The 123,542-nt window shown below is 42.6% G+C and overlaps 6 protein-coding genes across 10 annotated transcripts; 2 read left to right on the top strand and 4 right to left on the bottom strand.

Annotated features, from left to right (window-relative positions):
* Positions 1-2,202: 2,202 nt before the first annotated feature.
* Positions 2,203-6,584, bottom strand: NDUFB5 (NADH:ubiquinone oxidoreductase subunit B5). Its single transcript, XM_083868863.1, has 6 exons — positions 6,441-6,584; positions 5,895-5,983; positions 4,924-4,990; positions 4,153-4,214; positions 3,069-3,175; positions 2,203-2,511 (listed from the first exon to the last, which is right to left on the bottom strand). The coding sequence occupies exons 1-6, from the start codon at positions 6,565-6,567 to the stop codon at positions 2,391-2,393; spliced, it is 573 nt and encodes a 190-aa protein (XP_083724989.1). The 5' UTR covers positions 6,568-6,584; the 3' UTR covers positions 2,203-2,390.
* A 202-nt stretch (positions 6,585-6,786) lies between these two features.
* MRPL47 (mitochondrial ribosomal protein L47) lies at positions 6,787-10,932 on the top strand. Its single transcript, XM_083868854.1, has 7 exons — positions 6,787-6,905; positions 7,619-7,764; positions 8,344-8,404; positions 9,053-9,149; positions 9,728-9,858; positions 10,137-10,232; positions 10,648-10,932. The coding sequence occupies exons 1-7, from the start codon at positions 6,820-6,822 to the stop codon at positions 10,763-10,765; spliced, it is 735 nt and encodes a 244-aa protein (XP_083724980.1). The 5' UTR covers positions 6,787-6,819; the 3' UTR covers positions 10,766-10,932.
* Positions 10,933-13,541: 2,609 nt separating this feature from the next.
* Positions 13,542-22,959, bottom strand: ACTL6A (actin like 6A). Its single transcript, XM_083868168.1, has 14 exons — positions 22,901-22,959; positions 22,057-22,133; positions 21,701-21,875; positions 21,237-21,337; positions 19,886-19,983; positions 19,112-19,206; positions 18,781-18,887; positions 18,606-18,695; positions 18,358-18,419; positions 17,941-18,055; positions 17,524-17,604; positions 16,503-16,598; positions 15,403-15,489; positions 13,542-14,814 (listed from the first exon to the last, which is right to left on the bottom strand). Exons 1-14 carry the CDS (start codon positions 22,923-22,925, stop codon positions 14,734-14,736), a joined length of 1,290 nt encoding a protein of 429 aa, XP_083724294.1. The 5' UTR covers positions 22,926-22,959; the 3' UTR covers positions 13,542-14,733.
* A 10,761-nt stretch (positions 22,960-33,720) lies between these two features.
* Positions 33,721-89,862, top strand: GNB4 (G protein subunit beta 4). 2 transcript variants are annotated; one of them, XM_083868458.1, is made up of 10 exons: positions 33,721-33,819; positions 77,779-77,877; positions 82,106-82,144; positions 82,851-82,957; positions 83,794-83,857; positions 84,562-84,724; positions 84,904-84,970; positions 85,107-85,308; positions 86,547-86,763; positions 87,926-89,862. In XM_083868458.1, the coding sequence occupies exons 2-10, from the start codon at positions 77,821-77,823 to the stop codon at positions 88,030-88,032; spliced, it is 1,023 nt and encodes a 340-aa protein (XP_083724584.1). In that variant the 5' UTR covers positions 33,721-33,819; positions 77,779-77,820; the 3' UTR covers positions 88,033-89,862. The 2 variants fall into 2 exon arrangements, with proteins under 2 accessions (XP_083724584.1, XP_083724583.1); XM_083868457.1 differs by lacking the exon at positions 33,721-33,819 and adding an exon at positions 61,971-62,043.
* A 4,324-nt stretch (positions 89,863-94,186) lies between these two features.
* On the bottom strand, positions 94,187-115,398 carry MFN1 (mitofusin 1). Of its 2 annotated transcripts, none has more exons than XM_083868452.1 (18): positions 115,289-115,398; positions 114,308-114,429; positions 113,359-113,494; positions 111,950-112,112; positions 111,187-111,311; positions 109,625-109,733; positions 107,266-107,373; positions 106,517-106,670; positions 106,326-106,393; positions 101,939-102,060; positions 100,353-100,479; positions 99,975-100,079; positions 98,808-98,910; positions 97,595-97,824; positions 96,974-97,129; positions 96,309-96,505; positions 94,952-95,086; positions 94,187-94,274 (listed from the first exon to the last, which is right to left on the bottom strand). In XM_083868452.1, the coding sequence occupies exons 2-18, from the start codon at positions 114,420-114,422 to the stop codon at positions 94,205-94,207; spliced, it is 2,223 nt and encodes a 740-aa protein (XP_083724578.1). In that variant the 5' UTR covers positions 114,423-114,429; positions 115,289-115,398; the 3' UTR covers positions 94,187-94,204. The 2 variants fall into 2 exon arrangements, with proteins under 2 accessions (XP_083724578.1, XP_083724579.1); XM_083868453.1 differs by lacking the exon at positions 115,289-115,398 and adding an exon at positions 114,621-114,729.
* Positions 115,399-116,724: 1,326 nt separating this feature from the next.
* On the bottom strand, positions 116,725-122,248 carry ZNF639 (zinc finger protein 639). Of its 3 annotated transcripts, none has more exons than XM_083868455.1 (5): positions 122,022-122,248; positions 121,580-121,656; positions 120,952-121,047; positions 119,991-120,131; positions 116,725-119,735 (listed from the first exon to the last, which is right to left on the bottom strand). In XM_083868455.1, exons 2-5 carry the CDS (start codon positions 121,635-121,637, stop codon positions 118,588-118,590), a joined length of 1,443 nt encoding a protein of 480 aa, XP_083724581.1. In that variant the 5' UTR covers positions 121,638-121,656; positions 122,022-122,248; the 3' UTR covers positions 116,725-118,587. The 3 variants fall into 3 exon arrangements, with proteins under 3 accessions (XP_083724581.1, XP_083724582.1, XP_083724580.1); XM_083868456.1 differs by having other exon boundaries at positions 119,997-120,131; positions 122,022-122,245; XM_083868454.1 differs by lacking the exon at positions 122,022-122,248 and having other exon boundaries at positions 121,580-121,674.
* Positions 122,249-123,542: the final 1,294 nt, after the last annotated feature.

Raw genomic sequence — 123,542 nt, 5'->3', positions numbered from 1 at the left:
GCGGGATTCCCGCCGAGCCCCCGGCCCGCCCGAGAACCGCCGTGCCCGGAGGGGGAGCGCCGGGACCTCGCCCATGGTGTCCCCGGGTAGCCCGGGGTAGGTTTCCCTTTGACTGGTAATACTCTTTATATGCTCTGTTATTTATATGCTCTGTTATTTATTTTTAAGCTTTTAAAGATTACGTCTATATACATGTGCATGTGTGTATGTATATGTATATATATATATATGTATATGTATATGTGTGTATATATGTATATATGTATATATGTGTGTATATGTATATGTGTGTGTATATGTATATATGTGTGTATATGTATATGTGTGTATATGTATATGCATATATGTGTATATGTATAGGCATATATGTGTATATGTGTGTGTATATATTTGTATAAAATACGCACGGTAAAAAAATCTGTTTTCATCCCCAGCCCCTCGCTGCCCAGTGCCACGGTGCAGGTGTCTCAGGTTTGTATAAAATACACACACTAAAAGATCTCCTGTTTTCATCCCCAGCCCCTCACTGCCCAGTGCCGTGGTGCAGGTGTCTCAGGTTTGTATAAAATACACACACTAAAAAATCTCCTCTTCTCTGTTTTCATTCCCAGCGGTGCAGGTGTCTCACTCAGCTCTGTCACGGTCCCGCCAGGGCAGTGCTGGCCATGTCCCTGCAGGCAAGAGGAGCAGGTCTGTGCTGGGATACAGGGCTGGGAATGCCCAGCCTGGGATGCTCGAGAAGCCTGTGGCAGTGCCAGGAACCAACCCCCAATTTCACATCTTCAGGAGCAGTACCTTTACCTTAAAATGCCCTTTTTTGGCCTTTGCTGTGTTGCTCTCTGCTCTTCATTTTGAAAGAATAATGTCAGAGAAAGGAGAAATGAGAGTGAACTTCGTAGGAAAAAAAAATATTGCTATTGTCTTAAAGCAGTGTCTAATAACTACTACATATGCCTGGCAGCAACAGCAATAAAGAAATGACCAGTCTATTTAAAATGAAGATGCACAGAGCAGATGAATTGCCTTCCTCCCATTGTCCACAACATATCCAAGGATTCATTGAGCACTTCCAAGGCGGTGATGTGACCTCTGCTAGAACCATCTTTTACCTCAAAAATACATTTCAAAAGGTGGTTCTAGGAAAATCTCAAAAATAGAATTGAAAAATGTTTGTACTCAGCTATGAGCATGCTGAGGGTGAGCAGAGTAGCACAGTCTGTTCTCAGCAATTTTTACTACTGAAAAATCAAGTGTTGGGAACAATGTGAAACATCTGAGGGCAGAATGTGATGTCCATGGAGTGGTTTTAGACTTACTGAAAAACAGACATTACATCAGACTTGTGAGCATCATTGAATGCTGGATAAAAAACACTGATAGAGGGTCAGACAGATTTATTTTACCTGAGGAGACTTTGTGCTTTTTTAATGGCTTCTCTTATGAGTAGCTCAGCATTTATGAACAATGAGAGCCATAAGACATATGAGCCATCTAACCTGAAAGATTGATTCTAACAAAAAGGACAAGCAAAGCATTGATAGAAAATCAATGTCTTTCTAATGTTTGGCAGTATCAGGAAACAGCAAAACAGCAAACAAGGCAGTTTTTGCTTAAAATAGTCCATGCAGTGTTGCCTAGTGTAAAAAAATATACAGAGTTTTCAGTTTCAAATCACTAGATGATATAGGTTTAGTAAAGGGTTTAGGTTTATTTCCTTTAAAAAGTGAGGATTTTGAATATGGACAGATAATTTAGAGTCACAAACTAAGAGGCACTTACAGTTTGAGAAATTTAAAACAAAGAGTACCATGGCCTGTAGAACCTGAGGAAACACATCCCTCTAGTGGCAAAAACCTGCCAGGTGATGAGAGAACTTTTCCTATTCCCTAAAGAGTTGCCAAAAGTGGTGTAGAACAGCTGTACAATTCTGAAAATCCATGGCAGGTATGTATGAAGGTACTTTTCTTACTTAGCCAGTAAGAAACTAAGTAAGACTTAGTTTCTTACTTAGTTCATCTCCCACCAATCTCTCAATTACCTGACACAAAGCACCGAGAAAGAAAAAACCCTTACCTTCTTGTATCTCTCACTTAAAACTATAAATACTAGAAATCACAAAATGAAAACTAATATTATCAGCTTGTTTTGTGCACATGTGTTCTGAAGGAAAGGAGTGATTGTTGGCAATTGATATAAAGCATCTTCACTGATTAACAGCTTTAATAGATGTATGAGCTTAACTGCCACACAGTTTCTTTCAAGATACTGGAATCAACACAAACAGTGTTTATTCATTTTTGTATTTCAGCAAACAGCAGGATGTCTGTTCCATAGCACAGTCACAATTTTTCAGTATGCATTTAGGACCTTGCACACTGCCCTAAAATTATTTAATTGTCAGGTGTGGATTTCATAGAATTGTCAACAAGATTTTTGTCAGGTGTTTCATAATGGTACCAAGGTCCATCTCCCCGGTGTCTCATCAATCTGCGTGCCTCCAACTCCATAATCCTAAAAAAAAGTAATAGACACTCTCAGATGAAGTTTGTTGATGTTGAGCATTACTGACAAAGCAATGACTTTAGCATCAGTGATTTATAAATACTGCTGAAACATAGGTAGGACCAAAATATGAAGGGCTCAACTAAGACATGAGCTATTACATCTTTCTATTTTGTTGTGTTTTTTTTGTTTTGTTTTTTTTTTAGCAAGTCATTCCACAAATGAGTAATAAAAATACTGGTAGTTTTATCACAGGTTCTTCTCTAAGCTGTGAGCATTAGCAGGGGCAAAAAGAGCTCCATTTGCTGACTCAGGAAGACAGAGCTACTACACCTTTAAAAATACCAAATGTTTTGAAGACCCCTTGCCCTTGGATTGTTCTGGTAACCTGAATCCTGAGAGGGCAGAGACAACAGATACTGTGACTCCCAGTCTGCCAGTGCAGGCAGCACTCAGGGGACACATGAAAGCACTTTATGTCAGCATCCCGCTCAGTATGTCATGCAAAATCAAAGAGTCAGCTACAGTATGGATCATTAATTAATCCCCTCAACTATAAAACATACCTCAGTTCAGATTTCCTCGCTTCCCTGTCAAGCATGGCCATGTCCTTCTCATAGTTCTTCTCAGGGGGGTCAAGTACGTAACGAGCTATCCAGCGGCTTATGGGGTGCTGGAAGACAGAACAGCAGAGATTATTTGTGCAATTTCCAGGCAGGAATGTCATCATAACTGAATCATTTTGTATATCCACAGTGCTGGAAAGATGTCATGGACACCATGAGTGCTGCCATTCAAATGGTAATGCACAACTGCTTGTGAGATCAGAACCCTAAAAAGTCGTATTTCTTTTGCAATTCTTAATGACAAGATAACCTGCAGGTGACTGTTTTATAGCAAAATTAAAATTTAAAGGAAGATATAATTTATTTTCTTTCTGTGAAGTTCCTTAAACTGCCACAGTAATCACAAAAGTGGAGTCCAAACCTTACTGTAATCAGCAACATTTCAAAATTTTGCTTCACATAAAGGGCATTTCACTAGGAACAAAAGTCTAAATGAGTTGAAACAGTCGCAATAATGTTGCTGAATTCAATTACTTCCTATCATAAACAAAACAGTGCTTGCAGCAAGAAGCCAGGGACTAATTTTAAGAAAATACAATCAAATTGAAACCATACAACCTTGAGTTTGTGACTATAAAAATCTTCAATTCTAGATCCAAAAGTGTGTGTGATATCAAACTTTAAAACAATACTGGCAAACAACACAAAAGAAAGAAATGTCACTTTAAACTCCAGTTTCTTAAGACATTGTAGAAAAGAAATAAAGACAAAACCTGCATGCTATGAATGCAGAGGACTTTTCTTACTAATTAGGAATATTATAGAAAGATTCTTGTTATACAGTTTCAGCAGTTTACTGCATACAGGGCATTTGCATCTGCTCGTATCAATAAACAGATTTCCTACAGCCTTTTACATGTTCCATAAAGCCACAAAAAAGTTTACCAAAATCAGAACTGCACTATTTGAGTTTTGCTACACTGACAGACATCATCATAGTCCATACATTTTACTCCCAAAAGTATCACCAAGAGAAAGGCTGTCTGTAACATGCCCACCCTTTTATTTTACATATTGCACTCACTTTGTAGTATTCCCAGTGCTCTGGAACATAACCTTCAGGAATCTCTGCAAGTTCAGCTTCACCTGACAAGGAAAGGAGGGGAGGAATATTTAACTCTGTGATTATTTTCCAATAAATATATTTCCAATATATTCTGCCTTTCAGATAAGGAAAAGATCATTATCCCACATAGAGAGTACTAAATCCCTCAGTGTGAGTTCTATTCAGAAAAATGGAGCTTAAAATTTTTGCAGACACATCACACTGCAAGTATCTACTCACAGATTTTAAGTTACACACCAAAAGGGTAAAATTTAACAGCTGTACAGAAGAAACAGCTTGGATCAATCCACAGAAATGCCCTTTAAAGTACAGGAGCTGAAAGCATGGACTTTTCCTGATTTCTTTACTAAATTAATCACATATCATTACACCAGTAGATTTAACACACGTGTTGCCAAGCAGAATTTTGGCATCTTTGCCAGATAAAAAGCCAGAGTTGCAGTCTTGTTAAAGCAAGTTACTAAACTTCACTGATGTTTGAAAAGTGCCAAAAGAGAAAACGTGTTTTTTTTTTTAATGTGAGAAACTTTTTTTTAAAAAAGCAACAACTAAAGCAAATATACTGGGAACATTTGCTGTGTACTTATACAATATTGCTGTATTTGTTACACCTATTCCATGGTCTTCCAAAGAGAGAGCCCTAAAAGAGTCCTTTTTCTCTATCCAGCATGCTTAATTCCCATTTCATAACTCTGACTGTACTTTGTTTAGCCCTGACAGAGCACTCACCAATAAAGACGTTGATGTATGTCAAGAGCACAGCCACTGGTATTCCCGTCAGGAATAGGTAGAATCTCTGTAGAGGGGATAAAAACAGTCAGTGTGGGCAACTCAGAGCCCTGACAAAACTTACATGAGACCTGAAAATATCTGAAAATAGTGCAACAGCCAATAACTCTTAGATTTGCATTCCTAGGTTGGAAAGGGATGTTGTAGGTAACCACTGCTGATTGCAATGAGTTAATTAATGAACCAGAACACACTAAAGTGATGCTGTGTCAGCCCAGGAGCCCGTTCAGGGCATTTCCCATCTCCCAGGGAGGTCAGTCTGAGCAACAGCTCCCTGAAATTTGCCTCAGCACCTTGGCATGAGTGGCTGCAGCACTCAGCTGCAATGAGGCACTGACAGCAAAGCAATAATCCAACACCAATGCAAACACTGTGGGCTCTGGAGCTGTGGAAAGCAGATAAAGGAGTCCTGATCACATGAAGGGAGTTGTATCAAATTGGCTGTTGCTGCTTATAATAGGATTAATCCAAAACCTGACTTTGGAGGAGTCAAATTCAGGCCAGGCTTCCTAAATCTCACCTATGCTGTTAGTGGTGTTGATAAGGGATGGCAAACCCTGCAGAAGAGTAACTGATATGTTTCAAAAAGGAGGATGGAGTAGAAAGCATTAGTGGGTAATGCTTATATGAACACAGACATGTAATTTAAGAATGCTACTACAGCAGTAATTTTAGTACCCATCACAACCTTTGCTATATAGCCAGTCTTTGAACTCCATCTGGCCCTGATTTTACAGCACATGACCAAAAAATTCTTAAAAAGGACTTGAAATTCTTGTTGATGTAAATAGTGCCAGCCCCATTTTAGATGCTATCCCATAAATAATAAAGGAAATTGTATTTTAGACACTCTTACACCATTTGCAACTGATGTGTTACACTGAACGCAATACATTTGATTTTTAACTCACCAACAAGCTCAGAAATCGAGAATCATAAAAACTTGTTGCCTTGATGATAAACATTCTCTTCCCATGGTCACCACTGTGTCGCACAGGAACTGAAAATTGAACCAGAGCATTATGGTTTGGTACCCCATTGGTGTTTATGCCAGGACAAGGTCAAACACACGTGAAGAAAGAAAAAAAGAAGAGTGTACAACAGGGGCTGAGCTTTCTGCAGTTCGCCTGAAGTAATTCCGTATTTTGTTAGGATAAACCTATTTTTCTTCTAACTACAGACAAAGATCTCTGTCTACCTGTAAGCACCAACACGTGAATCAGTGAATGTCACCAAATAAATGGACAATTAGAATGCCAGGAGGGTCGGCCTCCTGCCCTTTTCCATCCATTTTCCCCCAAATCCGGTAGTTTTCCACAGGAACGGGGCCACAACACTGCACCTGCCCCGGTGCCCCGGGCCCTCCCGCGGCCTCCCGGAGGGCACCTCTGCCCCGCTCCGCAAGGTCACCTCGCCCCCGCCGCCCCCGGCCCGCCGCTACCCCGCCGGGGCCGTACCGAGGGTGCCGGGGAGGCGGGGGGCGATCCCGGAGATCCCGGTGATGGTCCCGGTGGTGGCGGCGCCGCCCGCCCGCCGCGCCGCCCAGGCCGCGGCCGCCCGCAGCACCCGGCTCATGGCCGCCATGGCTGGGACTGGCACGGGGCGGGGCCGGCGGCGCCACTTCCCGCCGCGGGGTGAAGCCGGAGCCGCCATCTTTAGAAAGTGACAGCGGGAAGGCGTGGGGGCGAAGCCGCGCGGGCGCCATCTTTGTAAAGGGCAGGGGCTTTCCTGTGCTCAATGCCAGTGGGAGAGCGCGGGGTGAGGCCGGGCTGGCGCCATCTTGGGAAAGGGCAGCTCCCGCCCCGTGCCCCCGGCTCTGTGGGAGGGCGCGGGGCGATGGCGGCGGCCGCGGCCATGGCCGCGCTGGGCCGGGGCCTCACGGCCCTGCTCCGGCTGCCCCGGGCTCAGCCGGGACTCCCGGGGTAGGCACTGCGCCAGGGGAACTCGGGCTCTGGCGCGAAGGGGCGGGCGGGGTTCCCAGGAGGGAGGAGAGTCTTTGGCGGGAGGCGGGGGCCCGTGTGTGTCCCGGGGCTCGTAGGTGTCCCAGGGTCGGTGTGTCCCGGCTCCGCCAGCCTGAGGGCTGCAGGGGTTCGTGGCTGCAGGCAGCGTGTAAGGGCAGCACGAAGCGGTTCCCTGTGCCTGTAGAATCCTGCAGTTTTTGTGCTGGTGCTTCCAGCACGGGTGGGTTGTGTGTTTTCCCGTGTCCACACTTTTTGCCATTAAGGGCACGGGCGAGGGCGTGGATTCTTCCTCTCCAAACCCACCTGGGTGCGTTCCTTTGTCACTTTCTCTAGGTGACCCTGCTTGTTGGACTGGATGATCTCCAGAGGTCCTTTCCAGTGCTAAAAGTTCTGTGATTCTATGATGTACTCTTGTACAGCACAGCTCAAATTTATTCCTTAATTTTTTTAATTGTCGTTTTTCTCTAAGTATAGGAAATTGATAAATAGATGAGATGAGGGAGAGGAGAAAACCCCAAGATGATATTTTTTGTGACTAACCAAACCCCTGCTATTTCCCTGCAGGCTGTGGTTTATCTGTAAGACCTGTGCCTTTGAGAATGAAACAAACATCCTCATTTAGCAGAATGTTATTTTTCTTATCATACACAGTTTTCTTTTTAATTTTTGTGCAGGATGGCACTGAATCTGTACCACAAGAACCTACCAAGAACTGAGACCCTCCATCAGGTGAAGTCCCTGCACACAACTCTTTCTCAGAGAGGTCTGGAGGAGTTTTTTGATGATCCAGGAAACTGGGGGGAAAAAAGTGTAAAGTCTGGTGAGTTACATTTAGCATTTCTGATAGTGACCTTTGAGCTAAAATCTGACCTGGTATTTTTGAATCAGAGGGAGCATTCATAGCTACATAAAACTTATTTTTCTATGTACGTGTACCTACATCCACTTGTGTGTCTTTATGCCTGTTAATTTGTGCTGTGTGTATTCAGTGTTTATGAAAGCAAATAGCAATTGTGCAGCAAAATGTTTTGCTGTAAATCTTTTGTCTTGCTCTGAAGTGAGAGCATATCACAGAAGAGATGTGCATTGATGAAATAGAAGTACCATGGAAGAAAATTAGTTCAGTGTAAAGGTTCATCTGGCAGCTTTCTGTATTCCCAGCATTTTACAAACATAAATAAACACTATATATAATTGCTTTTCTGTATCGTGTTTAAAAAGCAAAGCTGAATATCCTCAAGGATGGCTGTCCAAGCAGTAGTATTTTAAAAGTGGTCTTTATACTGTTGTGTCAGCTGGGCCTAATAGAAGCACTTTTTTTTTTTTTTTTTTTTTTTTTTTTCCAGAATAAGATAAATTTGTCCATTAAATTAATGGTGGGGTTTTTTCTCTTTTACAGGGGATTCATGGAATATAAAGCAGCTCAGGGGCAAGAGTAGTGAAGATTTGCACAAACTTTGGTGAGTAAGTTTTAGTGAAGAAGTTTTTCTTCTTTCAGAGCAGCTCTGCCCTTTTTAATAAAATGTGGCTGGTGACCTTACAATGCAGTAACTGTGATCTGACACAGAGCTGTGCAGGCCCCAGCCAGCTTTGGGCTTGGAGCAGCCCCAGTCCTGGCACTGCTCAGAACACAGAAGCTGCACTGCAGGTGGCTGTGGGACAGTTGTGTCTAGTTCAGAGGGCTCAGGTTTGGTACAAACCCTGTGGGGGTTGTTTGAGTTGGACAGATTTGGCTGTCAGTGCCTTCTAGTGGGGCGGGCACTTCATTCCATCAGGGTGCTCAAGCCTGCTTTTATTTTGATTTTGGAAGTTGCATTTCCACTTCAGGCTGAATTTAATCATTATTGTGACCAGCTTTTCCCCTGCTTTGTCTTGTCCTTTTCCTGTGTACACATAAGAAGAATCTGACTCTGTCCAGGAAGACAACTTAGTGTTAAACTCTTCCCTCCTAAGCCCTCTTTATTCCAGGCTTAACTAAACCTGTCTCCCTGATTCTCCACTTTTGTTTCTATATGTGAAGCCAGCAGGTACAGGATTTGGAATTACAGATAGAATAACTGCTTAGCTATCCCACAGTTAATTTTGAATTACTGTGCTTTCTGCCCCAGGTATGTCCTGCTGAAAGAAAAGAACATGCTCTTAACTTTAGAGCAAGAATCCAAACGGCAGCGCAAGCCTATGCCAAGTCCAGAACGGTTAGAAAAGGTAACTTGATCATACTACATTAAATCTATAACTCTTAAGTAAAATTGCTGAAGGATCAAGTGTTTGTAAACTTGTTAAAGACTTTAAAAAAAAAAAATCCCTGATTTTAGTGTATGTACTAACTGCTCAAGTCATAGTTTGGTCAAGGCAGCTTTCTGATTGTCCAGTGGGCATTACTGGGGCTGGGACCAGACTCCAGTGAAAACTAAAATAACCAACAGCCACTACAAACCATAAGCAAATCTTCTGTTTGCTTCTCCTGCTTCCTTCTGACCTCTGCCTCTGACCCCTGACTTCTGCATCAGCATTGGATCTGGCTTTATGCATTACCCAGCTGGTTTAATCAAATATCAGACTGTCAGTTATTTCATCTCTCTCCTGCTCTCAAATTAGGTTTTTTAAGCACCCATTCCTTCCTGTTCTAGTACACAGGGCCTGCTGAGAGAGAACTCATGATCAAACTCCAGCATGTTTTACCTTTGTTTTCCCTTTAAATTTTGTCTTAAGTCTTTGAGATCTTTTAATTTTTCAGCACTGTTTTTTGTTGGTGCATCCTGAAACTTTTTTACCATTTCCAGGTTGAAACATCTATGAAAAATATAGACTTGGTTGTCAGAGAAAGAGAAATTGCTTTGAGGCTTTTACAAACAGGCCATGAAAAGCCAGTCCCCGGAGAGTGGAGAAACGACTTCTTGGGACGCACTTTCTGGTATGGAAAACCTTCTTTTGTAGTGGGTGAATTTTTCTTGTGGTGTGTCTCTCTCCCAGAAAATCCATATCTAATCAAGGAAGGATGCATAGTCTGTGCAGAAAACAGGAGGCAAAGTTAGAAACCAAGCCAGCAAGAGCTGGAAAGAAAACCCACATACAAATTCTGCCATCTCCCAGACCATTTTATCACTGTATTTGAGACCAAGAGAAATGGGTCAAATCCTAGAATTAAAACAATGTATACGTTCTGTAAGCATTTTTATCTCTCTCCAACAGGTACAGTTACAAGGAATGGCCAATACCATGGCACTTGAACACAAAACACAAAAAGAAGAGATTCTATTACTTACCTCATGTGAACCACTTCATCAGGTAAAAAGATTATTTTGACATTGAAAGTTATCTTTGGATCTGTTTGTATCCTTATTCCACTTCAAAAGAAAAAAATAGCTGCAGTCTTTTTCTTTTTTCAGCTACTAGACTGAAAATGAGGCTTTTTAAAATTACAGCTTGCTCTCTTTCTTTTTTTCTGATCCCACCTAAGGTATAGGGTTATGTAGTGGCACTGTAAAAGTAACTTCAAATGCAGACTATCAAAAATCCTCCCAGAACTTCTGTAGAATTCAGAATCGGAGTAAAAATGTTACTTTGCAGGCTTTTTAATTTATCAAAAGCAAATGGAAACTGAAGTTGTTAGTCACTGAGAGGCTCTATCTGAATTGGGGGGAACTAATTCAAGTGCTCACAAGCTGGCTGGAAATGAACCACACCAACTTCTCCTTTTCAGACTCAGACTTGAAAAAGCCTTACGGAAAAGGGCAAGGCAGCAAAACCTGGAGAGGACGAGGCAGAAGATCTTGGAAAGGAAGTTCCCTAAGGTTGCTGTGAAATCCCAGAGCCAGTAACGTGCTGGAAGAGCACTGCCACCAATTGGTCAAGTGTCTGTGGAACATGAATCATGTTTGGAACCACAAACAACTCCACGGAGCATTCCAGAGAGTCTCCATCTTTTTTTTTGTATTTCATACCATATTGGACTTTAATAAAACTTGTAATCTGGAATCAAAAAGCAGCTTTGGTGTCTAACTCAAATAATATCATTTCTCATCTTTCCAGGAACAAATGTTGTGCTAGCCTGAGTTACAAGAGTGATACAAACATTAGGAATAGTGAAGAACAGCCATGGAGTGCCAGCTGACAGTAACAAGTGTAGGGGTAATATTTACCTGGTTTAGTTGAACAAATGTGCATTAAAACTAGACAGAACCATGAAAGTATCCGAGGCTCACAGATGAGTCTTTTCCCTGATCAGATTTTTCCTGCTTTTTTTCTGATCTCTTTTTCTGAATATTTTCCCTGAGTTCCAGGGAACTACAAGCTACAACGGGTGTATTTGCTTTCTGCAGCAATGCACTGGGAAATGGGATCTTTGCTCTGCTTGGAGGAATTGTTTCCACTGCTTTAAGTCTGGCTTCTTAAATCCTCAGCAGGGGAACTTTGAATCCATTTGTCTTTCCTTGATTTCTATGACAAATTCAAACTCTGAGACAATGCTTTTTTGCAGAGTGCAAAATGTTGGAAAGAAGACTGCAATAGTTTTCTATGAAATTGAAGTAAGTCCTGCTGTTGTGCTCAGTTGATGGAAACACCTTCACCTTCCAATTCCTGAAAGCTTTTAACCTCCACATGTGGTGGTCTAGAAATCTAGATTCAAGTCACAGAGAACAGGCTTTCAGGATGTGTTCAGCAGTATCATCTGGTGGAACACTGCAAGGGAACCAGGACTGTCTCCTGACAGTATCTGTCTCCATCATTGGCAACGTCACTTCCTCCTCTGCATCACAGAAAATTCCTACACTGTTTGTACTCAGAATCTTGACAGTGCAGAGAAAACCTCCAGCAGAGTTTTGCTCTCCCTGTGCTGCTGGAATGTGAACAGATATTCCTACTGTACTGCAATCCTTTGGAGAGAAGCAGAAAAGCTGATTTGGCATCATGAAATCGAATCATGCCAGAGAAGGAATGTTGTGACAGGTAAAAGAAAGGCCTCCTCAAATCAGGCCTGCTCTGCTAAAGGGCCAAAGTTAGCCTGTCCCTTCTTCGAAGTCATTTGCAAGTTCCCACGCGAAAACAACAATCTTGGTCTGAAAACTCGTTAGCATAACAACCTGTTCCTGGGCTGAAAAGCAAATGCAAGGGATGAGAACCAGTCAAGATGTAAGCAATCCAAGAACAGATGAATTTGCTGGACAAGTAGGATGGCTTTGACTAACCAATAGAGTAATCGGCAAGCAAGCTATGAACCAAGTTAACAGTTGCACACGAGGTCTGTAAAAAGTGTATCAAAGAAGTGAGGTGAGTTGGCTCACTCAAAGAATTGGATTTTCCCGCAGGAAGAAAAGGGAGTCCCGGCTAAGCGCCTCCAATCCCCGGTGCCCCGGGGCGAGGGCGGGAGGCGGCGGCCCCGGTTCGCTCTTTGGCCGCGGGGGAGCCTCCAGACTGTGAGTTTAAAACAGGGGTAAAACACGGGAAATGTTAGATCACGACTTTCAGCCGACGAAAAATCGATCAGACGTGTGCGGTACTCCGGCAAACAGGATCAAACGGGAGAAAAGGAAATTACCAACCTCATTGCTATGGCGCAGAAAACAGCACAAGAGTACATGTACAAAATGCCTTATGATCGAAAGCTGGGACGAGTTTTTGCGGGCAGCAGCCATAGGGGAAGATAAGGTAGCCACACAATCGTTACCTCCAGGGTATTTTATTAGAAAATCGTTCAAAAAACTACAATCTGCTAAAGGAACCGTAGCCTCCCCCCTTCCCCCGCGGGCTCCAGAGACCTCTGGGTCTGTCAGTACTTCCTGTGTTTGCAGGTCCGTGTCTGTTCCCTCGACCCACGAACGATGGAAAACCCGCCTTTTAATTCCGTTTCTCGTGTTGAAAACACTATTAAATAATGTCATATCCACTTGGAAACCGCTTTCAGTCTAAGCCGTGTGAGGACGCCGGCAGCACCGGGAGCCGAACAAAAAAGGAATCCGCGAGCCGGGACCGGTGCGGGTGCTCCGCTGTCCGATGGTTCCGGCGGGACGCGGGGTCTGTGAGTTTGATCCTGCAGAAAGCCCCGAGCCCCGGGCACCGCTCGGTTCGGAGCCCCGTGCGGAACACGGCAGGAGCCGGAGCACATTTCCTGCTCGCAGCTCCTCCCCAGAGCTGACGGTCCCAAAGCCGTTCCCTCGTTCCCCGCCGGGCTCGGCGCGGGATTTTCAACAGCCCCGGCGGCTCTGCCGGGCGGGCCCCGCATCGCGGCTCCTCTGCGCGGAGCTCCGCCCGCCCCGGGCCGGGAGGTGGGAGCCACAAGCGCTTTCTGCCTTTTTAACCCTTTACAGAAAAGGGGTTTTGTTTTCGCTGCTTTCCCCCCCTTTTCTTACAATAAAAGCAAGCTTAGAAACACTGCAGCGTGCTGAGCGAGCAGTTCACTGATGTTCCACGAGAATGGAAACTGGACTGAGGCTTTTTCTTCCACAATGACAAGAGCTGGTGACTTGGATCACTTGGTACAGCGTTGCAGTTTGCCTCATTTTGCAAGAGAAATATGCTTTGGCAATAGCTTTGAAAATCCGATCAAGAGCAACTCAAGATTCTCATGAGAAGACAAAAGCAGATTTGGTTTGATAAATTACTTTATTCTTTGGAGGTAATGTGAAAGTTTTCCAATAGAGGCCTCGTAATTATTTCCCCACAAGATCTTTTAGGATACAAAATTGTAGCAGTACTGTTTATTTTTTTTCAATCAGTTCAATGCTATTTGGTTTTCCACAGCTTTTGAGATAAGGAGCAGAACTTCACTGTGTCCCAAAACAGACCATCACACCCTTGTAAACTGAGCTGAAAAGCAACATTGAGCTAAATCCTGACAGCCCACTCCCGCCCCCAAAACGTCATCCCCATTGCTGTGACCCTGAGTGCACCTTCCCCCTGCAAACACAGGCACTTACAGACCCTGCTGGGAGGCACAGGGGAGCCCCAGCAGCCCTGAGCACACTCGGAGCTCCTTGCAGCAGGGTCAAGCCACACACCGACAGCTTCTGCCTCTGCTGCCAGCTTTGGAGAGGCACTTCTTTGTCTGTTTCCCTGCCTCCAACAGGTTTTTGCTTCTCACCAACATCATCACAAAGGCATTCAATACATTCTTAGACAGCAGGTGGAAAGCATTGCTTGCTTCCTGAAATGAAACTGCTCTCTCATCAAAAAAATGAGCAAACCAGTGCTTCATCCAACATTCACTCCATGGAATGTAACGCTTGTGTGACACAGTAAAAGCTGACACTAAAAATAGATCACTGAATACAAACTTTCAGCTTTTAGAACAGCAGAGTCACTTTATCTGCAAGTACTCACAAGCTTGCTCCAATAGAAAAGACCAATTTTTTATTTCTGAAAAGAAAAAGAAGAGCAATTTAAGGCCAAAGTTCCAGCAAGGAAGACTAGTTTGTGAAAGTAGATAAGAAATTAGATAAGAAATAATTAATAAATAAGCACAGGCATTTGCAAGGTTATGCCTCTATCTATTAGCTAACCCGTCAAGCTGTTGCCAGGAAAAGATACTAGAGAAAATAGACATTTATACAAAATTATAAAAGGCCTGTTACATGAATTATTGCTTTACAAGGGAGGTAAACATCCTTTTTCTATGATAGTACCACTTAGGTCTCTTGGAATTTCTAACGTTTGTTCAAATGGAACTTGAATGATGCAAAAATCCCAATAGAAACTTTCTACAAAAAAGAGTCCATCCCGTTCCTGAGTATGCTAAAGCTATAAAACAGAAGGAGCACCGAGCAGGCAGCAGTTTTCACAGTGAAGAGCTCTAAGGACATTTTCTTTCTACACACTGTTTCCCTCCTTCTTCATATTCTTGTTTAGAAATCCACATCTGCTGGAAAGTACCCTACAAAAAAGAGAGAAACAAAAGCACAATGAAAAAATAGCAGAACACAAATGATGGTGATTTGAAACACCATTAGCTTTTCCTAGGAGGGAAAACAAGCAAGTCCTTACAGTAAATGAAGTATTAAGACTGGACCTGCTTAACTGTCTCTTCCTTGAGTTTTATTGCTAAGGGATTCAACTCAGGACAGGAAGTGCAGCACCAAATGCTGATTCCTGTCTCCCCTTCTCACGATGATAAATTAACCCCCACAAACCATTTCAGTGCTCAGTAACTTGTAGAATTAGCCTCAGGAATATGATGCACAAACAGGTTTGCTACTTTCATGGTCTACTAGGTGAAACAGTCTAGAGAAAGTGCATGTAATTCAAGGTTGCACCTTGCCATTAAAAATGGGAGAACATGGCAGGATATGTTGTCACTGGAAATGCTCACACCTCTTTGTAAAACGGATTCTCTTCCCCTTATCATGAGGATAGCCAAGATGAGGATGATGCAGCACAGACTGCAATGCACACTTCTGGGCAGTCAGATTTCCAGGTGGCAGTGCTGCTCAGCACAGCATCACAGTAACACAGGTTTACTCACCAGAGAAGCCAAAATGGAGCCCCCAATCCACGAGCTGAACCTCCGTTCCACAGTCGTGTTGTTGGCGATCAACTTGAGGCGCATGCTCTGCACAGAAAAGGAGCCAACACACAAACTGTCAGCCTTTAGGTGACCTTTAGGGACAAGCAGCACAAGGAACCCGGTGTCTGTGCCAATACACAGCTGAAAAAGGTCCATTCTAGTACACCTGCAACACTGCTCACCAGCCCTGCATTTACAATTCCAAACAACCACAGTGGAACTACAGGAAATGTGGTTTTTATCTTGTCTCCCAACTGCAAATAGTTAAGGCAAGGAATGGGGCAGGTGGAAAGCAAAAATATCAGTGTAGTGTCATCTCCAACACTGCACTGGGGCGAAAATGACTTCTGTTGCTAGCCTGAAGTCATCTAGTCTTTTTTGGACCCATTTATTCCTTTTGCTTTCCAAATGCCTTATCGCAATAAAATCTTTGAATTTCAATGGGCTCCTCCTCAGCTGTTCTAAGCAGTGAATACATTTCTCAGTCTCTCTTAACGTTCATCATTGCAGAGCTGTCACAAACAGAACATTTTTGCTTGAATAATAAAATTCAAGAAGTATCATCATCTATATCTACTCTCGGATGCAAGGTAGCAATACTTTCTTCAAAATCAAGTAATTAAAAAAGTAAATATGTTATTCATAGACAAAACCTGGTGATTTAGATTGTCTGTAGAATCAAGGAGAAACAATTGCCACAAGAAAGTGTCCTCAGGCAGAATGTCTGAATGTGCCTCTAGTTAGTCAGCAACACTTCAAAAGAGAGACCAGCGGGAGAAATACTGGCTGTTGCTTGGGGACAATGACAGAACTGTGGATTACAATCTGAAAGCAAGAGTGGAGCAGTAAAATGCTCAAGAAATATTGGAATTTGTTCTGTAAAAAACTTTTCAAGAATCCTTTCTTGTCTTTAGAGAGAGGAGGTTTCTTAACCCTGCAGAAATCTGTTCTGGTCTCAGGTTCCTAAGAAAGTCAAAGCCATGATATCCTTGTGTACTTATGTGGCAGAAAAGTCAAATGTGAAGCACTCGGTGCAGTCATGGAAAGAGATGTTTTACCGGTGGGGTTTTCTGAGACAGCTCTCGGTTCAATCTGTCTGTGAAACTCTGTATTAGAGTGTTTCCTCCTGCTACAATCACACTGCCATAGAGACCCTGAAAAGAGAAAAAAGAAAATAACAAACCTGGAGCTTTACCTCAGAAATCATTCTGAAAACAGCTCTTTCTCACCACAGAGAGGGGTGGCACAAGTATGTATAGTCAGCAGCAATAACACATCACTTGATGCCAACAGTATTACCTCTTTCAATTCAATTAATTATTTCATCACTTAAAAATATTGCAAGGAAGCTTAATATTAAACTATAATAGGAAGGCAGAAGCCATATGTTCTGTATGATTTCATGGAACAATTTCTACTCTGGAAGGCCTCAACCTGCAGATCTCCCCTGGATCCAAACTGTTGGGTTTTTTACAGCTGAATGCAACCTCAAAAGAAAACCCCACTATCTCATTATTGCTGCACTTGGTGAACACACACCATGGCCCAGCCCACTAAGCCCTCCCCACACATTGGTTAACAGAAAACAATTTTTGAAAGAACTCTCATGCAATCTTTATCAAATTGACACCTGAGAAAGACAGCACATTCATTTTAAAAGTAATGTTTTCCTTTAGAACTTCTCCTCCTTCTGCTCTTTATAAATTCCATCTATGTTCTAAACATAACGATGCCTAAAAATCTGAAGATAACACTCAAAGTTACAAATAGAAATGCTTATCTGAAGCCAGTCCAATCCAAATTATGCAGTGCCAGCCACAAAATCTGCACATCAGATCTTTAAATACGGGTAGAAACACGAAGTAGAAGGTCCTGATTTAGCATCTCGGAAGACAAAACACTAATGGTACATATCCCTATCTACAAATATAGAATAGTTACAGAATTATTTTAACATATTTATCATGATTCTAGGGAGTGCTAGGAAATTTCTTCATTGTGGCTCTTCTAGTCCTAAAAACATGTATCAGCATCAAAATATCCATGCCTTAAAATCTTTCCTGGCTGACCAACACTTACCGGCCTGATATCTATGTCACACATTCCAACGCTTGTTGTGACAACGTGGCTCACACCCAACATCGTGTTACCAGATAAGCCCTGTAGGGAAAATTAGCAATCTACACATCATTGCTTCCAGAGAGCAAGGCAGAGAAAAGCCCTGAAGGAGGTGACTTTTACAAGTATGACTTGTAGGAGAGAGAGCTAAGTATTTTGTTAGGGAAGGAACAAATGTACCCCTATTTTCCCAGTCAGCTCATCACCACCCAACTGGAACATTTCATCCTTCTCTTCCCCAGCCATAGCTCAAGACAGGCAAATTCTACCCCCAGGAGAACCCCACAGTGCAAATACATCCAAATCACAAAATTAAAAACCTTACACAAAAGAAAGCCATGCACAGCCTTCCAATCACAGCTCCCATGGTGGTTTTACCTTTACATTGGAAGGGTCAAACAATCCCTCGGGAATTTTCAGGCGCTCGGCACCGAAGTCACAGTTGTAGCCATTGGGGAACTCGTAATGAACTGTTGGCATCTGTGCTGCCACCCTGGAGCATCAGACAGAAAAGGCAACACATTCAAGTGCTCTCTAGACAGGATGGCAAGTCATCTAAGCAGTGTAATCAACTACAGTTCCAATAGGAATTCATAAGACTTACACTTCCAATAATATTTATCATGATCTCATCTTGGAATATTGAACAAAAACCTATCACCTCGGTATATGCAGTACTCCTACTTTCATAAATCAATTTTTAGATAAAACCTTCTTCCATAACAGCAATGAACAGGTTGAGCACCACATGCACAGCTGGCAACTGATTTTACAAGAAAGAAGAAAGTAACATACTGTTCATCATAGGTTGAATCTGATACTTGGAGGACAGAAGCCTGGAAGTCCTGAATGACACACTGTGGAATTAAAAATAACATGAATTTATATGAATTTTAGTCCTCAATTTTATAAAATGTATAGAATTCATACTAACTTTTCAAAGATTTTCTCGTTCTTCAACAGAAAATGCTGATATTCTTGGAAACAAAACTTATTTATGGAACACTCAGGGGAGGTGAGAGCAGGAGGAATGACCTACTTACATTACACATGTAGTTGTGCCAAGACCTGGTGACCTGGGGCAACTTCTCTTTTCTCTTCCAATTTGCTGGCGACCCCTCACGAACTGCCTCCTGAGATTGTAGGGTACAAAGTCATCAGGTAAACATCTGAGCCTCTCCCCAAGGCAACACTTACTAAATAAAGTTACTTTCCCACCTTTGAAGCAATCATATATGGAGGAATTATCTCTATGTTCATTTCCTGAAACAATTCCCGGCACTGCATAGTGATAAAGTCTCCTGCAAGTGGTGACTTTACAATACCTAGAAGGCAAAGAGGGGATCCAAAATAAAAACCAAAACAACTAACCTGGAAAGTATCCAAATCATGAATAGACTCTCACAACTATTTGTCAGTGAATACTATTAGGGTTTGTTTCTTTTTTAAGGGGGCACACAGATGTAAAAGCAGTAACAAAACTGTACAAGCAGGAATCACAGTAACTCAACCATGACACTGCAGTGCTGTTATCCATGAAAGTTTATACCTTGCTGAAGTACATATCCATCATGCACTGGAATAGCAGTGGTGTGTGTTGCTCCACTATCCAAGATGAGACCTGTAGATCTCCCGTTAGCAAAACTAGTCCAAATGATTAAGGAAAACATTGTAATTTTCACTTTAGGAAAAAAGTGCTGCCATACAATTAGATCATAACTAGGAATGAGGACCCCAACATGTTATTCCTTGCCTCTACAAAGTGATTTGTCGTTTTCCACTGTGTATCATCTTTCTGTGAAGTGCATAATCTCATAGAGAGCAGCATTTAACTTCCATCTGTGAACTAGCTCAAGCTGTGGATGTACAAGGGTGAGACTTCACGTCACTACTATGCAGCAAGTACATCCAACTCATTTAGACTTGAAGCTGGAAACCTATTACTAGTTTAAAGTAATTACAAATATTCTTCTTAAGGCTATGAAAACTTCAAGCTCTAATTACTGTATTTAGTATTGTGGACACCACCATTTCAGGTCTATAATATTCTTATCCACAGTATACAATGGAAAAAAAACCTCATAATAAAAAAATTTCTTGGACTCCAAGGACAGATACAGATTGGAAGAACTTCAAAAATGAGCTCTAATACCTTAAAGTTCTGAAACTGAATTTGTTTAGTTCTTCCCTGGACCTTTATGGAAAAGATCAATTTGAACAAACTTAGGCATGCTCTTATACTCAGAATTGCCTGGGAAAAGTTTACCATAATTTCCTAGGGGGAGGAAAATAAAACCATGCAGTGAAACATTTCGAAGGATACGCTGTCAGAACGGCAGTTTTACACAAGAAAAAAGCCGGGATGTTGTAGTGTTCAAACATCAATTCTGTCAGTTTTTCACGCTTTGCCCTGGTATTCCACTAAAAAATAATAAATCCAAACCACAAGTAAGTGATCAAAAGGAAGCAGTATTCGAACACTGATTGCTAACACAATAAAGAAGTGATTAGAAAAATTGCAGCCACAGTTTCAAGTCATACCAAAATTCTACAGAAATGGATTTCTAGTAATTTACTTTAGAATGTTTTTTATTCCATTTGTACTACAATCCGTCCAGGCTTATCTATCACAAAAAAGTGCTACACACTTTTGTGTTACAATAGATTTCTTTGCACTTCTAGAGCTCTTCCAGTGTCAGGTTCCCAAAGAACTCTCTAAAGCAAGCACCCTGCCTTTTACAAGGGGAAAGATGCATGAAGGAACTTGCCCAGTGGGAAGAAAAATAAATCCAGACTTTCCAGTTCCCAAAGTATCTTTCTACAGTTCCATTGTAGTTGTGATTAAGCCAGGATATATCTAAAATATTCAACACATTACTGAAAATGTGAAATGCTTTTAAGCCAATGCAACAAAGTAAGATGAGGTTTGTAAGGAGAATGTCAATGGGAATGTCTCTATTCAGACACCCACTGAGCCATCAAACAGCCATTGCAAATTCATCCACACTCCACAAGCTGTGATTCAACACAAGGGAATAATGAAATTCAAGAAAACCCTTTTCATAAGGTTTTATTAAAGAAAGGCATCACTTGTGTATGGCATGTCTACCTTTTCTACTCTAACTCTAACAAGATCTGCCCTTCAAATATTGAGCACTTTAAAACAACAGAAACCTTGTCCAGATTTTCCCAGAAATTTGTATTCATCCACTTCAGCTACTTTACAGGACCACTTACAGAAACAGAGACAGAAAAAATTAAAACTTCTCCATTATAAATATTATTCTGTGTCACATAATATCACTTGTAAGGCTGAATGAAGCAAGATCTTTTGATGGCATTTTATTAAGTGTAACTTAATATATAAGACATCCAAACATATTTTCCTTTTTATTCTAGGCTATAAAATTTCTTTTTTTAACTTCTGGCTTCTTTTCAGTAAGTGAAAAACAATAGCATATTGTAAATACTTTCTAATACAACTCATACAAACTATTTTAAATTGAGGGTTTTTTAGACATTTTCCAGAACCTGTCCAAGTTTTTAAAAACTGTCATTTCTGTAGCTAAGTCTTAGCACTTGTCACCTAGAAGTCATTGTCAGACTTATCCAGGACTAATGTTTGCAGAGTCAGCAAAAAAAACTTATCAAAGTGCACAGCTGCTTTTACTCACTGGTGCTTCAGACATAAGGACAGGATGCAAACTTGCTTCAGACTTAATATGCATCTTGTAAGTGTGATCCAAAATTGCCTGGAAACTATCCCAGTCTTCAACTGCAACAACATTGAGACAAACAGATTAGTTACTTCTAACTTTTGTTTAATTTCATAAATACATAAAAGCTTTCCAGTATGGGTTTTTTTTTTTTTTGCATAGAGTTCTTCAGTCAAAAGCTGTCCTCAGCAGACACACACCTCCTCTAACAGCTCTGCAGAATTCTCTTCCTCCACAACCACCACGACTTCAACAATTATGCTGAAAGTCCACTAACAGTGAAAACCAATGCAATTTGTAAACCACCAATCTGTTCTGACAGCCCCTATTGCTGTACAGAGCATCTGTCAACACAACTATGACTTCCTGCAGCCTGGCAATGCTATTTTTAAAATCAGGTAGAAAAAGACAGAGCAGCATACTCATTCCATTTTTTAAAGGTGAAATGGCTTCCATGTGCTCCCTTGGAACTCTCAGGGCATTAGTGTCTATGTAGTAAGTCGGGCCCCCTTGTTTGCCTTTGTCACCATCTATCTCCATCAGAGTGCTGCCATTGTCCCTTTCCAGCACCACGCCAATGGCTGTTGGAAAATCAACCTGCAAGGCAAGAGGCAAGCAGTACGTGAGGATTAGGAATGTTTTGGAAGTTGGCGTTTTTCTCATAAATTCAGAAGTTTCTTTACACAATACAGTCAGAACAAACCCCAATGTATTCAGAAGGGCTGTAACCTGCCCTTAAATTCATGTGGAGTTTCCATCGAGGCACAGATTCTCTCACCTTTGGGCAGTCCTCGCCTGCATAGCCTGCTCTCACTGTGTACGAGCCAATGTCAAAAACCAGAGCCCCGACTTCATCTGAAAAGATTGATAATAAAGATAAAGAATGGTTATTACACTCTTCTGCAACCCTGAGCTTTCCCTGCCCACTGCCTGCTCTACTGGCAAAGGAAGAAGCAAATCAAGGGGATCTTGTAGGATGCAGGGAGAAACTTCTCTATTCAGAACGCCCGCTACCACAGAGCTATTGGAAAACTGCAGACAGGCTTTAACTGGGGCACTGCAATCCCTCCGTACGGTGGAAGAAAGAGAATTTTAGCAGAAGAGGGAAAATGTAGCACCAGCGAAACAGATCGCAAGATAAAAGTTTTCAAAAAGTTTTAATTCAACAGTCACATGAAGCCAGGCGAGCCCAGACACCCGCGGGGGTGATGAGGATGAGGAAGGTGGGACTGAAAACATCGACTGTGTGAGGGAAGGGGTCAGAGCCCGAAGCGCCCATCCCTCCGGGCCCGATCCCCGCTGATCCCCGCACATCCTAAAGGAAACCTGTCGGAAACCAGCGGTGATGACGGGGAGTGTTCAGAGGGGCTCAGGGACCCACACCCGGCTCCCCAAGCGCGGGGAGCTTCTCGGGATCTGGGTGACCAAGGCCGCGGTGCGGGCGGTCCCGGGCGGAGGCACCTCGGGGCCGCCGGGAACATAAACAAGGCCCGGGCCGCCCCTCACGGCGGGACGCGGAGGGGCCGCGCCGCCGGCCCGGGCTGAGGGAGGCGGGAAGCGCCCGCCGGGGCCGCACGCGCCGCCTCGCGGGGCGGGGGAGGGGAGGGCGGCGCCGGACTCACCTCCCCCGTACACGCCGCCGCTCATGGCTGCCGCTGGGCCCGGCCCCGCCGTCCGCCGTGCCCGCGCCGCGCCGCCCGGCCCCGCTCCCCGCCGGCCCCGGTGTCCGCGGGCCCCGCGCTCCCCGCCCGCTCCTCTCGCCGCCGAGCCAGCAACAAAAGCGCCCCGGCCACGCTCCCCGCCCGCGGCGCGGCCCGACCCGCAGCACCGTCTCCCGCCCGCCAATGGCAGCGCCGCGCGGGCAGAACGGGCCAATCGCGGCCGGAGGGAGGCGGGGCGTGGCGCGGACAGCCAATCGTGGAGCGGGACGCGGAGGGCGGGCAGGCGAGGGAGCGCAGGGCGGGGGGGGTGGTGTGAGGGGAGCGGCGGCGGGAGGGGACGGGACGGGGTGAGGGCGGAGGGCGCGGGAGGTGAGGGGAGCGGGGCAGGTGAGGTGGGGATCGTGAGAGGAATCACAGGATGGTTTAGGCAGGAAAGCTCCACAATGGATCCTCTGGTCGTACTTCCCAGCGCGAGCAGGGTCGTCCCAGAGCACGTGGCACAGGATTGCGTCCAGAGAGTCCTGGGGTATCTCCAGTAAGGGCGACTCCACATATTCTAAGGGCAGTCCGTTCTAGTGAGCGGTCATTGCGCAGGAAAGTTCTTTCTCATGTTCAGGTGGAACTTCCTGTACATCAGTTTCTGCCCGTTGTCTCTTGTTCTGTTGCTCAGCACCACCGAGAAGGGCCTGATCCACCCTCTGACACCTGCCTGCAGACACTGTTGAGGCTGAAGCTCCTTCAGCTTTTCCTCATGAAAAACTCCAGTCCCTTCACCATCCTCGTTGCCCTCCGCTGAACCGGTCCCAGGAGCTCCATGTGCCCTTCTATGAGGAGCCCAGAAGAGGACAAGGGGAAGGCTGCCGGGTTAGCCGGAGTGGGGACAGGTGGCCTGTGGGTCCTGAGGGCTCGCAGGGTGACCTTGCTGCCACATGAGGAGTGGGATGACTCCAGAGCATCGGGGCTGTGGGAAGGAGCCTCTGTCCCTGGGCCATCCCCAAATCCTGCCTGACAGGAGGCTGTAACCAGGTGGGATAAGGCTCTTCTGGGCAGTCAGTGACAGGACAAGAGGTTTTAACTTCAAACTGTGCCAGGCACAGGTTGGACTCAATGATCTCAGAGATCTTTTCCAACTAACTGATTCTGTGATTCCCCTGCTGCTGTCACTGCTCTTTTGGGCTCTTCCACTGAGAATAAAAAGCTGTTGAAGTCTATCTTGATAGCCCTGCCTGATGTGGTTCTTTCTTGCCTGGGGCAGAGCCCTTGGTCCCCGAGGCTGGTGTGTCTGCAGGGCTGGGCAGTTCAGCTGCCAGTTTTACAGCTGAACTAGTCGGGATTTCACATCGCCTTGTTTGGTGTTGGAACACTCAGTCAAACCTGGTGTTCGGCCAGAACAGTCAGAGATGGGTAACTACAAAGCTGTAGGAATTAAAGAAAACAAAGACTTCAGGCCTAACCGGCAGTTAGCATTAGAGAAGACTTAAATTTTAACTGGAGAACAGGGGAATTGGCTTAAAGGGCAAGTGTTCCTGGTGTGCACCTTATTGGATTTTTATGAGGTGGATTTTTTGGAGGGGATGGGAAGCTGTGTGCTCTTTTGAAGTTTATATAAGATATGTAGCTTATTTTTGTAATACTGTCACACGGATCTTCAAGTGATTAGATTTAGCCTGCTTAGTATTTTACTTATTACATTTACATTTGACTATAAAGTTTTGGATAGCATAATGAGCAATCTAAATAGCCTCTAATTATTGGACTAGAAATTATAAAAAAAAATGTGTTTCTTGTATTTTCACCATAAAAATTAATGGTGTGAGCTTGCTTTGTCTTACTTGGATAGGGAATTCAGGATTTCCTACAAAACTTTGAGTTTTTTTCCCAAATTGTGACTTAAGTTTCAGTTATACTTCCCTACTTACACAGAATTTAATCAGGGAGGTAAGAAGAGAGGTAAAACTGACATTTGGTGTACCCAGTAGTTTTGTTCCGGAAGCTGAATAAATAAACTTGGTAAAGCTGTTGAGAATCGAGTGAATCACTGCAAATCTCAGCAAACTATGCTGCTAAAGAGGAAAAGCAGCCTGGATGTGTGTGTTTGTACTGCAGCTCCCAGGATGCTGCAGTTAACACTGGGCTGGTGAACAGCAATCCCCCTTTAAGGGGGAGCATGTCAAAACATGGGGAAAGTAGCAAAATCCAACAATTCCAAGGGACAACCACTTGATGGGGGTTTTTTTAGGCACAATTATGACAGTACAAGGAGGTGATTTGATTTACTAACTCTCAAGGGCAAGGAACTTAATTTGACAGTTTGAGTCTTTGTTTCTTTAAGGAGCAAACCATCATTTTATCGTGCAATTAAGAAATTCTTTTATAATTTATAGTACAATACAACTACAACATATAGATGCTAGAATTAGAAAGATAAATCCTGCTGTTTCATTAACTCTACATCATAAAGCCAGTGCACCTTCATTTGTGTTATGAAATATTTTCAAGTCAGTGTATTATCATGACTTCCAGTATGTGGCACTAATACTCAAGGCAGAGTTCTTTGAGGAGGAGGAATTAATTGCACATGGGAAAAGCGGTTCAGAAAATTTGGAATCAGCTTGCCAGAGGTTCTTCATTTAGCTCCTTCTTTACTTTGTTTTGCAGTGATGATTCCATATATGCATGTGATAAGTGACGCTTCAGGCCAGATCCTGTTCTCTGCACAACAGCTGCTTGTGACTGATCTGTAAACCAGAAACCAACATTCAATATTTCTTCAAGAGAAGAACATGCCCTGGAAATCATGTTGGTATCTAGAAGCCTCAGGATTTGATAGCCATAAGGAACAAAGCCAAATCTAGGCAATTCACAAGAAGTCTGGTGTATAAGGGAAAGGAAATATAGACTGGCAACTCTCTAGGGGCTACTTTTTTTTCCTTGTACTGTTCCAGGTGTTTACATCAGTGGAAAGTGTGCAGAGCATCATCACTGTGGTTTGACAGGGCTTTGCAGTGACTTTGCTTTGCAGCAGGTGGATAACCCTGCACTGTTCCATGCACAAGAGAAATAGACTTGAGGCATCTGTTTTCAGCAGAGTCCAGCCTGACTTAGAGATTGGAAATTTCAGATTATTTCAGTGAACTTCTGCACATCATCCTATGTTTGCATGAGAGCAGGTGAAATCTCTAATTTTGCTACACTTTCCATAATGAACCCAAATATTTAGGGATATTTTAATAATTTTTGCTTAGTTTCATCAGAAGCAAGGATTATAAAATCAAGGTAGGTAGAAAGAATAACTGTATTTTATCTAAGTTCCCATATTGGTAGAAATGGCCATAATATCTTGGCAGGAGTTGTGGATGCAGGTGTAAAGCACAAACCACGTGCTTTTCATGCAATATCACATACTGATTTACTGTGTGACATTATATAGTAACTTCAGACTTTGCCAGACACTGGCATAAATTGTCCATGGGAATAGAGAAGAATCCTTTAAAACTGAGGCATGAACCAAGATATCAAACGATTATGCAAAAATGAATTCTATCAGTGATAATCTGGAGGAACAGAAGTTTCCTAATTATTGCTTTGATATTTTTAAGACTTCATTGTTTCAAGCAAGTGCATTCACCCTTTTGGTAACATAAAGCAATGTAGAAAGTAATGTACATGTCAAACCAATACTGAACAGAATGATTTTGTTTCTCAACAAGCTGCACTTCCCCATGGAGTGGCTGATGGCCTGTTGCTTTTGAGCTGTGCCCTACAACTGCCAGCCAGTCTCCCAGACTGCAGTGCCAGCAGACTGCCTGTGACAATGGCTTATTCATCATGTCTGGCTTCCTCCTTGTTTCTTGATTACAAAATGCACGTTAAAGGCTTTATTTTTCCTATTTTCAGATGATGTCTTAAATGTTTATGTGAACTAGGAGAGCATCTGTAGATGAAAAAAGCAGAATAATCATTACTACTTACTCACTCAAGGACTTTGTATGACCTCTCAGCTTTCCACTTTCTTTGCTAAAGTAGCTGGGTGTTTGTCAATTTAAATATTTCCCTTCCTCACAGGGATGCTGAGTATAAATGTGCTACCGTCTCCTGCAGAAAATGAGCAAGAACAGACATTAAATGCTGAGCCTCACTAAGGAGCCTCAACATTGGCACAATGACTTTTAGGCTCTTATCTCAGACTGAAGTCCAATCAACTCAATTCTATTACATGTAACATGTACTAAAGACTCCTTAAACCTGGATAACCACTGTAGAGGCTGTTTGGTCTTAACAATTGAAAATTCTGAGGAAAGGAGATGTGTCTGAAATCCCTCTGTGACTCCAGCAAGGCAGTCCTGAGGCTCTATGTTCCAGAATCTTCTTTTGGAGCTGGTGTGTTTAACCAGTTCTGCAAAAGACCCATGAGTCACTCTTACTGTAGAACATGATTGAAGGAAGAGGTGATGGTGCTTGCCATTAATACACAGTCAACTTTCCCTCACCAGTGGATGGCCTGACTAGATTGCAGAGAGCATGCTGAGATTCCATCTGACTGGCTGGAATAATAGTGACTAAGATATGGTGGAAAATAGGGGAGAAAAAACATATAATAACAGAACTACTTTATAGTTTTGTACTGTGAGCGGTTCCTGGGAAACCACATTAGAAGCCTCCAGACCCTTTCATTGTTTAGATCAGGCAGAGTAAGGAATCACAGAGCCAGATTTGATCAGCAATGTACAGCAATGCTTGCCTGGAACTGGTTCTGAGGTAATTGGTCTTCTGGGCTGAGCTGGCCCTGGCCAGAACTGAAGTGTGCCTGAATTGCCCTTCTCAAATGAGTCTCTTGTGCACATATGTCTCACTTGGCTCCGATCTGGCAGAACTCACTGTTTCAGGCTTACTGCTTGGTCTGCAGTCGCTTTGGATTCTTGCAGGGCTTATTTGCTTGGCAGCTGGGCCAACCCTGACCTGGCTCAGTACCTCTCATCTGCAGAAACAGAGCTCCTTACAGCTGGGAACCAGCTTAGCCTGACAAACAGAGCTTTGTGTCAGCTGAGCCCTGTCATTAACGAGGGCATTGATCCCCTGGGCTTCCCACTGTGACATTGGGAATTTGGTTACAAGAGCTGAGCAGGTAGCATGGAGCACTCATCTACTGCCTGGCCAGGTGCAGCTTGGCAAGGTTCAAATCCCTATTCCCAGCTTTCCAGTGCTGGGCTGCCTCAGTAGCCTTTTCAAACTGGTGCTGTGCAGCTCAGAACCAGGCTCTGTGCAGAGGGGAGGAATCCAAAAGGGAGCCTCCTCCTCTGAGAGAAAAAATCCTGAGTTTCTGTGGGTGAAATGAGGCAGTGTGGGGAGCAGAGCTGTGAGGGTGTGCTCACCACTGATCTTACAGACACAGTGACACCTTTTGTGTCACCTTTTTGGAACACCATCAGGCGTGGAATCTTGGTCTGGTTTACTGTAGAAAGCTGTTTGCCCTTGTCATCAGGAAATATTTGTTGTGCAGGCGAGGTTTTGGTGTAACCACATCTGTCCTGGGTGATGTGTGCTCTGCCACCAGGAGAGGGCACAGGCAAAGCAGGGGCAGAGACACTGGCAATCCACATAGAGCTGCAGGGTTTGGAATACAAGTGGGAGCAGCCTTATTTCTGCTGGGCTTCAGAAACCAAAGTATTGGCTTGAGGGGTTTAGATTTATGTGTTACTGCATCACCAAATACCTATATATATTGTTGTAAACTAAATTATTAAACAGCAGTGAGGAAAAACAGCAGTGTATTTGCTGGATGGGCATGTTTGCAAAGTGAATGTCACTTCTTTCTTGAATTCATGCAGGTCATTACTGTGACAAGTAGATACTCTGTCATCCAAAATGAGCATGTAGAGCAATGCAATTGCATTGCAGCAAGAAGTCTGATGAGAAAAGGGTTTGTTTCTATTAAGAATTACCAGTTTCTAGAGGGAAGCTTTGGATTGCAGTGCTTTGTCTGAATATTTATTCACCAAAGACCTGTATCGTAGGGCAGTCATGCTACAGCTGTTCAAAAATCAGCTGCTGAATTACAGCATCAGCACACATCTGTATTATTATGCTCCATTTTAAAAAGTATTGGGGTGGTATATATAAGATCTTTGCATTTGTTGATGTGTATTGTTTGATGATTATTTAAAATTGGTTTAACAGATACATTCATGGCATTTTTTTTAACTAATGTAAAAATTCTGACTTTTGTATCACATGCACATTTGTAATCCCTTTTTCTTCTGCTTGTGTGGTTATCTTGGAGACTGATTCTTCTCTCTCACCACACTGACACACTGTCTTTGATTTCAGTACAGCAAAATTGTGTGCATCAGGCCCAAGACATCTTCCTTGCAAGTGAAATGGAGAGGTGTTATCAGAAAAAGATGTGGTACAGTGCAGAACCTGATCAGATCTGCTGATGATGGATGTTCCTTGAGCCCTGATCTGTCAGCTCACATGTGTGGGTAGTCTTCATTATTTACTCCTATAGAAGAGAATTAGGTGTGGCATAGAGAATCCTGGCTAGGAGGGTGGTCAGGGATGTTCTTTCTCACAGGGCATAAACAGCACATAAGAGCACCACTCCATGAAAATCTTGGTATTTTGTATTTATTAATTGCTTGATTTCTTTGAGCAATCAAGAAAAATAGGGATGAAAAACTGTCTAGCACTGTGGGATGCTTATGGTAGGGAGAACTGATGTAAGCAAGTCTCAGGTATTTTTAAAGCAGTGTTTTCAGGAAACTGGGCTCATGCTACCTTTTTAATTGCTTCCACAGATGATAAGGTTGCAGCATAAGCTGCATTATATTAGCTGGCAACAGATCATCCATGTAGAACACAGACTGCATGAGTATCTTTATCCTAGTAAAAGCTTTGATCAGAAATTTTTGCTTTTTTGAGACACACAAAGGAATCTAAACATAAAACACAACTGGAGGAAGCCAGGCCTTTTAAGCTGTATTTCCCAGAAGCTGCTTATTTTCAATGGCTTGTTTAGATCTGCTTTAATCAAAGCTGCAGACACAGTTTCCCTGCATGTGTACAAGTGCTCACGAGAGCCAGCACAGGGAGAGCCAGTCCTGGGCACCTCAGATCTGCTGCTTACTACAAGTTGTAGTCCAAGCTGTGAGGATCCTGAGGCTGCAGCACCTCTCAGGGTTGTGGTTTGGTTGGCTGATGGTCAATCTGAGCCAGCAGCCCTGAGAGTGTCAGCAAACACTCTGCAGTGTCACCTGCACTGTGACCTTGCCCCTGTCGTGTGTTGGAAGGATTGGACTTGCTGTTGTCCCCTCTGGTCGGAACTGCTCCAGTGTTCCTGCCCCAGCATTCCCCATTACAGTGATTGTCACCCACTGGAGTGTTTCAGCATAGGGTTTGTAGGGTCAGCAGAGGTCTGGGTCACTGAGGTGCTGGATTACAAATGCAGGAACTGGGAAAAATAAGGAGTCAGAGAACGAATTCCTATGTTTGGATACATCTGTGTTAAAATGCAGATTGTGTCTATGGATTTGATTAAAACAGGGTAGTAAAGGATACTGCTTTACAGCAGAGTTTCTGTTCAGATGTTTGCATTTTCTGAGAGTTAGTACTTTCTATTCCTTAGCTTATCTCACTGAATTTCACTGTAATAATGTTCCCAGATAAAGCTAAATTGTGGGAAAGCCAGAGAATGCTAAAAGGCTGTAATTTCTCCTCCTAAGGAATGTTGTTATCTTTCAGCATGGACACCCTTGACATCAGCTGGTCTTGCTGCAATATTGCTAATGGAGAAGTGCAAGGACACTAATAATGGGTTTGGCATCATCTAGTGAGGCACACGTCTGTCCTTCCTCTGGAAGGACAGAGAAGGAAAAAGAATATATTGTCCTTACTCAACAGGGTATTGTTCAGAATCATATCCATAGCCTGGGAAAAAAAAAATCATCATTCTCCCTTTGATGTTTACATGATGTGACAGTGTAAGGGCATTTGGAGAGATAATATGTTCTGATAGGTTTGGGATTTTTTTCTGTAACTCTGTGGCATAAAGGACATTGGGCCGGCTAAAACCTGAGCTCATTTTTTTCCAGCTAAAAACCAGATTGGTGTAAACACACCTACGAGAAAAGACAGAATTTGGAAAGCATGAGGAGGTGTGATTGTCCTTTACATCAGGTCACTACAGGCATAGTTAAGTGATTGGATTCTGCAACTGGATGTGTTTCACAAGCATTTACATGGTTGAGCCAGAAAAATGCTGAAAACATTTAATTCCCATTCACTTGAGTGAGTTGATCCTTTTCTGTGATGAATCACTTAAAATCAGTAATAATTTACTTATTGAGTGATTCCTGTCTCCAGTCTTTTTTAACATACTGATGAATTTTTAATTTAATTTGCTAATGTGTTGGCAAATTATACCAGTGAAAAGGTCCTTTAAGGACCTTTTATATTTATCTTATATAGAAAAGGTCCTTTAAGGACTGGCAACTCTATTTTCCTTTGTGCCTCTTCCTAAGACTCCATTAAAAACTTTGTTTCCTGACTGCAGCTTTGCACTAGTGCCTTCCCCATCTCCCCACTCATTAACTGGATGTGTCCCTGTTGTGCTTCCCACAACATTCACAGGGATCAATCTCACATGCTCAAAGGCAAGTTGACAGGACTGGATATGATCTGAAAATATGAAGGTTTCGTTAAGACCACAAAACACAGAAATCTCTGTGCAATCTGTGTTGCAAAAACACACCAAGTTTTTGTATATTTCAGTACTTTTGGTCTTTCATCTGCTGACATTTCATACAAAATATTTCCATGATAGACCACATTTGTTCTTTCAAAAGCAACTTTGAGAACACCAATGGAGGAGGTTTTGTTTAGTTTTGGTAATGAGTGGAAGGTTGGTGGAAAGTTTGAAGTTGGATCTAAATTTCTGCAAAGAGTAATTCTAAAAAAAAATTGGGAAACTTAGATTTGGACCATCAGGGAGAAGATTTATGGGAACATAGAGCTTTCATTGGCCATTCACAAATGGCTGAACTTTGCTTTCTGTGGTTTCTAAACACAAAGTAATCCTTTCCTCCTGTCAGGAGAAAGATGTAATATCAGAGGTAATGTTATACTGAGATTTCGCTTTGCTCAGACCAAGATATTTGCCAATTAGAACCCAGCAGAACATTTGCTAGTTGATGTTGCCAGAGTTTAAATAATTAAAAATAATTTGTCTTCAGCAAATAAATAAAGTACACCTAATGGAGCATTATGGAATATCCTTTCTGTTCATTACTTCTTTGGTGATAAAACTCAGTCATTTCCAAGGGCTCATTCAGGCTTTTTGGAAAATTGTCATGATACAAGTGTAATACCTTCCTCCTGATTGCAATGGAGTAGCAGAGTTGGAAAATAATAAAAATCTGAATTTCACTGAGTGCTAAATTTTACTCCATAAAGCTGTCCTAATTGAATTTAGGCAGCCAGGGACAGAAATGTCCTCATGGAAGCTGCTGGTTGCTTCCATTTCAATTCAGGTTTGGAGTGGGGCAGAGTTCAAATACATCTAAACGTGTTTTCATCAGTTCAGCAGGAAACTCAGTTGTCATGGTAGAGCCATTTCCATCCAACTTTTACATAATAGCTAAGTGCTTAGAGCAGCCACCTCACCTCACTTACTTCTTCAGCTCTTATTTCAGAGAGTTGTGCCCTTTCCTTGAGGTTATGAAATGATCTGAGTGCTAATGCTCTCCAGTATGCTCTTGGAAAGTACTTTTTTTTTGCACATTTAGGAATCCAGAAATCCTGAGGTCTAAAGAAGAGCAAGGAGAAGGATGCCTGATCCTGGATTGTAATTGGTGACACATGCAAGCAGGGGTGAAGATGCTTTTTTTTGGGTTTTGTACCCAGAATTCCTTCAGTTTTACTGAATGACAGAGTGCTACTGATGCTAGACAATCTCAAAGCAGATTTCCTTTTTATCTTACTTGTGCTTTTAAAAATCTAATTGTGGAAGAAGTAACCACACCCAGATTCATCTTGCTCTGTGACAGACAGATCATAGTATGATCAAATTCACTGTGATCATTCTGTGCAAAAATAGCAATATGCTTTTTTTTTTGTCCCCTGGCATTTGGCTGGAGCTACATCTTCTTTAGGCATAATTGTCAGTAACACTAAATACAACTGCAAATGTTTTTAATGACATAAACATGAGAACTCTTGTACCATTTGTGCAAATGAATTGTTAGGGGAAAATGAGACATAAAGGGAATAAATATAATAATAGGTAACTTTATGTAGCAACAAATAAGGTGAAAGGGAATAATGAAAAATACATCCACCATTGCCTGAATATGACTCTGAGCTATTTTAATGGGAAATTTTAACAGAATTGGGAGGGGGGTGGGGGGGGGGAAGAGAAGAATCCCAGTGTCTGAATTATTAAAATAATCAACCCCCAATTTGCTTCAATTAAATACTTAGAGATGCTCCCAATGTTTTGATTAAGGAAAAAATTAGAAAGTTTGTTATTCACCTCAGCAGGCAGCTCTGCAAAATGGAAGGTCCCTGTGCTCCTCTGAAGCCATTTAATGCATATGTGAGCATGGATTCCCAGAACTATCTATAATGCATATAGTGCTTTCTGCTCCCAGTGGCTTTTTTTCCCACTCTCTTTACGTCATTTGCCATTTGTGAGGGTTGCCAGGGTAATGACCAATCATCCCTGGAGAGATGCCTGCTAGTAAGGACAACATAGGCTTTCTCTTTTTTGGTATTCTGCAGTATGTATTTGAGAGCTATTCTAGCATCGAGATTGCAGAACTTTTGTTTAGTTAGCAGGGAGGGAAAGTTTACAGAGTATGAAATAGCAGCTGACAACTATTGAGGTAAGTGAGGATTTTTCTATTTTATTAACTGTCCTGTCTGGATTTATTCAAAGCATTGAGCATCATCACTTGTTGTTGTTGTTGTTGTTTTTGTAGTTGTTGTTGTTATAAATGCGGCTGACCTTGAAATTAGAGAGATTTTGCCTAATGTGAACAATGAAATCTTAGTAGTGCTGCATGTATAGCAGAGCAGGATTTTATTCTCTTTGTAATTATGAACCCCACAGCCTCTCTCAGCACTGTAATCACCATATACATCCACTCATTCCCAACATATTTTCAGAAGAATTAATTTAAAATAAGAAACTCACAGAGTGGTGTGATGCAGATTTCAGAGCATGAAGTGTGGTTGCCTCTCAGGCAAATGGGAAGTTCTGAATACTCTTGGTTGTGTTGTATGTATATATTAGGCCACATCACGTGGGAACTGAAAATCCAGAAAAGAGTCCTGTCCCATAGGATGCTGAAGATGTTGAACTCCTGTTGTTTTTAAATGTTGTCTGTTGAACAGCCCGTTGAAGGCTCACGGGTGACTCTTTACTCACCTATGGACAATGAGAAAATAGAACCTTCAGGTTACAAACCATTTTTCTGGCACTGGGATCAGTAGTGTAAGCTGGTGATGGTCATTGCTTCACAGAATGGGCCCAGATTTTGTTCTTTTGCATGACAGGGCACCTAAATAATACATGAGAAAGGAGGCAAAAAAAATCTATCCAGATGTTCCCAATGACCTCGGAAGTATTTATATGTAATCTGGGTTATGATGGATGTGACTGAAGTGGTTGGTTTGGGATGGTTTCGTTGGGTTTTTGTTGTTGTTTTAAATGACTCCCCTTAGAATTACTCTGGCACAGTTCCTTGTTTGTGATGGCTTCCTGGGAGAGACGGGCAGTTGATGAGGTGCTTGTATTTTTTTCCTGTAGAATTGCCAATATATCAAAGTTCAAATTAGTAACTGTCTCATCAGAATCACTGTTTGCTGCCTAATATATGTGCACCTCCACGTGTGCTTCACATCCTGGCAATCTCACCTGTCCTGATGGACATGGTATATATAAACCAGCATAAAGCATACATTTATTTTACTCTATTTTCTGCTTACTGCAAATATATACAGAGTGTAATTTTTGGCTTACACTTTTCCCCACTAGAAAAATATATTGGGGCACTTAATTTAGCGTGGTGAATTCCAGTTGCTAAATTTTAGATGTTGCTATGTGTTCAAATGTGTGTATGATAGCTTTCCATTATCAAAACAACTGGAGTACAGCAGTGAGTCTGAATGTGTATATGTGAGAGGGAAGAGAATTCAGAGTGACAGTTTTAAAAGTCTGAGATGAAAATGATCTTTTCATCAGACTGTTGAGAAAATAAGTTTGTTCAGAAAGTTTCCCCTTTCTAAAAATTGTTACTGGTTTTTGATATCTGTGTTCTGAGCATCACTTTTAAGCAGTTTAGGATATGAATAATATTAAATGCTTGCACTGTAGAGGAAAAAAAATCAGTAAGTTCAAAGAAAATTTATTGTTATCTAATGTTTATCAGCATTCCTTATGATTCCACTGTTTATAGTAATCTGGGAAGTAGAAGCTCAAAATGATAGTTTTATTATTCTAGGTGTTGCCTTTTGACAGAGAAATAACATGATGACATTTAGATAAGACAAATGATTAGGAAAGTAGGTCTTCAAATGAGATATTCGGAGGTCAACCTTCCTGGAGAAGATGGTGGGTAAAAAGCCTCAGTCTTTGTCTTTCTGTCCACTTTTCCCTGTCTATCTGCTTTACCATCTCTCTTTCCAACTTGAAAATGCTCCTTAGCTGTATTGTGCAGAGAATGGCATTTACTTCCAGACAGTGGGACAGAGGGAGGGAAGCTGCAAGGAGGAAAAGGGAATGAGCCTGCACTGTGAATTGTTCGCAGTGTAACTGCCAATAATTAGGGCAAGGTATCTGTGGCCCTGAGGAGAGGAATAATTAACAGCACAAAATGATCCACTGACAAAAAGTCAGGCTTCAGACCAGGATGGGGAAGTATGGCACAGGCTGAAAAACAAGGAGATGCTCATGAAAGGGGGAACATGTCAGGATGGCAAAAGAGAAGCTAAAAGGAGAAGTCTCTCCAGGAGAGACAGGCTGGATAAGTTCAAGAATATGTAAAAACATTCAGTAGCCCAAACTCCTCATCCCTTGAGAAACAGAAGGCAAAAAATAAATGAAGGTGAATAATCATCCAATGAACAATCATTTCTAAACATAGTGTATGACAAAGCAAATCACTATTGATAACAGGGTTAGTGCTACCTCTGCACTGGACAGCTCAGCCTGAACCTGGCCTTTGCTGGTGGAGGTCAGTTCTCCTGACCTGATGGATTATTTTATCTGGTAGACGTCATCCATCCATGATCTGGCATAGATTACTTTTTTGGTCGGTTGGTTTGTTGGGTTTTTTAATGAACAATATCTCTCTGGATCTATATCTCACAGAAATACTGTGAGTTTTAATCTGTGACTGTAGTGAATAACGAGACCATCAGATGCAAATTTACTAATCCATGTTTATCAAACCAAAGCCTTACGGTTTTGTATTTTGTTATCACTGTTTGGAGTCCAGGCTGTTATTTCATTACCTGGACCTGACTGTCCACTGCAATGAGTAAGCATGGTTCTGTCACTTCTGGAATCTGGTGATGTAACTCCAAAACTCTGGTGTGAAATCATGGTGCATGTGTACTCAGAGCATTAGAGAATAGTTTAATTGCATGAACTTAGTTAAAGTGGCCCCAGAAGGCATAGAATAGTTGCAACATAACTGCCTGGTTTTAAACTGTCAGTTACTGGCATTTTTGAAAAAAGAGTGGTTGAAAATGTGCTTTATCATCCAAAACTGCAATTCAGGAACACAACAAAGGCATGCAGAAGGAAAGTGAGTTACTGCTGCTCGACCAGCAATATGCATAGTTAGGAAAGGCTGAAATTTGGAAAGTATTGCAGCATTTCCAATGTCTCTTTTAAAGTGTGTGGTAAGGTTCACTTTGAGCAAGAAATTAGAGAGAAAATGTCTTGTGGTTTAAAACAGAAGTGGTTGATAGAAGATGGGCATTTTAGAGCACTTTACTAAAAGCTTCCAATTTATAAATTTAGTTCTATTTTCTAAGTATTTAACTTGAGTTTCATTGCACATCCATAGGCTCTAAGTTTCAAAGAGAGATGCTTTTGAACATTATGTCACTTATTGCTGAATTGTTATGTAGTTGCTGTGTGATGCCAGACAAGTCCATGAAACACTTCAGGGCTTGTTTCTTCCCCTGGGGATTAGTAGTATTTACCTTATAAGCCTATAGGTATTCCTGGTATTCTTTGTGTAGTGTTTTGAGTAGCCATGTTGTTCAAGGCCTAGTTACTTAGATATGCAAAGTACTGCAGCACACAGCCCTCTGAGACCCCCCAAGTTCATCCTGTTTTTCTGTTGTAGTTACAAGGTCAAGTTGAAATAATCCCCATGATTATAAGAGCGTGTATGAAAACCTTTCCTGGAGAGCAACATCTGTTAATCTGGTGGCAATAGTGATTCAAAGGAGCTCTTTGGGAGGAGAATTCATTCTGTCTCACATGAACATGATGACTCAGTAATTCACATCGAGAGAGAGAAACATTCTGCAGGCCTCACAAATGTGATTCTGGAGACTCATTACATGCATTATTGTGAGCTTTTGTGAGGCGCCTGACACAGCAGTGCCAGCGGTTTCTGGCATCCATGGCCCTGTCTTCCTGCAGCAGGAATGATCCTCAGCCTTCCTCAGTGCCAGGGCTGCACACAAACCCTCCTGCCCTGCCATTCCTCAGGGGCAGCACCTGTGCCTCTCATTTCTCACCACTGGGGATAAAGCAGAGTCAGGGTGTAACAGCAAAGGACAATATGACAGGACTCTGCCACAAACCCACCCATTTATTGGTAAGTCATTAACAGCTCTGCCTGCAGCTTGGGTTCACTTGTTCAGAGAAATGACATTCCTCCCATGGGCTCTGGACATGCACATCAAATTTCATGAGGATTTAATTTTATTTACCCCGTTACCTAAAATTTGAGCCAAATTCAGCCCCCATCCATACAAGTGCCCTTGCTGCTTGAGCCTTCTCATGAGAGCAGCCTCATATTTTCACCTGGATGGGTGAACAGGCACCTGCCAGAACGTGGTGGGAGCTGATGACTGACACTCCACACCTGAGCTTGGTGTGCCTGCTCCAGCCCTGCTTGCTTTAAAAGACAAACATTGCCCTGGACAGATGAAAGTACTCATAGATGCCATGTAGTAACATTATGTGAAAAGCTCAGGACCTGAAATATTTACAGCTTAATTGACTGCAATTCCTATTGACTTCAATGGGTGTTTTATTCAATTAGGGACTGCAGAATTTACATCATTGCCTCTGGCTTACATCATTGCAAATATTATCGATGCTTATAAAGCTTTTGGGGATCTTTCAGGCTTTTAGTCCATAAAGTGACTAATGTGAAAGTCTTGCTTGGGGGTAAGAGGAGTATTTATAGCCAGCTCATCTTTCATTTACTTATTCCTGAGTCTCTCTGTGCTATTCCTTTGGGAATGCTCATGTAAAATCTGCAATTTAACGAAGAGGGGGAAAGCAAAATTTTCTCAATACAGGAAGATTCAAGTTTCACTTTGAACATTAGAAGTGCACGTTTCTTATTTTCTTGCCTAAAAGGTAAAAGTGAATCTGATTAATTTTGATCTCATGAAACTATGAAATTAAGGCATGGTAAATTTAGAATGAATATTGAGGAAAATTAACAGTTTCCCAGGGATGAGCATGAATACAGGGACTGGAATTTAAAACTATGCAGATTGGAGCACCAGAAATTCTGACAAAAAGAACTCAAACTGGTGAGAAGGATCAGAGTGGCTTGAAAGAATTTTTACCTTTCTAATCTACATGTGCTATAAACCAGTGTTGGAGTGACTGTGTGAGTAGCACAAACAGGCCTTGTGTACCTTAATTTGTGTACCTCTCACCTTCTTACTACAGTAGGGAATATGGATAATATAGAAATCCTTATGCTGACTCTGTGTTAGGCCTGGAGAGAAAAGGGATACAGCTTCTCCTCCTTCTCATTCAGTGCTTTGGGGAAAAGTGGTGAGTAAACCATTTCACATATACCGTGTGCAGTTGCATTTCATACTTCTTTTTTATCCAGAAATGGCAATGAAACATCTAGAAATATATATGTATATATTTATATGTTTGTATATTTATATATTTAGATATATATGTGTGTGTATGTAAATAAATGAAAACAAAAGATGGCACAACCAGTTTTAGGATGTGTGGTAGAAATCTGACTGCATTTCAGACAATATTCTTACTACAGATCTTCCCAGAAAAATCTGCAGGAAGAGCTAGGAAAAGTCACACATATATAACATGCATAGTTTTAGATCTGTTTTAGCAAAATTGGAGAAATGTATCTGTGGCAAAATTGATACAATTCCCAGGTAGAACACTGACTCTTTAATTCTGTCATGGTATGTGAAGTGAAATTGGACATAAAAGTAGAGGTAGCCTCCTTATAGAAGGCATTTTTTTTTTGCAGCAGAGAACACAATAAATGTTATCTGTCAGGGAAAGAAGCAGGCTATTTAAATTCAGGCAGCATAGCATCTTCAGTTGGAAGGGCTATTTTTAACTTCAGATGTAGCTTAATTTAGAAACTGAGCAGCCCAAGTCCCTTTTTTTTTTTCCCACCTCTCCGACTGGAGATTTTTTATAATGATTGTAGATCCCCTTGTGTGATGATGCTGAATAGAATAAGAAATACATTATCCTGAGCTTCAAGGTCATGAAAATGCACATCTAAACAAAGCAGCTTTGTGGCAGGCAATGCTGGCATACACGTGTAAACACAGAGACCAGATGAGATCGATGCACAGTTTTCTAAGCATAAGGGCCACTTTGGCAATTTGCCAGGAGGTGGCATAGAATTTTCATATCCATTTATGCAAGATCTTACCCAGATCTGTATTATTTTGTGTAGGAAGTGCTGTAATTGCATATAGTCCTATACAATGTGTGATAAAGAGAGTGTAAATTCCAGTGGTTTCTAAGGCAGAAATATTTATGAGAAATCTGGCAGTGATTTCCTGCATTGATTTTTCTGAGGCAGCTTCTTGTATTTGGCTTTGTTTGCAAGTTAATCACAAGAATTGAGAAGCTCATTTCGTTATAGAAGATATTCAGAATTAAGAATTGCAGATTTGACTCTATTAAGTGATTACAGGCTTTTTAATGTATTCAGATCCAGAATATGAAAAAAATCCTCTCACAAATGGAAGTACTTCCAAGATGGCTTGTTGCAAACACTCTTCTTGCATAATTGCATACTCTATGTCACTCAGCATTCATTGGGTGAATTGCAGTAGCATTTCAGCATAAAGCTCAATCCAAGCTGGATTTTACAGTTTACCTGTTTGAGCTCAGCCAGAAGAGATTCTGAAAGCTGCTCCAGTTGCATAACAATAACAAGGAGTGGAGAGACATGTGCCATTGCGACAGAAATAATGGGGTTATTAATAAGCTGAGTGTGACACGGGAAAGTTGGCTTTATTTCTGAGCATAGTGACACCTTCACCATTAACTCCTGAGCACACACAACTTCCTACAGTTCCTGAGATTTTGCTTGAAGTGTTGAGCGTTTGTGCACATACAGAAAAGAGAACTTTTTCTGTAGTCACCTAAAATCCTGCAATTATATGTGAAAGCTTCTGCTGCCATTTATTCTTTAACTTATGACAGCTAAAATTAGAGGCTTTCATTCCATTGTTTTTATACACTGGGTAGTGTGATGTAATGTAGGAAGAACACCATAAAACAAGTTAGAAATGTAGAGTTATAATCATTAATGTATAATATATATAATATATTATTATATAAATAATATATTATATATATAAATATATATATTATAATATATATATTATATATTATATATTATATATATATTATATAATATATATAATATATAATTATATATATTATATATATATTATATATTATATATATAATATATATATTATATATATTATATATATATAATATATTATAAATATAATATATTATATATATAAATAATATTATAATATAAATATATTATATTATTATTAATAATATTATATAATCATTAATGGAGGCTAAAAGGAAATATCATTTAGAGGCTGGACTACTTCTGAATTGCCTACTTTGGATAGGGATTCTTCCATCTTCCTCTGAAACATTTGTTTTTGAGGACTGCTCCTTTCCCTGGCTATATTCTATGTGGAGGGAATATGGGAGTTAGCACAGAAGCTGTTAGAGCCATGAGACCCTGCTGTGGGGTTTCCTTAATTCTCTGCTGGCCACACAAACCTGAATTAAGGCTGAATTTAGTCTCTGGGAGGCATTTTAGTGGTGCTATCAGACCAGGAAATTCAGACTGTGACGCACACTTTGGATTGGGAATGTGAATTCACAGCCCTTTCTTAAAGAGGCTTTTCTTTAAAGTAAGGCAGATATATTGCAGCAGTATTTGCTGACGTGTTTCAGCTTTCAAAAGAGAATGTGTTTTTCTCGTCAAAGACTTGATCTGAAGCTTGTAGCAAAAGAAGCATTCAGCAAACACACTTTCTTGTTTTAGGTATGTTGGTATGCTGTCAAGAAGCAGGATTCAGTTTGCCTGTTAAAGAAGTTTTAAAAAAGACTAAAAACCGTCCAAAAGGAGCAGGGGGGTTGTCAAGAAAACAACAATTCTGAAATCTTACAGAATTGAGGGCAATATTTTTGGTCTTACAGAAATACAGGGTATACTCAAAATAAATTTCTGAATGGCTTTATAAGATCTAATCAGCTAGACAATAAAACTGTCCATTTGTGTCTGCTTTATTTTCATTCAGTTTGTAGTACAGAGGAAAACAGCAAGTGTGAGAGCAAATAGTAATTCTATTTTCAGGCATTCAAGCTCTTAAACAGCAAATTTCTTTGAAGAAATATGGTAACACAGAGATAATGAGGTGAGTTTCAAGTGACATAAAAGATGTGAGGTGGGTGTTGGTCTCTTCTCCCAAATAATAAGTGATAATAAAAGAGGAAGTGGCCTGAAGTTGCACCAGGGGAGGTTTAAATTGGACTTTAGGAGGAGTTTCTTCATGGAAAGGATTGGCAAGTCCTGGCACAGGTGCCCAGGGCAGTGGATGAGTCTCTACCCCTGGAGGTATTGAAAAGGTGTGTAGGTGTGGCACCTGGGGACATGGGTTAGTGATGGACCTGCAGTGCTAAGTTGAAGGTTGGACTCAATGGTCTTAGAGGTCTTTTCCAACTTAAATTATAATAATTGTTTTTTATTTAGTAGTTTTCATCCACAGATCTCAATGTGTTTTATAATGAAGGTCAATCACCTGCATAATGTACTGACTCTTTCATAAGAATTTTATTATAATTTTTCCATTGAAAAAGTTGAAGCCACTCTTCTGTGCCATTTGTTACAGGAAAATGTAGCAATGTGTTCTATGCCCACAAATCTTGTAGGAAGGACAAGCAGTTGACTGGAGCTTTTATTAATCAGTGTGTTGTCTTCTCAGAAATGGGAAATGATTTTATCAAAGTGTGACAAATTACAAATAAATAAATTGATATTCAAGTGAAGCGCAGGAGACTAACAGCCAGTGTGTGTCTATAAAAATGCAGTGTGCTATTCCTGTAGAAGGATTTCCACAAATCAGGATGAAAGCAGTGCACAAACATACGTAGGCATCGTCATCCTGAGCTCTTTCATCTTGGGGGAGATGGCCACAGATGAGGAACTAAAAATACTCAAAATTAAGAGCGCATGCTCTCGAGAGGGGATCAAAGGCTGAGATGCTCTTTAGGCATGCAAACAACCATAAGTATCAGAGCAGGAAGAGTGTGGTTGAACCATTTACTGCTCTGATAAAATCTGCTACTTTAGTTTCAGTGAAATTTGTGATAGTAACAGAAATGGGGTGCAGAGGCACAGGGAAAGAGATGTGTAAGGTCAGTCCTGTTCCCTAACTTTGCATGCCTAACACAGGTGCCTAAATGAGGAAGGCAATTTTTCCTGACTATTGAAAGATTAAATACCGAGGATGTCATTTGAGAAGGTAATTCAGACTCCACAAGTATGGCTTCTGCTCTGAAGTACCTCTAGAAGAGCTGGACAGCTGGACACCCTTCAGTGGTTTGTGGGAAACTTGGGTGAAGTGCCTGCCCGAAGCCCCAGGGCTGGTGTTAAACACAGCCCATGCAGGGCCACTGCAAAGCCAACTTTGTACCCAAAGTGATAACGTTCTTTCCTTGAGAAACTTCCTTTTTCCCCTCAGGCTTCTCTTTCTCTTTTTATGACGCACAGGTCTCGTGTGTGGAGGCTGAATCGTTTGTCTGAAGGACAGAGTTGATCTTAGGTCTGTGCATTGCACTTTTAACTAAGTCAGAGACTCTCCTCTGTGTGCCTACCTAGATAGGGGAGGTTATTTCTCTAATCAGAGTTAACTTCCATAAAAGCACCTGGCAAAAAACATAATTTGTGTTGTTTAGTTCAATAACATCCCTGAAAAGCAGAGCAAGGTTCATAACCAAACCAAGAGCAATAGTTTTTGTGCCATATCTGATTTAATAAGAAAGAAGTATTTATTTGGAAAAGAAGATATGTAAAAGTTGGCTTTTCATTAAAACAGATAGGGGTTTTTTAAACTCTAAAAAGATTTTTTTAATTTATTGTTAAAAATAGAGTTTTCAATTTGATTGCTGAAAATTCTGCATCTAGAGGCTGGCTTTGGAAGTTCTTTGCAGCTGACTTGCAGCACTATTAACACTTCTCATGTTTCTCTGTTGCACTTGTCTTGTTTAATACCAGACAGGGAGCCATGTGGGTGACAGCTCTATACCAACAAATCCTAACAGACAGATGCTACCATTTGATCCTGATATTCACTGTATGTTTTACTGAGTGCTTCAACCAGGAATTAAAAATACAAGCACGTGCTTTTTTTCCCTGTATGCATGTCCATAAAAAGCCTGATCTGGTGAAACATAATAGTAATAGGAAGCTATTTTTAGACCAAATGGAGCAGGGGAACAATGACAATAATATGTTTCATGGTACAAGAAAGCTGACATTGGCCAACATTCATCACCAGATCTTGCATCAGCATTCACCATCCCTAAATAAAGCAGTAAGAAGAAACTTCCTCCTCCCGTTAAGTGGCCCTTTATGCAGAGGAGATCAAATTCAGCTGATAATGTCACCAGGAAGTGTGTGCAATATTTAAAATCCGGTTGACAGTGTAAATACTCTGTCATTGAGGCAGCTGTGGCAGGGGCACCTCCTGTGCCTGAGCATTGGGTCCAAGTGTGAGGGGGGAATCCCAGAGCCAGGGAAATCCAGGGAGGAGCAGAGAGCTCTGGCAGCTCTTGTGAGCCACCTTGGGAGATTGCAGCTGTGCTGGGAGTGACCAGGAATGCTGTGAACAGGGATCGAGGGGGCACTTTCAGAGCAGGGCACTGCTCATAGGGCCCAGCCCAGGGACTGCTCTCACAGGGTCTCCACTCACCCTACAGCTGAAACCACTGTTCCTTCCTTATGACGTTCAACAAGGACAAATGTACACTCTCACACCTGGGAAAATGTAATCCAGGGTGAGCTTCTTCCATTCATCCAGCAACTGACACCCCACAGGAAGTTGTTCTTCAGTTTGGAAGTGAAGGTGATGAACATGAGAACTGTGAGCTGGCTAAAGTTCTATTCCAAAGAAAGTGGCAAGGCTGGAGAACTGTTCCTAGTGGTGTTTCTCTGGGGTTAGTCTTGGGATCTGGTGTATTTGATATATTTACCACTGTGGTGAGGTGAAATTCCTAGGTAAGACACACTGGGGGGCATTGTTGATGTTGAGGAAGACTGAGTTGATGTTCAAAAAGGATTAGGCTAACTTTTATACCAGCTTGCTGGTGCTGTCAGATAAGTCTCATACTGTACAAACCAGATACTCTGGGTTCAATAATAACCTCACCTGTAACCTGGGGCTTTGTGAACTGGAAGTAGCAGAGGTGGAAACAAACCTGAGTGCACTTATCAGTGGAAGGATGAATGTGGTAAAACACTGGAATATAATTGAGGTAGATGTACCAGGTAGATGAGAGGTTTTTAACAATTTGAAGGAAATATTGGTACCATTTTTACCAAGAGTTTTAACTTCTCTAGAGTATTTCTACAGTTGGGTGTAGCTGTTTTCAGAAAAACTAACTTAAACTTTGAGAGGTGTAAAGAAGAGCTATAGGATAAGCAAGGGAATGGAGTTTCATCTTTTGAAGGGAAATTAGAAATGCCACATGTACCCAACCAAATGGAGGTTTCTAGAGTGATGAATCATTAAATACACTGAAGAAAATACTGGTGAGTGGAAAGGTTCAGTGTCCATGATCACTGCAGCCTCTCTGCTGAGATCACTAACAAAGCTGCCATTTGTTGTTCAGTGGCTTTCTTTGGGATGTGGATAGTGAACTGGTGTTAATTCCAAAGGTGCACAAAACTTTTGCATGTGACACTTACAAGAGGATGGCCTGTAAGGCTGTGCTTTTATTAGTACTGCAAAAAGTACTCAGCAGCCTCAAAAAACAAATGCCATTTTTCAAATCTTCGCAGCAGATTACGTACAAGAGAAAAGGATTTCTTCAATTGAGGTGAGCTTCCTCCTGTTTGGTGTGTTTGAGCTGGGCTGTGGTGGTGCCAGGCCTTTATCCCTGCCTAAGGAGGCAGCTCACCCTGCTGAGCTCTGGGTTTGCCTGGGGAGAGCTCCGTGAGTGCGGAGTGTGCTGACATCACGGTCCCCAGGGTGGCAGTTATTAGCTGCTAAGAATAGTCACAGGCAAACACTGAATAGAAAAATCAAATGTCTGCCTAAAACACCAGTGGATGGGGAGGCAAAGAGCTTGAGCTCAGCTGAGGGGCTATCTGTTTAGATGTGAGGGCAGCAATGTTGGGCATCACTCTGGTGCAGGTGATGCTTCAGGATTCGTGACCTGGGAGATTTCACAGAGACAAGCTCATCCCTGGTGCAATTCCAGAACTGTAATGGTAAGTGAGCTTTGCATGTTTATTTCCCACTGTTCAGGTTATCTGATCTGAGTGGTCTGTGTTTTGCAGCCCTTAATGTAACTGTGAGATTCAGGAGAGGCATGTCAGTGTTACTGCTGGTGTAATCACAGTTCTTTTAAAAGGTAATACACAAAGAAATACTGATTTTGCAAAATGAAGTGTTCAAGGTTAAGAAACAATGTACGGTAAGAACTACATATGGGCCTAGATGGTGCCTCCACTGTCCAAGTTCAGGAAAGGATCCTGCTCATCCTGTGTTTTGCAGCTCTTTGGCATAAATGTTACAACCTTTAGGCCCTGATTACAGGTTTATGACCTAGGACAGGCTCCAAGACAGAGGTCACATTTTCAGGTTTTAACTTACTTCCAGTTTTGTAATGCAAACTTCTGTTTAATGTTACTGTGGTATTAATAAGGTGTTTCAGATATTGAACTGTTCCAAATAAAAGTTCATCTAATTAAAGGAAAACACATATAAATACAGAAGCAATATAAGATGGAAGTTAAGATTAACACAAGATTGGATGTCTCACAACCTTTGAAAATCTTGTCTTGGCTTTTTATGCAAATTAGGCCATTGACAGAAATATTCAACTAGGTTTATCAGTGCTCTTAGGAGATTTTCTAACCTGAGCTACTCCTAACAGTATTTTTTACACTTCCTAATTTACTGTATAAAGGCAGGCAGGGGTAGAAATATAAAACGGTGACTCTCCCAGACAAACACCAGAGATTCTCATTACAAGTTACAAATTGGCCTGAATCTCCCTTGGCCAAAGTATAATCCTTGTCCCACCCCTTTGTACTTGCCCACACTGGCTTCGTGGTTATTTAAAACCATCGGAAATCACTTGTAACTATCACTGGTCCCCTTAGCAGGGAGAGCAACCTGTTCTCCCTCCAAATTTTGCACCTTGACCCCAGCTTCCCTAGTTTGCAGCCAGTTCACAGCAAAACCCACAAGTCTGATCCTACAGAGCCTGACTCACGTCTGTGCCAGCCCCTTGCAGGAGCCTTCCCCAGAGGGAGTGAGGATCTTGATGGATGTGCTGCTGCAGGATGTCAGAGTGTGCTAATGAAGCAACAGATCCATTACAGTATTTAGCCATTTTGCAAGATCCAATTACAGGAACTTTGTGAAGTATAAAATAGCTCGATTTTACCCTGTGCTTAGCCTGTAAAAGATAATGTCTCTAAAAGATCCTCCCATCCTGTCATTATTTCCGTGTGCTGATTCATCTATGTTCAAATTTGTTTAGAACTAGGATTTGATTCTGCCCTATTGCTTATCAGATTTTTGTAAATCTGTTTGATAATTGTTATGGATAAATATGAAGAATCCCTGGGTATTCTGCTTGCAGGGTGTGACACGTAAAATAGAAGTTTTTCTTGCAGATCAGAAGGCAGGACTGACGTAGGAATTATTGTCTAAAATTACATTGTCTCTGTTATGTAGGAATTCAGACAGTGATTGTGATAGTCTCTTTTGTCCTTTAAAAATGAGAATTTATGACTCAAAAGGTGCTATGCTGTCAGTCAGAAAATTCTTCCATTATACTGAATCTTATTTTTAATGGTGTAATATCCTGTTCTTTTAGGTGCAACTGTGGTGTTTTGAATGCAAACTGATTTACAGTCATTTTCTTCAGTCTGCGAAATAGGCACCAAAAAAAAAAAAAAAAAAAAAAAAAAAAAAAAAAAAAAAAAAAAAAAAGTAAGAAATTCTATATACCGTGTTAGTGTCCAGAGGGGTAAAATACAATACAATTTAAAAAATATTTGAAGAATTTTTCCTCATTCTAAGGGTTTATGAGTTTTATTTGTTTTAGGAAGAGGACTCCATTTTGGTCCTGCTTACTTGAAGGAGCAGCATCTTTAAAGAAAATTATAACAAGAAATGGAAATAGAGGGAAGCTTTTATGAAATAAAGTGCATGTGGCTTTTAGCATGTGGCCAACTTCTTGTTTAGAAAGATTTCCTGCTGCATTGGTTTTTCCCCGCTGTATCCCCCGAGGGCTGATCGTCGCTGTCTCCTGCAGACAATGCAGCAACGCCCTGGTTTTGTACCGCTGAACGATTTTTACATTCACAATCTGTTTCAGTCTTCCGGAGCATTGCATTGTTCTAGCATGGATTTATCTGAATTCTCTCATAAAAAGATGATTCTCTCTGGTCTGGGGGATGCCAGCAGGGATAAAGGCACATGCAGTAGCACAAACAGCTGAGATCTTGTGGCAGACTTGATAATCTGCTTGATGCTTTCCCTGATGGCCTTGACAACAATTTTAATGTCAATAGGGCAAAAATAACCTTTGCAAAATGTGATTTTCTGTTGGAATGCTGGTAAAGTAATGCTGATGTGGCATAAACTTCCACAGCTGGTGGCACTTTCTCATATGTTCTGTTACCTGTTAAATACAGAGGTGTACAAAACATTCCCAGCAAGAGGTAGAAGTACCTGAGCCTTGTGGCCTCTGACTTCAGCTGAGCAGCCAGACCCATCCTTTGCTTTTTTGTGTGCAAATGGACCAAATTTTCCATGTATGGAAATGATGTCAGCTGAAATTGAAGCAGTGTAGAAAACAAAACTGGGTAAATGTCTGTGAATGGATCTGCTTGATTTTTATAGAAAATAAAAGAATGGTGGACCTAAGTCATCAACAGAATTAGGGTGAAAGTCTTTGTAAAACACCTGTGGAAGTACATATTAATCACTATTACATGTCCCAAACTCTATGCCATTGAAATGATGAACAATTTAACAAAATATGTTCCTGGAATGTACTTAGATCCAATAGCAGGAAGTTGAGTCCAGCTGGAGTCAGAGTGGACATGAGGCATGTGTCCATTAGTGTGGGTCACTGGCATATCTAGAGAAGAAATGTGATATTTCACATGCACAGCAAGCTGAGTGTTTGTCCACATAAGACTGCACACATGTAATCTGAATTAATGTTGGCAAGTTAAGAGATCTGATGCACAAACTGCTCAGGGAACACAGTTGACTGTGGCTGTAAAATGCCAGACTGAGAGAGCAGAGTAATCTCTCTGGCTGGAAAATCCACTGATCCATAGCAATAGCTCTGTTCTGTATGTGCACAGCAGACAGAGAGCAAAAAAAGGTTTTAATTCCACTGCAGAATAAAATATTAATGGTCCTGCCTCACCACAATTTTTCACAAAATTAGATAGTTAGATTGTGTCAAACCTTGGCTCATCACCAAGACTACTTGCTATAAAATTTCTGACTTCAGAAGAGGGACACCTGTATTAAGGTGAAATTTGAAGATTCTCTAATATATAAGTTTGTGAGGTGGAGTCCTTATCCACAGCAATCATGTTGTCAGCAGTGCTGTTTGTTTGAAATAATGCTGCAGATTGGATCTGGTCCTTGATGCTGATCTCAACTTATATGTAGGACATAAACTGAATACATTACATTTTCTAATGTGCCCAGCCAGAATTCTCTAATGCAAACACCAAAGCTGAAGTAAATGGGAGCAGACAGTTCTCAGCCTGAGGTGCCAGGCCATTAGAAATTCCAGATTCTTAAATGTAAATGTAGTATAGATATCCAAGCTGAAAAGTGTCTCAAAAATATAGCCAAAGATTTATATTATTCTGACAACACACTGGAATCAGCTATTACTGCTGACACTGAGCCAAACCCAGTGAAGGAGTCTTTTGATGTATTTCAAGAAACATGTTTAGTGGCCTGTAACTGCATCTGTCACCACCATCCCCTCAGAAAAAAAAAAAAAAAAAAAAAAAAAAAAAAAAAAAAAAAGAAAAACCTGAGAAGGCTGTTTTTGTTTTTCAATCGTTAACTCTGCACTGCTGTGCCTTCCTTCCTCTCCAAGCTTCCCTTTTGTGTGGATGAAACCTGGTGATGCAGTGTTTGCCTATAGGCGTCCTTTTTCCTGCAAACACAGAAAAACCCTGAAGAACAAATAAACTGTTTAAGTTGCTGATCCTGCATGTTTGCAAATTCATTGGGAGATTTGGCTCACATGTAAGGACACAAAGATCCGGCTCCTAGGGAATAAACGTCAAAGAACATGAAAAGAAAAGCCTTGGTAGGCACTGGGACTATAAGAACAAAGAGTGCTTCCAAACTGCAGTAGTAAAAACCACTGGGAAATGTGGGATAGTCTGACAGAAGTGGTAAGAATGATGGTTCTGAGTCAGGCACTGAATCAGAAAAAAAAAAAAAAAAAAAAAAAAAAAAAAAAAAAAGAGGCTTGATCTAAGTGAATTAAAGCCACTCATATTCCTGGAAATGAATTATTTCCTCTTTATCAAAAAAGGGAAAAAAGACAAAGAGGTTAAGAATGTAATTATATGTCACAGAAGGAGTTATATGGCAATTTCTGTCTCCCATGCTTACATTGAGGGTACAGACCAAAACTCTGGTACGCTGACTGACTTGTGCAGTGTCTCAGCACTGTTGCCTGTGCTGCCTATTTATTTTTCAGTACTTCCTCTCAGAGGCTCTCTTTTAGCCCATGTCCTCTGCAGGCTTTCAGAGGAAGCTCTGGGTATTATTCTGTGTCCAGAGTAAACAGAAAGCACAGCACTGTCTTCTGTGCATAATCCCTCTCCTTCCCCTGTGAATTTACAAATACTGTAGAAAAAAAGAATGATCACAGAAATAGCTGTTTTAGAAGATCCCTCAGCACTGAGGACTTGGTTCCCTGCTTTGTCAGGGAGATCAGGCAATCCATGACATCACTTACCATTTACCTCACTGAGGCTCCAAGGAAGTGCCAAAGCCTATGAACCATCTCCCCTCTTTCCCATCTCAGAATATTTTCATTCTGTCCATCTCTGCCTGGACACAGAGTGCCTGGACACTGTGGCAGGGGGTGTTTTCAGTGCACACACTGATGTTCTGCCCACTCATATGTCAGGAGGGAACGTCCTCCCACTGGTATGAACAGCATGACCACGAAGAAAGATGAACAGTAACTGCAATATGTCCTTCAGGAGATGGATGGAAGTGAGAGGGAGTATGGTTTTGTGAGCTGTGTTTCAGGGCTTTGCTCATCAGTTGCATGACATCGCTGCATTTGTTTCCCAGTGTTTACAAACAGAATGAAATCAAGGTTGTAAACCTGAAAACCAAATTCATGTTCTTTGTTGATTGATGACAGACAGTAGAAAAAGGTAAAAAATAGATCATATACTCTTTAGGCTTTAAAATAGTCATTAAAGAACCTAATCACCAATTGGAAATTCACAACCAAGGTTTCAAATAGTTAACCTCCTTCTGTCTTATGTGCTCACTGTCTTTTTGTGTTATGTGGTTTGGGTTTTTGTTTGCAATTGTGGGGGTTTTTTTAATGAATGGAAGCTGTTTGGAAACAAATATACTAAGATTCAGTTATTCCTAAAACTTTGTCATTTAATGACAAAACTCCATTTCCTTATGAATGCATTGAGGTTGCTGCACTGGCATATCCAGACTCTGCCAATCATCAGAGAGGGGCTCAGTCATTCTTAATTGGCTGAAGGGTAGAAAAGGAGTGGGGCAATTTCCTACAGACTTCCTTCTGCCTCTCCTGGTATAATGCCTTGAAGCAGATGATGCTGCTATATCACAGAGACCACCAGGTTAAATTAAGATTATAACAACAACCCCAAAAGTTTTACGGAGTTGCAAACATCATTCTCTTATTATCCCAAAAAAAGTTTATTTTCCACCAGTTCCCTTGAGAGAAGAGTTAAAAATTGCCCTTTTATGGGAAGGCAACTGCCCAAAAATCCCCAGAAAAAGCAATCTGAGCATGGGCAGGGCTGGCTGGAGCCCAGGCAGTGGGACTGGGACTGGTGAGCCCCTGAAACAAAAGTGTGCAGCAGAAGCTGCTGCAGAGGTTCCCTGGCAGGTGCTGCTTGGAAAAGCAGAGACAGCCTGGCCTGTGGGAGTCCAAGGTGATGCAAAGTGAACAGGAATGAAAGAAAAAAAAAGGAAAGGGAACGTGGGAAAAGGAAATATCCTTTACTTTGTGTGCTGGAAAGATAAAACCCCATTGCACTGGTGCAGGGTTTTGAAGGATGTTTTGTCTTAGGCCCTGACTGTCTCCAAGCCAGTTTAAGTCACCAGTTTGATACACAGTGATGCCAATAAACACTAACCCTGTGCTTCTCTCCTCACACAGACACACATTTCTGCTGGATTCTTGCTCTTTAGCACAGTAGTGAACCAACACTTCTAAAACACCATCTGTTTTGCTGTGTCAAGGGAACCACTGCAGCCTAGTCATTAAATCACATTACAGCCCTCAGTCTAATGACATTTGTATAGATCTCCAGCTCGCTACTATTTGCCACTAATAAGGGTAGTCTGAAGATAATCATGCAGGGACATTATCCCATTTCTGCCTTAGCTACTCATTTCTGCTGTGCACAAATGGGCCAGCATGGCCTGACTTCTTCAATTTTTCTTGCTATATTTATTTGTCTTTCTTTTAGAAAAAATAATTGAGGGATCAATGAGGTTACTGTACCAGGTCTGTTGCTCAACTCTCCACTTCCCTGTTGTGGTGGGATCTTGCAGAAAACTTGAAGAAATCCAAAGAACAGCCAAACCTCTTCTCATACTTGCTCTGAGTAGCCTACCCTGCCTGTGAAATAGGCACTGGTGAACATGATTTAGCCTTAAAAGATTAAATATCTTTTTCTTATATCTCAGTGGAGACAATGCTAGGGCCCATATCAGCACTACTGAGTGCTCATTTGTTCTTTCTGTTTTAGCATTGCAAAAAAATTAGGTACTCTGTTACAGGTGCTTGAAACTGCAATAAATTACATGAAATGAATGGAATTATTTTGGATTTTAATCAATGGAGCTGCAGAATTTAACCAGCCATCTTAAAACCATTGTATTTATTTGTAAGATTGAAAATGTTATATTATTAATTTAAACAACTGCAGGGAAAATCCTGTTCTATTGACCTTGAAAATGCTGTTAAACACAGTAAATACAAAACATTCGCTTCCTAAAATGAAAAGATAAAATGCTCAGTCACTTAGAGCTTCACATGGAAATCATCAGGAAAACAGCTCCTGTTCTAAATGGAGCTGTCAAAGTGACAGGTTGCAAAAGAAACCTATTCCCAGCTATTCAGTAGTAACAAAAGATCAAGATGATCCGGTTTCATCAGACCATCAAAGAGGGAGACTTGAATTTGTTGAATTCAAATCAGTTTTCTCTGTTTGCTCACTTAGGCTGGTCCTAACTGTAGGATTTAAGAAATTGTAATAAACTGAGCTGTTACTCATTCCAAGAACATCAAGTCGCTGTCAATTACAAGGTGCAGAGACTTGAATAAAAATGCAACTGTCTTTTTTGAGAAATACTTTGGGTTGAACGCAGCCACTTTGACGTAAGATTCTCTGCATGTGCAATTAGCAACTCATTCTGGCAGTTTCCTTGTGGGAATTTTTCCAGGGATATTTGATGCAAATGTCTCTGAGAATCAGCTGTGGATGCACTATGAGGATCGTTTAGAAATCTTTTCTAGAAAAGACACCTCTGTGTCTGCTATATTTTGAACAAGAATGTACAGCTTTATCAATTCCTGACCCTTTGTCCCTGTCCAACAGCTCCACTACTCTACTCCAGCCTTTTCTTCTTTGGAGTAGGGCAAACCTTGGGTTTTTTTCATTTGCCAAGATACTTGGGGCTTCTTTGCAAAGGTGCTCCTGCTCTGCTGGTTGACATTCAGCATGGGCAGGCAGAGCTCGCCAAGGAAAAGAAGCAACAAGCCAGGAAGGAACAAAAACCTTTCAATCTTGAGTTCTTATTCCAAGTGTCTTTGAATCAGCAGCTCTGGGCCCATCCCAGCTCTTGAAGGAATGCCAGTTCAGAGCCGTGAGTGAACAAGGTGTGTGCGGGGGCGACTCCTTCCCTGTCATTTGTGAGAAGCCTCATTTTACAAAGTGCCTCTTCTTTCGCTGCGTTACCGGGGCTTGAATGGCTCCGAGGAGCTGGGAACGGCTCACAGGCTTTTTGCTCATGGCCTGTTGCCAGCCCAGCCCAGCCCGAGTGACCAGGAGCCGCTCCCGTGTCAGCACAGGCTGATGGATGATGTGAGCTGTGCCTCGGGCCGCTTCCAGCAGAAGGAGCATCACTAAAGCCAGCGCTGCCCTTGTCCCCAAGTGACTCTCTCGCAAGCCGGGGCTGTTTTGGGGCAGGGCAGAGCCGAGGCTCTGGGGGAGCAGCTGCCTCCTGCCTCGCATCCTCCCCTGCACACGGAGGGGGAACGCCAGCCTTGGAGCTGTCAGGCTGATGCCTTCCCCAGCACTGCGATGACACGCAGTGAAAACATGCTGGCAGCGGGAACAGAAATCAGGAGCATCCTGGGTTAGGAGCACGGATATCTGCTGGTAAAAAACACACACAAGAGCATGAATAGCTTCATTCAGAGTTTTGGACCGAAGCCCTCTGTGTATGAGGGAAATCATTAGCACACCATTAGCTCTCATGCGTTAAAGTGGAAATTGCTTCTTCATTGTAATCTCTAAGTTTGTTTTATGTTTTTACTATTTCCTTCTTGCAATTTGCTTGTTTAGTCTCTCATACTGGTCATTTTCACTCTGCTTGTATTTAATTTCACTCCTTTGTTTGCTCACTTGTTCTTCCATCTGAAAAGCTCACATGTTGGGGAACTTGCTCAGCAGCAAGGATAGAAGGAAACAGGTGGGCAAGCAATCTGAATTCTGATTTTGGCTCTGCCACTGGTTGCTTGGCAAGCTGTTTACACCACTCTGTGCCTTACTTTTCCAGGGAAAGAGATTTATAGTTGAAGAGCAGTTCAAAATCTTTGACAAAAAAAGAATGGTGCAGATACTTAGTGCTATTTACTGAAGGCAAGCACATGTAAAACCAGGTATTTTATTCCATGTGCTCCTTAAAATATCTATCAGGTAAACTCAGTAACCCTCTGTTCTTTTCCTTTCCGAATTAGTTCTAAATGTTGAGTCATCTTCATTGATGCACACATCCAAACCACCACATACACCTTAGCCTTTAACCTGCAAAAAATCCCAAACATTCTGGGTTCACAGCCCTTTTAACAGGTGTGATATGCAAGTAGCAAATCCTAGTAACTACTAGGATATAGCTACATTACAGGTCTGCACAGGCACTGCAGAAGATATGAAGTGCTCTCTCCTTAAACTTTAATGTTCTCTCTATTCCCTCCCTCCCCAGTTTAATTTGGATAAAGTGTTCACCAGCAGGGCACAGCGGTTTGTTAAGGGCACAGTTGTTACATAACTCTGTATTACTTACAGCCCTATAAAAGTGTTGCAGATAACACCAGAGACTGTGTCATTCCTCTGCCTTGTACCTCCACGGTGCCATTTCCAGTATAATTAATTCCCAACTGAATCCCTTTTCCCTCAGGAATGGCTGGGGTCAGAGCAGCACTGTCGATGCTGATGGAGGTAAAGAGCCAGCAGCAGCATTATGCTGAAAAGCTTCCTAAAAATGGTCTCTGTCTCCCTGCTGACCTGGAAACCCAGGTTTTGTATCAGGTTTCCTGATTCATGACAATAAAACTCTTCAGGTAGCTGAAGTTTTGTAAGTTAAATGGCAAAACTTCAAAACTGCAAGCTTGAGAAGCACTGCTGACAGCTTGGTGTAAGCTCAGCCTCAAAGTCCAGGGGAAGATGAAACACATCTGTAATTATTCTGACTGCAGTGAGTATTTCTTGCTGCACTGCACCAGAGGGTTAGCTTAGATTCCAAAGGTGAATTTGTGAACTTTACTGTAATGCAACTGCAACTCACAGAGTTAAATTCTTGGTTCATTTTACTGATCTTGACTGAAGTCTTTGCCAGTGTGGCACCTGGAGCTTGGTGCTCTGCAGCCTGTGGGAAGCTGCCATGGACAGGGCTCAAGGGGACAGTGTTGAGGTTATTTGCAGCAGGGCTTCGGATGTGAATGAGTTGGTGGGTGGCACTATGTGGATACACATACTAAAAAATATTACACCTGTGGTTTCCTAAGATTGGGTAGCAGTGGAATGCGAGAATCTTTCACTAAAAACGTGAAAAGCAATTTGGTTTTGTTGTGATTGGAAAGTGGCTTATATTTGTAAGAATTTCTAAAGGTAATTAATGTACCTGATCATGCTTATTCACTTGGCTTCCTGTCTTGTTCCATGAAAAGTCCAAACAATTTCTGAACAGACTGAACAGAATAATACTCCTTTAATACTCCTTTCTTCCTAATTCCACACTTCTACTACCCATGTCAGTTACTGAATGCTTTGTTAAGCTCCTTTTATGGCTATTCATTTTCTCTTTTGTCTCCACTCATTACACTGTATACCTGGCACACAACTTTAGTGTACATTATAGTCTTCATTTGTTGAGGTAGTAACTGAAAACTCACAGAAAGTGATCAATTGCTGTTCTCTGTGCAGCACATTAGTCCTTGTTTGCTCCCTACTGCACACAATGTAAAATTCTGTGAGGTTAGGAATAGGTTTGGTAGATGCTAAAGTGAGTGTAATTTCCAAAGCAGGATGTAGAAAACGCCATGCTCGGAATAGGTGGGAGAAGACCTACTTGGCAGAAAAGGACTGGGAGGTTTTTCAGACTGAGAGTTAAAAAGGGATCTTCGTTGTTTCTGCCCCTCCCATCTGCTGTTGTCTGCTGCTGAAAATGGGGCACAAAGCCAACATCGTGACATTTGAGCGGACAGCACTTTATGGAAGTGTCTCTCACAATTCCACACCCACACCCGTGGTAGAAATGAGCCTTCTCCCTGTCCAGGGCAAGCAAAGGTGCTGCCAGAGTTACAGCTGGTGTCAGCCTTCTCTCCCTGAGTCTGGCATTCGTAGGCAGACTCTTACATTTTTTCTGTGTGGGTTTTAAATAAGGTTCCCCTTCCTCTGCTTGCTTACTCCTCTCCCCCTGCAGAAGGAGTCGGAGGATTTCTAAAACACGCTGTGGAGTTTTCTCAGCCCTCACTGCCATCCCTGCCGGTGGGCTGGGCTGCAGCAGCAGAGAACGTGCAGAGGCACCGTGAGTGAGATGAGCTTTGCCTTTGCCTCACCGAGTCATCTCAGACAGCGGTGAAATACCCTGCAAATAACACCAGTGAAATACCCTGGAAATTACAGCGAGCGCGTGAAACTCACGACTGATCCCGGTGTCAAACTGATCTTAGAAAGGAGCACTACAGATCAAAAGGCTTTTTCAGCCCCTTTCATTTCTGCCACTGTTCTTTTACAATGAGTGCTTTCAGTGGTTCCACGAGTATCCGTCATCATTTTATCTGAAAGAAATACTAATATATCCAGTAATACGTGAGTACATATAGGCTGCACGTAAAGCATCTATCCATACATCCCCACTCCTCTTTCTTCTATTTAAATAGTGTTCAGTGATTGTTCAGTTCTCTTAAAAGGATGAGTCACCTGCAGCTGCACAATGATCCAGCTGTGTAGCTTGATAAATTATTTTACTGGACCTCAATAAGTAAATACACTGACATTTACTGTCATTATTTTGGTTTGTGCTTATATTATTTTTTTCTTAATTTTAAATTTGAATTAAATATTAGAAAATTAGCTTGACGATATAAAAGGAATTGCTGGATTGGCAGCTCTAGGAATTGAGGTTCCCTGTTTCTTGGTAGCACAGGGACACTCATAAAACACAGCAAGGCTGTTCCCCTCCACCTGCCCCATTAAACAGTGATCTGTGGACCAGAGCTGGTGGTGATCAGCCAGTGCAGGTGACTTATAAATTCCTTCTGGGAATTCTAGAGACACATGGACACAACTGAACTGAACTTCCACCTCAGATGCTTTTCATGTGGAGCATCACCTGGTGTGCAGAGAGCTCACCACTCCCTGGTGCTGTGAAGGACCACTCTGCATCAGCTGTGGGGTGACAGAAGAGCAGTGGGAGAGAAGAGGATCTGTCCCACTCCAGCTGTGCCCTGAGAAAGCAGAGGGGTCTGGAAGGGAGGAGTGAATGTCAGACTCCTGCGACAGTAAAACCAGGAGATTGAAGGTAAAGCAGGAAAACCTTTGCTGTCATATTTAGGACTGAACTGAGGAAGGATATCTGAAGGAGGATATGTTTTCCCTCATGTATATAGAATATAAAGATAATATGTGTAATCCTGCTTAACACGGTAATTAAATCAGTAAATTAAGTGAACATTTAAATCTTGTGCTCTCCATAAGGTTTGAATAAAATTAAGTGAGATTGCTCACTTATTAATAAGGGGTTAAGTGCAATTTTAGTTCCTAGATCTGGAAAGAAAGATGCAAAGTGAGGGAGAAGAGATGTAGATTAGTACATCTCACCTGAAGAGCTGCAGACTGCAGTGGCAGAAGAGCTGTCAGACATTAACAAAGGAAGAGGATACAGCAAAGGCAGCGGTGCAGCTGTGGGGAGGACAGTGACACAAACAACCCTGAAAGGAAACCAGCCTTGCCTCTGTAGAGGTGTCAAGGAAGTGGACTGCTCTTTCAGTAAATTAATTCTGAAGTCTGAATGAGCAATTTATTTTTTCTTTTGTTTTCCTGGATCAATCAAAGGGGTTGTGTGATTCAGCCACACCAGCACAGGGGATTCCCTCTGGATCTATGTCTCTTAGCTATGGGTTGGGTTTTTGTTTTTTTTTTTTTCCTTTGATTTGTCTCCTGTGCAAACATGACACCTTCACGTGTATCCTGAAGTGTTTTGGGAAGCAATTAGATAATGGGCTAATGAAATGTGGGGGCTTTCTGGTACAGGCAAAGTACTAGGCTGGCAGTGAACCTTGCATTTCTCTGAAAAGACATGCAGAGACTCTGATGGTATTTTTAGTCATTTAGATTATACGTGTCCCTGTCCATCTTTGTGCCTGTCGGCCTCAGCCCTGCCGAGACTGGGAAGTTTTTTAGAAAATGTCTCATTGCTTCCTCATACCCACTCACTGATCTAACATATTGTTTCACAAATGTCCATCAAGATGGTGTTTAGGAGCTGTCCTGGCTGAGGTTTCCAGTTACAGCTGAATCAGCACAATCTCCAAACAGGTTCCCTTCCTCTGCCTTCCCTTTGGAGATGTTTTAGACTCATCGGGCAGGAATCCAAGCACCGCAGGCCTCCAGTAGCATTTAATCTATCAGAAACCAAAGTTGCTGCGTTGGCTGTAGTAGCTCATAATTCAAAGGGAATATGTTAGAGAAACTGATCTGGATATTGATTTTAAAAACTAATCTGGCACTGTGTCCCAAGATTTCTTTTTCACTGCAGAACAAATTGATGCCTTATATAAATTCTAAAGTAATACAAAACATATTGCAGAACTGGCATAAGAATGGCTCCATTAGGGGTAGCTCTGATTTTGAAGAGTGGGGTTTGGCATGGAATCCAAACTGGATAAAAGTTGGTGCTAAAACACTGCCAGCAGGAGACCTGGGGATTTCTATTTCATTAGGAATTTGTAACTTCATCTATTAAATGACTAAACTGACTACCCAGTGGGTGAGTTTTATGGGGAGGGGCAGTTGCTGTTATTTGTATTGGTTGGTCCAAGACAAGATATTCCTGTTTGCCTTGGACCACCACAGCCACATCAATGCCACCCCTGCAGGCTGAGCTCCCCTGTGGAGAACCCTGTCCTGTGTGCTTCATTTTCACTGCCTGCAACTCAAGAATCTTCCCTATCTCCCAAATGAGTCATAAAGATAAATTATGTAATTGTAAATGTTTTAGTTAGCACTGGAAGGACAAAACCTGATAATTGAATAATATGTAACTACCCAAATACCATCTGAACTTTTCTAGGGCTTTCCTTGCTGCCTGTTATTTTCCAGAGTTGTTTGAAAACAGAGGATGAGAAATGATGTGCTCATTCTGGGATGGCATCTTGTCAGTAATCACTCCTCAGGGTTCTGGAGATTGTGTTAGGAAGAATGTAAGGGAACAAGCATATTTTAAGGGAAAACTCTCCTTGCACCAATTCCTCCCCTTTATAAAAAAATAAGTTATTTATATGGTGATACACTGACTCTGAGACAAGTGTATTTCCCTCAAGTATGGTCCAACAAAATAAAACTCATTCCTTGTTGATTTTTGCTGTGTGATCACTCATCAAATGCAAGGTAAACACATGGCTGAATGGCATCTGTCCTTTGGATAAACAGGAGACAGATGTATTGCAGTGCAGGGAAGCACAACACAGACTTTGCAACCAGGACAGAGCTATTAAAATCATAGGCTTGAGTCAGTTATGGAATGTGCATCTTTTTTAAGACTGATTTAGGGTGAGCAATGAGTTGTTTCATTACAGTGTGTACTGTATGTTCCAGCACATGCTGTCATTAATACCGAGCTATATCAGTAACACTCTAATAGCTCAAAGATTGCTTTACTCACAGAAGTTTTGGTACTCATGTAAAATATTTTGCAAAAATCTGACAGTTTGTGTTGTTGAGGGTGTGGCAGACCCATGCTGAGAAGATGGATGGTGCTGGAGGGCTGAGCAGGGCTGGCTGTGCTGAGGCTCTGCCTTCTGCACAGGTGTCCCTGTGGCATCAGGGTCGGTGGAGCAGGAGACACTCAGAGGTGTGGCTGGAGCATCCCACAAATCAGCAATCCCATATCTTCCCAGGTCTCTGGTTGGCTATGGTTGTAGTTTGGCAATTTGATTGCAATAGGAGCATTGGATGTGTCAGACAGACCCACAACACCACTGACAAACCCCTGATGGTCTGTCTGTATTCCACATGCTGGTGTGAGGGGCTGCACTACTACGGGATGTGGGATTGCAGCTTTGTGAGGAATACACAGGATTTGAGTCCCCATTCAACACTTCACTTTCCCCCCCCACATTAATGATCTGCAAAGTTCAGTGGAGTCAGTCCTTGCTACCAACCAAAGAGAAACACCCCACCCTGCTGCGTGCTGAGGGGGAGACAGGACTTTGATTGATCACAGAATCAATTAGGTCGGAAAAGACCTCTGAGATCATCAAATTCATCCTTCAACTGGACACCACGTGTCAACCAGACCATGGCATTGAGTGCCATGACCAGTCTTTCCGTAAACACCTCCAGGGATGGTGACCCCCCATCACCTTCAATCCCTGTCTTTGAAGAAATTCCTTCTAATGGAAGGAATGTCCAACCTAAACATCTCTTGGCTTGGAACTGTGTCCTCTTGTCTTGTCACTTGTTCCCTGGGAGCAGAGCCTGACCCGACCCGGCTGCACCCTCCTGTCAGGGGGTTGTGGGGAGCAATAAGGTCCCCCCTGAGCCTCCTTTTCTCCGGGCTGAGCCCCCCCAGGTCCCTCCCCAGGGCACTCCAGTGGAGCACCAGCCATGGAATGCTGGGGCCAGAGGGGCTGCCGGTCTGTGGGGCTCAGGAAGCTGAAGGCTTCATGGAAGGCAGTGCTCCCCTTGGCTCCACGGGCTGCCCATCCCCTGTCCCCATCCCCACGCCCACCTTTGGCCTCCACAGGTCTCTCTTGCCCCCTGGACTCCCATCTCCATGTCCCTGATGTCCCCCAGTGTCCCCATTCCCAGGGGTCCAACCCTCAGGTGAAATCCCTGGGTCCCCACATCAGCTCTCCATTCCCTGGTGATCCCATCCTTTCAGTCCCCATGCCCTGGGGTCCCACCAGCACTCAGGGTTGTCACCCACAGGGCCCCCATTCCCCGGCATCCCAAATCCCCGAGTGCCCGTGTGTCTGTGCCCCATCCCCTGGGTCCCATCTCTCACAGGTGTCACACAGTGTCGCCCTGCCCCGTGTCCTGTCTCTCTCACGGTTGTCACTAACAGTGTCCCCTCACCCCGTGTCCCGTCCCCTCACGGGTGTCACAGTGTACCCTGCCCCGTCCCCTCACGGGCGCCACACGCGGGGTGACAGGCACCGCCCGCAGGGGGCGTGGCGCGGAGCGCGCTCTGACGTCACGCGGCGCTGCCATGGCAACGGCCCGTCACGTTGTCCGGTCCATGCGGGCGGGGCGGAGCCGCTCCCGCCCCAGCAGCGCCATGGCGGCGGCTCGGTGACACCGCGCTCCGCGGCCGCCCGGACACCGCAGGTACCTCCGCCCGGGGATGTCCCCGCGGCCGACTCTGCCCGCGGCCGGCTCTGCCCGTCTCCCGCGGCTCCGCGCGGCCGCCCCGGGGCGGTGCCCGGTCCCTCCGTGGCTCCGCTGGCCGCGCCGTGCCCGGGGAGCCTTGGCCGGGCGGGGCCGCGTGGGGCCGCGGGCCGCGCTTCCCGGAGCGGCGGGAGAGCCGGCCGCTCCCGCGGGACCGCGGGCGGGCGGGAGGCTGCAGTGCACTTCCCGCCCGGGCCGCGGAGCCCGGGGATGGGCTCGGGCTCGCCGCTCCCGGGGAGGGTCCCGGGGAGGTCCCGGTGCCGCGTCCGGCGCTGCCCCCGCGGGGCCGCCCGGGAGCGCCGCGCCCCGCCCCGCCCCTGGGGCGGCTCCATCCGCCGCGCCGGGGGGGCATGGGCGGCACCACCGCAGCGCCGGGGGGGGGGGGGGCGAGAGGGAGGCAGCGCTCGGGCGGTGCCGCCGGCGCCGTGAGACCCCGGCAGGTGAAGCCCCCGGCAGGGAGAGCCCCGCGGGAGAGGCGCCGGGGCGGCCGCGGGGCGAGGGCGCGGCCCCGGGGTCCGCCGGCAGCGGCGGGACGGGCAGCATCAGCCCCGGAGCGCGGGCAGGGCGGCCGGGCCCCGCGGGGAAGGGACGGGCCGGGGCGGGGCCGCCGAGGGTCCCCCGGGGTGCGGCCGGAGACGGGGGGCGCGGAAGGGAGGGACAGGCTCCGTACCCCGGGCTGGGAGGTGAGCGGCGGGCGGGGCGGGGGCGGCGAGCCCCGGAGCCACAGCCGGGGGTGCCACAGCCCTGGGGAGCCGCAGCCAGGGGAGGCACAGCCGGGCGTGCGGGGTCCGGCCGGGCCGGGAGGAGCTGCTGTGCGGGGCTCAGGGACAGCCCGGGCCGGGCACTGCCCACCGGGCACGGGCCGTGCTGGTCCGGCCAGCCCAGCACCATCCCCGGGCCGGCGCTCGGGGTCCGGAATGTGCCGCGGGCAGCAACAGGCGGGTCCCGGCTTGGGGAAGGGCTGGGGAAGCTCCGCTGTCGGGTCTGTACCTGACTGGAGCCACCCAACCAACCCTCCTTTGGGTTTCAGCGTTCCGTAAATCGGATTTGTGGCGAGGGGCTGCGACTTGCGTGACTGTTGTGGCAAAGGTGGTTTGGAAGGTGCTCCCCGTCCTTAGGAAAAGTGCAGTCATTAGGGGCTTTTCGTGTCATACTTCGGAGGTATTGCTGGTTTCCCCATCCAGATCTATTTTACTTTTTTTTTAAATACGCTTTTTTATTTTTGCACTTGTTGCTGAGATTATCATCTTCTTTGATTTTTAGTTTGATTTCTGTTGGAAATTGTGAAAAGCGTCCAAGCTCCTGCCAGCTATAGGTGTGGTAGACTAGTTTGTGCTGTAATATTATCTGAACTAGTGCAGAATAAGCCTCTGATCCGTTCCCTCCTGTTAATTATCCAGTTAAGAATGTTGTCTTTTATTAGACTGGTTGCTGTAGCTTGGAGAGTACGTGATTTTCCGGGATGGTTTTCAGTTCTGAAATAGGAGCAGGGTAAGTCCCAAATCTAAGTATGAGCTGAGGGAAAAAGTGCTTAATTTAATTAGATATAATCAGTTTCTGAAGCAGCAGAGGGGTAGATGCTCCTCTGCTGGGTGGAGAGTGTTGGGGAAGGAAGGGGAAAGAATGGCAAAATGGTGCAGAGAGAGGAGACAGGTACCAGCCTCTAAAACCTGCTGTGAAAGCACAGAGAGAGATGGAAACTGTTCCTGTAGGAATAGCAGGGACACGAGTCTGCAAAGTCATGGGAGTGTTCAGAGGAAAACCTGAAGCTGCTTCCTGACTGCTGTTGGAAATATGGGAAGTGATGTAAAGGGTGGTCACTAACCTGACAGTGAAGTGTCAGCTACAGGAGATGCAATTCCTGGTTAGAGCTGGGGGAAGTCTGAAGCTCTGCTAACAGGAGTAATAACTATATCAACAAATTAAGATGAAACAAACCACATGACAAGCACACACAGTCTTGAAAGTCTCTTAATGGGATGGGAATTTTCAGTGGGTTTTTGCAGTGTTTGTTTGTGATTTTTAAGCAGGATAACTGTGGTGAAGTTAATTTGTGCTTCCAAAGAACAGACTGATGTTATCTTGGAAGAAAGGGGCCAGGGAAATGAGGGAGATCGTCAGTGTATGGATGTGTCTTGCTGTGTGTCTGCTCTGGCAAGCTGTATTTTGAATTAATATGTCTCTAAAATGAGCAGTTTTCACAGTGGATAACGTAGATGGGTTATACAGATTTAATAGGTGAGAACTAAGTCTGCTATAATAGTATATAATATATACCTTTCACCTGTTAATGGTGAAAAAAAGTTGAGTTTCAGGTTGCAGATGTGACTTTTTCTCTCTCTGTATTGTTAAAGTGCTACAGCAAAAAGCTGCTGCTCTGTCTCTACTTCAGCCCTTTCCTGAGTACTTGGAAAGTTGTCTTGATTAACTGCTCAGGTCATTTAAGTCTTAAGTAAAAAATTGGCTACAAATGTCATGTGTTACATTTATGTTGGATAATGAAAGTTTCAACTGTATTTTCATCTTGCTCAGTTGAGGGTTAATGCATCTCTTGTTTAATTTGTCCATTTCAAGTTTCTAAAGAAAAATGTAGGACTCAAAAAACCTCACTAGAAAACCTTGCAAAAATATTTTTGAGTACAGAACTGTGTAGTTCTCTCCTGGACCACTGTGGAACTTTAGAAAATGGCACAAAGTTCATGAATATAAAATTTTGAAGGTGAATAAGAGATACAAATAAAAAAATCCCCACAATATGTAGAAACTTGATCTTCTTCAGTTAATCTCTTTTCTGCCAGTCTTTAATTTATGACTGTTGTGTTACTGAAGGCAGTCATTTATATTTTTTTATATCTCAGAAGTCACTTTGAAATGTCTTCTGGAACTAGTAAGAGATTCAGAATCTCTGAGCTTGACGTGCAGTGCATGCTCCCAGAATGTAAATACTTGGGGACAGTGATAATGCACTGATTGTGTTTTGTACTTAACGCTGTCTGGAAATATCAATGCTCAGATTAATGCAGCTCCCAAGTGCCTGGAACTGGCTGTTCAGAAAATATGCATAGTATTGCTAATCAAGAAAACATTTTTTAAGTTCCACCAAATTTTTTCTCTTTTCTAATTGGATGCAGACCTGTCACTTACTTCATCTTCTGAAGTGTGCAATTAAATGTAGTTGTTATTGTTTCGTTCTTGTATGAAACTTCTGTGTTTTGCAACCCAGAGTTTTGTAACAGAATTTACGTGAAAAATCAGAAGGAGAACTAAGGCAGATGCTCCTGGGAAACACAGAATGTGTTGTGCTGTTCTCTCGAGGCTGTGCTTTGGTACCTGATATCAGTGCAGAGGCTTTGTGGAGCTGTCAGGGTAACAGGAGGCAAAGCTGCACTGAGCTGCAGCTTTAATTAAAGGATGGCACTGTGGAGGTTTGGGGTCACATCTTCAGCAGTATTTGAACAGCAGAACTGTCTTTGCAGAGAGCCTGGAACAGAAGAGCAAGAGGGGAGTTTCTGAGTGCTCTGAGTGAATGTCAGCTGGGATGGCACCAGTGGCACTGGGTGTGCAGGTCATTTTGGGTGGCTGGAGTTACTGTGGGGCAATGCCATAGAGAGCTGGGCTGGGGGTTTGTGAAAGCCAGAATTAACACAAGTGCAGATGGACGTTGGCTGGCAAATACTTGGGCAGTTCATTGAAGATGCTTTCATTTCCTTTAAGATGTCTTGGCTTTGTGAAATGAAAGTTTGAAAGTCAGTGAAATGCTGACACGCACTAAGCCAAGTTTTGATTCAGTTACTGTAGCTCTTGCATCTCTTGCCTTCTAAAAGGGTTTAAACTGGAAAGAAGGGGAAAGATGGAAGTGCCTGGTTGTATTGTAGAGCAAAAGGCACTGTCAAGTGCCACCTGTTACATGAAATTAGTTCTTCGGAGCAAAACAGGTTTGACAGTTTGCAGGAACTATTTTCCCCCTCCTTACGTTAGGGCTCAGGCAAATACTAATCATATGGATTTTCAATGAAAGCCAAATGTTTGAGTCATTGTGAATCCCAGTGTTTTGAAACATTGAAAGAGCTGAGTAATGTTAACATTGAAATTATTTTATAAGGTTTTAATTTTCAAATGGGGTGGGGAGGAGAACAAAATGAAATCATAAAATCAATCCCAGGATTGAATGTGCTTCTTAAATGAGATTGGTCTTGGAGCTGCTTTCAGTGACTGTCTTGGCAGCTTTACAAGAACAAATCACCTCATTGCAATCAGCAGTGGGAACTCTTGGACCTGCCTGGTTTGTTTTCATCATGCAGGTATTAATTCAGGTGGTCAGCATCTAGTCTAGCACAGAGCATCCAAGCAGTTTCAGGATAACCTGATGATTTAATTTTGTTGGGGTTTTTTTTTGTATATGTTTTTCCTGATACATATATATATACATACATTTGTAGTAATTATTTCTAACTTAAATTGCACTTGTGTAATTTTATGGTTACATATTGAAATGCAGTTCCTGTGGTATTTGTATGCAATTGAAGTCTTGCATTAAAATTAAAGATGCTCTATTGTTGAAACGTGATATTTAAAATTGGTCTGTTTAAAAGAAATATTTTATCTGAGTATTTTTCTGGTGACCCTTTGTTTCACAATTGGTTGCTTTAGATGATTGTTCATATAAAACAGTTTTATTCTTAGCTTGGAAAAGGAAGACAGTTTTCTTCTTTCAGTTCTTGATTTAAGTTGAGCTTAGTTGTTACTGAGCTGAAAAAAGTATTCAAATTCCATGTATAGACGTTAAGCTTGTCAAAATCTGATTTCACACACTAAATTTAGTGTGTACCTAGTGATTTTGTGTTGATGATTTGACTTAAAGATTTTGACAGTGCAGTGTAATGTCACGGTACTAAAAACTAGTAAATTGGAGTACACTAGGTTTTAGGTAGTTAAATTCTATAAAAGCTTTCTCTCCCTCCAGAAAATATGAATTATGTTTGACACCATGTATTTGTCTTGTGTTGCTGTTGGGGAGGCAGACTGGAGCCCTTCCCTTTGCTTGTGCACTGTGCTGATGGGAAGATCAAGTTTTGTTGTAATCTCAGCATTAAGCATGATAAAACAGTTAAAAAAAAAAGCACAGCAAAGTTTCCATGACAGCATCAAGTCCAGATGCCCTAGAATTTCAAGAAATTCATCATGACGTTAGTTCCATTTTCCTTCCATTGAATGGTAGGAAGGACATGGCAGGGGGGTTGGGTGCTCCTGACACTCTCAGGGGAGAAGAGTTGTGGTCCACAGAGAAGTGTTACAGTTTTTTATAGGACAATGAATGCCTGTTTTCAGTCTCCCTGACTGACACTTGTAGGACAAGAAACTTCTTAATTGCTTTTTCAAGTAGTTTTAGTACAAGGTGTCTAAATACAAAATTAATTGAAAGTGTGGAGAATGAGATGGCCCAGAAGTAAAACCGTGGCTTTGGTGCTAGAAACTCAAATATTAATTTCTAAGATATGCACCAGAAAAAGAGAAACTCCTCTTTTGTCTTGGAAGTGTCCCAGAAGAGTGAGCTGGATTATTTATTTATTTTTATACAGAAAAACCCCAAAAAAACCCCACAAACTCCCTCCCCCCAAAAAACCCCAACCAAAAAAGCCCTAGTCCAGAGTAAATGTCCTGTAAATGAGTATTTGATGATGTGAGCACTTCACTTCAGTTGCCCGAACTTTAGGAAAAAGCAGCTAATTTTTGAAAGGTCAGTAGGTGGAAATGGGAAGTCATGAAGGCATTTTTTTCCTGCTCACCTGTTAGATATTCTTACAAATGCAGATAGCTGGGCATCAAAAGCCAAAGATGCACTTTGAAAAGGGATGGAATGAAGAAAGTTGACTTTTCCTGGTGGTGCTGCTTCACAAGCTGAAGGAATTCTCTGTTCTCATTTTCTACAGAAACCCCATGGCCCTGAATGGTGGAGCTTTGGTAACTGTGACAGGATTAGAGCTGAAAGGCCAACAACCTTAGCAAACAGTCGAATTGCTGCAGAGTTTCAGAGCTGTGGCTCTGTTTGCCTTTCCATTGAGTCAGGCCTCTCTGTGCTTGGTGTGTAGCTCCTGGAAGCAGGACCTGAAGAATCTTTAGGCATTTTTACCCATCTGTCAGTCACCACTGCTGAGAACAACTCAGGTGGTGGAATGCAGTATGTCAGATGTTAAACCCAAAAGACTTCCAAGAGCAGTGTCTGCTCTGTGGTGAGGGCTAGAACAGACAGGGGTTTAGTGAGCTGCTGTCCTGGCTCACCATCACTGAGATGTGCAGGGAGCACTTACAGCAACAGAAGGTCAGTGGATTGGAAAGACCCTTGAGCAAAGCAGGTTGTGGAGCCAGGGGCTCTCCTGGCCATGGTGCCTGACTGATTATTCCTGTCTATAACCTTGGGCGTTGTCTCTCTTTATAACCTAGTGAGCATCATGTATTGATAAAAAGTTTTCATATTAAAAAAAAAGTTACACTTTGTGTAAGACTGCTACAGGTGGGAATCAATATTGTACTTCTTTGCAGCAGCAGTTTGTTTTTCTTTTATCTTCTTCTGTTGGAAATTCATTTAGGGCCATCTTCTTTCCAGGCAGATAAATAATTTCTGACTTTGGACCAATTAAAAATTACTGCTACAAAGACACCCTTTGTTTTGAGAACCTTGCATGTGTGGAGATAGTTAGGAACACAGTGCTGCTGATTTCCTTAATATAACTTCTTTCTTCAATATTCTTCAATGCTGTATCTTCTTTAGTGAGCGATTGTTTGAAAACACACATTGCTTGAGAAACATCAAAAGCAATTCCCAGGAGTACAGATTAGATATATCAGCCTCATCACAAGTGGTACCAGAACTAGCTGCACAGCCCATGTGCTCTTAATCCCATATTTGCAGTAATAGGAGTGAAAAAACAGTACATGGGGTTTTTACTTCCTGGCATTGGATTTCTGGTCATTGTGTAGTGTGAGGTTTTTGATAGATTCTTTTAAAGTATATACATCTCATATGAAAGTGAATCTCAAAAAGCCCCCACTTTTTTTTTTTTTTTTTTTTTTTTTTTAAGAAAAACCTACTAAGGTAGCCTGAGCTCTAGTCTGGAAGAGAACTTAATTTTCATGGCTTCAAATCACAAGTAATTGACCAGAAATGTATTGTGAACCAAAAGCAAAAGTAAAATTAGACCTTAGGGCAGTAGTTTTATCTGACCTTTGGATAATTAATATTTTAAAAAGCCCACATGTTTATATTGCCTTGTTTTGTGTAAAAGGGTGCAGCTGTAAGCTGCCTTCAGCTGTGGGATGTGCAGCACATAAAGCCTCGCTGTGACTGCGGTACCAGGGGAGTGGGGCTGGGTGGGGAGGAGGGAAGGGTGCTGGGGACTGTGTATCCATCCAATGCATGGATTCTCCAGGCTGGTGGTACATTTGAAAGGATGCAGTGTGTGTGTGTAACTGGTACTGCTGGGCTTGCTGCTCCTCAAGAGAGTGAGAATGCTTCATTTTCAAATCTGTCAGCCAGAAATTATTGAAGCGAGTGAACAGTCACCCGAGTGAATGGAGGCACTTTTCCTGTAGACACTATAGCTTCTCTTAATGTGTGTCTTCTCTGCTGACTTTAAACCTGAAATTTTCCATGCGTTTGGTGCTTTTTATGCACGCTGTGCAGTCTGCTCATTCTCAGATAACAGGAGGCTGCTTCAGTAATCTTTTGTGCCTGTAGGTGCCAGACCAGATTTTATATGCATAGCACTGCTTGGCCCTACATGATGCCACTTCAGTAAATACCAATGCATTAGCCCCTTAAAAAAATCCAAAGTCAAACTTGCTTAGAGATGGATTTAAATGTAAATGAGGATCTTTCAAAATGACTTTGAATTGTCACTCTGCAGTACATTTTTCCTACTAAAATGTTAAAATAACTTCTGTGTATTTGGAGAGACAAAAGCCCTCAGCTCACTCCGTATGTGTGTCCACCTGTCTGTCCCCAAGGAAGAAATTGGACTGGAACTGTCTCTGTCTTCATTCTTAGGGTTATGTCTTTCTGCTTCATTAAGATCTTTCTTGCCACTTCTTCCATGATTTGAATTGCAAAACCAGTAATAATTCGTTCAGTGATGGAGTATCCTGAGGTCAGTGAACCAAGTTTTTAGTGGGGAATCATTATTATAGTCAGTAAAGAAAAGATAATTTGAATTTCACATGAAGTTCTGTTTGCAGGGAGTGTGATAAAAATAAATCTGTGCTTATATACACCAAAACATTTTGACCTGGAAATGAACATAATGACTATAAGATGCAAGAATGTTAAATTTGGAAAAATCCCTGTTGGACTGTGAAATGTTCATGACTAAAAAATTCCTTCCTTCCTGTGCTTTTCTCAGCCTTATGCTTAACACTGAATTTCTTAAGGTTTTTTTTCTAGAATCTAGTGTGTGTGGGTTAAGAAGAGTAGGGCCTTTCTGGATGTGTTTTGTGAATGTACTTGGCTTAGACTTTAGCTGGGTCTTAGAAATAAACTCTCTTATCTCTGAGCTTAAGACACCAGTCCCATGAGCTGTCAGCCAAATTAAGGGTAACAGTCCTAAGTCAGCAATTTTTTTTTTACTAGCAAACTTAAGAATCACTTCACTTTAATTTCTGAACTGATTTCCTTTGTCTGTTTTGTGACCGCTGTCAACAAGGTCGGTGTTTGCTGGTCTGTTTGTCCTCCATGGAAACCAAAATCAAACCAGTCACCAAACCCACAAGGGCCATGCCCTGGTGTGCTGGGGCTGGTCCCTGGGGAACCACAGGGTGGTTTGGGTTGAGGGGACCTTGGGGATGACCCAGTTCCATCCCAGCCCCTGTGGGTTTGTTCTCAGGGAGCCAAGCAAAGGCTCCCAGACACAGCAGCACCACGGGACGTGCTGGAGCTGCTGCTTCCTCTGCTCCTCTCTGTGCTGAAAAACACTCCAGGGTGATGTTTACAGTGCTCAGGTCTGAAGGCAAATGCAGAGGTTTGTATTCTGTTCATAACTCGAAGTAGTTCTCGTGGTAAATAGAAGTGTTTTGATGTGGCAGGCTTTATTTCAAAGTCCTGTTAAAATCCTTGGCTGAGTGTGTATAAAATGGTGCATATTCCTGCTCTTTATGATGAGTAGGTCTGAGGTGTTCTGGTGAGGAAAGGAGCAATGTTGTTGCTTTGAAACTGCTGGTGCCACCCTGTTGGTGGGTGGGGTTGTGTCCTGCTGTGACAGCCCAGGGCGTGTGGCACACCAGGAGGCCAGACTTGGATCCCACTCATTTGCAGTTTGCTCGAGTCTCTCTTGTGACCTCTCCATTCCAGCTGTCCAGCTGCAGTTTTGAGCACACACACATTCATTGGTCCCTTAAAATTGGGGATGGTATCTCTTAGAGGAATGGGTGTTTGAGTGAGTTCTGCTCATACCCTTCCTCTCGAGAGGCGTTGGTTGATTATTTCCTGTTTTTGTACCAAAGCTATAATGGAGACATATCACTTTAAAACACTTCCAAAATGTGCAGAAGTGCAACAATAGCACTGACCTCAGTGAGGGAGGTCACACCCAGGCTGCTTCCTGTTTTCTTCTTGGGGAGACCAGAGGCCCTGAGCATGGGAGAACTCCTTTGCATCTGCCTGGGGATCGGAAATCTGAGTGGCAATTAATTCCTTCTGACAAAATGAACGTTTAAAAATCTTAAGGAAAAGATTCAGTTCGGATTTCCAGGCTTATTTTTTCTAAATTGTAACCATTTTGGGGGGGAATGACCATTATTTTCTTACTTAACTGATGTGTGTAAGATGTTCTGCAGTTAGTGCATTCCTCAAAACATACATTAAAGATAAAGAAAGGAGGGAGATGCACTTAAGAGGTTTGGGAGGAGAGATAAAGACCAAGGTACACAATGGGGCAATTACAGCTCTTATACACTGTTATTTCAACTTATCCCAGCATTATTCTCCTGGGATTCAAGTTGATCAATATAAAAGCTCCTTGCTTTGTTGTCTTTGTGTATTGATGCAGTACTGCTACAAGTCAGAACAATGAAGGCTTGGGAGAATGGATATCTGGAAAGATTTCTGAGAAACAAAGGAAAGGCAGCATAGGGCCAAGATATAGTAAAAAAATACCATTAAATATTTTGTTTTCCTCAGTGAAGAGCTGAGAGTGTGTGTGGTTCTCAAACAGCTCTGCCACAGAAAATACATTATGTAAAATCTCACCTGGAATAGTTGCTATATATGAAGGTGTGTAACTGCAGCACAGCATTAATGCATTTACTTTAAATGACTGTTGTGCAGGCAGAGGTTTCAGTTGATGTAAGGCTTTGTCCACTGTGTCCAAGTTTGTAGATTTTGAATATGTCAAATTCGTTCTCTTCGGGGGCTGTAAGAGATAAAACCTCTTTCTGTTCTTCTCTATTCATGGCTTTGGGGCGTAATGGCTGGGCAGAGCTGCCAAAGTCTTGTTTAATATCACTAAATGAAGAAATGTTTTATCAAAATCTTCTCTGGCACATCCTGAGTATGTAAAATGTTGGTCTGTGTGTGCAGCCAGGGCTCAGCTTCAGAACCCATTGTCGACAGCCCGAGTGTCTGGGTTAGCAGAGTGTCTCCCTTGAGAGAGCTGGAGTATTTCTTGGTGTCTTTCCCCTCTGTTTAGTGAAGTGCTATAGTTAGCATTCCTTATGTTTAGCCACCTGTGTGATCACTAGTAGGGATGTTCACATGAAAACCATGTGAAACCTCCTTTCTCCTCCTGTCTGTTGATCAATTTGAGATCTTGCTGCAGAGGAGTTGAAAACCTGAGGTTGATACATGTAGGTAAGCACTTATTTCAGTTCTAAAGGACTGATTTTTTGATACAAAATAAAATTCTTACTTAAATGACTCTCTGATAGCTCTTAAGAATCCAGGCAAACAGACTGTTCTTTCTACAGTTGCTTTAATCTCTATATATTTGGCACAAAAATAGGAAACCTTTGTTGTGGGGAGGGGCATATTTACACTTCTCTAGTGACTCTTTCAGAGAAATTGTGTTTTTCCAGCCACAAAGTTTTGAGTCCACAGGTTGCAGAGAGAGTACTTTGGAGACAAGACCCTGGGGTAATTTGTCACTGCCTGCCTGTATAATGAAGAATTAAGCTCTTAGCAAATGATGCTGCTACTGAATCAGGAATAGTGTAAGGAGTAATTTATCTGTGGAGCACTCAAGCCTGGCAGTGGCTTTCTTGGCATTAGATATGCTGTGGAATCTGGCTTGCTTAATTATTTTGCCTTGGGAAGCACTTTCTTTTGGTATCAGTAAATTCATTTGTGGAAGTCCACTGAGGAGGAATTGCAGTGTGGTGCAGCTCAGCCTGCAAATGGCTGAGGACAAGGATGTGCCTCCCTGGCTACACAAAGTCAACCCTCACAACCAGCTCCCTGTGCTGTTGCTTCTGATGGAAACATCTCGTGTCCTTTACTCCATTTCCTGCTGGTTTGGGCGTCCTGCAGTGGCTACCAAAGGTACTAAAAGGTTCTTCCCTGTCCTGTTGCTCTTCCCCTCAAGGCCTCAGCAGGTGGAATTGTTCACAGTCCATCGTGCACATCATGAGTTGTATTTGAAGAGAAGCCTCTGACCTCTTTCATCAGAGGTGCTACCTCTGAATGCTGAAAAGCAGATACCACGAGTATTCTGCATCTGAGCAAACTCGGAATATTTTTTCTCTGGTTCAACATTGATTTAAATTGTGAATAAGTCAGAGAAGTAGACATTGTGTTTCCCCCAGTCTCCTGAGGTGGCAGGAGGAATCCTCACTCACTCTTTCTGCCCATTGAGGTGAAAGAGCTGATGACTTTGCTCTGTATATCACTGAGCATGGTTACAGCTGGGCTCCTGGGGAAATTCATACTTGGAATAAAGATTTTTCCAGGCTGTGAAGCTGTGCTCCTTCCAGGCTGTGCTATTTTGATCTTGGAGGGGACAGTGAACAGACATTGTGTCCTCTGTAACCTAGTGCAGGTTGGTGATGAATCCATTGAGATTTTCAGTAATTTGTATGAGGAAAACCTGTAACACAGAGATCACCTCTGTTCTTGGCAATCCTTGTAAGCCCTGCCAAGGCAGTCCCAGCATTTAATCTGATAAAACCCAATTTGTTTACCCAATGCCTGGTAGCACACTTCAAGTTTGTGGTGGTGTCCTGCTTCTCTGCAGTGAGGACTGGTTTGTAGGATGCAGCCTCTGCTTTGCCAGTGCTGCCAAACATCTCAGCTCTGTGTTCTGTGCCTCACTGGTCACATCACTGGTTGGCTTAGAAACAATAGTACAGCAAGTACATCTAGTCTGGGTAGTGGTCTTTGCACATAACTACCTCTCTTTAACCATCCTGCTGGAGCATCAGAAGTGTTAAAACAGACACAGATGCATCCATGGGTTCCAGGCTTTCAAGCATGTGCTTATCTTCCTGTGTTGCTGTTGTGAGTCTGGTGACATCAGTAAGATGTTCCCACAGGAGTTTGACAGGAGTTCAGAGATGCTGCTTGCAGAGTTAGTGTGAATCTGGAAATGCATCCATGAGAGTTTCCTCCCTACCCACTCAGTTTCTGCAGCTTCCTGTGGGCACATGAAAACAGTGCTTGGAAAAAAAAAAAGTAAAAATCCCAAGTGGAAGCATCTTTCTCCCAGTTCTGTTAAATACTTAATGGTGAGTGATGATCTGAGCACACAGACCTTTGCATTGGGAGCTGCTGCCAGGCAGTGCAACACTGCTGGATACACTTCAATTTAATAGCTGAACTGCACTTAGTTTGTTTACTGTAGTATCTTGGTGTTTATACACAGCTTAATATCTCAGAGTTAGCTGTTCAAATGCTGTGTACTGGAAAGGAACTTTAATGCTTAATGCTAGAGTGAACCAGTTCTAAAGTGGGGCTGGATTTTGTGGAAGTGTGTGCTGGTTTTAGGGCAGCTCTGCTGATTGAGGTATAGCTTGACCTTGAGCCACTGACACATTTCTACTGAGCAGTAATGCTTAAGGCTTTGCAGATTTAGAACATGCTGGTGCTGCTTGGGCTTTTCCACTACTAAAAAAGTTTCTTTCAAAAAACATGAGGGATCATTATCCTTTTATTCACTTCAGAATTATTTTTAAACTGAAGACATGTGGGTGAGTGAGAAGGCTTCTGGAGTTTGTCCATGTAGGAACTTGGAGAAGTGCAACACGATTTAAAGCTGTGAAGTTGAACAGCTGTGCAGCTGCTGGTGCAGCAATGGGATTAGTGGTGAACAGTGCTGATACAAGTGACATTAATTAACATTAACTTCATGTGCAGGATTGTCACTGATGATCTTTGAATGCCAGTGCAATGCTACTGCTCATTCTCAGATCTGCTCACAGCTATGAATAGAGAACTGCCCTAACTCTGGGCGCTTGTGACTGGCCATGCATGCTTCCAGTTGTGAATAATGTCACTTTCTTTATGATTAGAAATTCTCTCTGAGAATTTGAAGTGACTTTCTACAGGGCACTGAAGTGTGTGGCACATCACAGGGCAGAGGCTGACTTCCCTTCTCAGAAAATTAGAGATACATCAACTTCCCAGCTAGGAGTATTTATCTCCTGTTAAAAATAGCACACAAGGCTACTAAACACTGGCAAGGCAGCAAGGCTGGCTGGCTTTAGACCTTTGAGACCATTGTTTTGTCTGTTACCTTTGAGTAGGTTCTGGAATAAAAGGGGAAATCATACTGAAAAGCTTAATTTTACGTTGTCAGAACTGAAAGTGGGGCTGTATTTCATAGAGATATTCCCATTAAAGGCATTAAAGTTGTTATTAAACTTGATTAATGTATGTGCTAAAGTAATGTTTTTAATGCTTAATCTTTAAAATTGGACAGGAGTGTTGATGGCTTGTATGTTATGCCTGCTGTGCATTCAGCAGAGTTAAATAGTCTGGGCTTCTGGAAAGGGAGCACAGTAGGAAATGGAGAAGTCTCCTGGAGAATTCCCATATGAATTACAATATCTTTGTAGTTGAACAGAGCACAGGGTTAAGGAAGGGAGATGTGTGAACCTCAGTTTGCTTACATATAGCTGGAAATACTGGTTAGAGCTGAGTCACCATCCCTCTTACTGATGAGGATGTGTTTTGATTTGGAGATGATCCAGCTCAGTGTATGTTTGTGAGTTGGTTCTGGAATGGACTTGGACCTGTGGGAAGCACAGAGAGTGAAAGGAAGTAGATGGATAATTAGTGGATACTTTTCTTCTTAAGCAGCAATAAACTTTGTAGCTCCCAAACACTTGTATAAACTGTTATTCCAAGGATGATTATTTTATTACAAATTGCTTTGAACCAAAACTTCTCACTCTTTTAAGTCTATGACTGTAGTGTTTTATAGATGGGAGAAACCTTTCCAGAGTCAGTCTTTTAGAGTACATCACTACTGAACTGCAGAGAATCAGTAGCCAGACCAAATAAAGGGGTTTCCCCAGAGGTCTACAACTTACCACACAACTGACATTTTTTCCTCTGTTTTTTGGCCATTTTTAGTGGACTAAATAGGAAGCATAGACTAACATTTTGAATAGGTTCTTCTTCCTGCTTCTTTTCCTTCCTTCCTCAATTTTCATTTTGTGAGTAGTAGTCTGACTTGTCTATCTTCTTCTACAAGCTAGAAGTGTTTTGGCTTTTTATATAATGTCATGGGACCACCATCATCACCTTTCTGGTGTGCTTTTTCTGTCATGAAAAAATTACAAATAAGTGCCTGGCTTATCTGTGAGCAATTTACTCGCTAATGTTGCTTTCACTGCAAGGATTTTGAAGTCTCCATGTGTGTGAATAGACTTAAGAGGTCTCTAGTGGTGTTTGGCTGCACTGCTGTGCTGGGGATAAAAAACCTGAAAATGGATCTGAGGAAACTTTGTTCAACAGACTGAAAAAAATCGAATGCAAAAATCTGATTTGAAAAAAAAAAATAATTACTAGCCTGGAAGTGTGTCCACATGTGGTCTTACTGTCAATTCATCTTTTTATTAAGGTTGCTCTGAATCCTCTTTCAGATGACAACAGCTTTCAGCACGAGGATGCTTTTAGGGAGGGCTTGGTCTTTGCTATCCCTTCTCACTCCATGGGTTTTGCTTTTGAAATTAAAACATCATTGTGCTTGCCCAGAAAAACAAAAGAGGAAAAAAAAATTGAGATAATCTGCTATTTCAGATGTAGTTTAGGGTTGAATCTTTGAAATTTTTACCTGTGCAGGGTGCCTGTGTCACAGCCCTGTTGAGCCCAGGGGGAAATGCTGGGGGCACCTGCAGCCTCTGCTCGGTGTTGCCATCCTGGGGCACACACTGACAGAGATTTCTGGGCGGGGGAGCAGGGACCTGCTACAAAACAGGTTTATAAAGTACAGTGGGTGGTTCTGTTGACAGTTGCTTTTATATTCAAAATAGGCTTCACTTAATTCTGCTTTTTGTGGTAATTCAGGAATTGAAATCACTCAGGCCTTGCCAAATTCATTAACACGGTGTACTAAAGGGAATGAATATTTTGAAGCCTTTTTAAAAAGAGAATAAAAACATATATATACATAGGTTCTTACGTTTTTTGTAATGTTTTTTAAAGAGGAGAAAAATAACTTTCAGTATCTCTTTCTTTCCTCTTCTTGGCAGGTTTTCTTCACCAGTGGAGCGTGAGAAACAGAGGCTGAGAAGATGAGTGAGCTGGAGCAGTTACGGCAGGAGGCAGAGCAGCTGCGAAACCAAATCAGAGTAAGAATTGTGAATTGCTTATTTTCTGTGATAAAGTTCCTCCTCTGAGGGAATAAACTGAAAAGATCTATCAATTGTTCCTGTTTAACTCGTGCAGAGCTTAAAATATTTTCTGAATATTTTAAAAAAATCAGAAAAACCATTGGTATAATGAAGTGAATTGGTAGTATTTCTTGAACAAAGTGTTGTATTTCCTGTTGAAGTTTGCTCAGTTTTGGTGCTAGGGCTGTATGTGTTTCTGCAAGTTTTATGTTCTGGGTTTTTAAAAACAGAAGGGAGCAGTGAACTTCTAGAACCTAGGCATGACAAGATTGGCTAAAGGGTCTCAGAAAAGCTTGGTCCTGGGCTAAAAGTGACCCCTGAGAAACCTGAGGTTAAAGCAGGGAGTGTGAGACAGGCTTCCAGGGTGGATGTCATTTCTACCAGCACTGTGTCTTGGCTTCCTGTTGAGTTTATTTTTATTAAATGCTGATGCCCCCATACAGGCTATTTTTTGGTTGTATTTACTCAGTGTGAACAAACCAAGTATGAGCTGTCATGCCCAAAGTCAGTTTTCCAGGAATCTTTTGCAACGTGCACTTATATGTCAGTGATGCAGTTTTCAGTAAAGGATAATTTTTATAACAAAGTCTGTTTATTTTTCATCAAAACTTTCAAAGCATGCAGCATTCCTAAATCTGATTTATATGGGAATGGCCTATTTGCAAACATTCCTATCAATGAGGAGTACAGGTTTCCTGGAACGTGTTGCATGCACAGAGGGTTTTTTTAGCATGGCATCTGCTGGCAGCAGTTGTTTGTGGTGTCTCTGTGAGGTGTGAGGCTGCTGGGTGGTGCCAACCACGTGCTGAGCACATTTCATGTGTCAGGGCTGTGCTGGGGGCAAATGCTGCTCCTTCAGTGCCATCCCAGGAGAGTCTGTGTCCTGTTCTCATCAATACCCTGTGGTGCCCTTCCACCAGCTCTGTAGAGGATGCATATAATTTTTAGCTTAAAATACTAATATTTTTTTTGGTTTCAATTTAAGTTTTATTACAGAATTACACTGCTAAAAGGGGTACATAATTTTTCAGTTCTTCCTCTGCGTGCTGTGTAAAGACTTTATCATTATGTTATGTTGAGGGGAGCCAGTTTAGTCTTTGTTCAGTCTTGGTAATCAGTGACTCTGGTTTCATGAAAACTTGTGAGAAGAAAGAGCTACAAGGTGAGTTAGAGAGCCTGGACTGTGCTGCAGGAACATTTGCTTATTTTTTGAATTTTGGAGCATAAAAATCTGATTGGCACTTGGGTAGTGACTCCATTTTGTGGCTTTAGGTGGATTTAACGTTTCCTTTGTAACTCTACCACCCAAACTTGTAAGTGGATCAATCAGCTGGAGCAGAGTAACCATGGGTGTATTGCCTTTGGAGTCCCTTGGCTCAGCAGTGGCAATTGGTGATTGTCTCTTGGCATCTGAGTGCAGGCTTGGATACCTTGTGCTTAATTCTAACTTCAGATTAATAGGCAATTAAAAATGCTCCTGGTGACTTAATGTCCATGAAACTTTCTGGCCAAATAATTCAATTTCATATTTGTGCAGGTGACTACTTGTTTTGTCTTATTAAATCATTGGACAGTTTTTGTTTGGGGCGGGTAAGAGGATAGATACACGATCTGGAAAATACCAGATTTTAAGTGTCAGGGATATCTACTGGACCTGTTATTTTCAGGAATTATCTTTGATGCACTCCTAAAAAGAGACAAGGTCACTAACAGCATTTGATATTTTATGTGTAGCTAACATGTTGCTGTCTTAGTTGTTGACAGCTCTTGGGTTTTGTCGGAAATTTCCTTTAACAATATAATCCCAGAAAATCAGCTTTGTGCCTAGAAGTGTGGTCCAGATAAGACTGTACCTAACAGTGTCCTAAGGTGTAGAAACTGCAGTGCAGAGCTGTTGATTCCCTGATGGACTTCAGTCTGCAATGCTTTAGAAGTGTTTCATGACCTTTAATTTTATTTTTGCAGTATCTGTGTGATGTGGGCACCTGTGTCTTCCCATGCAGCTGGAGCTCTGGTCTGTGCACAATGTACAACCTGAGACTGCAGGAATTCTTAGTGCAGGAAGTTGGAACAGTGGACAAGGAATTGTCAGATATGTCAGATGACTTGATGGTTAAAGTTAATTCTTAGCTCTGTCTGTAATGAAGTTCCCATGTGATACATGTGTCCTCACTGTGAGAGCTGAATTTGGGAATAATGATTTTTAGAACTTGCTTACTTGGCACAGTGTCATTTGAACCAGACATTTTGGACAAATAACATTATATTTAAAAAAATACGTGTAGTTTGGGGAAAGAACTGCAGTCTGAAGTGTGAGCTAGGAAAGTCTAGGGGCTGCACACTGATCAAGCAGTTGGATTTTTCTCACAAATTTTACAATTTCTAGTACATGAACTGAGGAAAATCTGCAATTACATAGATGAGCTTTTTTATGTTTTGACACTAATGATTCTGTTATGATGCATATGTAGAAATACTTTTCAAGGTAAGAATTAAAATAGCCTGTTGAAACTCTCCTTTTCCTGCAATTTTGCCAATTGTATGGCAAGTATTAGACAGGCTCAAATACAGGAGTTGCTAATAGCTTGCTCTTAAAGAGAGAAAAATGCTTTGTTTCATTCAGACTGCACTCAGAATTCATTTTATGTTGAACATTTTCAACTAATTTCAGGACAACCAAACAAGTAGTTGTTTAAAATCCAGTGTCTTTCTTCCTGTGGATGAAATAAGTCCTGAGTGCTAAGGGATTTACTGCTCTGGTATTTTAAACCCCTCCTGATTCCAGACGTCAACATTTTATAAATATTTCTACAGTTCAGACATTATAAAAATAAGTTGAGATGACTTAATCCACTCTCAGGCTTGCTTTTTGGGAGGAGAGCTATAAAGGGTGGTATAAAATAAACATGCACTTAAGAAATGTTAAAGTTGCAATGTCAAGTAACTCTCAAGCAAGAGCTGGAAAAAGATTGAAGATCCCAGCCAGAACGTGCTGAGGCGGTTCCAAAATGTGCGAGCTGATGTTTCTGTTCCTGCTCTCAAAGGAGACATTGCCATTCCTGCACAGACTGAACTTTGGAGGGACACACAAAGTGCTGCTGAAGAGGCACCATTGATTTTGGGTGGCTGCTTCAGTGCTTGCACAAGTTGGAAAAATTACCAGGAGTTGAGAGAGTTCTGTGGCTGCTCCTTCAATATGGCTGTTGATGATTTTGACTTCAACTTGTGCTGCACAGTTCCTGTCTCACTTCAAGCCAGTTTAAACCATTTTCTCAGAGGGAGGTGCTGGCCATGTGCCTGTTTCTGTGTTTTGGGGACGGGCCCTGAGCTGCAGGAGAGCAGTGCAGTCACAGCTGTGACTAAAACCAGGTCTTGCACAATCAGTGTTGCAGGTGAGGCTCAGTGCAGCTCACCTGTGTTCAGTCTGGGACTCTGAATTATGCAAACAAAAGTCAGGTCTGTTTTCTAGGTCAGGTTGAATCATATATGCAGGAAACAAGTGCTGTGTCCTAGAGTCTGAGATAAAGAACCATGGAGTGTCTGTGTGGAGATCTGAACACCACCCATTCCATGAAATGGGTGAAGGTGTTACTGGGCCATTTTCTTCCCTTCAAGCTGTGTCAAGTACCTCATCACCAAGCTTTGGTAATGCTGCTGTCTGTCCTGCTCCCCAGATCCTGCCTGCTGATTTTCACCCTGCTTCTCCCAGCCAGCAAGGGGATTATTTGTGCAAGAGCCTCATGTGGCACAGAGCTTGCTAATCCTGTGTAATATGTGGTTGCTTTTCCAGGTGGATCAGTTCTTCCCTTGTGCTCAGCACACCCTGAGCAAGCACATCCACCCCAGGGAAGGAATACAGGGAACAGGGTAGGCACTGGGACTTCAGGATGGCTCCAAATGCCTTTGAATCCCATAGTCTGTAGAAAGGGAGATTCAAAGGCTGCTGGCTCATGGCCCTTCTTAAGTCCCTCTTCCTCCACTACCCCTCCCTGTGTGCCATTGCTTCTTAGATTCCTCGAACAATAAAACAAATTAGGGTGACAGAAGGAATATTGGCATGTCAGTTGGTGGTGGTGTGTGGCTTTGAGTGTTGAAATGTAGCTCAAGAGTTACTTTTCCTTTAGACCCTCTCAGTTTATGTTTAGTGTTGCCTTTCTAATTCAACTTGTTTCATTTTTTGTTTCAGGATGCCAGGAAAGCCTGTAGTGACACAACTCTTGCTCAGGTATGTTTCTGTTCTTTGTGTAGCTGTTATTTGAGAGGTAAAAAATTAAAAATATTAGGTTTTGACTCTAGCAGGTTCCTGTTCAGTAACTGAAAGAATAAAGTGAAAGAAGCCTTTGGAAATGTACTGTGGATTTATACAGTTATTTAAAACAAAACAAAGTCCCACCAAAAAAATCCAAATAAACAAAAAAGAAAAAAAACCCCAACCAGACAAAATGCCCCCACCATCATAATGGATCCTGCTTCCACTTTACCTTTTAAGTAGGGTATGTTTATTTTGTTAAATATATTTAGAAATACTTAAACAAACATTTTTAGCAGTTTTTTGGAAGCAGAATTATTTTGCATGTAAAGTTCTGTCATGCTTTAAAAAATAACAGTGTAGTAAATACCTGGAGCATTTTCTTTCATTGGTTTAAATTGAAAACTTTCAGGTTTTATAATCTGAAATAGTCTCAGTATAATGTAGAAGTATTTTGAAAGAGCTTCCTGAAGTTTCATTGTAGCCATTATGAAGTGTGTTGTGTCTTCTGTAAAACCTGTTTGTGTGGGTGTTGCTGGGTGTACACCAGTATCCTATTTTTTTAATGGTTTTTGTTGTGTGCCAAGATAGATAGTTCTATCAAAGTTCAAATGTATTTTTGTTATCTCGTGCATTAAAAATAGTTCCCAGTATCTCAGGGATTTGTTTTGTTTATTTTTAGATCACAACAAGTCTGGACTCGGTGGGGCGGATCCAGATGCGAACCCGGCGCACACTCCGGGGTCACTTAGCCAAAATCTACGCCATGCACTGGGGATCCGACTCCAGGTGTGTGCAGGGAGGAGCCCAGAGCTGCCACTGGAGGGCTGGGATCACATTGGCACCTCCAGTTTAATCCCAGGGCCCAGGAGCCTCATGCAGTGGTGTTGGTGCCCTTGCCCCACCACTGCTGGGGTGCTTTGCCTGCTCTTGCCGTAGATATTTTGCCTTCTCTTCCTTTCAAATTTAACTCAAGTTTTTGAGTCTGTTTAAGCAAGAGAGAGTATGTAATAAGGCATATTTTTTGGAATGTTGGATATTGTACTTTCCGAGATGTTGAATAATTATGTGACTTCTATGGTAGGAATTTAAAAATTTTCCTGATGAATTTTTATTTCATTGAAAGAAAGATCCTTTTGTGCATAGTGGGAAAAATAACTTGGAGTTTTGTTTTGCTGCCTTTAGAGCAGCTGATGGTGAGGTGTAAACACTGCCTCGTGGTCTGCTGTGTATCATGTCTCCAGAGAGGAATTCATCTAGAATCTGTTCTCAAGATTTATTTTTGCCTAAATTGCTTATTTGCTTTTGTATAACTGTGTAGTTATATGAATAATGAAAGCATTTGTAAAGAGAGTTTATAAAATGTGTTTTCAGTGAGTTTTTCACATGTGTTCATTTTTAATCATGAGTCCCCATGGGATTCCTCAGTCAGGTGATATGGAGATCTATATCTTTGCAGACTTTTTCCAACAAATGCACCCCTCCAATAAAGATGAAAAATCAGAGGGTAATAAAGAAATTATGAAACTTCTGAATCACTCGATAATCATGCATGAGATGATGTATGTCTATTTTGAGATTTGTTTGTCTTATATTAACATATTTTATTTTGTGTTCATATTTAGGCTACTAGTCAGTGCTTCTCAAGATGGAAAACTAATTATTTGGGATAGTTATACAACAAATAAGGTAGTTATTTATAATCCTTATCAATAATTCATGTATAAGCTGTGTGTTTGAATGGGCTTGTGTGTATTTTTTACCATGGTTGCAAGTCAAAAATCAAAGCAGTCTTTCTCATTCAGAGAATCTCTTTTGGTTCCTTTCATGGCCAGGTGAGCACTAGTGATGTGTTGTAGGTTGTGTCCCTGAAGCAATAGTTAATTACATAGTAATGTGTAACATTTTCACTCTTACTTTGCTAGTGCAGGAGCTGTAGGTCTCTGCCTGTGTGGTGTTGCTTCTAAAACTGATTTGGTTTTGAATTATAGAAATACACAACCTCAGAATTTACAAGAGTGCTTTGGGTTTGAGGGCAGAGGAAGGAGAAGGAAGAAAAACAGCTGTAAGGAAAAGCTTAGGTAGTGTGGAGCTGTGCTTCTGTAAACTCTGCAGTCTCCATGGGGATAACCATCCTGTCTTATACCTTATAGTTTAAAGATGTGAAAGAGTTGGACAGATAAATCTTAACTAGAATAAACAAACATTGCAGATGTTTAAGGTTACCCATGAAATAACACACTGAAATGTGTAAATCTGCCCTGGAGCTCCTGCTGGTATCTGTCAGCACAGGAGGTGGGTGTGTGACGTGCAGTGGGTTGGATGGGTGTGCTGTGAGGGCAGGCAGTGGCACTGGGGGTCTGTGTGCCCTGACCAGGGCTGTGTCTCTGCAGATGCACGCCATCCCCCTGAGGTCCTCCTGGGTGATGACCTGTGCCTACGCTCCCTCGGGGAACTACGTGGCCTGTGGGGGCCTGGACAACATCTGCTCCATCTACAACCTGAAAACCCGGGAGGGCAACGTCCGCGTGAGCCGGGAGCTGCCAGGGCACACAGGTCAGCTCTGTTCCTGCTCCTCCTGCTGTTACTGCTCCAGGGGAACAGTCCTGCCTTGGGCTGGGCAGTGCTTGTGCTGCTTATGGACCGCCTGGGGGAGAGCTTGGGTGCTGTTCATGCATTTTAACCTTCACTCATTACTCCTGGGTCAAAACCTTACACAACTGTTCTGTTTTTAGGATACTTGTCCTGTTGTCGCTTCCTAGATGACAACCAAATTGTCACTAGCTCAGGAGACACCACTTGGTGAGTTTTTGAGCCCTGTTGACCTTCCCCCACTTCCCCTTCCTTCCCTTTTTTTTTTTTCTCTCCAATGCCTTAATTTGTATTTCAAACTTGAACTCTGAAATAATGACAGACGTTGCGTTAACTTCATCTGCAGTGCTTTGTGGGACATTGAGACTGGCCAGCAGACCACCACGTTCACTGGGCACACCGGGGATGTGATGAGCCTCTCCCTGAGCCCAGACATGAGGACGTTTGTGTCGGGAGCCTGCGATGCCTCCTCGAAGCTGTGGGACATCCGCGACGGGATGTGCCGGCAGTCCTTCACAGGGCACGTGTCAGACATCAATGCCGTTTGTGTAAGTGATGCTCCTGTTCCCACGTGGGAAGAAAGGGGGAGGATAAAGGCTACATTTGCATGGATTCAGCTTAGAGTCTACTGAGCTGCCTTGATTTAAAATCAATTAGTTAGGGTAGAGAATGTTAAATTGTATGTAATGGAGAAGGTTGTGTAATAACTTACAATCTACTTTGTAACTGAATTATTATTGCCGTTATCTGTGATGCACTGTGCTGTTCCTGGAATAGTTTCACCTGTGTTTTTATTCAGTAACTGAGACATCACTTTTTTTAAGAATTAAATAATGGACTAGGGAAACTTTCTGAAGCGTGGCAATGTGTTAAAAATTGAAAACTGTAGATAAATGCAATATACTGAGAGAGTGCAACACAGCCAAGCATCCTTATCTTAAAGTTTTTTTGTTTAAGAAAAAGAGCTTTCAGCAAAATATTCTGGAAGGCAATTAAAATCAGTATTGATGTTGAATATTCCCTATTGATGTTGAAGTATTCCTGGAATAATTTGTTAATATTTAGAAACTGGATTATATTTCCCCTCTGTCATAGTAACAGTATGTTCTGATCTCCAAGATCCAGGCTCTGGTAAATAGAAAAAGAAATTTAAGTCGAAACTGCATCTGTTTTTGATAAACATGAAAAATTGTTGAGGCTGAGAAAATACCAAACATATGACCAGTACAAAAATGCAGTTCCTATACTTAGACCTGGAGCCTGAGATGTGCTGGGCTCTCTCCATTCTCTCCATTCCCATTTCAATCAATATTGCTGTTGAGAGAATAACTCGGATTTGGAGTAGATTTTTTTTTTTAGGAAATTGAATTGCTTGTTTGCAGTCTTCTGTCTTGGCTGAGCCAACCTGGCTGACCAGCTCAGGATGGAACACTGTGTTCTTCTTCAGCCAAGATGTGCAGAGCTGGGGTTTGCTTCTTTTTGAAGGAGTCAATGGCATCCCCTGTGACTCCCATTAGAGCACACACAGGAACTGCCTGGCTACAATTCCAGTCACACAGGTGTCCCCAGTACTGTTCCAGAGGTGTCCCCTTGCATAGCATTTTCGACATGCAGGTATTTATTTAAAATACAACATTCTGCCTCCATCTGGTAAAATAATCCTGTGTGACTTTGTTTGGACTGACACGTGCCCAGTGTATGTTCTGACTGACCCTGCCCAGTGTATGTTCTGGCTGACACATGCCCAGTGTACATTTCTGGTGCCAACCCCTGTGTCCCGTTGCAGTTTTTCCCCAACGGCCACGCGTTTGCCACGGGCTCTGACGACGCCACGTGCCGGCTGTTTGACCTGCGGGCGGACCAGGAGCTGATGATGTACTCCCACGACAACATCATCTGCGGCATCACCTCCGTGGCCTTCTCTAAGAGCGGGCGCCTGCTGCTCGCCGGCTACGACGACTTCAACTGCAACGTGTGGGACACCCTCAAAGGGGAGAGGGCAGGTGAGGACACACTCGCTGCTGGTTCTGAGCCTTGGCAGCCCTGCACTGCCCAGGTGTGTGCAGAGTGCAGAGCTGGGCATTGCCAGTGCTGCTGCTGGTGGTGTGGGGTCTGCTTTCTGTTTTCTCTCAAAAGGGCATCCTTTTATTGCATTAGGTTGTGTCTTCTAGAAGTTACACTGCATTTCACTTCCATCTCCATGGTGTGAGCAGTGAATGAGTCAGGAGAACAGGCCTGTTCTTGGGCTTTACCCAAGATTTGTGTGCTGGGAGAGCCCAGGTCTGGAGGCTGAGGAATGCCCTCCAAAATTGCATCTACAGAAAATGTATTTCACTGAAGTGTATGGAATTAAGTAGTGCAAAATTACACCTTTGCATTGACTTTTGCACCCATGAGTGGCAGTAATACAGATGTAGCTACAGGAGTTTTTTTGCTTTGCATTCCCTGCTGTTGGGAGAGAGGGAAAGTGGAAACTTCTGGTCCTTGAATCAGTCACTTTTGTCAGGATGCAGAATGTTTATAGCACAGCTATTTCTTTCTCACTTCTTACTTAAATGCTTGGGCCTGGTTCAGTTCTGAACAGCAGTTCTGCTGTTCAGACTCAAAATAGATCCTGTTCCTTAGTTCTACCAGACCTGGAAGGGGAACCTAGGGAGAGCAGACAACGACAAGAAGAGGTAGAGAGAAAACAGAACCAAAGCAGGCAAGAGAAGGCTAGTGCTGCTCTTTGGTTTGTCACAATATATGGGGGATTTGTAATCCCTGGGGTTTGCAAAACTTAGGAAACTCAAGGTAGTTAATGCATCCAGGGCTTTGTCAGGAGACATCACATTGGATTTTGGAAGCGCTTGATGGCTGAAATTGTGGACAGCTGTAGGAAACAGGGAAAACCAGTAGCGAGCCTGATTAGGGAGAAATCATAAGGGCAGAGAGAAAAATGGAGCAATATTGTGTGTAGATATTTTTACATACCTTATTGTTGGGTTTTTTTGATAAGGCTGTTATGGTCTGTGTGATTCCTCAGAGTAGAGAGAGAAAAGCAGAATTAAGATCTCGCATTGCATCTTTTTTAGTACATGTAAGATTTACCTGGGAGAGCAGAGTAACAACTGAAGTCCTTGACATCCTGCAGACACTAAACTTCCATTGCTTCTTCTTTTCCAGGTGTCCTGGCTGGCCATGACAACCGTGTCAGCTGTTTAGGTGTTACTGATGACGGCATGGCTGTAGCTACAGGGTCTTGGGACAGTTTTCTCAGAATCTGGAATTAACTGGGAGCCAAACATGTACATTCTCCATTTGAGATCTGGAGAGATCAATGCTGCAGCCTATAGCTGTGAAATAACATTTCTACCTTGTATTTGCAGGTGAAGTTTTTCTATTCACTGATTATTACACAAAAAGGCTTTCTGTAAACTAGAAAAAAAAAATCAAGTGAAGAAATAGGGGAGGGGGGAAGAAATCACTGACTTTTTAAAAGGGGCCAGCACACATAATCATGGTGACCGACAAACTAAGAGCCAGTCTTTTTGTTTTTGGTGGTTTGGTTAGATTGTCCTTGAAGGGTTTTTGCTTGTGCTCAGTCTGCTAATCCTGTACTTTTTTTTTTTTGTACATAACAGAATATACACATTATAGCAGCCAATCATGTAACATTTGTCTGTATGTAAAGAAATATGTTTGCATTTTTTAAGGAACTACATTTATAGCTTTGCTTTTAACCTGAGATGTCACTTCTGAGTTTTGTAGTGGGTGAACTAGATTGCTGTTTTCAATGTTTTTGTGAATTTACTGTAGATAAAGTTAAGCCAGTGGTATGTATGTGTTTTTTATAATGGAAGGCATTTGAATTTTTTTTAAAGGCCCTGGAGACTCCCAGTTAATACCCACCGCCTTATTCACTCACTTCTTGACCTGCTTGCCTGTTTTTGATCAGGGGGGGTTCTTCCTTCAAGCCAGTGGTTCCTGGTTCATCCACTGGCAGTCACGACCTCCAAACACCAAGGAGTTAATGCCAGGTAGACTTGCACCAACAGCAGAAATAATTTGAAAATAAAAGAAATCCAGATGTTTTAGCTTCCTCCCTGCAGGTTTTTGTATCAGTTATTCCGTGCAGTCTGTGGGTACAGAAGCCAAGTGGCTCTGAGTGCTGTGGCCAGCTCAGCTCTGGCCAAACGTGTGGGTTTGGCTCCTCACGAGCTCCAGCTGATCTGCACTCAGTGACTTGGCTGCTGCTCAGAGCCCAGAGCAGTGTCTGCAGAGCTTGCTCGTTCCACACCAGCTGAGAAATTCAGGAGGACTTTGCTTAAATTCCTAAAGAGGATTTAACTGTGCAGTTAATTGCTTGTAATTCTCCTCCAAATTCAGGGGCTGCCAAAGCACACCACAGCCAAAAGTGCTTGTTGTCAGCTCTGTGCAGTGGGAATTACCAAAGGAATTGTGTAACTGAACTGCACCTGTGTGACCCCTGAAAACTTCCAGGATAACCTTGAGGATATGTGCTTGTTCTGTGTGGTCACTGAGGGCTGTGCCATGAGGGGTTCGAGATTCCAGAGGTTCTGCAGCTCCAACACTGTAAACACCCATTTCTGCTCCTTGCCTGCTTCTGATTTTGATGTCAGTTGCTTAGAAATACAGTTCAGCGCAGAGACAGGAAAATCATGTCACTGATGCCCATTTGAAACTGCCCAGGGAGGTTGCTTAACTTTTTGGTGCCTGGCAGCATGTCTGCACTCACAGTGGATGTTCCCTTGGGAATCTGAACATCTGTGGCTATTCTGGAATGGGGGATTAAGTCTATTGGCTTCTCTTAAGTGACTTATGTAAAAGATAACATGAATTTTAAATCACCAGGTTGGAAGATGATGTTAGTCATCATTTATTGGAACTGATGGGGAGTCTGGGTGTCTCTGGGTCAGGTAGGAAACAGAAGGGCCCAGAATCCTGGAGTATATCCAAATGGGATTCCTGGCTGAGATCACTTTTGTCAAGTTTCTGACATTTTTTAATCCTAAATTTCAGTACTTCCAGACTGTGCCTGTAAACTCGCCATGTCTGTAATGGTGAAGGTGCCAATAAATGTATCAGTCAATCACAGTAAATTCACTTTTAAAATAAGAAAAAGGCGCTTCTTATACTGGAGAAGGAACATTTCCTAACAGCAGCCTGTGGTGTAGGACCAAAATCCCACTGTATTGTCTCTCACAGGAATTCCTGAGTGTTTTGCTTTGTGATCTGTCTGCATTTATAGAACTACTATGGAATTCCTGTAACTCTCTTAAGTGAGCAGCTCTTTGGGATCTTGCAGACTCAGTTTATTTTTTAGTGGTGCACTTGATTATTTTTTTTTAAACTCACAGCTGCCTTGAGTGAATCATTCTGGAAATTTGTTACTAAGGAATTTTAAGAAAATATTCTTTTTCTAAAAAACTTTTTTTCCATAGAAGTGTGTTTTGAACCAGTTTCCTAGTCAACACCTTTGCCGAGACAGGTGCCATTTTTACATTCTGGTATTAAAACTGGTTTCTACTTGTGAAACTCCAAAACCAATTTTACAGCTGTATATAACTTTTCTTACCAGTTCAGGTAGCCTGTAACAGTGGTAATGGCTCTTGTACAGGTATTACTGCAAATAACTTCACTGTCACTGTTGGATGGCTGTTGCCTCTTGGATTCAGCTGCTTTTGAAATAAATACTAAGGAATGCCAACTACTTGTTGAGGTGTCCAGCAGCATCAGAGAGCTCTGCCTGCCTCTGCTCCTCGCTCAGCCCAGGTCTGAGGGGCTCCGGTGTCGGCACACGGGGCCTGGGAGAAGCCTGAGCACAACGGGGGAATCGGCGACTGCTGCGTCTCTGGAGCCTGTGACAGATCCTGCCCAGGTGACCTTTGTGTTCCATTACTGCCCTGGCTGGGGGTTCCAGTACCACAGGTACTGATTGTGTGATGCCACAGGATGACTGAGCCTGTGGCATTCCCTTCTTCAAACAGCTGGCAGGGACCTCTGGAGGTTGGTGCCCTGGCTGAAGTGGAGGTGGCTTTTGCAGTAAAAGCTCAAATTCCTCCTAAAAGAAGGAAGGTAATAAAATAACCCTTAATAGGTTTTATTTAAAAGGTTTTACCCCAGCCTTGAATTTCCAAGAAACTGGTGAGCGCCTGCAGTTGATGTGGGTCCAGGTGTGCAGCTTGTGTGACTTCTGACTGCACCATTACAGTGAACTTGCTCACAGCAGGTCTTGCAGCAGGAGTGGGCACATCCTCACTGGCTTTAAAAGCTGGTGGCCAGATGAAATCCTTAGCTGAATTTCAAATTAGTTGTGTCATTACAGAACTGGAGTAACCAAGAGCATTGTGCCAAACAGTGGCAGCGTAACTCTTGCCCAGCCTCTCTTCTAAAGGCAGTCTGTTACGGCTCGGGAAGCAGAACCATGTGCTGGGTGTAACAAGATTTATTTTATTCTAATGTGATTTAACTTTGCAATAGAGAGTTCTCCCTTCAGGCAAGTGCCCAGCCTGGGCTTGTTCCCATGTAGCCTTGGATGGCTGTTTATTGGTGGAGAAAGCAGTTTGAGATTCTGGAAACCACAGAAAGCTGCTGTGGCTTGGTGCTGATGTTTGCTCATGTACTGCAGTAACGGGGCCTGGTTCCATCTGTCAAATTGCCCTTTTCCTTCCAGACACTGCTGTGCTCTGCTGTGCTCAACTGCAGATCCAGGGCAGTGCTGGCAGCTCCGTGTGTGACAGGATTTGCACCACTCCAAAGGGAACATGAATTAAAGAGGCTTTTCCTGCCTCAGGACAGGGCCTGAGCTTGCCCTGGCAAAGCTGAGCTGGAGCAGCAGCAGGTCCCAGTGTGTGTCCTTGCCGTAACACACGGGGTGGAAGTAGTTGACTCCTTCCTTCAGTTGTGTAACCGCTCGTCCCACGATAAAGTTCACATTAATTACTTTAAGGTGGAATGAAAACATTGTGAAAACATTCCAAGAGTTGTAGTCTGTCCTCTCTGGGGACACTATCACCTCCACTAGGTTTAGTGCTGTGCTTTAAGATGTTGGTGAGAGTTTTGGCTAATTGGACTAGTTGGTATCAATGGTTGTGTAGCAGAATGGCTGGTTTTGAGATAGCATTTCCTGTCCAAGTACTTAGCATGGGTTGATGGTGCACTGTGTATCCAGTACTCTGGCATGCATGCTGGTCACACTCCTCCTACACTTCAGAGGCACCAGAGCCTTTTATCCAATTGCTGGTTATGTAAAATACATGCAGAATGTTAATGCAGTGTTGTTATGGTAAATGTGTGAACAGTGTTACTAATTGATATAACTGATAACAGATTACATGTGCCTGACATTCTTATACCACACAGTATGTTTAGGTTTTAACTAATATGGACTTCGGTGGAATAGTCTTAGGTATTTCAAGCCTTTGTTTTTACTTACACAATGGTGCTCTCTTTGTGTTTTTCTTTTTTTTTTTTTTTTTAATAAAAGCATCTGAACACTTGTAGTACATATTACATCCAAAGGAGTCCAAAGCAAAGTGCTTCTAAACATGCTTAATTTTACTTTGCCTTTAGTTCCCAGCATCTCTCATCAGCTTTTCTTGTTTTGTTTTTACTTGTTGCTGACTACTTTGGAAAACTTTGGTAATGTTACCAATTATGAAGTGATTCTGCACTGCCTTTGGATTGTGTATGTATTCAGAAACAGTCTTAAAGCTTTTATTTAAGCTATTAAAAAACCAGGGACTTGTGCCATTTGTTCTTTATCAGTGCTGTTGTAAAAAGACTTCCCTGTGACAAAAAAAATCACTTGCTATGAACTTTGTTTATAGCCTTCTTTTTTTCCACGATGGATCTTTTTCTTTGTGTTTGTACAGTGGCTCAGTGAAAGGTGTTGCCATGAGTTGATATTGTAACCAATAAACAAGTGCTTTTAACCAGCCTGGCTCAGCTGTCAGTGTTGTATCAGAGCAGCCCCTGGCCTGGGAGTGTCCCTGGGATGGAGCAGCAGCCGGGCCCTGTCCTGGATCTGTGTTACCTGTGGGAGTGATGTGCAGGTCCCCACCTGGGACAGAGCTGCCAAAGAACTTACTAGAGCACAGGGGTAGGAGTTTTTTTTTTAATAAATAACTGTAGAACACATGCATTGCAGGTTTTATCTTGATACAATGTCAATACAAATGCTCCACAAACAGAGCACTGATACACAGCTGTGCCCCCACCAAGAGCAAGGCTGGGGTGGATGCCACAGTTTCCCTCAAAGCCCCAGGACTCCCCGTGCACAGTCAGAACAAACACCTGAACACACTGGTGGTGTCTTCAACACCTTTAGCATTACATCTTATATCTGTTTCCTGATGAGACAGCATTTAGTTACTGGAAAATAGCAAACTCCTATACCTTAGAGCTCAATCTAACTTAGTCAATGTTAACACTACCATAAAAATATATAAATACTCTGAAAAGGCTTTTCTTTTAAAATCATTTTAAAAAGTCTAGTTAGGAAAAAGTAGATGTTGAATGACTGCAGACAGCAACAGCAGGTGGTTTCTAAAGAGGCTTTGCTGGAGGTGAGCAAAGGTAAAGATGTCCAGCACAGGTGCCTGGAGTCTGACCTAGAGGAGACCTGTTCTACAGCAGAGGGACTGGGCAGGGAGAGAGGAGTTTCACCATGTCCTGCTCCCTGAACGCAGCAACAGGAGCTCCAGGTCCCTCCTGGCACCCTGAGCTTCCCTACCCAACCTGCACCATCATGCCCAGGCCATCTCAGCAAACCCTGCTGTGCCTGGCACACCCCTGAGCTCCCCTGACCGTGGTTTTAGCCACGTGCTCATGGGCAAAGGACACTTCACTGCTCTGCCAACTGCAGGAAATAGCTTCACTTTCATGTGATCAGTGCCAGAGGAGCTTGAGCCACTGCATGTCCTTAGTGCAGTTCACCCTCCTCTTTTGCTGCCCAACACACTGGCACCTGCTTTCCAAACATGTCAGGAGTCCTCTCCCATGCCAGTTTGTACTTCCCTTCACTAAACAAAATCACGCCCACATGCAAAACCAGCACCCTCCATCCCTGGACAATTCCTAAGCAGCAAAGCAGGAGACTGGGCTAAGCTCTTCCCCTGCCTAAGGTCCTGGATGCCAGGAAGTGAGACTTGCCACTGCTACATACTCATGAAAACCAGTGAAGATTTGTCAAGTGCCCAAAAAAATTTAGTGTTTAAAGGTAATTTTTAACCCAAAATCTGCAAAATGAACATAACATTCAAGAACATCACAGCTCTTCAGTTTGGTTCACCATCCAACCGTCCAAGTTTTACAACAACTGTCACCAGAGTAATATTAAAAATATAAATAATTTCAAGTGACTCCACAGAATAGAAGTGCCACCTGTAAAATTTCTACTTTGCCCTACAAAGGAGCACCAGGAAGGTTCACAATGATGTTTTATTTACTCTTTTGAAGAAACTGTTTTGTGAAGCGATCTAGTTCGTTCTCAAGGTGAATGGCTTTATTTCTGTAAAACAAACAAAAGCAAGAGATTTACTTCAGTGCCCCAACATCCCAAGGCAGGATTGACATCAGTGTTTCATTTCTATTCTCTACTGACACCCCAGCACTAAGAAAACGTCAATGCAGGTTTTTAGAAGGGGTGTGTGGGGGCAGATGTTCATCTGCCAGTGCTGGTGGATGTCCCAGGCCAGGAATCAGCAGCTCAGAGCCAGGGCAGCCTTGCAGCAGGTGGAAAGAACAGGGAACTACAGCTGAGGCTGCTTCCAAGTCCCTAAACCACCAACTGCTGGAAGTTCCTCCTCTGCAAACACCTACCACTGGCAGCAGCAGCAAGCACTGCACTGGATGACTCAGCACAGCTGCTCTCCTGCTCTGCTCTGGGGAAGGGGCTTTGGGAAGGTGCCGCCCTCAAGTTACTGAGAGGGGACAAAAATTCTGGTCAAAGGCCTGTCTCCCACACAAGGGTAAAGATGAGCTAAGAAATAATATTTTTGGAGGTTAGCTAATTCACTGAGGCAGCAGCATATATTTATTTAACTTACCCAGAGCTGTTCAGGGTATCTTTGCATCCCCTTCTGCACCTGAACTAACCTAGTTCAACTCCAGAATAACAGCAACCACTGGTCACTCTGAAGTCAGCAAGGCTAAGAGATGCTTGTGGTCAGTCACACCACGACTTACCTCAGCTGCCTGGAGCTGCTCTGTATGTTCTCCAGCTGATCTATTTCTTTGGAAAGCCTAGCTATTTCTTTCTCCAGGTTTTTCTCAGTAATATCCACCTGCTGACAGAGCCGAGCAAAAGTAGTGGCCATTTCCCTAAAGTGAAAACAAGTTTATAATCGTGATTTACAGAAGTTTGTGCTAAAAAAAATAGTAAGAAATAAAATCTCATGGCATTGCAGTGTACAGAACATAGCACACCAAATACAAACCTCCAGCTGTTATGGGATTAGAGAATAGCAGAAAGCAGGAGAATTTGGGTACTTTTTAAATTAAAAAAGAAACCCTCAAGACACCAAATGCACCTCAGTTTATGCCTGCATTGTGCCTGGCCATTTTCATAGAACATTAACAGGTCCAAGTCTGAGATGGGGCTCTGGCTGTGGCAGGAAGTGCCAGACCAGCCCCACACTGCCAAGCTCAGTCCCCTGTGCTACACTCAGTGCCCTGCTCACAGGAACATGAGCCTTGTGCAGGGTGAGGAGTGCTCCAGGCCTGCCCACTGAGGCTCCCCATCCTACATCCCTCCTTAGCCATGTGCTCCCAACCTGTTCCAAGGCTCCTCCTCACACAAAGGGAAAACAAACCCAGTTACCAGCCTGAGCCCAGCACCCAAGCTCTCATGCAGGAGACAAAGCACCCTTTCCTCTCTACTGGAACACTTATTTGAGTGCAGCTCTTCCATGTCCTCACAGAGCCGCTGGACACAGGGATAGATCTCTTTCCTCTACTGAAGTTTAACTTTTTACTATTCCATTTTTTTTTTGTTTCCTCTTTCCAAAACACTTTCCCACCTGTCACTGCTAAGTAATGTCTGGCTGATTGTCTTCCTTAGCTTCTTCTTGAAGCTAATACATAGTATTATGGTTGGATATTGTATTTTGATTGAATTACCATTTCAGAGAATTAGGGCTGCTAATGCGCCCTCTAGCCCCCAGGGTGCTGAACACCTCTCCTGTGTAGCTCAGGGAATAGTTCAGAAAGGCTATCAAAGTTCACCTCCTGCAGTGCACAGGAGCCAGGATTGGCTGCTCAGAACTCGCCCAAAGCAGCCCCTGGGGCAGAGGCTCTGCTCATCCTTCCAGGGACTCCAAGGGCAGAGCAACTCAGCCTCCAGTAGAACAATCTCTCATGTCTCTACTGTAAGGTGCTGGACAAAGAGTCACCATCTTCAGAGCACCACACCCACCCACACAGGGATGCAGGTATTGCCCTTTTCAGGTGGGCATTTTAAACTCTCTTCAAACCCTCTCCAAAGGGACACCAGAGGTGCCATCGTGCAGGGCCCCAGTGAGGGGCCAGCCCATGTGACACTTACTGCTGCACCTGGTGGCTGCAGTTGGCACTGGTGAGGCTGACAATCATCTGCAGCTTCTCGGTGGCATAGTTGACAAACTGCTGCTTGAAGGCCCTTTCCTTGGCCCGGGTGGTCCACGTCAGCCTCTCGTACAGGTACAGCAGCCCGTACATGCTCAGCGACAAGGAGATCAGTTTCCAGCCTATGGTTTTCCAAATCTGAAAAACAAAATCTTCATTAGCTTAAAGAAGTTGCCCTACAGGATAAAAGCTAATTCCACCCGTTTTTAAAAAATCATCTCCACAGCCCTTTCACTGGACTACAAAAATAAATGTTTTCCATATTATTACTGCAGAGCAATACAGCTACTTTCACATGAGCTGGTCTCCAAAGGCACAGAGAATGTGCATGTTACAGAAGCCTTGCTGCTCTTGCAAACCAAATGAGGTACCATCAGATCACCATTTAATTCAGGCATTGAACACAGATTTATAGCACAGAGAATATGCCTCACAGTGATTAGCCTGGTTTCTCACTATGAGCTGACTGTGGGTACCCACGGCACTGCTCATCTGGCCCGGAGTTGAGTCCATGGCACACTCTGTGTTACACCCCAGGCAGGACAGAGCAGCTCAGCCTCTGCCATCCCTTCCAGCAGGGAAGGGAATGTTGCCAGTGCTACTTGCCACTCCTCCAACAACGATGACGCTCATGGAGGTCCGGGATGTCAGCGAGGCTAAACTCAGCACCAAGGGAACCATAAAGTCATCCTGGGGCGCGCTGTCGGGAGTGACGGCGGGGAGGCTGGAGCCTGATGGGGTGCTGGCTAAAGGACGAGGGATCTAGAAATGGGAACAGCAGCCTGAGTCAAAAGCATTAAGGAACTACACAACTGGGTTTTATTGTCATATATTCAGGCTTTGATTTACTTGAAGGAAACCCTTCAATCTGAACAAGACTGCTGAGGAGCAGTGGAGGCTTTGACAGTTCCTCCAACAGAGAATAAGGGTCTGTGCAGGGCTGGTACAGACCTAAGGGTCCAAATGTTACAAATGGAATAGGCTACTCAATGGGTTCAATCCAAAGGAAAACCAACTTGTGTAACAGCTGCACAAAGTTTAAAAGAAGTTTTTAGTTCCATTCTAACCCTGAATATAATCCAATAAAAACAAGCCTCACCACAAATATTTCACACAATGGATCTAGGGAAAGGTAGCAGGAAGCGTGTAAATAGCACTGGCACAGAGTAAAAATCAATATATTCTCATTGAGGTAAAACAGGGCAGCCCAAGCTCTGAAGGACTCACATGTATGTTTGGATCTGCTAATCCCAGGAGTACTTTCTGAGCTTGTTTAGGACCCAAGAAACGGTTTACAAGAGAAGTCCATCCCAAAGAAAAGTGGAACATGATATCCTCTTGAAAATCTGCACACAGGCTGTGACAGTTTAGATCATAGCTAAGGTCAAACTTCCTGCATGGAATTAGCAAGTGGAGCTGATCCTGAACATTAGAAGGCAACAATGGTTTCAGATTTTCTAGAAATAAGAACAAATAGTAAAGATGAGTTAACATTAGAAGAAAGGAAGATTATATTCACGAGCAGTATCTCTGCACTGCTGACCAGCTTTGTCCATTTAGAGAATCTAAACTGACCAGTTCATTATTTATTTATTTGTAAAATCAGTGAGATTTTAGCAGGATTGATCCTAACATGGATCAATCAGAGAGCATGGAATTTATTGCTCTGATACAAGAAAACAGTCATGAAAATCAACTCACCAAGGAAGCACTGCTGGAAAAAAAGACTCAAATTAACTGAAAGACCTCTATCAGTGGCCAAAAGATAAGGATGGAGTAAGAAAAAAATGGATTTATCCATCAGTTCTGTGGTGCCACACGGAAAAGGCAACATTATTACATAAGAGGACAGAAGGGTTCACATAATTTCATGAACTTGCTCTGAATCTTTTATTACCAGGAACAGACCAATAGAGATGGATGTGCAATAAAGTTACTACTTATTAAAAAAAAAAAGGGGAGTGCACAAATCCTTTGTGAAATGAACTGTTTTGCATTCTGGGCCTGGAGGGACCTAGGGAGAGCATTACACTGCAGAAACATTTTCTATTAATTAGTGTATATGGTGTATCTCTTGTGGAAGCCAAATTTTAAATAGGTTTATAAAAGGATTAGATGAGTTTTCAGAGGACAGGTCCATTACTACTTGCTTAAGCCATTAATCCAGATGCAGTGTATCAGCTCAGAAGTCCCTAAAATGGAGAGGGATTGCTACATTTACCCTGGTTCATTATTCTTCTCCCCCAGCATCTGTTATTGGTTAGGATCAGGAACAGGGGACTGAGCTAAACACTCAGTCCTGGTCTATCATGGCTTTTCCTTTATCTTTTATAGCATCAATGTTAAACATGATCAGAAGGAAAATTCTTTAAAAACCGAATTTTCTTAGATTGTCCTCCTTTAAATGTGAAGTGTTAACATTCCTCCTCCCTCCTCCTACCAATGATCTCCTGCTGGGACTGGTGCATTGACTGGTTCACTTCAGTGGAGCAGCGCTCAGCCAGGTTCTTCCCCAAACCGTCTTCAATGTGTTTGTTCAGCTCCTGAAGTGTTATAAAGAACACAAGCTCAGAAATTTGTATTCAGCCAATCAGTTACATGATACGGAGCAGGAATATGTTACACACTAAGCACTGTTATTTACAGTGGGAAGAAAAGCATATTTCCATGGAAATAACATACCTTCCAACTGGGACTGAAAACCTAACTGAAGTGACACAGGAAAGACCTCCCTAGGACTGTAAACATTAAAATACGTAAGAACAAGACTTTCATAGGACTTTCAATAACCTGTGACAGTGAAAAGCAAACCTACTGCCCTGCAAAGCCCTTCCTGTATCATTTGATGGGAGCCAATTCCACTGCTCTGCACAGGGACAAACCCAGCCACCAACTCCCATGGGTCAGGACACTCTGTTGAGGTGAAACAGCACAGAGTTGCAAATGAAGCACTCCCAGGTGATCAGCCAGGCTGGAACAGCCTGGGATGAGCTCAGCTGGTTGGAGCATGGTGCTGTTAACACCCAAGTTGTGGGTCTGATCTCTGTATGAGCCATTTGTTTAAGAGTTGGACTCGGTGATCCTTGTGGGTCCTTCCAACTCAGATCATTCTGTGACTCCAGGGGAGAAGCTGCGGCAGTCATCACTATCAGCAAAGTCTGGGCACGAGAGGCAAACACAGCTCTATGTGCTTTAATTTAAAGCACTAAGTTTGAGAAGGAATTTATAAAAGTTTAAAAAACCCAAATCAGTTTTTTATTAAAAGTGTTGGGTATTTGCATGCTCATTTTGTTTTTGGATTTATTTAATTTTAGGAGCAGTGAAAATTATTTATGCAAAGCCTTATTTATTGGAAGTGAAGACCTGAAATTAGAAACCACTCTACTACTGAAAAGATGCTGAAAAAAAATATTTTCTTTCTAAAATCAAAGCAGAAAATATTTTCAACCTTCTTCAGTTTTGGGTAGAGATATGCACATGTCAGCAAGCAAAAATCCTGTAATGCTCAGACAAAGTCACATAAAATCTATGCAAGTTATAAAAATACAGAAGTAGAGATAAAGGGAAAGACAAAGAGTCTGGCTTCAAACCATTCAAAAAAACTTACTGCCTTATAGGCCTTCAGTACTTGAGGAGAAGGGTGAAAATCAGAATAAAATTCATCAACTAAAACTGAAAGCCGGCAAATCTCATCAGTCATGGCAGAGGAGACCTGGAAGAACACAGGAAATACATAAAATGTTTCTGCCACCTTTTCCAGACAGATGAGAACAGACTACTGCATGAACTGTCCCAAGAAATTATTCCATCACCTGTCAGGAAAGATTGCCATTTTAAGCATTTGTGGGTTTTTTTTTGGTATGGAAAAAGGAACATCCTGACACTTCAAACATTATTTCCTGAGATGGGTGGGCTCCAAAAGGAGTTGCCTGAGAGAGGAGGCAACACTTGGATCTGGGAGGTTGTTCCCACTGCCTTGACTTACTTTGTTTTCGACTTCCTCAGTAACTTGTCTGATTTTTTCCTTGGTGTCTTCTGTCAGAATGTTCAGCTGATTTCGAACGAAGTCCAGCCTGTCCTTCCGATCTTCTCGCTCCTCCATGGAATGGACTCTACCCCAGCAGAAAGGAAATCACCATCACCACCATGTATTCCCCCAGGAAAGAACAGGCCCCTAGCCAGGCATGGAGCACCCAGCTGATGGTTTCTGAGCAGCCAGGGGGAATGCCAAGTGACACTGGCTGCCCAAAGCAGAGGCACTGCTCCACAAGGGCTGTACATGGCAGTTCCATGTGCACCAGCATTCAAATTCAAAGGCTGTGCTGGGCAAACACAACTCAAACACAGCATTTCGAGCCTGAACTGTTATCAATCAAAAAAGGTGTGGGGAATTGGAGGCCTTTAATAACTTGTCTACCCTGATTTATTTAAAAAAAGGTAAATCTGATCAAACTGCTGCTCACAAACAACATCAACCACTCCTGAACAGTGACGTGAGTCTGGCAACCCTGCAAAGCAAAGGGGCCGGGGCAGAAACAAATCTTGTCACAAACAAGCCTCTTTAGAATTCCTTGACCTATCACTTAAGCAAAAATTCCTGAAAACCTGAAGCAATTTTATCTTGAAGGGCCAGAAATGACAAATAGCAATTCAGACTAAGATGTGTCACCACAGACATGTTGGTTGAGTCAATTGACAGAAAGAAATAGAATATCAGAATATTTTCAAACATTTCACAGCATGTTTTCATGGGATCTGACAATGTGAGACAAGCCAGTATGTAAACAGGCAGTCTGTAAAAACTGACATATTCAGGGGGATGAGTTTGAGTGTTTGACAGCACAGTGAAGTCTGTTGAAACACAGACACGTTATTGACAGGCAGGAAGGAGATGGATGGGAAGGATTAATCGTGACAGCAAGTTCACTGTGTACAAGAGACACAAGGTGGCAACAAAAGTGAGGAAAAACTGCACACATATGCAAACCTCAAAGGATACATGAAGCTACCAGACAGAGCAGATGAGCTGCTATCATTAGCACTAAAGGATTACATGAGTGAAGAGAGAATAATGATATTTAAGGATGCAATCTGGAAGGGGCCAGAGGCCAAGCTTCTGTTAGCTTGGGCTCATCTCATTCCTTACAGTATTCTGATCACTTGCAAATTAAAGCATCTACATACTTCCATTTTTTCTTCACTGTAACTGTTAATGGAAGTTGAGCAGGCACAAACATCACTTCTGAAATTATGGATATCACTAGAAAAACTTAACGTTTTAAATATTTCTGAAAAAAAGGTTTGAAAACACACAGATTGCAAGTCAGTAATGAAGAACACTCATCAAACCAAGATCCCTGTACAGAAGTCACAGACCAAGAACACAACTGAGTGGGCAAGTGAACAATGGTAAGACTGATATATTGACACAACAGGGAAATTGTCTGTTCCTTACCAACCAGGAAAAGTGAATTTTAAAGTCCATAATGACCCAAGAAAATCACCAGCACAGAATTGGCTCCTCAGATGATCTGGACAAAGCAAATCCAACCAGCCCTCCCACCCACCTACCTTTTCTCTGCTGCTGCCACGTTTATGGTGTCCATAATGTTTTTCACAGTATCTATTATCTGTTTAGCTCTGATAGTGTGCTGTTCAAACTTGGTTTTCACGGCTGACTGCGAGATACACTCCTGCGAGGGGCCCAAGCCACAACACATTACTGCAATTCCATGCCAACACAACCAGGAATTTCACTGTCAGAAAGCACATGCTGCCAATTTTACCATGAACTTAAACCAGTGGGAAGTAAAAAGGGAGAAAGTATAAAGAAATTAAAAGACAACAGAAACTGAAATCTCAAGTGAGTCTATGGCAGCAAATCTGCCTTCGTGTCCATTCACAGTAATGTGCATTGGTTTTCATTCTTTTAAAATAAATGAATAATGTAAAAAAAAAAAAAAAAAAGAAAAAAGAAAAGAAAACAGAAAACTTGGATGAATACATAAGACAAATCTATCTCTCCAAGAAATTTTCAAAACCATCTATTTGGAATTACAAATGTCAAATATGAATGCTAGTAATATGGCCTGGCTTCAATTTTCTTTGTTGCACTACACAGTCTTACTTTCAAGAGGCAATTCTGTCAATAAAATTTGACATTCTCATGTCAATACTGACAATCCAGGAACAAAATACACAATTAAGAATAAGAAACAAGGGTTTTCTCACAGGATAAATAAATGTTAAGTAGTCCTTAAAATATCAGCTTGTTTGCATATTATTGAAGCGTTAAATGAGTAGGTAGAAAATGCTCTAACAATACAATTTCTAATCAATCTTAAATATTGAACAGCAATTCATAAATACAGGACAGTGACTGAAGAGCTCTTGTGTTTGAGGAGAAGAAAGTGAGCAGCTGATTTCCTCAAGCCAGATTGAAGGGATTTTTAAATTGTTCTCCATCTGTGGATTCACCTTTCATGGCACAGGTTTAAACTGCTTTTAGAAGACTTGCCTATGACCTTAGCATATGCTGTAATTACAAATTTTGACTATCAAAAAATAATAGATGAAAACAAAATAAACAAAATGGGTAAAATAGTCCCTGTTCCTCGACGAAGCAGATCTAGAAATCAGCAATGAAAGGCCAGAGTTTCTTAAATATCAGCACATTGTAAGAGCTAGACTAGGCACAGAGCAGAGTCTTCCCAACGTTAGTATGTGGTAGATAAAAGGGTGACAATCACTCACAACACAATCAGAAAATCCAAGTTAGAGCACTAGGAAAAACACAAAGGTTAGTTAAACAATGGGGAAAGATAAGAGGGGGACAGCAGCAGTTTTGCTGTTAGTCTGTAATAAGTATTTACTGAAACCAAGATAAACTGTGTTTCAACAGTCTAACCAAAACCAGGCACCTTCCAGCCCACGCCTCATTCCTGCTCTGCCTTTATTCCCCTCTACAGCCAGGAGTACCCTTCTACCCTGCCTCCCTCCTCCACTGCTTCCCACACCACTTCTGTATTTGAGAAACTGGAGAAGCAACTCTCAACCTAAGGCATGGTGGGCTTGGTTTTGTGTAGGATATCCTCCAGGCACTGCTGCACACAGTGCAGGCCCCAGGCATTTCTTTGCTGTACCTCACTGTAAAATTTCAGGAAATACAATGACTACTTTCTATTATTCCCCAATATAAAAATTCAGAACTGATCTAAGAATTCAATGCTTTAAGACTGCCTCTCTCCTTTCCTTTGTTGCAATACAGCTGATTATATATAGTAGCATCACTTTTTAAAGCTACTACATTTCTAAAATCTTAATTTCCCCACTGCTTACAAGTGTTTCTAGTAATGCCTGCACGAGTTTTCTTTAGCAACTTCAACCACCCTGTGCTTTGCAGACAAACATATTCTGGTTTTGGAATATTTCTTCCCCTCACACAAAATCTATATAAATCTTACAAGACTTTCAAAAATAGCCCAAATTTTTCTCCTACCACAACTAACTATCACTGGTGGGTTGTTTCTAGATCTTTTTTTTTTTTCCAAAGATTCTATCTATACTGAGCTCATATCAGTCCTGGATTAAACAGGCTTTCCTCTTTAGTATCAGGGAACTGATACTAAAATCAGGAATGTGGAAGTGCTGGAGAAGTAACAGCTCCTCTTCTCAGCCCATATGGAGAAGAGGGAAAAGCTGTCCAATTTTAGTGAAGACAAAAGCAGGGTAAAGAGAATCCAGGGGGAGCAAACCCAGCAGATACAGCCAGGGGGAGCAAGGCACATGTGGACAGGTCTGCGAGGTGACAGATTACGGGGAGATGTGAGCTGGACAAAAAAGTGAGAGGTGTTTGGGAAGTCTGAGGAGGGCACCTGCACAGGACAAGGAGCTAAAGGCAAGACAGACTGAGGGAGGGGAGGAGTCAGTGTCTGATGAGGACAGACAGAAAATCTGTGCTCTCATCCCTTCCTTTTCACACACTGGAATGTAATCCAAGCTGCTGGGACTTGCAGCTCCTCTGTCAGGAAACAGAGTAATGCAAAGTGCTTTAGGCAGAAAGGCTCAGGCCGTACTCAGGGCTGTACAGCATCTGAGTTTGGTCTGGCAGTGCACAAGGCACGGTATCAGTGAGGATTTCACACAAAGTTCTCCCTGCAGTCTGAGATTGCTCATTAATACACAGCCTAGAGCTGGCAAGCAGAACTGATGACAGCAGTATGCTGATGTCAGCTACTTTATCAGCTCAGGTGACAGCAATTTGAGTATTAGGCCTGAAGACTTCAGACCTGGTAAACCATTTCAGCCTCAGTCTTGCTTTAAAAGCACAAAAACTGCCACTGTAATTTAGGAAACTGCCACAAAACTTTAATGTGAAAGAGGCTGCAACAGCAAGTGCTCAAAATTTAAATTGCTTTGGCAATGTTAATTCAGCATAGTTGTCATTCTCTTTAAATGATGGGATCACACCCCTATTCCAAGCCATTAATAATGACTTTAGAATGAAACACAGCTGAGCAGGGAAAAACACTACAGAATCCACTCTCACTGTTGGAGTCAGGTGTGCACCAAATATAACACATTGTGAAAGAAGAAAAAAGGTTGAATTAAGGCCATGCAGTGCTGTCACAGAATTGTCCCTTGTCCCAGCCTCTGCCACAGAAACTTGTCATGGTTGTGATCCTGTGACAGATATTTCTCATTGTGGTGGCCAACTTGAGTCTGTGGCATCTGATTTACAGATGTGCTGAGCACTCACAGCATCACACCATTTAATAAGTCATCATCCATCTTCATATTGTAATATTCTAAGCATTGAGCTTAACTGTAATTATAAGAGATTTTGTCAAACAAGCTTTGGGTACAGCAGATGGCAAAATACAATAAAGAACAATAGCTGATTTAGAAGCTTGATTTCCACTTTTTTCCTGCTGGCTCAAAGTTTCCTACTATGGTTCTGAGAACAAAAATTGCAAAAGCCATGCACATTTGACTACAGCTAGTGACACAAGGAATGTCATGTCTCATGGAGCCAGGCCCTGCCAGTGCCCTGAGCCCATCATTTCAACACTTCAGTCACCTCTCATATGAGTGTGGATAAGGATTAAATTTAGTCTGACAATTTCTTCCTTATGCAAGACCAAATCAAGCTATTATTCTAAAACCTCTCTGATATACACACATCACTACATAATTCAGCTTTGCTAAGGTTAAATGGGTTTATTGTAATGCAAGAAAAAATACTTTTCAGAGGTAGTTTGATTTTTTTTTAAATACTCATATACAAAACCACAGAGGGATACCCAAGAGGCTTCCTTAAGATATCCAAGAATGGCTTTAGTTAACTAAAATTATCAAATTCAGCAGGTCAAATGGATCCCATCACAAAGAAACTACTCAACTGTCTAAACAGTCCTACTTCTGTAGAAACTGTGAACTCCAACCATGAAAATGGCTAAACTGAGGTGAAAAGGTGGATTCTGTACAGCACAAAGGATGCAAGGAGAGTGTTAACACTCAGAGTAACAGAGGTAAGAGGTACATAATGGTGATAGATTCAAAACTCTGGCTTTAGAAATGAAAGCAAATTTTTATATTTACATTGATGAAACTGAATTTCTTACTGCAAACACTCAACAGCACCTGGCTGTAAGTGATACAGGTTTCAAGACTGTAATTTCTTCTTACATAGACCATATTGGTCTTGAGACCTCAAAACATGAGCTAAGAGTTCTGGTCCCTTCCTTCACGACATAATTCTCCTTTTCAACAACTACTTGCTACTCAAGGTGAGGAGAGTTTGAACAGAAGCCACAGAAAAGGCAAAGCTGCAGATGGTTTAAGTACCTTACACTCCTCCACTTGCTAATATGGGTAATTCTCAGTATAATTAAGCTAAGCATAATAAAGAGCTACTTTTACAATAAAAAAGGCAGTCTAAAAAGCCCATCATAAATACCTCAAATATCTGCTCAAAATGCTGAAATTCCTGGAATCTTGTTTGAAATCCTTCAGCAAGTGCTGCACCTGTGAAACAACAGACCATAAGGAAGACAGCAGTATCTCAGAGCAGTGACTGCATCTTAAATATACTGATCAGGTTTTATAGTGTTTTTCTGTATTTGAGGAAAAGCAGGAATTCCTACACACCACCCTCTGGCATTCCTTGGGCCTTTTGTCTCCTGGCACTCAGAACTTCCTTTGCTGAAACGAAGAAGATGCGATTTCTGGCTTCCACAGGATCAATAACCTTGAGCTCATCGACCAGGAAGGTCAGGCAGCGCTCCATGTGCTGCCTGCGCACCTGAGGGAAAGGGGAAAGGCACAAACTGATCACAACATCAGAGTCAGATGCTGCGCCACCCCTCAGACAGCAGATGCCTGCCAACCCTACAGAGGCAGCAGCTGCTTTTACTCCTTTAAACAGACCTGGGCACAACAATACCTCCTCCTACAGTTGTATTTACACAAGTCAGAGAGCTCAGCCAGTGACTGGGGTGAACCCTTCATTCTCCATACAGGGAGAAATGATTCTCACTGTCTGAGGATCCAAACTGTTCCCATCTAATGCTGCACTTTCCCAGCTGCTCTGTGCAGGTATAAATGTATAAACTGTGCCCTCAGGCTGTACTATCACTGCAGAAACAAAAGGTAATAGAAATAAGATTAAAAAACAAGCTTAACTATGGAGGGAAAAAGTGCTAAAGAAGTCTCCCATTTTATTACTTGCCTGCTTGTGTTGTCATTTGAATTTCAAGTTGCTTTTTGGTCAGAACAAGTAATAGGTTATTTCAATTTTCTGACCATGTAATTTAGCCTTTTATTAATAAGCCAAAGCTGGTGTTTCCATATTAACACATATTAATTGTCAACCCTGTAAGAGCCATCAATTCACTCACATCTTCCATGTATTCTGGTTCTGAGGCAGAGGCATCCCATCTATTATTGAGGATGAAGATGTTTGGCTTAGAAAGTCGTTCGTTCACTTTATGGAAAAAATGTTTCTCCTAAAAATTAAAGCACAAACAGAAAACTCCCTAGACATCCAAACCAGAGTCAGGCATTCTTCTCCAACAGATTCTGAAATTTATCTAGCTTTTTAAAAGATTATAATAAAGAATTCATCAGTATTAAAATCCACAGGTATTCAGCACATAACAGGCTTGTGGTAGTTCAAAAGTCATCAAATGTCTTGAAACTGGTGCCAGTGCTAAAAGTCAAAGACACTGCAATTCTTTAAAAATTGCTAAAAATACAAACTAAGGAAACTTCCAAAAACAGTTCAAAAAACACTGATGCCTGACTAAAACAATGAAGTCTCCCTTATCTGAAGTACCAAGATGCTCCTCCTAACCTGTAAAACCTGGATTTATATCCAGATAATAAATACATCATCTAACTATTCTTCACCTAAGCAACATCAGCTCGAACTACAGAGAAGTAACATTTCCTGCATGAAAAGGTATGGTTGAGACACAGCAAAAAGTCATTGATGAATGTCTTAATTTAACAAAATCAGGTGTATTCAGGTCCCTTGCCTGCACCTACCACCCATTATTGCTGTTTACAGAGTTATAATGGGTAAGTCGTGATGGAGTGAGTCCCCACTCAGCAAAGCTGAAACACAAGAGATGTCTGGGCTGCCATAAACTTCTCTGGATTGCAGCAGGACACCACGACATCCCCTGCACACAGCACTGGAGATCCATTACTCTCCATCAGCTGAGAACAAGCATGAGCAAACCAGGTCACTGCTGCAGAAATCAGAATTTTGTCTGAGCAGAATTTATGAGGGAATAGTAGAAGAGTCACGTTTTAACAAAAAAATCTCTGGTAGTGTGGCAGAACAATGCCAAGTATTCTCAAACCTGTTATGGTAAGAGGCAAAAACAATACTTAAGGAGGATGAGAATATAGTTGTCAAAAGCTTTATCTGCAGAATAACTTATGTTATCTCTATAGCAATGAGAGCTCCACTGAAATAATTTTTCTTTTTCCTTTAATTAAAATAGGTCAACAACTGTGTTATACACATAATGTAAACGCAACTTACAGATTTTGTCCATATTAAAAACCTAAAAATGTCACTCATGTGACATAACAGAGAAGATATGGCCACAGTGGTGCCAAATCCTTCTTGCCTTGAATGTTTTAAGAATTTTCTTTCTCTTCTGAATTACATCTCTTGTACTTGACTCTTTGTGGACTCAGAACGTTAAGTTTAAAAACATTGCATTCCATCTTCTGAGCTTTCTCCGACTTCTGCCAAACTATTCTAATTTGCTAGAATGTAAAGAAATACTGTCTTTGCACACTCAGCTCTTGACTGTATTAAAAATTGTCTCAACAGTTAGACAGTTCAGATCTTTCAGGTCAGAACTACGCTCAGAACAACCAGAACATATTACTTGTCTGCAGTAGGCTTAATAAAAATCAAGGACTTTCTCAGTAGCATTACTCTGTATTCTGGTAGTCACACTTGCAATAAATTAAAAACCTTTTATTCTCAGCATCCACAATACTTAGTTTAGTCAAAACTGGAGATCAAAATTACACCAAATTTCAATTGTATTTTGTTTATCACAGCAGCTCCTCTGGCCACTTTAAATGTTCTCCTCTTACAAGTGTTACAATATTTAGGCTGCAAGGTTCAGGGAACTCTTCTCTCTCCTGAAACAAGGCTTTACAGAACAAAGACATTGAAATATCTTCAGCTCTCCACACTGCAGAGAACCTTTACTGCTAACACCTTCTTCAGAAGAAACACAGCCCACTGAGGGGAACCTACAGCACCCATTCTCAACACAAGGTGTGAAAAGGGAATTCACCCTCTCCTGGGAGAGGAACAAGACAGGAACATACCTCCATCTAGTTTGTGTATTTCACTGAACTTACAGAGTATTTCTGGATATTAAATACTCCACAATTTCTGTGATAATACAAGTGTCTTCAAGTAACAAATACCAACAAACTGCAAGGCAAGACAAGCACTCTGTCACCCATTTATCAAAACCACAACTGAACTGGAAAAGACAATTATGATGCTCAAGGCAGAGAAAGCCAAGCCAGTAAGAAATTTAAATTTCCTTCTCCTTTTCCTAGTGAAGGACATACATTATTTCTTGCCTCCCACCCTCAAATCCTATTCACAAGATCTAAGTGCAGTGATTCACCATCTGTAAAGGTCTCAGCTAGTCTGGTTATGGAAGTGCTGAATATTTAAATGAAGAAGTAGCATAAAATCATTGCACATCATACCGTGTTCATGAGAGTTGATTCAGAATTGGCAACCAAGACAAACACATCAGCATCTAAGCAGAACTTGTCAATCCAGCTGTCCAGTTCTGTAGTGACATCTGTGCCAGGGCTGTCCAGAACAAAAACCACAAACTCTTATTTACATGGTAAAGAAGTAGTTCATTTTTATAAACTCATAAAAATAGAGTGGAAGCACCTAAGGGCCTTGCAAGAAGTTACAGGGGTTGCTATCTTGAGGCTGATGCCTACCTCAAACTTAAGGTAAACATTGCACAAGCCAATTACCATCTAGAATTTATCAGTCACTCGATCATTAGACTACCCACTCATTCCAGAATGCAATTTCTGATTAGTAAGTATGCACATATAATTAATTGCCAAGTGAAGTGACAGGCAGGCCATCAGAAACCCAGACAGCCTCACACAGTGATTCCCCTCCTCAGATCCTAATTTTAATCAGAAGAGACCATAGTTCATAAAATAATTTTTTCATTAATGAAGTCCAAGTTTAAAGCAATATGGTATGCAAGCTGTGCATAGATTTAATAAGAACCCAAAATGAAGTTAAAACTGTAGTACTATCTGTTTTTAAAAAAACTCAAATGGAATATGAACATTAAAAGTCATGTTTGCAGCACCTAGATTATTGCTAGTTCAAATTTTCTCAATTTAACAATAAAAGGATGATTTGCTCTTTTCAAGTACCTGCTCTCTCAGAATATATGCTTTTTTCTTCTCCCTTTACTTTTTACCTTTAGCAACAGAGGCTGTGCAGACTCAAGATCATGCACCCAAGAAAATAGTAACAAACTCCCAGTGATTTCAAAGTACAAGACAGAAATGGAACAAAAACCACTTCTATTTATCAAATACACACTGAGTGTTGTTTTCTTGAAGAAATCATACTTAAAAATTCACTGACACCTGTGTGAATTACTCTCAAATTCAGTATTTATTGATTTACATGCCAGGTACAGACCACCTGAAGGTCTGAAAAGCTACTACCAGGTTATAATGCAGTGGCCTGAAATAAGGGCATTTGGCATGGACAAAGCAACCACTTCCAGAATTCTTTAGACACATCAACACATAGGAAATGCCAGCCTAACACAGGGCACACACAGCTGACACAGTCACAACTACATTCTGAGGTCACCCATTACTTTAGTAGGTAGGCACTGCAACTCTTATCAGAAGCTTTTAAAAATGAAGCCCACATTGTTTATACTCCACTTGATCAGCCTGAAGCGTTTCAAGAAAGGAAATGGGCAAAAGGTTGTTGCTGCACCAACCCTATTCACACTTCCACACTGTTTTAAAGGTAGAGTATCCTCAGCCAAAAGCTATTCCCTTTTCCAGCTCAGTCACAAGACACTTGTCTGTTCCAACTGCTACAAGGGCAGAATCAGGAGGGTGGTAACAACCAGTACATACAAAAGAACAAACTCTGTCCTTGCAAACAAAAAAGCCTTTCAAGAATTTTTAATCTAAATCCATCTCTTTTCTAAATATTGTAATGGCTAACATCCTTAAGAAAATATTTACTAAAACAGAAAAGATACCTGTCCACTATAACCAAATCATCTCTCAGCAGGGCACACTTTGACTTGGGCCAAAAGACATGGACGAGACAGCCAGCCTTCAAATCTTTATCCATGTGAAGTGCATGAGCCAGCTGATTGACTGTCTAGAGAGAGCATTAAAGAGAAGACAAACATGAATACGCACCTCAAACAAATCTGTAAACCAGTCTAATTCAGTTCCCAAGCAAACTTGGACAGGATCTATCTTGAAGAGGGTAACAGAGTTCATACTTTGTTCTGGTGAACAGCTCTGATGTTTTTTTTAAAGCTCTTCAACTCACCAGCATCTAAAGTACAAGTTGTGCCTTGAAACTCAGACAAGAGTTTCTTTTGAGGCACAAGTCCTACAGGGCTGGACTGTGTGCTATGGAGCATCATCATGAATTTGCCTCAGAGATTTAACATATCAGTGTAAGCAGTTCAATAAGATGAACCCCCAAGTCCAAATGAAGGGCACATTCCAAATCCTTAATCAGTAACAGGACGTACTTAGTCCTATAAAAATAAATCACTCAACACATGCTATGCTACGAGACACACATTTGTTTTTTCTCTAGAACAGCCAAGAAAAACTGCAGAGCAGAGCACTTTCATTAGTTCCTTCATCCCTCCAAAATAAGAACTTAAAAATGATGAACAAGTGAGCCTTATCTTTTGTTGGACTTGAAATTGTTCTTAAAAAAGAGACCCTTTGAGAATCAGTTCCTGTGAAAATTGGCATGAAATCATCCAAGAAATGTACCTTGACACTCTTCTTTTCATCTGATCCTTCTGTCATAAGATAAGCCTTATCTCCATCAGTCCCTTCCACACTGAGGAAGCAGTTTGTCGTATGGCCAATCCCACTGGGAAGTACCTTATCCCACAGCATTGCATTAATGACTGAACTTTTCCCACTGCTTGTTCTAGAGGGATAGAAAACAAAAGCACTGAGAGCAGAGCACAGCAGCATCAAGCACACGTTTGTCAGAACTGAATACACCCCCACTGGAGCCCATCAGCCCCACTGAGCTGCAGCCAGGAGAGAGTGGGGAGTTGGTCACCAACTCCACCTTCTGCCACAACTTCAAGTCCCTGAAGTAGGACAAAGCAGTGTCCTGCTTTGCCCTAACCCTCTACCCCTCACCCATAAATATTTGAGGTTTAACTATTACACAACAGCACAAAGTTACACAGACCGTGACTCGTTTTTGGGCTACTTCCAGAAAAAGTTCAGTGCTCACTGTATAACAGTTCACTAATTTATTCAAGACGCCAGAGGGAGAGTTGAACTCTCTTTTTCCTGCTCAGAACTTTTTCCCTTTGCAAAAGGGAAACTTTTATCGCACATCACAGCTTGTATTCAACTTTTAACTTTCTGAAATATCAAGGCTGAGAGATAACTAATTTCTTTATTCCACAACTTTTTATAGTTTTTCTTTAAATTACTAAACTACTTTTAGCAAAATGAAGGCATGACCACCATTGTACATGTTTTTTTCAATACTATTACAGAGTTTTTAGAACCATGAAGATTCACACTCCAAAAATACATAACCATTTAAATGTAAGCACAGAAAAATCAATCTCCCTGAAGCAAAGTGGAGTAGCAGACCACATTGTTACTGCTATCCTTAAAATCATCACACAGATCTGTCAAACTGATGTTACAACCGACCAGACAAACATCTCTGTTTCTCTTCAGCTGCTCATAGACAGAAATATGAACAGATCCAAGTTTAGCTCTTCAGCACTTCTGATCAAATATAAAAAAAAGTCCTCAGTAGGAACAGTACAGAACAAAATAAATATATTAAACAAACAAAACCACAAGCTTAAAAAAAAATTCAAAAGACATTCTGGAGTACAGGACCACCTCCAATCTTCCCAAATAAAAAAAAAATAAAATAATTAAAAAAAACCCAACCCCCCCCAAAACAAACAAACAAACAACAACAAAAAAAACCAAAACCAAAACAAAACCACAAAAACAAAAACACCAATCAACCAACCAACCAAACCCAAAAAACCCCACAAAAACAAACAAAAAAACCCCTCAACAAACCAAACCAAACCAAACCAAACCAAACAAAACAAACAAACAAAAAAAAGCCACACAAACAAAAAAAAACCACAAAGAAGAAATTAAGTACTGGTAATTTCGTTCATTACCTGCCAAAAAATGCCACTTTCATGTGTCTCCGTGAGAGCACCTCTCCAATGACTGCCAGCTTTTTTTTATATGCTTTTATTTTTGCGAGTTCATCTTCTGTTGCTATCTGATCAAGCTCTGGGTTCTTGTATGTGGCTACACACAGAAAGGAGAAATATAAAAACAATCACACACAGAGAATGTGTTCTGTGATACAAGGTGTAAGTAATCAGTACTTAACATGCCAACTGCAAATTTTAATTACAGTGGTTAAACAAGACAAGCAAAACCCCAAAGTACAGACACTGATACCAGCCCTTATCATTTGACAGCTCTGCCACAAGCACTGGTGAAATCACAAGATAAATCACTTCAGATCAATCACCAATCCAACCACTGAACACAGCCTGACGGGCTCACTTGCCCAGTTCCTTGGGACACCTGTGTTTCCTTCAGAAAGGAAAGCCAGGACCTCTCATGGATACACCAGCTAAGCTGGGCTGTCCTCCCCCTGTAGAACTCACTGGGATGATGAGCAACCAACTCTGTGTGGCCACACATGTTCTATGCTGCTAAAACTTCTGAGGGTGTGACCAGTGGTTCCCTGCATTGCATCACTGATGCACCTTTCTGCTGAAAAATGGGAGAATCTGTTTGTCCTTCTTTCTATACAAAAGAAACTGCCACAGAACTACAGGACCAGGGTGGTTAAGCTTTCACCCTCATGGAAATGAGACCAGGCTGCCAGCCCAAGTGATTTAATCAGCTTTTCAGGTATGTAGCCATGCCAGGCATTCCTTCCAGCACAAGCTGACAAAAACCCCTAATGTCAAATGAAAAATGTGACTATTTCTGAAGGCGCATGTTTATACAAACAGCATAGTAATAGATAACACAAGGTACACTATGCTGCTGTAAAACATACTCAAAACAAAGCACAAGGCTCTCGTGTTCAAGGGGAAAGCTCACCTTCCACGAAGGCTGCTCCCTCAGTGACATAGTCCAGCAGCTGGTCGAAGATGGCAGTGATGGTCTTTTTGGCCTGCACAAAGTGCTTCAGTGGAGACACGGCGGCTTCTGCCATGCTGCAGCTGCAAGGAAAGGTGCATAAAATGACCAAACACTCGGTACACACAGAGCTAATTAAAACTCATACACTGCTCACACAGCCTTTAAGAAACAAAACAAAACAAAACAAAACAAAACCGCCCGAAGCCCCAAACCAAAGCTCTAAACTCCAAAGAGCAGTAAGCTCAGTTTGTTTACTCTGATCTCTCCTCACCACAAGCGCCAAGAGCGGCTGGCCAAACTCAGGGACAGGTAGGAACCGATCTGGTGCTATCTGTCCCGGAAACACGAGGCTTTCCCCTGGTCAAACACGCCTCCCCACCGCCCGCGCCTCAGCGCTGTCCCGCCGGCCGGCAAGGACGGGCCCCGCTCCCTCCCGGAGCCCCGGCCCGGCGGGGTCAGGCCCAGGGGCCGCAGTCAGACCCTCACGGTGCCTCACTCAGCCGTGCTCTCTCATGCAGCCCCTCAACCCCGGTCCCTCACGGAGCTCTGGCTCGGCCCCGCTCCCTCACGGAGCTCTGGCTTGGCCCCGGTCCCGCGTGGAGCCCCGATTCAGCCCCGCTCTCTCACGGAGCTCTGGCTTGGCCCCGGTCCCGCGTGGAGCCCCGATTCAGCCCCGCTCCCTCACGGAGCTCTGGCTCGGCCCCGGTCCCGCGTGGAGCCCCGATTCAGCCCCGCTCTCTCACGGAGCTCTGGCTCGGCCCCGGTCCCGCATAGAACCCCGATTCAGCCCCGCTCCCTCACGGAGCTCTGGCTCGGCCCCGGTCCCGCATGCAGCTCAGTCCCGCTCCGTCACGAAACCCCCGCTCGCCCCCGTCTCTCACGGAGCCCTGGCATAGCCCCGGCCCCTCAGTGAGCCCCCGCTCCCCCCATGTCTCTCACGGAGCTCCCGGTGCCGGCCCCTGTCCCTCAGGGAGCCCCGCTGGCCCCGGCCGTGCCCGTCACCGCCGCCACCGGGACGGGGGCGGGGGCGTCACTTCCCTTTCCTCCGGCCATGACCCCGCTCCACGCCCGCCCGGGCACCGCCATGTTGGGTGCGGGCTGAGGGCGGCCGGCGCCATCTTGAGCGCGGGCAGGTCGCGAAATGGAGCCGGGCGGGACCATCATCAGGGACACCGGGGCTCAAAGTCTGCGAAGTGACACCGCCCGGGGCTCTCGGGAGTTACAGAGCACCGAGACCTCGTGTATTTGATATAGTAACAATAGGAAACGAGAGCCAAAGTGAGAATCGGCGACAACAGCATGCCAGAGAACACGTTGTTTGAGGATTATTAATTGGCTGTATTTTAAGATCTTGCAATAGTTTGTGGGATGTAAACTTTGTTTTGGAGTCAACAATCTTTCACATTAAAAAAAAAAAAAAAAAAAAAGGTTTTTTGCTCAATAAGAAACATGATCCAGGAATGTGACACACAGAGATTTGTTAAGGTTGGAAAATATCCCTAAAATCGAGTCACGCATCGAAACTAAGGGTTCAAAAGTCTGAAAAGCAAAGAATCAAATACAGATTTCTTACAGATATAAAACACTACCAAAACCAATGTCATGATTTTGCATAGCTTCTGCTTGGAATGCTGCTCCTGAAACAGCTTAACCCTGCAGGTACAGCGAACAACCTGAATTTGATACTTACTGCCTTGGAGAAAAATCATAAATACTACACAGTCCTGGTCCCTACAGTTTATTTCTGCCCCTGCAGACTGGGATGAGCCGCTCGGGGTGACAGATCTGTGCCGGTACCAGAGCAGCTGCACCCGGATCACAGCGCTCACCTTCCACTTGTGCTTCACCCAAATAACCCCAATGTCCTCCCTGTCCTTGGCAAGGTCAGCCAGGCCTTTCAGCCTTACAGATTCTAGGCAGTCTCATTACCTATTTTTCCTACTACTTAGTAACTTTAACATGCAGATCATGTGGAAGCTAGCAGTGTATTGTGCTCCCTTTAAAAATGAGACATGCTACTCCTGTACACTTCCATTTACTCCCTGATAGATACTAAAAAGAAAATAGTAACATTAGTCCCTAATTTATAAAATCCAACCTAAGGTGACCTTGGATACATTTCCCGTTTAGATGCATTTTAGCTTGGAATGGTTTGGCTTCACAAAATTCCTGAAGGTATTGTTTTGATTGCCAGTTTAGAGATCAGAAATAACCCAACTCAAAGACAGCCATGAAGTTATTCATGTCAACAGGCAGGTTTGCTGTGTCACAGGGCTGTGTGCTGGCACCTTTCCTGCTGGGGACACAATGCTGGCCTATGAAAATACACACACTTCTTAAGCCCCCTTATTTATCTTGGGGGATTTTTAAATGCCTTTTTCTCCTTGTCACTGTCTCCTAGAGCAGCTTTCTCTCCAGAGCTCAGCTGTGTCATTCCACCTCTGTGCCATCGGCAGGAGCAGAGTTTTCAGAGAACCAGCATTCCCCCTTTGAGATATATGAACAAAATTATTTTTCCATATAGAAAATAATTCATCTTAGTGTTTTGTTAAGTGTATTATTGCTATCATTTTAAACCAGCCAGGAAGAATGTGTTCAAAATAGGAAATCAGCAATTCTACCACAAATACTGTCATTCTCTATACAAGGGAGTAATAAAATACAGCAAGACACCCTCAGGTTGCCCTTTTCAATGACAAACACAAGATCTAGTAGTAAATCAGCATTTCAAAGTGACAGAAATGGCCTTTCCTCCCACAACAAAATAAACAAAATGAACCACTAAGTGGTTCATAGACTTTCCAGAAATACTTCTCTGGAAATCAGAACCTCCATGAATTGATAACATTCAGCCAAGTTTTATCCTTAGCTTTAAAATTCAAATCCAAATACCCTTGCATGCCTTGAAGCTGGTAACACCAAATCTCACTGATCAAGAAATGTTTGATACATTAATTATCTCTATACAAATCTTGCATTAGACAATCTTACATTACAAATTTACAGTCAATGTAGAAAGAAACGTAAAGTCCACTAGTAATTTATGGGTATTTTTATGGTATCTAGCATAATCTAAGTGACCCCACTCTTTTTCATCTGTCCAAGTTTCCACTTGGAAATAGAGCTACAGAATGAACTGTAAAAACTCACTGTCAATGATTATAATGGCAGGATAGTGCTATATATAATATAAACAAATGTGTGAAATAATTTGAGAGTGAGTAGTAAAAATTTTGTCATGTACTGGTCTTTTAAGCCCGTATATAAAAGTTTAAAAATCTACAGAGTTAAAATAACATTCCTCAAGTTACTAGTGGTGGAAAGATAATTATAAACATACAGAATTATTATAATAATATAGACTACTAGAAGTTTGCTCTAGTCAGAGGTTGGTGACACATAATTTCACTGAGAGCTGAATTACGATTTTACATAAGAAATTAATTTTGTACATTTTCAGCAGGATCACTGCAATTCCTTTTGCAGTTAGAACATGATCCAATCCAAACCCAAGCAATGTGTGTCTGCTCACCGCATTAAAAGACAGGAACTCAGGGTAAATAAAGGGAGCATCATGTGGCAGTCGTGTACTACATCTGTGGAATATTGTGTTGTACATGTGCTGGACAGTCCCACAGAAGGGACTTAAACACACAACAAAGTGAACAGTGGGGTCAGGAGGGTATTCCAAGAGAAAAACAGGACAATTGAAAAAGCTTATCAGGAGCATGAGGTGGGAAATGAAGGCTGGTTTGTGAATCTGGACATGTCCATGCCTGGGAACCCTTATCTTTGGCAGGCCAGTGCTTTTGCTGCACACCAGTGCAAAGACATGCTGCCACACAGGGTAACGTGACCTGGATGTGGAACTGAGACCAGTATTGGGTTATTTAAACATGGAATTAAGTACTTGCTTTGTTTTTGTGCCTTTTTAAACTCAAGAGAGCTGGTCTTCTACACTAGATGTGAAAGATCAGGATGACCATCAGAACTGGTATCACAACATGCAATTACTCCCACTGTCCCTCCCCCCAAAATCTGATCCATCACCTGTAAATGTGATTATGAAACGCCTAGACAAGGAAATTCACAACACCAAGTACTATACATGCTTTACTGATACAAAGATGAAAACATTAGAAATGTAAAATTGCAGTTAAAATTGTATTTAACATCACATCCCAGTGGCTGGAAATTCATTCCAATTCTAACAAATTGATTACAGGGCAAGAAAGCAATCACACCGTCTCATGTATCTGAAGATGACTTAAAAGATCTTTTTCATTCCCAAACCTCATTAAACAATCGGTACATTTATGAGGCAAATCTGCTGAATGCCTGAAATCCAAATGAGTTTTAAGGTCCTCAATCTGTCCCGTTGAATATTCACAGTACTGACACAAATAAATCCCTTCAGATAAATGAGAGCTTAGGTGCTTGCAATATTCCAACATACCTGAAAATCCCTTCCCACAGTCATCACAAACATGAGGGAATATTTTGGTGTGCTCAATAGCTACGTGCCTGTTGACATTTGTGTGCAGCCTGCTCCTAAAGCCGCACACCTGGCACACAAAGAAGTTTTTGCACTTGTCAAAAGTGATTTTGTTGATGAGGCTGTACTGGCCGCGCTCCTTGTTGTTGTAGCTGTCGCTGAGCTCGATGAGGCGGCAGGCGTGCTCGTTCACCACGTGGCTGTGCAGGTCCTCGGGGTCGTTGGTCTCGTGCTCACAGAACTGGCACAGGTACTGCTCGTCACAGCTGTGCTCCTGGAAGTGCAGGTACAGCTCGCTGCTGGAGGAGAACTGCACGTCGCACTGCTCACACCAGTAAAGGTGGTCGTTGAAGTGGGTGTCTGCTATGTGCTGACTCAGATTCTCAAAAATCACCGTCTTGTAATCGCAGTATTTACAGATGTACGGATCCTCCTCGTGTAGTTTTACGTGTTCAATCAGCTGCACTTTGCTGGAGAAACTTTCTTTACAGACTTTACAGACGTGAGTTTCTGTGCATGTCTTGTGCTTCAGGATCATGTGCTGCTTCAGATCAGAGAAGTACTTGCTGTTGAATTCACAGAGCTCACACTTGTACAAGCCGCTGCTGTTGGCTCTCAGCAAGGGCCATTTCTGTTGAGCTGTGATATTCAAAGCCTGGTTCTTCTCAAAGATTTTACATGTCTCCAGAGGGATTTCCTCAAGGTCCTCAGCTTCCAGCTTCTCAGGTGACACAGTCTGTGTTTCTATATCATGAACTTCTACAGCATTCACTTCTGTTGTAGAAATTTCTACTGTTTGGATATCTAGAGGTTTCTCTTCTTCTGTGGGGCTGTCACTGAATATAGGTGAGTCACATAAGTCTCTGCACATTCCATTGTTAGTACCTTTATCTGCACAAGAAAATACATAATAGAAGGTTGAAAAAAACCCACTACGAAACACCTGGGCCCATTTTTAACTTTTCAGCCAGCTGCAGCAGCTTTCAAATGCAAAGACCAGCTACTTTTCCCCTGCCAGACTATGCTGTATATTCAGCTAACAAAGCAATACCAGAAACTATAAATCCTTCACCATTTCTGTCAAAGCAAGGAAGCTACATGAAAAGCTCTCCAACCTGCCAGCACCTCATGTGCAAACACACTGACCTTTACCTTTATCCTTCCTTTTAGGGTCCGTGCAGTGCATGCCAAGGTTTGAGTGTGCCCCGCTCCAGTGGGAGCTCCCGGCGTGCACCGGGCTCCCGTCATCATCTGTGTCCAGGCTCTGCACAGGACTGTGGAATCTGCCTGCAAAGGGGAGGAAGGCATTGCCTTGTCATCATCTGTCCACACCAGCATCATCCTGATTCCTTCATTTAGTCATAGATCTTGCTTACTATTTATTTTTTTCTACTTGCATAAATTTATCTTTATCTACTAAGCACATCATGACCTACATTTAAAAAAGTAACAGTAAATACCTTGAAAATTATTTCCATACATGCAGAGAAACACATAGGAATTCAAAAAGTAGCAACTCTGTCTAGAAGATTTCAGCAGAAATTAGTCAGCTGATTACACAGAAAAAAACCCTTAAAATCCTTAAATGAAAGGTTAAATTTAAAAGACACAACTTAAAAACATATTCTTCAATATTTCTGGACAATAGATTTTAAAATATGATACTTTCTAAAACTTCTGCAGACTTTATGGTTAATTATTAAAGTGAAAATAAACAGACTAAAAATCCACCATCTCATTTACTCTGCTAACTTTCCACTCACTATTGGATGTTTTATAAAAAGACATTTTGTTTAGCCAGGTACAAATCAAAGCAACTGTTTCCATCTGAACTCATCAAGTTTGTTACCTAGACAGTAAGTATTTGAGGTAGTTTAATCACCATTATAAATGTAAAATTGAAGGGTCTTTTTGTTGTTATTGTTTCTACTCTGAAAACTGTATTTCAGTTGTAACAATTGAACAACCTCCCACCAGTCTAAGGCATAACTGATCACAAGGACACTCAGAAATCACCTACTATATATTGTGTGTTCTATTTGCTTCTATGAATAGGAACACAACACATTAAAGAACTGCAGAACAAGACCCCAAAACATAGTCTTACCTCTGTTTACATCTGGCTGTCTCATGGAACAGACGCTATAGCAGTGGTCAGAAAAAATGCCACTGTTGTCTATGTATCTGGTTGCACCTGAAGAATCTAAACCAAAACATCAACAAAAAACATTTTAGACTCATGTCTTATTGTAGCTACAGATGTATTTCATGTTCATCAAAATTCTTTTCACATTTTTACTTATTGTTTTGTAAGAATTCCTGTTGTGATTGACACCTTCCAGCTGCTGCCCTGGTGTTTGGAGTATCAGGTCTCTGCTCCCACTGAGGACACTAACAAGTGTCGTCTGTTCAGTGCTGAACACTTCTCTCTACCCCCACCCCAATTTTACAGAATTCCTCCTCTCTGTGGAAGCAGAATCACCTTCATTTGCAGCTAAAGCCACTTTCCCCCACGTGCAGGGAGTACAGAACAAACCCTTCAGGTGCACTGGCCCAAAGTGGCCCAACAAAGGAGCCTGCAGAGAGGGTGCTGCCCATTCGAGCCAAGATTGCTTATCCCACCCTACAGGTCACTGCTGTGCCACGTGTTGGCACGTGTGGTCCATTCTTGTAAAGTTATTCTGAGAAAAAAGTTCAACTTACTAAAGTGTACATAACTCAGGCTCTAGACTGACCTGAGTAACGAGAAGGATGTAGAGTCTTCCTTTTCCTCTTTTTAGGGTGTTCATTCATTTTGAACAGTCTACATGAACTGTAAAGTAAAAACATTAAAGAATCTTGTTTGTATCCAGTTTATCTTTCAGAACATTATGGAACAATATGAGCATTTTGAAAATCTGCGTATCAAATACAAAAGTTTTTTCCTACTCCCCCTTCTTGCTCCTCAGCCCATTTTGATACAGTTAAGAACCCACTAAATGCAAACAGCTGCTGAAGTCCAGTTTCACATTCCTGGAGCAAAAGAAGGTTCACCTTAAAGACAGACAAGTCAGAACTCCAGGGTCATCTACAAGCCTTCTCTCCAGCACCTTTTGTGTCAGACAGGACATTCTGAGGCAGAGCCCTTCAGAAACGAGTTTTAGTGTTTAAAATACTAACACAGTCATGCTCTCTTACCAAAAATCGTAGACTCTTCAGTATCAGGAAACAGAGCAGCTAAGCTGATGGCTGTACAGCTTCCAAATGTAGTGAACGCATCAGCTCAAGAAGATTCACCTATGGAGAGACAGCATTTTAAACCACTTAAAACTTTAGCACAAAATAGAAAAAACACAGACTCAGAGACAAGTGATACAAATACTACAAAGAATGAATCTATTGAAATTGAAGCTAAAAAGCAAAGTAAGAACTTGATATTAATTTCGGTTTAGAGCCAGTAAGGTGGATGCACTGGTGTGCATTTCTTTTTCTTTTGTCTCAGGTTAGTTGGCTTTTGCTGCACTCGGCACCTCCTGAGAGCAGAAAAATATTTGGAAAGGAAAGACAAACAGTTGAGCTATATATGGGACAAACGGCCTCGAAGCAGAAAAGGCTGCAAAGAGGAATGTGATGTGGGCAGCCATAACTGAGGAGCACTTGCGGGCCCGGGACCTTCTGCAGTCAGTGCCCTGCACCAGACATGGAAGGAGGGAAAAAAGGCTCTGATCAAGTCAACTCTGCTCTCCTGAGATTAAATATTTTCTGAACTAAAATTTTATCTCAAGGGATGGAAAAATCACAGATTCTAACGTTATATCATGATTTATAAGTATCAGTACCCTCACCGTTTTCTGTGATTGCAAGGGAAGAACCGACAGCGCCCTGACACCGCAAGTCTCACCCCAGGTACGCGCTTGAAAAGCTCAATCTTTTTTCCGCGGATCGGGCCGCGGGGCAGCAAGGCGGGCTGTTCTATTCCAGCGGCTTTCCCCGGCCCTGGAAAGCGGGATCCAGGCCCCGAGACCCGGGATCTCGACGGGCCCGGGGGCGGCGCGGCCTGCGCGGAGGCCGCACGGGAAACGTGTGGCGGGAGCGCGGCAAAGGCACCGGCAAAGGCACCGCTCCGCCCCGGCGGCGGCCGCGGAGCCGCGGGCGGGGGAGAGGCCGCGATCCCGCAGGAGCGGCGGGACAGGGCCCGGCCCGGGGCCGCACCGGGAGAGCCGCGGGCCAGGCCGTGAGTCACGGCTCACCTCCCCGGCGGGCCCGCGGCTCGGGCGGCTCCCCGGGCGCTGCCGCCGGGACTCACCTGCCGGCCGCCAGCGCCGCTCGCTCCTCCCCGCTCCTCCCCGCTCCTCCCGGGCCCGGCGCGGCCGCTCCGCCCGCCCCGCTCGGCGCGGGCCCGGCCCGGCCCGGCCGCTCCGCGGGCAAAGCGGCGGGAAAGGGCCGCGCCCGCAGCGCCCCCTGCCGGCCACGGCCGCCCCGCACGGGCGTCGCCATAGCGACAGCGAGGGGCCGAAATAAACCTTTGGTTTGTGTTTGGTCTGTGCCGACAGCGTCAGCACTGACACGTTTTCATCTGCAGGCCTCGGGGCAGGGCTGTAAGGCGGCTGGCAGCACCAAGCTTGCTTCAGAACGGTGTCAGCGCTAAGTTTTTACACTAATGAGAGGGTGGTGTCAAAGCTGGAGCCTCATAAACCTCAACTTTACTTTTTGTGTCAA

This window comes from Zosterops lateralis (genome assembly GCF_965231275.1).
Source record: "Zosterops lateralis genome assembly, chromosome: 10".
Lineage (NCBI taxonomy): Eukaryota > Metazoa > Chordata > Aves > Passeriformes > Zosteropidae > Zosterops > Zosterops lateralis.
The sequence above is the reverse complement of the archived record's forward strand: the minus strand, read 5'-3'. Positions and strand labels throughout refer to the sequence as shown.

Bases quoted from the DNA above. Each gene is read 5' to 3' on its own strand.
- MRPL47 (XM_083868854.1), top strand. From the start codon at position 6,820: ATGGCGGCGGCCGCGGCCATGGCCGCGCTGGGCCGGGGCCTCACGGCC. The intron at 6,906-7,618 runs GTAGGCACTGCG...ATTTTTGTGCAG, and splicing joins GCTCAGCCGGGACTCCCGGG to GATGGCACTGAATCTGTACC. The intron at 8,405-9,052 runs GTGAGTAAGTTT...TTTCTGCCCCAG, and splicing joins GAAGATTTGCACAAACTTTG to GTATGTCCTGCTGAAAGAAA.
- GNB4 (XM_083868458.1), top strand. From the start codon at position 77,821: ATGAGTGAGCTGGAGCAGTTACGGCAGGAGGCAGAGCAGCTGCGAAAC. The intron at 77,878-82,105 runs GTAAGAATTGTG...TTTTTGTTTCAG, and splicing joins AGCTGCGAAACCAAATCAGA to GATGCCAGGAAAGCCTGTAG. The intron at 84,725-84,903 runs GTCAGCTCTGTT...TTCTGTTTTTAG, and splicing joins GGAGCTGCCAGGGCACACAG to GATACTTGTCCTGTTGTCGC.
- ZNF639 (XM_083868454.1), bottom strand. From the start codon at position 121,673: ATGTTTTTACTTTACAGTTCATGTAGACTGTTCAAAATGAATGAACAC. The intron at 120,132-120,951 runs GTAAGACTATGT...TCCCCTTTGCAG, and splicing joins ACAGCCAGATGTAAACAGAG to GCAGATTCCACAGTCCTGTG. The intron at 119,736-119,990 runs GTCAGTGTGTTT...TTTCTTGTGCAG, and splicing joins AAGGAAGGATAAAGGTAAAG to ATAAAGGTACTAACAATGGA.
- MFN1 (XM_083868452.1), bottom strand. From the start codon at position 114,422: ATGGCAGAAGCCGCCGTGTCTCCACTGAAGCACTTTGTGCAGGCCAAA. The intron at 112,113-113,358 runs GTAATGAACGAA...CTATCCCTCTAG, and splicing joins AAAGTGGCATTTTTTGGCAG to AACAAGCAGTGGGAAAAGTT. The intron at 97,825-98,807 runs GTAGGAGGAGGG...TCTTATTTCTAG, and splicing joins GTCCCAGCAGGAGATCATTG to AAAATCTGAAACCATTGTTG.
- ACTL6A (XM_083868168.1), bottom strand. From the start codon at position 22,925: ATGAGCGGCGGCGTGTACGGGGGAG. The intron at 22,134-22,900 runs GTGAGTCCGGCG...CAATCTTTTCAG, and splicing joins CGGCGGCGTGTACGGGGGAG to ATGAAGTCGGGGCTCTGGTT. The intron at 17,605-17,940 runs GTAAAACCACCA...TTTTCCCTACAG, and splicing joins TTGACCCTTCCAATGTAAAG to GGCTTATCTGGTAACACGAT.
- NDUFB5 (XM_083868863.1), bottom strand. From the start codon at position 6,567: ATGGCGGCCATGAGCCGGGTGCTGCGGGCGGCCGCGGCCTGGGCGGCG. The intron at 5,984-6,440 runs GTACGGCCCCGG...TTCAATTTTCAG, and splicing joins CCGCCTCCCCGGCACCCTCG to TTCCTGTGCGACACAGTGGT. The intron at 2,512-3,068 runs GTATGTTTTATA...ACTTTTTTTTAG, and splicing joins GCGAGGAAATCTGAACTGAG to GATTATGGAGTTGGAGGCAC.